The sequence below is a fragment of the Lissotriton helveticus genome, chromosome 1_1, assembly GCF_964261635.1.
Source record: "Lissotriton helveticus chromosome 1_1, aLisHel1.1, whole genome shotgun sequence".
Lineage (NCBI taxonomy): Eukaryota > Metazoa > Chordata > Amphibia > Caudata > Salamandridae > Lissotriton > Lissotriton helveticus.
The window spans coordinates 27,368,195-27,512,373 of NC_136057.1; the positions used below are offsets into that span (position 1 = coordinate 27,368,195).

The 144,179-nt window shown below is 49.4% G+C and overlaps 1 protein-coding gene across 3 annotated transcripts; it reads right to left on the reverse strand.

Moving 5' to 3' along the window:
* Positions 1-17,721: 17,721 nt before the first annotated feature.
* Positions 17,722-110,907, reverse strand: SSRP1 (structure specific recognition protein 1). Of its 3 annotated transcripts, none has more exons than XM_078674408.1 (17): positions 110,767-110,907; positions 106,541-106,713; positions 80,747-80,932; positions 79,470-79,575; positions 79,153-79,343; positions 73,052-73,282; positions 70,144-70,247; positions 69,555-69,683; positions 61,356-61,577; positions 60,240-60,312; positions 52,089-52,221; positions 51,193-51,238; positions 50,613-50,739; positions 49,640-49,810; positions 46,155-46,249; positions 32,827-33,028; positions 17,722-18,497 (listed from the first exon to the last, which is right to left on the reverse strand). In XM_078674408.1, the coding sequence occupies exons 2-17, from the start codon at positions 106,592-106,594 to the stop codon at positions 18,417-18,419; spliced, it is 2,151 nt and encodes a 716-aa protein (XP_078530534.1). In that variant the 5' UTR covers positions 106,595-106,713; positions 110,767-110,907; the 3' UTR covers positions 17,722-18,416. The 3 variants fall into 3 exon arrangements, with proteins under 3 accessions (XP_078530534.1, XP_078530690.1, XP_078530612.1); XM_078674564.1 differs by having other exon boundaries at positions 17,722-18,494; positions 110,767-110,901; XM_078674486.1 differs by having other exon boundaries at positions 106,541-106,708; positions 110,767-110,863.
* Positions 110,908-144,179: the final 33,272 nt, after the last annotated feature.

Sequence of the window (144,179 nt, forward strand, 5' to 3'; positions counted from 1 at the left end):
CCACCTCGCGCCTCTTTCATCCTCCACCAGACACTCCCGCCCCTTTATCTCATGAATCCCAAGGATGTCTACTCTCGATTCCACCTCAAGCCTCTTTCATCCACCACCAGACACTCCTGCCCCTTTATCTCATGAATCCAAAGGATGTCTGCTCTTGATTCCACCTCGTGCCTCTTTCATCCACCACCAGACACTCCTGCCCCTTTATCTCATGAATCCCAAGGATGTCTGCTCTTGATTCCACCTCGTGCCTCTTTCATCCTCCACCAGACACTCCGGCCCCTTTATCTCATGAATCCCAAGGATGTCTACTCTTGATTCCACCTCATGCCTCTTTCATCCTCCACCAGACACTCCTGCCCCTTTATCTCATGAATCCCAAGGATGTCTACTCTTGATTCCACCTCGTGCCTCTTTCATCCACCACCAGACACTCCTCCCCTTTATCTCATGAATCCCACGGATGTCTACTCTTGACTCCACCTCATGCCTCTTTCATCCTCCACCAGACACTCCTGACCCTTCATCTCATGAATCCCGAGGATGTCTACTCTCGAGTCCATCTCGTGCCTCTTTCATCCTCCACCAGACACTCCGGCCCCTTTATCTCATGAATCCCAAGGATGTCTACTCTTGATTCCACCTCGTGCCCCTTTCATCCTCCACCAGACACTCCTGCCCCTTTATCTCATGAATCCCAAGGATGTCTACTCTTGATTCCACCTCGTGCCTCTTTCATCCACCACCAGACACTCCTCCCCTTTATCTCATGAATCCCACGGATGTCTACTCTTGATTCCACCTCGTGCCTCTTTCATCCACCACCAGACACTCCTGACCCTTTATCTCATGAATCCCAAGGATGTCTACTCTCGAGTCCACCTCGTGCCTCTTTCATCCACCACCAGACACTCCTGACCCTTTATCTCATGAATCCCAAGGATGTCTACTCTCGAGTCCACCTCGTGCCTCTTTCATCCACCACCAGACACTCCGGCACCTTTATCTCATGAATCCCAAGGATGTCTACTCTTGATTCCACCTCATGCCTCTTTCATCCTCCACCAGACACTCCTGCCTCTTCATCTCATGAATCCCAAGGATGTCTACTCTTGATTCCACCTCATGCCTCTTTCATCCTCCACCAGACACTCCTGCCCCTTTATCTCATGAATCCCAAGGATGTGTACTCTTCACTCCACCTCATGCCTCTTTCATCCTCCACCAGACACTCCTGCCTCTTCATCTCATGAATCCCAAGGATGTCTACTCTTGATTCCACCTCATGCCTCTTTCATCCACCCCCAGACACTCCCGCCCCTTTATCTCATGAATCCCAAGGATGTCTACTCTTGATTCCACCTCGTGCCTCTTTCATCCACCCCCAGACACTCCCGCCCCTTTATCTCATGAATCCCAAGGATGTCTGCTCTTGATTCCACCTCGTGCCTCTTTCATCCACCCCCAGACACTCCCGCCCCTTTATCTCATGAATCCCAAGGATGTCTACTCTTGAGTCCACCTTGTGCCTCTTTCATCCTCCACCAGACACTCATGGACCTTTATCTCATAAATCCCAAGGATGTCTACTCTTGATTCCACCTCATGCCTCTTTCATCCTCCACCAGACACTCATGGACCTTTATCTCATAAATCCCAAGGATGTCTACTCTTGAGTCCACCTTGTGCCTCTTTCATCCTCCACCAGACACTCCCGTCCGTTTATCTCATGAATCCCACGGATGTCTACTCTCGATTCTACCTCAAGCCTCTTTCATCCTCCACCAGACACTCCTGCCCCTTTATCTCGTGAATCCCAAGGATGTCTACTCTTGATTCCACCTCGTGCCTCTTTCATCCACCACCAGACACTCCCGCCCCTTTATCTCATGAATCCCAAGGATGTCTACTCTCGAGTCCACCTCGTGCCTCTTTTATCCACCACCAGACACTCCTGACTCTTTATCTCTGTAGATGTCTCTGGAGCTCTCCTACAAGTCACAAGATAGACAGTTGAGACTGCTGTCTCTTCCACGCCTCCCCTGACAAGTGGGTTCCCAGGACCTGTCTTAAGCTGAGTGTCATACAGGACAGACGGTAAAAACTGCGGTCTCTTCATCTTCTCCTGTGACAGCAGCTGCACTGTGGGTGTCTCTCTGAAGCTGCCCCTACAGGTCACAGCATAAACACACTACAACTGCTGTCTGTTCCACTCCTCCCTGACAGCTGGGCTGTAGATGTCTCTCTGAAGGCCTGGCTGTCACACAGGAAGCACAGTAAAGACTGCTGTCTCTTCCATTCCTCCCTGACAGCTGGGATGAAGGGATGTGTCTTAAACTGTAACTGCGGCTGTCACCCATAACATACGGTAAAGACTGCTGTCTCTTCCATTCCTCCCTGACAGCTGGGATGAAGGGATGTGTCTCAAACTATAACTCTGGCTGTCACCCATAACATACGGTAAAGACTGCTGTTGGTTGCACTCTGTCTGACAGACAGTAAAGGCGTCTCGTCCCCTCCTCCCTGACAGGGGGGCGCCAGGGGGCTGTCTGCAGCTGTAACTGTGGCTGCCCCTCTCTTCTCCTGACAGACAGCCGAGGCTGTCTCTTGCACTCCTCCCAGCCGCCTCGGTCCGAGGAGCCTGTCTGTCTGTCCGTCTGTCCTCCTCTACATTTCTGCACACATTTTAAGCGGGATGTGTTATTTCTTGCAGCCACACTTAGGAAAGTAAATAAAGGTCTATTCTGGGTTCTCTGCCACTGTGGACGGTGAGGAGGGAAAGCTTCCTAGAAAGGGGCATTAATGGAAGTGCTTAAGGCCCAGAGGCCCTCACCGCCCCCTCGCTTGAAAGCCTCGTTTACGCCTCATCCCAGAGCCGGAAGTGCAGGGCTGACGCGGCGCCTCCTCCTCGGAGGGATGCGGTCGGTGCCTTCCCGCATGAGACAACCCCAGGAAGAGAGATGTCTGCACAGGAGCGCGGGGGGTCGGCGCCATGGGGCGGTGAGCCCCGGGGGTACTTACAGCAAGGCAGACTGAAGCCAGGCCGGGGCGTCACCACGTGGGAGGTCTGTGTCCCCTGAACTGTGCAGGCCTCTGCACCCCGGCCCACGACCCCCAGAATAATGCACTTGGGACACCCTGCTAGTAAAGAGCAACCACGAAGCCTGGCAGTGCTTAATTTTTTTTTTTTAAGTGCCAAGGCACTGCAGGTTACACCACTCGTTGCTGCTACCAGCGCTGCACACGCCAGTACTTACACATATTCACGACTGAAATAGATAACTGTATCGTAATACTATCCTAAGGGCTTGTGAACCCTGAAAAGACCGATTGTTACTATTTTGCCCCGAGGAAGCACTCAGCTTGAGAGCGAAACGCGTTGGCTGATATATCGTGTTTTGAATGTTTTGTTTAAAAAAAGGAATAATTATTTTCTAATAAAGAAGTGACTTTACCATATTACTCTGACTTTTTGGACTTTGTAAACTGTGCACCCCCAACGTTATTCAGTATTTACACATATACTCACCATTACACTTCTACAAGTGTGACAATCCGGAATATTCCACCCCCAGAGCTATAAGAATGGCTAGGGCGACAGGTATTAGTAGTTTTAACGTATTTGGAATTAATGAGCAATTGTTGCTCTGCCCAGCTCTAAATTACACAAACAGCGCCACCATGTGGCAGACTGGCATAAGTGCCGGCGTTAACAATTAAGTGCTGGTGCTGAGCACTGGAAGCCACCAGCACAAATTAAGCACTCACTGGTCTGGGCCTCGCCTTCTTTTAGTCACTCCTTTCACATGTGACCGTGGCGCCGGCCACCTGGTCAATGTGCGGGGGAGAAATCCAAAACAAACCTACCTCCTAAACAGGCTGGGAAAACCCAACTCTGTGGCAAGACCAGAGACTCTGAATGCACTTCTCATTCTTTGCTACTCCCAAAATAGCAGCCAAGGAAAAAACAGTAAAAATATTTCAATACTACATCTCCCATGAGGCTTTGAACCAGGCCTCCTATTAACCCAAAAACAGTCTCTTTGTATCATAGACAAAAAAGAGCGGCGCCATTTCCTGCCTCTTTCTTTGCTGCTCCGCAGTCAAGATAAGTGCCTCTCTATTTTGATTCACTTGTGCATATTCCTATTGTCTTCCTATCTTATTTATGAGTTAATTCAGTATTTATTCTGAGCGCGCTATTGGAGCCGCGGACTCTCTTGCTTGATTTGTTTTCCTTTCCAGCCTTTCTTTCAGCGCTTCGCGCCCGATCAGCTGGGGCAACCAATCCACAGGCCACGCTTCCCCCTTATTATTGTGCTTGTTATACCCGTTTTTCTTTGGCCTTAATACCTTTATTCCCCCTTTTCTGTCCCCTCTTCCCCTACAAGCTCGTTCGCGCAGCCGCATTGCAAGCGGCGAGCCCTCCCGGGAGCGCGGTCATGTGGGTAGCCCAATTGGGCTACAAGTGCGTGACTCTGGGCAAGCTTGCCAGGGCGTCTCTCTCTCGGGATCTACAGCTTCCTTATATTGTTGGAGTCGCTTTTTCCGAGGCCGCAATAATAGGGGATTTGGCAGGCTCTTTCTGTTACCAGGGTCGAAATATTTACAAAAGTCAAGGTGTTACAGTGGTTTTCTCCCTGTTTTAAGTCCTTGGTAATTGCAGACTGTGGTAATTTTTATTTTTAATTTTTTTTTAGACTCCTGCTTCCAGTTTATTGCCCCCATTGACGTCAGGACCCTGAAGCCGGGCAGGGCTGTAATATTGATATTTCCTGGTCTCTCCTGCCCCTTCTCCCCCTTTTAGCTTCTTTTGAAGACCCTTGCTACCCTCTGGTGACTGTGTGAGGTGTATCTTTCCCTCCTGTGACAAGGCAGCGCCTTGAGACCCTCACGGGTGAGTAGCGCGCTTTACAAATGTCTTGATAGATTGATTGAATATCTGATTATGAGGCATATGATCAGGGCCACCGAAGCCTTCGGCCCTAATGAGGATGAGGATTACTACTATGATGAGGGTACGGAAGAAGTGATTGACAAATCTGTCCAAAAATCCCTCGATAAACCCTCAGCTCCGCCCTCAGCCCATTTCCAAACGCTTAGATGAACTTGTAGGATGCTCCTTCTCCCCCCTCCCCTCGGGGGTCCTCCCCGCCCTCTTTCTTCTCCCCCCTGCCCTCAGGGGGTCCTCCCTGCCCTCTTTCTTCTCCCCCCTCCCCTCAGGTGGTCCTCCCCGCCCTCTTTCTTCTCCTCCCTCCCCTCAGGGGGTCCTCCCCGCCCTCTTTCTTCTTCCCCCTCACCTCTGGGGTCCTCCCCGCCCTCTTTCTTCTTCCCCCTCACCTCTGGGGTCCTCCCTGCCTCTTTCTTCTCCCCCTCCCCTCAGGGGGTCCTCCCCGCCCTCATTCTTCTCCCCCTCCCCTCTGGGGGTCCTCCCCGCCCTCTTTCTTCTCCTCCCTCCCCTCAGGGGGTCCTCCCCGCCCTCTTTCTTCTTCCCACTCACCTCTGGGGTCCTCCCCGCCCTCTTTCTTCTTCCCCCTCACCTCTGGGGTCCTCCCTGCCTCTTTCTTCTCCCCCTCCCCTCAGGGGGTCCTCCCCGCCCTCATTCTTCTCCCCCTCCCCTCTGGGGGTCCTCCCCGCCCTCTTTCTTCTCCCCCCTCCCCTCTGGGGGTCCTCCCCGCCCTCTTTCTTCTTCCCCCTCACCTCTGGGGTCCTCCCTGCCTCTTTCTTCTCCCCCTCCCCTCAGGGGGTCCTCCCCGCCCTCATTCTTCTCCCCCTCCCCTCTGGGGGTCCTCCCCGCCCTCTTTCTTCTCCCCCCTCCCCGCCCTCTTTCTTCTCCCCCTCCCCTCAGGGGTCCTCCTCGCCCTCTTTCTTCTCCCCCTCCCCGCCCTCTTTCTTCTCCCCCTTCCCTCTGGGGGTCCTCCCCGCCCTCTTTCTTCTCCCCCCTCCCCGCCCTCTTTCTTCTCCTCCCTCCCCCCTCAGGGGGTCCTCCCCGCCCTCATTCTTCTCCCCCTCCCCTCTGGGGGTCCTCCCCGCCCTCTTTCTTCTCCCCCCTCCCCGCCCTCTTTCTTCTCCCCCTCCCCTCAGGGGTCCTCCTCGCCCTCTTTCTTCTCCCCCTCCCCGCCCTCTTTCTTCTCCCCCTTCCCTCTGGGGGTCCTCCCCGCCCTCTTTCTTCTCCCCCTCCCCTCAGGTGGTCCTCCCCGCCCTCTTTCTTCTCCCCCCTCCCCTCAGGTGGTCCTCCCCGCCCTCTTTCTTCTCCTCCCTCCCCTCTGGGGGTCCTCCCCGCCCTCTTTCTTCTCCTCCCTCCCCTCAGGGGGTCCTCCCCGCCCTCTTTCTTCTTCCCCCTCACCTCTGGGGTCCTCCCTGCCCTCTTTCTTCTCCCCCCTCCCCTCAGGTGGTCCTCCCCGCCCTCTTTCTTCTCCCCCCTCACCTCTGGGGTCCTCCCTGCCTCTTTCTTCTCCCCCTCCCCTCAGGGGGTCCTCCCCGCCCTCATTCTTCTCCCCCTCCCCTCTGGGGGTCCTCCCCGCCCTCTTTCTTCTCCCCCCTCCCCTCTGGGGGTCCTCCCCGCCCTCTTTCTTCTTCCCCCTCACCTCTGGGGTCCTCCCTGCCTCTTTCTTCTCCCCCTCCCCTCAGGGGGTCCTCCCCGCCCTCATTCTTCTCCCCCTCCCCTCTGGGGGTCCTCCCCGCCCTCTTTCTTCTCCCCCCTCCCCGCCCTCTTTCTTCTCCCCCTCCCCTCAGGGGTCCTCCTCGCCCTCTTTCTTCTCCCCCTCCCCGCCCTCTTTCTTCTCCCCCTTCCCTCTGGGGGTCCTCCCCGCCCTCTTTCTTCTCCCCCCTCCCCGCCCTCTTTCTTCTCCTCCCTCCCCCCTCAGGGGGTCCTCCCCGCCCTCATTCTTCTCCCCCTCCCCTCTGGGGGTCCTCCCCGCCCTCTTTCTTCTCCCCCCTCCCCGCCCTCTTTCTTCTCCCCCTCCCCTCAGGGGTCCTCCTCGCCCTCTTTCTTCTCCCCCTCCCCGCCCTCTTTCTTCTCCCCCTTCCCTCTGGGGGTCCTCCCCGCCCTCTTTCTTCTCCCCCCTCCCCGCCCTCTTTCTTCTCCCCCTCCCCTCAGGTGGTCCTCCCCGCCCTCTTTCTTCTCCCCCCTCCCCTCAGGTGGTCCTCCCCGCCCTCTTTCTTCTCCTCCCTCCCCTCTGGGGGTCCTCCCCGCCCTCTTTCTTCTCCTCCCTCCCCTCTGGGGGTCCTCCCCGCCCTCTTTCTTCTCCCCCCTCCCCGCCCTCTTTCTTCTCCCCCTCCCCTCAGGGGTCCTCCTCGCCCTCTTTCTTCTCCCCCTCCCCGCCCTCTTTCTTCTCCCCCTCCCCTCAGGGGTCCTCCTCGCCCTCTTTCTTCTCCCCCCTCCCCGCCCTCTTTCTTCTCCCCCTCCCCTCAGGTGGTCCTCCCCGCCCTCTTTCTTCTCCTCCCTCCCCTCTGGGGGTCCTCCCCGCCCTCTTTCTTCTCCTCCCTCCCCTCAGGGGGTCCTCCCCGCCCTCTTTCTTCTTCCCCCTCCCCTCGGGGGTCCTCCCTGCCCTCTTTCTTCTCCCCCCCTCTCCAGGGGGTCCTCCCCGCCCTCTTTCTTCTCCTCCCTCCCCTCAGGGGGTCCTCCCCGCCCTCTTTCTTCTTCCCCCTCACCTCTGGGGTCCTCCCCGCCCTCTTTCTTCTTCCCCCTCACCTCTGGGGTCCTCCCTGCCTCTTTCTTCTCCCCCTCCCCTCAGGGGGTCCTCCCCGCCCTCATTCTTCTCCCCCTCCCCTCTGGGGGTCCTCCCCGCCCTCTTTCTTCTCCCCCCTCCCCGCCCTCTTTCTTCTCCCCCTCCCCTCAGGGGTCCTCCTCGCCCTCTTTCTTCTCCCCCTCCCCGCCCTCTTTCTTCTCCCCCTTCCCTCTGGGGGTCCTCCCCGCCCTCTTTCTTCTCCCCCTTCCCTCTGGGGTCCTCCCTGCCCTCTTCTCCCCCCTCCCCTCAGGGGGTCCTCCCCGCCCTCTTTCTTCTTCCCCCTCACCTCTGGGGTCCTCCCCGCCCTCTTTCTTCTTCCCCCTCACCTCTGGGGTCCTCCCTGCCTCTTTCTTCTCCCCCCTCCCCTCGGGGGTCCTCCCCGCCCTCTTTCTTCTCCCCCTCCCCTCAGGGGGTCCTCCCCGCCCTCTTTCTTCTCCTCCCTCCCCCCTCAGGGGGTCCTCCTCGCCCTCTTTCTTCTCCCCCCTCCCCGCCCTCTTTCTTCTCCCCCTCCCCTCAGGGGGTCCTCCCCGCCCTCTTTCTTCTCCTCCCTCCCCCCTCAGGGGGTCCTCCCCGCCCTCTTTCTTCTCCCCCCTCCCCTCAGGGGGTCCTCCTCGCCCACTTTCTTCTCCCCCCCTCTCCAGGGGGTCCTCCCCGCCCTCTTTCTTCTCCCCCCCTCTCCAGGGGGTCCTCCCCGCCCTCTTTCTTCTCCCCCCCTCCCCTAAGGGGGTCCTCCCTGCCCTCTTCTCCCCCCTCCCCTCTGGGGGTCCTCCCCTCAGGGGTCCTCCCCACCCTCTTTCTTCTTCCTCCTCCACTCTTTCTTTGCCGCATTCGGATGTAATTTCTAAAGTGGCTCAAGGAGCATTAACTGATCGTTCCTATAGTGCAGAGTCACACCCAGTCGTCCTCCAAGCACCTTCTCCGGCTTCCGATTCTGATACAGGTTCTTTCTCTTCTCAGAAATCCCAAACTCACAAGAGTTCCAAGAAATGCAAATGTTCCATCTCCCCTTCTCTTGCCACCCCCTTCACTTTTGACCTGTCCAGAATTGTACACCCTAGACCCTCTGATTGGACCCCTGCGCCTGCCATGGCTGACTATATGCAGTTGAACCTTCGCAAGGGCTTTGATAAGGAAGTCCGGTCCCATCTAAAATCTATGGGGCAGATTTACAAGCCCCTCGCGCCTCTTTTACGCCTCCGATGCGTCACTTTTGTGACGCAGCAGCGGTGCAAAAGATGCGCCATGGTGCGGAGTATTTACAACGTGACGCATCTGGGAGATGCGTCGCGCAGTAAAGCCCTGCGCTAGAAGTAGGCGTTCCGGCGCAGGGGGTGGAGGGGGCGTTCTGGCACAGGAACACCTCCTAAAAGTGGCTGAGTGAAATCTACAAGATTTTTTTTTCCAGCCCATGCTGCGTCAAAAGTAAGGATTGACGCAGCATTGTACATATAGGGCACCCCGGAGCCTTACTGGAGCTGCGTCGTGCTTGCGACGTAACTCCAGCTATGCACCGCCTTTACGGCACAGATGCGTCACGCATCTGTCCGTTTTTACCCCATGGTGCGCCTCATTGTAAATGCGGCGCAACCATGGTGGCGTAGCCCTGACGCACAATAACTGGCGCATCCCTGCTGATATGCAGGGATGCGCCAGTTATTGTAAATCTGCCACTATATGCCCTGGGCCTGATCTCCCTCACGAAACATCTCTCTCCCGGACTTAGACACATCCATGCTCACTTTTCTCAAAACATACCACTTAAGACCCCAAGAACGGCATTGGCGGAGCCCTCTGGGCCTGCCAAGATAAGCTTATTGATGCTTCCAGCCCCTTGGCTAAGTTCCTGGAACTGGCCATCCATGCACAGGGGACAGGTCCCCCCCGTTCACCCCAAGGTGCTTGCCTGATGGACACAGAGCGATAAGCCTCCTGAGCAACGCTAACTGCGTGAGAGCTTCCAAATGGCGCAAATCAATATTACTGCGGAATAATCCGCAACTGGTGGAACTGGCAACTGCTGAACCGGGCCCCCTGGATGAAGGGCAATTATTTGAGGACCGGTTTCTGAAAAACAAAGCCAAATTTGTCAATATCTTTACCTCCCTTGATAAGTCACAATCCTCTCTGAAGTGAGTATTCAACCCCCTTTTTGGTCAGGCCGGTCATGGCAGAGGACACTCGACCGGCCGATTCAACCAGCAAGGTCCTCCATGAGGTTTCAACCAGAGACGCAGGGGTGATGGTCACGACCCAGCCCACGCGGTCTTCTACCCTACCAGATCCAGAGGATACCAGTGTCGCTTTAACAGAGGAGTCAACAGGGGTTACAGCAACTCCGACAACCATATCTTCCCTGGGAGGAAGTCTAAGGCATTTTTCACACAACTGAGCCAAGATCACTTCTGATTGCTGTGTACTCGATAAAGTTTGAGGCTATCGTATAGAACTGTCCCATACCCCAGTTCAACCCTCCCTTCCCCATCCTCTCCTTTTTCCCCCCAACAAGACAAGTCTTTTATAGACTCCATAACTCTAGATCTTTTGTCAAAACAGGCTATTGCGCCAACATCCCCTCCTTCACAGAGCTCCTGCAGCAATGTGTTTTAGGGTTCAGAAGAAGGCTGGTGGTCGGAGATTAGTTCTCAACACTTGGGCAATCCAACCCTTTTGTGATTTACCGCCATTTCAAGATGGAAGACGTCCATCTGCTGAAGGATCTTCTTCAAGAAAGAGATTAGATGCTTTGTCTCGATCCCAAAGATGCCTATCTGTCACTCCCCATTTGTCCCTCTCACAGACTGTGCCTTTGGTTCCGCTGGATAGGTCAGTGGTAGGAGTACCGAGCTCTCCTGTTCAGTCTCTCGTCAGTTACCTGGGCGTTCACCAAACTCCTGAAACCAGTGGTTGCTCGCCTACGGGAGATGGGGTTCGCATGATAGTCTATCCAGAGGACATGCTCATCTTAGCCCAGCACCAGCCTCAAATTCAGACGCATTTGTCTTGGACAATGTCTCTTCTACAAAATCTGGGGTTTGTGATCAACACCCAAAAATCCTTGATGACTCCCTCTCAACAAGTAGAATTCTTGGGGTTTCACGTGGAGGATGTCAAGGCTCAATTGTTGCTTCCTTCCCTGAAAGTGAATTCCATCAAACAAGAATTGAGGTCTATTTCTTACAGAGATTGACAGGTCCGGTGAATTATGTGTTCCCGCCCTTCACCATGATTCTGAGAGTTGGGGCTCAGGCCAGCCGTCAATCGGCAACCTTTGTTCTGATTACTTCACTGTTGAAAATACAGTCTTGGTTTGCGACGCTTCTGAAACTATTAATAGCCCTTCCCATTCTCCCGCTTGTCTTCTCACAGCTTCTTCTCGACCCAGTGGTATCCCCACATCCTCTGATTCTTTAAAACCAGTCGACTCTCACAGCCTGGAAGATAACAATGAATCAATCAAGTTTCTTGTAAAGCGCGACTACTCACTCGTTAGGGTCTCAAGGTGCTGAGTAAGGGGAGGGTGGGTCTGCGTTTGAGTCGAAGACCCAGGTCTTGAGGTACGTCCTGCATTGACACTTGGGCGGAGCGGAGATTTCCGTCAGGGGTGTAGAAGGATAGGTGGTGGTTGAGATATGCAGGTAAGGTGTTGTGGAGGGCTTTGTAGGCGTGCGTGAGGAGCTAGAAGGTAATTATTTTGTTGGTAGGAAGCCCGTGAAGGTCTCTCAGGAGGCCGGTGATGTGGATGTGGCATGGGATGTCCAGGATGAGTCTGGCGGAGGCGTTCTGGATGTTCTGCAGTTTCTTTAGGGTGGTGCCAGCATAGAGTGCATTGCCGTAGTAGAGTCTGCGACTGACGAGAGCATGGGTGACCATTTTCATAGACTTGGTGGGGATCTACTTGAAGATCTTACAAAGCAGGCAGAGCATGTGGAAATAGGACGACGAGACGGAGTTGATTTGGAGGTTCATTGAGAGCAAGGAGTCCAGAATGATGCCACGGTTTTGTGCGTGGTCCGTGGGTGTTGGGAGGGTTCAGAGCACTGCAGGCCACCAGGAGTCATCCCAGGTGGAGGGACATGGAGCCCAAAATGAGGACTTCGGTTTCTCTGAGTTGAGCTTGAGGAAGCGGTCATTCATCAAAGTGCAACTGCCTTCATTCCATTGTGGAAGTTGCACTTAGCAGCTTTGGGTTTGTAGGTGAGGGAAAGAATCAGTTGAGTGTCATCGGCGTAGTAGACAATGTTTCCGGTAGGTTGTGCTCACAACTGTTTGCTGTATTTGGATTCTCTTCTGTTGGGATGTGATATTCTGGAGTTTAGTAACTCTCAGTTGAGTCTCTTTGGAACGGTTTCATTCATTTGATGGTTACAGTTCTTTGTTGGACTGCGTTTTAGCAAAGAAAAAGGCAGGAAGATGGTGACCATTTTGTACACGATACCAGGAGACCGTTGATGGGTTAATAGGAGGCCTGGTTCAAAGCCTCATGGGATATTTTGTGTTGAAATGTTTTTACTGCTTTTTCATTGGCTGCTATTTTGTGAGTAGTAAAGACTGAGAAGCATAATCCTTGCCTCTGTGTCCTTAATAGAATTTAAAATACTTGTTGCAAATGCTAGAACATTTTCTATCCCAACATCATATTCCTCGTTTACCCCAACAGAACCACCAATACATGCAACACATACAAACATAGAAAACAAACAGACAAAACAGAAAACAGCAGAGTTCTTCCTCATGCCTGCAGGACGACATCAGCTCCTCCGGGACTACGATATAATTAGGGCTCTTGGTTTGATGGTATTTTTTATTTTTTTTACATTTCGGTCTGTATTTATGTATATTTATTTTTTGGTCATTTTATCTGTATTTATCCATATTTATTTTGCGTTTTGCATATAAATGTAGTTGTAAAACTGTACATTTCCATATTTATTTAAATGATAGAATGAGGGGTGCGGTGTGGCCATGGATGAGTAGCATGTGGATGTCATCTGTCGCGGCGAGGAGGGCGATATCGGTGCTGCGGTTCGTGCGGAATCCGCACTGTGAGGAGTCGAGGATGGCATTCTCTTTGATGAAGTTGGTCAGCTGGGCGTTGACTTTCTCAGTGACTTTAGCTACGAAGGCAAGGAGAGAGATGGGCCGGTAGTTTTTCAGGTCCATCGAGCCAGCCGTGGGTTTCTTGAGGAGGGGCTTGACCTCTGCCCACTTTCAGTCGTCGGGGAAGATGCCGGATTCAAATCCGTGGCGTTGATGGTGTGGCGTAGTTCAGGCACGATGGCAGCGGCTCTGTGGAAGATGTGGGGGGCGCACAGGTCCGTGGGGGCTCCTGAGTGGGTGCTTTTCATGGCCGTGTTTGTGTCTTCTGTGGTGATCAGAGTCTAGGTGTTGATGGTGGGCTGGCTGCCATTGCTGGGGAGGTGGGGGATAGTTTCTGCCAAAGTCTTTATGGAATCTCTAAAGGAAGCCCCGTCTCCATCCTGCTCACTTTAGGGTCTGGATCTCCACCCTCCAGCCACAGGAACGCAGACAAGACACTCGCACAGCCAGGTGAAATTATCCCCACCCTCCATATTGTGCAACTGTCTAATAGGGACTTCCTAAAATGTCCACACGGGATTCAGTACTCAGACTGGCACAGAGACCTACTACCATACATCTGTAACACTCACTGTATAAACACTCAACGTGTGTAAATAAAGTTGTTGTTTTTTTTAAACATTCGACGTGCACACAAGTTCTGGCTTTCACACAACAGTAAAACTTTACTTTACAGGGGACGAGCGTGCAGACAGATCAAAGTGTGATCATACTAGAAATCATAGAACAAGGCAAGATGCCATCACCGTTGTATGTGACTCACACAAGACAGGGACAGTATTACACTACTCACTATTAGGGCATGCTTGGCACTTGACCCCTCTGTCATGGACAGGCTTAGGTCTCTGCACTCACGCCAGTTTAGCGTGACGCAAGGGCCAAAATAAAAGTCGGGCTACAAGTTTCACATGCTATAGGGTACTCGGAGCAGAGATACCCTCCAGAGTAACATGCAGGGTACATTCCCATCCAAACATTGTACCTCCTTACACAATTGATATATATGGTGCAGTTTCCCCTTTCTGTCCAAAATTCTAAAAATGCTTGGACAAGCCCTTGGTGCGTCTCATCCCCAGTGAATCAAATGACAATGCCTCTGGAAGAAAGAATGGCAATATCCCATGTGGAGAAGTGTGGCTCAATGGTTAGAGCGGCAGACCCTGATGCAGAGGTCTTGCCCGGGACCAGGGTTCAATTCCCGCCTCGGCGGGTCTTGGGCTCAATTTCCTCGGACCTGATAATTCTTGCCTCGGTACCTATTCCAATCATGGGTCCCACTCCGCAACTCTGGGCAATAGCTTGCTTAATCTCCACTTCGGCCCCACTGCGATGGGATGCCTGGCTTCACCTTGGGGGTGCCCAGGAGTGGGCATTTCACAGGGATAAGCCAGGAAGGGTTCCACAGCGGTATGCGTACAGCGCCAGGAAACCCCGGTTGTGGTATAAGTGCACTTTACAAGTACAAATTCATTTCATTTCATCCCATCTTGAGATATTCAAGGAATATTTTGCTTTGCGCCTTTACTTTTTTTTTTGTTTAGTCACCTGAAGAATCTTTGGATGTCTAGGAGCACATCTTTGCAGATTTCTGGGAGTGACTCGGAGTGCCAAGGCTCCATGGCATCCCATTCATCTAGCCACCAAGCAATAGTCCTCATTCAACCAATCAATCGGGGCAGTGGCTGTGCCCTGACGTGTGATGCCCCCAGCCACTGGTTATGGAGTCATACCTGTTTCAAGGTCAATGAAAACTCAAATCTGCTGGCGGCAGGGAGACCAAATCTTTGATTTATCTAGGTTTGTCTTTTGTCTCTTCTCCAGTAACAGGCCAAGCACAGGCTGTACATGGACATTTCCCATGGCAGGGCTCGAAAACTCCACTCGACCGCTTGCATAGTCGAGCTAAATTTAACTAGGTCGAGCTGTTTTTAGGTCCTACTCGCCCTGTGGAGAAGTGTGGCTCAATGTGGAGAAGTGTGGCTCAATGTGGAGAAGTGTGGCTTAATGGTTAGAGCAGGCAGACCTCGATGCAGAGCTCTGGCCAGGGATTAGGGTTCGATTCCCGCCTCAGCGGGTCTCGGGCTCATTAATTCCCCTGACCGGATATTCTCGCCTCAGTGCCTATTCTGATCACGGAGTCCCACTCTGCAACTCTGGGCAATATCTTGCTTTGTCTCCACAACGGCCCCCACAACGCGAGGGATGCCTGGTCGGCACCCTGGGGGTGCCCAGGAGTGGACACTTCACAGGGAAAGCCAGGAAGGGGTCCCCTGCGGTATTCGTACAAGCGCCGGGAAACCCACTGCGGGTAGCTGTGCGCTATACAAGTACAAAAACATTTACATTTACATTTTCTGGCAAGTAGGAAAACAAACAAACTTCTGTCCTCTGTCTGTGAAAACGGAACAAATGTGTCAAGATAACAAGATTTAAAGGCATTTTTATTGCTCACAAAGTTAATGAGCAATAAGGATGCCTTTAAATCTTGTTATCTTGTCACATTTGCTCCGCTTTCAGAGACGGAGGTCAAGTAGGTTGCAGTTAGGTCGAGGACATTTTTTAAGGTACTAGTCCTGCAGGACTAGTACAATTTTTTGGGATTTTCAAGCCCTGCATGGAGTCGTGCTAGTGGATGCTTTTGTCCAACTAAACAGAGATCCATTAATGTTCTTTTCTGTTCAAGGCCTGAATGATGTCGCTGACAAGGCATGATCAGACAGACTACAACGGTAGCGGTGTCCCACAAGAGGAGAGTGGTATAATCAGGATATCTGGAGACAGGGGTCAACAGAAGCATCTTTTTACCCACAATGGGCTACCTGGTCGGAGAGAACAATCTACAGGGCTGAACTCGGACGCTATAACCAACAAATTAGAGACACCAAGAAGAAAGCACTAATGGACCGCATCAAAGGAAGCTCCAACAGCGCAAGGAGATCTTCTGGATCATCAAGGACTTCACCACGCCCTCAGTCGCCGTCAACAACATTGGTGCCTCTCAACAACTCTGCAACAACCTATCCAACTTCCTCAACTGTAAAATCACAAACATCTACAGCAACTTCGCACACCAACCCAACTCCAAAGAACTCATTGTTCGCCTACCCACCACCCAACCAGAACGGCCACCTGACCAAACGGACAACCCTCACCAGAAACTACACAGCGGTTATTGGGCAGACCATCCACTTAGGACCCAACGGACCCATGCCATCACCACATCGACAACCTGGGAACATCACCACCCTGGCCCACGTCATCACGTCTGCCACTTTCCCGGGTGAATACAAACTTGCAGAAATCCTCAAGAAGCCCACAGCCAACCCTAAATGAACCGAGCAACTTCCGACCCATCTTCTTGCTCCCCCTATCCAGCCAAAGTGATTGAGAAGGTCATTAACAGGCAACTCACAACCCACCTCAAACTTCACCATCTTCTATACAACACAATCAGGATTCAGAAAGAAACGATAGCACCGAAACAGCAATCATCACAGCCACAGCCTACATTCGAACCATCCTGGACCAGGGAGAAACAGCGGCACTACCTGCTCAACCCCTCTGCGGCCTTCAACACGGTCTCCCACACCACCCTCTTCAAAAGACTCCATGAGATTGGCATACAAAGACCCGCTCTCAAATGGATCTGGTCCTTCCTCAAGGGAGGAACTCAAAGGGTCTGGCAGCCATACCCTTCACATCAAAGACCAAGAAACTGATATGCAGTGTCCTACAGGGATCGTTCCTCAGCCCCACTCTTTCAGACACTGCTCGCCAACATCATCAGATCACAAGACTCATCTACGCTGATGACACCCAACTCATCCTCTCCCTGACAGACAAAACAAACCACTAAAACCAACTTCACCAACTGCATGACCATGGTAGCAGATGCAAACCAACTGCCTGAAAGTCAATTCAGACAAGATGAAGTACTGGTCTTCAGCAACATGTCCTTCCCATGGGATTCCACATGATGGCAGTCGGAGCTAGAACCAACACACACTGACCACAGAAGAAATCTACGATCACCCTAGATGACAAGCTCAAGTCAGCGTAGTGTGCACCTCCTGCTTCCACATCCTACACATGCTGTGAATTTTTTCAAATGGTTGCCTCAGAACACCAGACAGACCATCACACAAGCACTCCCCACCAGCAGGCTGGACTATAGCAACTCTCTATGCCAGAATCTCATACACAGACTCCAGACCATCTAGAACACCGCTGCAAGACTCATACACAACCTGAAACCGTGCCCACATCACAACGCACCTCAGGAAGCTTGACTGGCTCCCCATTCACAAGTGCAGACATATCAAACTTCACACAACATGTATTTGTAAAGTGCACATTCACCCAAGGGTAACTTGGAGCTGAGAAACAACTCAATGGTACTCATTTTATCGATCTCAGAAGGATGAAAGCAGCACACAAAGCCCTACACAACACAGGACCAGAATACCAGAACAGCCACATACACTTTCACCTACCCACCAGACACCTATGTTCCGCCTCACACATTCCCAGCATCAGCAAAAGAAACATTGGAGGACTCATTCGACTACATTACAGCCAAGACATGGAACAACCTCCCTCAACACATCAGAGCTTCCCTCTCACTTCTTGAGTTCCAGAAAAAAACAGAAACCTGGCTCTGTATATAAGCACCTTGGAACCATACACCTTGCCCAAGCACCTGGATACCCTCTCGGTGATTAGTGCGATATACAAATCAACGTACCAGATCTCATTTCATTAGATGCGTGGAGGGATGATGTACAGTCTAAGACCGACTGATTGGGTTACCAATGCCACAGCACTTCATAGTCTAGGTTGTCTGATTTCAACATTGGTGGCATCTCTTCTGAAATCAGACAATTTGATAACCTGGTGAGCACGAAAATAAAAAGGAAGGCTAAGACAAAGCAATTCTCCGTAGCCAAGATCATCCTTTATTAAAAGGTTTTTATTAAATCCCAATAGCAAAAAATACATAACATAGCACAAGAAAAATCAATGAAGTGTCGAGATTAAGGGGGACAAGAGGATGCCCTGGTCCCAAGCCAGGTACCCCCGGGGCATGCGGTAAGAGTTCTCGGTCCACGGGACTGGAAACTAAAAACTTCTTCCTAGCTTTGGAAGGCTTCTGGTATCTGTACCACTGTTTTACACCATAGCATACTCATGCTCAAAGTGTCTCTGGCACATGATGGCAGGACAACACGATCGGCTGTAAGATTATAGAACACAGGCTTGATTGCTCACGTCCGTTTTTCTAGATCTTCACACCATTTGACAGGTTAAATGAAAGTTTACCGCCAAGGGAATCCCTCTAGTCTGTACCCTGCAGTCTGTTCACCTCTGCAAATGTTTAAAGCCTCCAGGGGTATGCCACAGAAGCCAACAGTGTGGGATACCCGTTTTCTGTTCCCTTGAGCTGTCCTTAGGAGTAAAGAGTGTGCAGATAATTGCTGGCAGGAATTGACGGGAGAACAGGCAGGAGACTTCCACACTCTTTCCCTCAGGCTGCTTTAGCTGCAGAAAGCCGCTTCAATGCGATACCTCAGCCTGCTCTCCAAAGACTACCTATTCCTCATCGGATCCAGACGCTCCCGAACTAGGCGGTGTGCTAAGGATCTCCTCCTCCTCCTCTTCTTCAGAGCCCTGCTGAGAGATGAAAGAAGACCAGTTAACACAAGGCAAGAAGCTAATTTTTCCATAACAAGTACAAAAACATAGAATAAACTGCAGGAGGGGGGTTCAAGAACAGCGGCAAAGAGCAAGGTCATAAGTTCTCTGATTCATGAGGACATTTAAAAAGGTACTATCTGCACCAGATGTTGGTCTTGCCTAATTTTCCTACTCCACAGATGTCTAGCCTCTTTGATGACTCAAAGCTTACCAAAGTACCCCAACTTCCATACTGGAGTATGATAGATCGATAGGACATATGATGAGCATCACTTTTGGAAAGATGGAGGAAGGCCTTAATGTCCAGTCTAAGCCCAACTACATCCCCCAGAGTCCAAGTGAAGAAAGTCAAAGGATGATTAGAACAGAAGCTTTCGAGTCAAACAGCCCAGTGATGGGATCCTCTGATCATGCACAACCCGTCAGACGAGGGTCTGTGATTTATGCTTGTGTTACCCTAAATGGTAAAAACCCTCCATCTTGATAGGGAGGATTTGCACTGGAGGTAACATACCAGTGTGTGGTGTTGACCAAGTTGCAGTCTTGTAGATATCTGATAAAGAGATGTTACCTAAAAAAGCTAATGTGGTGCCCTTTCGGCATGAAGGGTGGGCTCTACGGTGAGCAGGGGATGTGCAGTTTTCCTTGGAACAATAGTTACTTACCTGTAATCTGTGGTTCTCCAGTATTGGTGTCTTTCATAAATTCACATGCCTGAATCATTCCCCGTCATCGGAGTCGGAGTCCCACGGTACATAAAATAGCAATAATATGCCATAATATTATGTGAGGACATGGCACCCACTTACCGCAGAGGGCATTGCCTGCCACATTCCATTTACTAAGTGGCTGCTTCTACTGCTCCTCTCTTGTTCATTTAAGGTAGAGCCTTTAGGTTTGCCAGGACTCTCACTTTAAGGCCCAGTACACAGGAAATCAAGCCTAGAAACACTACACAAACAGCTTGTAATTAGATAGGTTTTATTTTAAAAGGAACATTACCTTCCAGGTACACAAACGGATCGACCGGTCACCTAAGTGAGGTCCCAGTGGATAGGAAAGGTGCCTTAAATAGCGCGGACTGCATGAAGCAGTCAAGTGTCCGGTGCCAAAATCTTCGTTAGTGCCATGAATACATTTAGATTCTTAGTCCTCCTTGGGAGCCTCCGAAGCGCAAAGGGTCTCAACCTCTCTTAAGAGGTCTGAACAACTAGACTCTTTGAAGGTTCAACTTGATTCTGCACTACGGACAGGCCTCTTGGTTTTACAGCAGAGAATTGCTCCTGCCTGGTCACTGATCGGTCCGTGTGAGCCACACTAAATGGTTCAAGAATCCAGGACTTCTATAAAAGGATTTTTTGTAAATAGCTTTTTCTTATTTTCAATTGTAAGTAGCTTAAGAGACCGATTCTAACTGACGATTCAAATGACAATCGTCAAACTAGGACTGCTCAACTGCAGGAGGAATGAGAAAGTCACCAGAGGGAAGGCTCTTCAGAGGAGGCTTAGAACACAATGGGTATGATGGATACTCGGATTATCAAACGAGCTGGTGGGAAAAGCATCCTTGATTTTCTCGGTGGAGCCCTATAAAACCAGATTAAAGTTCAAATAGTTCTTCTCCGTGAGTAACTGCTCACTGCGGAGTTATAATTTAATAGCAACACTCTTTTTTATCAATCTTGAGGTTCAAGACCACTGGGGACACAGCTGACCAGCTCCCAGTACCACTTAAGTCAAAGATGAAGAATGCAGATCTGAAGCTCGAGCCGCCACTTTACACTTCGAGCCGAGTGGAGGTTACGTAACAAGAGCTTTGGGAATCGCTATTTATTTAGTTTTACAAAGCACTACAGTCTCAACGTGTGGATAAGGAAAGGAAATGACCAACTAATCCATTTATGCTTGTGTTTCCCTAAATGGTAAAAACCCTCCATCTTGATAGGGAGGATTTGCACTGGAGGTAGCATACCAGTGTGTGGTGTTGACCAAGTTGCAGTCTTGCAGATATCTGATAATGAATATGCTACTTACCAGTATGCATCTGTTCTTGGCATGTAGGGCTGCTAACATTCATATCTTAGCATTAGATCGCCGCCTAGTGTTGGGTCCGGATGATCGCACATTGTTGTCCTGGAAGAGTCTTCGAAGTATCACGAGATAGGTGGCTCCTCCCCTGGACTACAGTGCGCATGGGCATCGGCTCCATCCCCAGATTGTTTTTCGCCATTGTGGCAGAAGATGGAGTGAAAAGTGTAAAGGATGTCCATGCTAATGACTGAATACAATAGTATATCTGCAGCTGCGACAGGCACCGGGGAGGAGGGTGGGCGATATGAATGTTAGCAGCCCTACATGCCAAGAACAGATGCATACTGGTAAGTAGCATATTCAGTTCGAGGCATGTGGGCTGCTAAATTCATATCTTAGCATAGAATACATAGCAGTCCCTCCATTAGCGGCGGTTGCCCGTGCCAGCTGCAGAAACCTGAAAGAGTGTCTTGAGAACAGCCTGTCCTACAGCTGCTTGCTGCTTGGAATGTACATCAACACAGTAGTGTTTGGTAAAGGTATGTGGTGTAACCCACGTGGCTGCTCTGCAAATGTCCTCTAAAGGAATGTTCCCTAGGAAAGCCATAGATGCCCCCAATTTGCGCGTGGAGTGCGCCCTTGGGGGTATGGTTAGAGTGCGCTTGGCCTTTTGATAACATATCTGGATGCACTTAACAATCCACCTGGCTATTCCTGCTTTTGAAATGGGGTTGCCTTTGTGTTGTGGTGCGAAGGCAACAAAAAGTTGTTTTGTCTTTCTAAAGGGTTGTGTCCTGTCTATGTAGTACATCAACGCCCTCCGTACATCTAATGTATGGAGCATTCTTTCCGCTACCGTTTGTGGGTTTTGGAAGAATGCCGGCAAGTCAATAGTTTGGTTGAGATGAAACTGTGACACCACCTTCGGAAGGAATTTGGGGTTAGTGCGTAGCACTACCCTATTTGGATGAATCTGAATGAAAGGCTCTTGGATTGTGAGCGCTTGTAGCTCACTAACACGCCTCAGTGACGTAATAGCTATTAGGAAAGCTACTTTCCACGTTAGGAACTGGAGTTCACACGAGTGCAGTGGCTCAAAAGGTGGTCCCATCAGTCTGGTGAGGACCACATTGAGGTTCCACACCGGAGCTGGTGGTGTTCTTGGGGGAATGACTCGTTTCAGACCTTCAAGGAAAGCTTTAATGGCAGGCACTCTGAAGACAGAGAGATGCTGCCTGTTTTGAAGATAAGCCGCTATGGCGGATAGATGTATCCGAATGGAAGTGTACGCTAGATTGCACTTGTAAAGATGCAACAGATAACAAATGATGTTAGGGATAGATGCGTCTAGCGGGTTGATGTCATTAGCAGTACAGTAAATGACAAAACGCTTCCATTTTGCAGCATAGCATGCTCTGGTAGTTGGCTTTCTTGCCTCCTTGATGATGTTCATGCATTCTGGAGGCAGGTTAAGGTATCCGAACTCTAGGACTTCAGGAGCCAGATCGCCAGGTTGAGCTGTTGCGGATCTGGATGCTGAATTTCTCCATGGTTCTGCGTCAAAAGTCTGGGCGTGAGGCGCAGTCTTTGATGCGGCACCACTGAGAGTTCGAGGAACGTGGTGTACCATGCTTGGCGCGCCCACGTTGGAGCAACCAGGATGAGAGTCATCGCGTGCTGCCTTAGCTTTCTTGCCACCAGCGGTATCAGAGGGGCTGGCGGAAAAGCGTACGCAAATTTGCCTGACCAGTTCATCCATATCGCATTCCCCTGCGACTGTGGGTGAGGGAACCTGGTGGCAAAGTATTGGCATTTTGCGTTTTCTTTTGTTGCAAACAGGTCTATCTCCGGATGACCCCACTGCTGGAAGTACGGGTGGAGTACAGATGGGTGTAACTCCCACTCGTGCATTTGATGGCTGTATCTGCTGAGCAGATCCGCCATCTGATTGTCCTTGCCTGGGAGGTGTTCTGCCATGAGGAAAATGTTCCTTTGAATGGCCCACCGCCACATGCTCTGAGCCAGATGAGACAGCTGTGGCGAGTGGGTGCCTCCCTGCTTTTGAATGTAGTACATCGCGGTCATGTTGTCCGTCCGGACTAACACTACCTTGTTGCACAGATGTACAATGAAGGACTTGATTGCCATGAAGATTGCCATCAGTTCCAGATAATTGATGTGCATCCTCTGTTGTTGCGTCGTCCATAGTCCCTGCACTGTGTAAGTGAGCAGATGAGCTCCCCATCCCTGGAGAGAGGCGTCCGTTGTCAGGATAATCTGTGGCACTTGCTCCTGGAACAGTCGGCCCTTGCAAAGGTTGTGTGGAGTCCACCAATGCAGAGAGTCGTATGCCCGACTGGTAACCAACACTAGGTCTGTTAATTGTCCCTGAGCCTGTGTCCACTGATTTGCTAAGCACTCCTGGAGCGGGCGCATATGTAGCCGTGCGTGAGGGACTATGAAGATGCAGGAGGCCATCATGCCTATCAACTGCATGAACACTCTCGCTGGAAGCGAGTGTTGAGGTTTGAACTTCTGGATTAGAGACTGCATGCTGTCTATCCTGACTTGGTTTGGTTGAGCCATGGCCGTCAGGGTATTGATCGTCGCACCTAGAAACTGCCGGACATGTGCCGGCTGAAGATGCGACTTTGGGTAGTTCAACGAGAAACCTAGATTGTGAAGGAGGTGAATGGTAGTCGACATATCCGCGGCGCACTGTAGTTCCGACTTGGCTTGAACGAGCCAGTCGTCCAGGTAGGGGTAGACATGGATGTTCTGCCTCCTGAGGTGCGCTGCTACTGTCGCCAGACACTTGGTAAACACCCTCGGGGCTGTGGTGACTCCGAAGGGTAGGACCTTGAACTGGTAATGCTTGCCTTGGATAGTGAACCGGAGGTATTTCCTGTGGGACGGGTGTAGTGGAATGTGGAAATAAGCATCCTTGAGATCTAAGGTTGCCAAGAAGTCCCCTTGGTTTAACAAGGGGAGAATCTGTTGCAGTGTAAGCATATGGAAATGTTCCGACAGTATGTACAGGTTGAGGGGACGTAGATCTAGAATGGGCCTGAGAGATCCGTCCTTTGGAATAAGGAAGTACAGGGAATACACCCCTGTTCCTTCCTCTCCCACTGGCACGAGCTCGATTGCGCCTTTTTGCAGCATCGCCACTACTTCCTGCTGCAATAAGTGCAAATGCTCTGCGGACATAGGCCGTTGCCTTGGTGGAATGTTGGGTGGAGTGGACTTTAACTCTAGACAATAACCGTACTGGACAAGTTGTAGCACCCACCTGTCCGTGGTGATGTTTCTCCAGACGGGCAGGAACTGCTGCAGTCTCCCCCCGACAGGTGTTAAGTGGTCGGGGGGCAGTGACAGAGAGTCACTGTTTGCTTGGGGTAGAGGAGCGGGAGCTGTTGTTTCCTCTGCCGCGACCTCTGTTGCTGTTATTTCTGTAACCTCCCTTGTTCTGTTTTGTGAACGAGGATTGTGCTCCACCTTTTGGGAATTGAGATTGTTGACCCATTTGTCCTCTGGTGACTCCACGTGCACCTGAGCGACGAAAATTGTTGCCACGAAACTGTTGTGACTGTAGGGCCCCCATGGACTTAGCAGTTTCTGTGTCCTTTTTTATCTTTTCGAGGGTGGTGTCAACATCTGGACCAAACAGTCGATCAGGATTGACTGGCTGATTAAGGATGGTTGTCTGAATATCAGGTTTAAACCCAGATATGCGGAGCCAAGCCTGTCGTCTCAGCATGACGCTAGTGTTGATCGCCCTAGCTGCTGTGTCTGCGGCGTCAAGTGCACACTTGATGGCTGCGTTGGAGATCAACTTTCCTTCCTCTATAAGCAGTTTTGTGCCCTCTTGAAACTTTGGAGGCAGGTGTTGTACAATCTGTTCTAGGGTGTCATAATGCGCCCTATCGTAACTTGCTAAGAGTGCTTGTGTATTAGAAATACGCCAAAAGTTGGCAGCTTGTGCAGCTACTCTTTTGCCCCCTGCCTCTAGCACTTTGGACTCCTTATCCGGGGGAGGAGCTTCACCCGTTGTTTGGGAGTTGGCCCGTTTGCGGGCATTGGCGACCACCAGGGAGTCTAGCGGCAACTGTCCCCGAATGTATGCAGGGTCTGCAGGTGCTGGTCTGTACTTTTTTTCAATACGTGGATTGACCACTCTCGCCCTAGTGGGTTCCTTAAAGATGTCCGCAGCATGTTTGAGGACTCCCTTGAGCATAGGCAGTGTCTTTACAGTCCTCTCAGAGACTGAAAACGTGTCAAAGAGAAAGTCTTCTTCAACCGGGTCAGCATGCATGTCCACATCATGATTAGCAGCTGCCCTCTCAATTAGTGCATGAAAGCCTGCAGAATCCTCTGTTGGGGATGCACGTGCACTGAAAAGCTGTGGGTCTTGCCCCACACCTTGGGTGCCTTGGTCACCAATGTCATTATATGCATCTGTGTGTGCATCTGGTTCATTTACTGGGAAGGTGTATTGGTCCTCCTCATTGTAACCCTCACCATCAGAATGGTCTGGTGAGGGAGTAGGGCTTCTTCTTGGAGGAGGCTGGATAGGCTCTATGAGGGTAGAAGCGTCCAGAGGAACTTTTTTCTTCTTTAGTGGGATAACATAGGAGTCTAGAGGCTCTGATGTGATCCTTCTTTTGTATATTGTCAATTTGCCTGTGTTGGCGTCGATGAAGTGCTCAGAATCGTCCTCGGATCCGAGTTCTCGACTTGAAGGTACCCCTGCCGTAGAAGAATCCGCCTTCTTTGGCGTCGATTTTGTAGAAAAAGCCTTCGGAGCCTCTTTCGGCGGTAGAAGGAAGAGAAGCTTGCTTTTAGGCTTGGCCGGAGCATCCTTCGGCGTCTGAGGCGACGGCAACGGAGCCGACGTAGCAGCGGCCTTTTCCCTGATTCTCTGCAGCGAAGCGGCGATGGGAGACGCTTCATCCACAGTGGCTTTTGGCGCTGACGAGGACGTCTTGACCTTCCCCTCGGATCCGACGTGATGGTGGCCCTTCTGAGGTTTGGGCGCCGATGCCGTTGACGCCGACCCAGAGTCCTTGGACCGATGCGCAGACGTGCAGACGTGCCAGCAGTTGATCCGTGCGCTTGAGTCGGTTCCGTATCCACTACGCTGCTGGCCTTGGCGTGCTTCGACGGTGTCGCAGCGGTTGATCCGTGCCGACCACCCTTTTTAGAGGATCCCTCCTCCTGCGCCGATTTCGTTCCAGCGGAATCGATCGACTTCTTCGGCTTCTGCGGACCGGAGCCCGACGGAGCCGATGCGGCAGCGGGTGCAGTATGTTTTTGTGGGCCGGCCGCCATTTTAGGGACGCTCGAGTCCATAAGTTTCGGTTTCGGGTCGGCCATTTTAGGTGTCGTCGACACCGCAGGTTTCGGTTTCGATCCGGCTTGCCCAGCAAGTACGTCCGTGGCCGGGCCTGATGGCGGGGCCGTGGCTTGCGGCACTGGGTCTTGGGTAAGGCCACTTGGCGATCCCGTGACCCGATCTTGATCTTCGAAACCTTCGGGGCATAGCTCGTCTCCAGAGCTATCTGCCGCGGCCCCATAAATCTCTTCGACGTCCCCTACCTCGTCGACGTATTGAAGGTCTTGACCCGCGACTCCGTCGTCGTCCTCCGGATCCGCCTCGACCTCCGTTTCGGGTGGGGAGATTTGGAGAAGATGACCCTGTTCATCTTCTTCCTGGTCGCCGAAGATGTTTTCTGGATCGGGGGCCGCTTGTCTGGCCTCCAGGCGCACCGCGCGCCGAAGCTTGAGAGTCTTTTTCGACCTGAATTGAGCGCAAGCCTTACACTTGCCGTCGTCATGGTCCGGTGAAAGGCATTTGTTACAGACCGGGTGGAGGTCTATATGTGGGTACTTGGACCCACAGAGCGGACAGTACTTAAACGGACTCCGCTCCATGCTGTAAAGTTGTAGTCGCGTCGCGATGAGAAGGCCTCGATGTTCGAAGAGTGTAGACTCCGTTGAATCCGACTTCAAGAGTTGGAAGAACCCGAGACCGTGCGCGAACAATACCGACGCTAGAAAATACAAGGCCTTTTGGCCTGAAAAAGTTAGTTTTTCTCGGTTCCGACAAAGAGAAGTCGGGACCACATCCGAACCCAATGGCGGAAAAAAACAATCTGGGGATGGAGCCGATGCCCATGCGCACTGTAGTCCAGGGGAGGAGCCACCTATCTCAGGATACTTCGAAGACTCTTCCAGGACAACAATGTGCGATCATCCGGACCCAACACTAGGCGGCGATCTAATGCTAAGATATGAATTTAGCAGCCCACATGCCTCGAACAGGGAGGTTACCTAAAAAGGCTAATGTGGTGCCCTTTCTACGTGATGGGTGGGCTCTACGGGGAGCAGAGGATGTGCAGTTTGCCTTGGAATCAAAAGTCTGGATTACTTAACTATCCACTTCACAATGCCAGCTTTAAAGATGTCAAGGCCCCTGTGGGCTTTAACAAGGGCCAGAAAAAGACGTTTGGACTGCCCACGAGGCATATTTGTATCAATGTAATACATGAGCGCCCGCTTAACATCCAAAACGTGAAGGGGCCTTTCAGCTGCAGACTGTATGAGAATGATGGGCAGCTCAATGGTCTGGTTCATGTGAAAAGGTGAAACAACCCTGGGCAGAAACTTAGGGTTGGTACAAAGAGCTACCCTATTTTGTTACCCTAGATGACTGGTTCCTGTATGGTAAGAGCTTGAACCTCACTCCTGCGTCTCAAGGAAGCGACAAAGACCAGGAAAACCACCTTCCAAGATAACATGCAGGCAACATAAGAGTAGGTGTTCAAAGGGAGGGCCCATGGGTCGAGTGAGGACCACACTGAGGTGCAGCCGGTTGGAGCGAGTCGACCTTTTTGGGGATAAAAAACTAATGTGTTCCAGAGGTGTACTCTCTAATGTACGAGTACTGATTCTATAACGCCCTTTGTTAAGAGCACTTGAACCTTTTCCTTGAGAAGGTTATGGTCGTCTGAACTTAGTACGTGGGGGTGTGGTGGGATTGTGTGGAAACCGAGGAAGTACATTTCCTGCTCAACAGAGAGTACCAATTGGGTTATCCCATTGAGCGAGGAAGTGTTTCTACAACAGGTGTGATGTGGTCGGGGGATGAATGAGGAGCCAGTGTTTTGCAAAAAAAGCACCACTTGCAAAGCCACCTCTGCCCTCCCCAAACCCATTTCCTCTTTAGTCCCCTCTTTGGAAGGTCTTTGGTTGCTGGGGATCATGAAAGGATTGTTGGTAATGTTGGTTTGGGGGTTTCTAACCTGAGCCCGCAAGTTTTGCACTTGCCTTGCCTTCCAAGGAAGGCAGATTTGGGACTGGCTGAATGGTAGGGCCCTCGTGGATTTGGCTATATAAAGTTCTTGTTGATTTTGTGGACCATCGGGTTCACCTGGAAGCCGAACCGATGTTTCCCAAAAAACAGGAATGTCTCAGAAATGCTGTTGAGTGCATTGCGCCTACAACCGAAAACCCAAAGCCAGGCGTGCCTGTGGAGGAGGATGCTGGCACTAACACCTCTTGCAGCCGTATGTCATGTTGAGTTTTTATCCAATACTGCCACTGGCGCAACCAACTCCTGTCTGCATTTACGAAGGATCGCTGGGAGATGCTTTACCAGCTCCTCCATTTCCACCCAGTTGTAACAGTTGTACATGGAGAGGAGACCTGCAGAGTTTGCAATCCACTTAGGAGTGGCTGTCCCAAGCACTGCCTGCTTCCCAGTGGCGTCAATCCACTTGGACTCCATATCAGGTGGACAGGCCTCATCAGTAGCATGGGCTGAAGCCATTATATGGGCCATAGGGGCAACCAGAAGTCAGGGTAATCTGCCCACGGATATAAAACGGATCAGGGGCAGGCTTATCTTTTTTCTCAACCTAAGGAGTGACCCCACTGGCCTTTACCAGCTCTTTGATGCTGTAGTCCACCTAAGCAAGCATCCCTTCAATATGAGCAGATAAGGCACAGCACGCAAACTCTTGGACAGGGTCGCAACCAAGAAGCCAACCTCATTATGCAATGTATAGATTTTGACCTGATGGTGCTGTAAATTAAATCACAGCCATGTGGGGGGAAGCCTGTGGGGGCAGAGGTGGTGGTGGAGTAGGTAGTATAAGTGGCAATGGTGGAAGAGCTATAGAACTAGATACCAAATCGCTGACCCTTTTGGGACTTGGCGGTCTGGAATGGTGGAGTCCAGGTGTTGTCTCAACAGTCAGCCGGTGTTTCTTGGGGAGCTGCACAAGTCTCTGAGGCACAGATTGGCAAGAATTGAGCTCGTATCTGCGTGAAGACAGACCCTATTTTGCTTTGTATCTATGACCTGACAGCTTCTCAAAGATTGACCCCTCTGGACTGAAAGGGGGCTTTGACGCTGGCTGTGATGAGGGAGCTTCCGGCATCTATTTTGGCTCAGAGCGTGGCTTTTTGGAGCTTTACGGCAGACGCAGCGTTGAAACCTAATGCAGTTTTACTCCCCTGGATAGGGTCACTGCAGATATCGCCCAGCCTCCCAAGTACTGGATGTCCCAGGTAAGAGTCCAAAACCCAGGTGGGGGAGGATTTGAAGCAGAAAATGAGGAAGGCAATGAAGGAAGTCTGTCTGGTCTGGCGAGAGGCAGAGGTTGCAACGCTCATGATGGCTTCTCCAACTATACTAGTCAAATATGTTGTCTTGAGAAAGTGGTGTTGAATGTTTGTCAGATCCGGAGTCCGGGGGTCACAGGTTGATTTCATCAGCATGATAGCAGTGTCCTTATAACAAAGTTCAAAAAGAGAGTCGCTTTAATAGGGAAGAAGGTACCATTTCAATCCCAGAGCAGCAGAGCCAGATGGCAGAGGAAAATCTGAGGTGTAGCCAGTGTGATGGTGCATTGTGGACTGAGGGTGGAACCAAAACAAGCCTTGTTTCAAAGAAAAACAAGTTGCAAATGTCCAGGCCCAATATGAGTGGGCAGAAGTATGTTATGTTATGTTAACATTTTGTTAAGCGCACAGCTACCCCAGCAAAGAGGCGTCCCGGCGCTGGTGGGCTCGTTATACAGATTACACATAGAACTGACCATAGAAATCACAAACCCTAGGACAGTGAAAAAAGGAAGTTCTTAATAGCTTTGCGAAAAGTAAGTGTGTCCTCAATGCCGCGGATAGTGGGTGGCAAGGAATTCCACAATTTTGCTGCTAGGAGCCGAAAGGAGCGGCCTCCGGCACGACAGTTTCGTCCTGGGTAAAATCGCCAGATGTTGTCCCAGTGACCGCAGACTGCGTTGGGGAGTGTATGGGGTTAAGAGAGGCCGCAGCAGCACAGGGCTATTGCATTTCAAGATTTTAAACGCCACACAAAGTGCTTTAAACTGGATCCGTGCGCCAATCGGGAGCCAGTGTAGGCCTCTAATAGTAGCTCTGGCAGAGCATCTACGAGGAAGTCCTACCAGTGCTCTGGCTGCCGAGTTTTGGACTCGGAGTCGCAAAACCTCGGCTTTATTAGCACCCAGAAGCAGCACACTCGCATAGTCCAGGCGCGATAATATCGTAGCCTGGACAATGAGCTGCCGAACTGGCGCATTAAAGAACTTCAGGATGGGATGGAGACCTCTCACCAGGCCCACACAAGTCGCCGCCACCTTCTTAGTGTGGGTCTGAAAATTGAGGGCCTCATCCATCCACACTCCCAGGTTCTTAACCACTGGTTTTGGAATTGGCATGGTACCTAACGAATCCGGCCACCAGTGCTCGTTCCAGAGAAGGGTGTTCTTCCCTACCAGCATCACCTCCGTTTTGCTAGCATTCAGCTGCAAACAGTTGTCAGCCATTCACTGAGCAACTGCTGCCATCCCATCTCTGAATCTGGTGGCTATACAGGGCATATGTATCTACAACCAAACATGCCACAAACATAAGACTAACTTACACTGGGCTTTTGCATGTAAAAGTAAAGGGACACAAGTGCAAACCACAGGTTTTTTTTGTGCAAATAGGGCATTTGAATAAAACATACGGAAAACTTAACGTTGTAAAAAAATCCCAGTTGTATCCTTTTTCTTCTTTGAAGCCCTTTGCCTCTGATGCAGAGTGCGGCCAGCAGTACACATTATTACAATGACCTGGTTGTTTCTCCCCAACACAGCCCTTGAAGTTACGGTGTCTACGACAGGAGGTTGATGCATTAGGCTGGCACTGGGTGTCTAAAAGCGGTTGCACCTCTGGACGGTAGATGGACAAGTTCCTTGTCCTGTGACATGGGTGAATATGGATTGGTTTAGGGAGTGGAAGGGAGCTATAATCTTTAATGACCCACCAGGAATTACTTATTTAGTACACCACAAAAGTACGCTGCCTGCTTCCTGCAATGTAGTCCACATTCTCAAAGCTAGCGGTTTAATGTTCAGATAATCAGTGTTTTTATTTTAATAAAAAGCTGATTTTTGAAGCAATTTCAGGTTTTAACATGTGCCTAATTTCCTAACATTTTATCCACTTTCTTCACTTGCAGGAGCAGTTTTCAATGTATGAGATTTCACAAGACTTAAGACAAATATCCCTGGACCTGTATTACATCACATTGGTGAAAACCAGGGAGGGCCAAGTTATTCCTGATCCAAAAGTGTCTGGATTTTCCCTTAAAGGATCTTGACCTCTCCCAGTTGCTCAAGTCTGGATGCCGGAATGGCAGGGAAGGATTACAGGAATCTTCACGTCGGCAGTATCCAGCTGTGTGGGTTTACCAGCTCGAGGGAGGGAAGGCTTGGTTCCTGTGTGACAATCCTACAACAATATTTGCAATGACTGGTCTTGGAGATTTCTTACAGAAAACAGCTTGGAGTGCCTGTAATATCACCAAACAAAAATCAAAGTAAATTACTTCTGCTCAAGCATTTCAGCTTCTGATAAATGTTCTGAAGTTTCCCTGTGAATGTTTTTGGTGCATTGCCACCTTCGAGTGGACACTTGCTGAAGGGTTTTTGATCATGAATATTGTCTCCTAAACATTAAAGCATTGTAGAAACCTACAATTTGGGTTTTGACCCTTTGTGCTTTATATTTGCTGTGCACTTAGCCGGTTAGACACCAAATATCAGATGGAATATTTATACCTCAAAGGCTCTTTTTTGATACTTTACCGTCAACCAGTGTAATTTCTTGGGCAATTTTAATTTTTTGAGATTCCAAATCTAAAGTCTGGATAATATTGGATGTATATATTCCCTCTACTGTAGTCTTTCCAGCTCAGCAATCAAAGGTGCCGCACAGTGAGAAACAGGTGACTGAAACGCTTAGCTCTGTGCACTGGACTGAAGTCGTTATTCCTCAACCAAGTACCGCACACAAGTCGTTGCGAGGAGCGCGGGAAACCGAGGGTTACTTCCATACAGGGTAAGCCGTGCAATGCTACTTTGCGTCAGGTTTTTTCTATACAAGTTTTAACTTCATAGATTATTGAAAACAATCTAAGTTGGAGACAACGTGGCAGTAAGCACAGACTTTGGCTCACGCTGAGTTTTTCTACATAAATGGGAAGCCAGGGGCGGAGTTACAAGCTGTACACCACAGCCTAGGGCGGACAGAGTCCCAAACAAAGAAATTGAAAGGGTCAGTGGAGCACTATCCAATTAGCAATATTGAGACTGACCTATTGGTCTCAGGATTCCTACAACAATACACTTATAATATGCACGTAATACATCAATACATTATTCTTAGGACAAGATGACCAAATCGAAGACTTTGCGCATGTGATTTTCTTTTTTTATTCAGGTATTCTAATTCAAGCGTCAAAAGCAGCCAGACAACACGTGTTTCGTCAGTACAATGTTCGTATCCAGACTTTCTCAAGGCAAAAGTTTCTTAAAATCGATCAGGCCGCTTCAAGTTGTGATGTAACAATCCTGAGACCAATAGGTCATTCTCAATATTGCTATTTGGATAGTGCTGCACCGACCCTTTCAATTTATGTGTCGGCAGGTCATATTGATTTGCTCTAGTCACTCTTGGTAGTGGGCGACAGTGGTCTCCCTAGCACTCCGACTGGACTTACAGTAATTGTGACATTTCTGTGCCCTGACTAATAAGTTCTCGTATACATATATATGTTTAGATGTGCGGTTACTCCCTTTTAGGGAACACCACTACCAGAGTCCCAAACAAGACATTTTTTAATTGTCACAGTAAAGGGATAAGCTGACAATGTGCAACTCAATACACAAGAAGCCAGGGAGCACTCCGCTCGCTTTACCTCACTCTTTTTCTTGCTCCCACTCTCATCAGAGGAGCTCTCATCACTGGATACAAACTCTTTGCTCTTGAAGCTCTCGTTCACCGACTTGTTTGCAGTTTTCGATGGGGTAGACTTCTCCGGTTTTTTGTTCGCCTTCTTGTCTGGCTTCTTGTCTGCTTTCTTGTCTGGCTTGGATTTTGTTTTCCTCTCCTTCTTATCCCTGGAAAAAGAATCTCGAATGAGTGGAAGGCATGCACCTGGTCGAAGGAGGACAAGATACTGGCAAGATCACGTCCAGCCAGGAGTTGTTGATCCAATACAAACAGCAAAGTGTGTGACAATAGCCAACAGCTAGTTATTAACACAACACAGAGGACAACAGAGGACTTAATAGCACATACTTCACAGCTCACTTAGAGGAACACTTCTGGAAACTGATCTGGGTGCAAGCAACATCTGCTCGGCCAACAGTTGCATACAATTGATAAACAGAGGGTTAAGGATACACACCACAATTAAGGACAGTGAAAGATACTAGCAGACTAGATAAACTCCAATAGTCACTGATTTAGGATCTGCAGGTAATCAGTTACTGACAATTTACATACTGCCAATTGAGTAACATACCATCGAGATATTCAAAGTAGAATCACAGATATAGACAATACACATATGCAAGAGCTACTGCGTACAAGTACATTCATTCCAAGAAATAAAAAAAACAGCTACTGGTCCAAAACAGGCACCAGCAAACTTCTATATTTATAAACCTAGATGTCACCAACATGATTCATACACCCTAGCAAGAGATCACAAAATGAATTTAACCCAGCAGCTTGCCAAGGATTTGATATGCTATACAGAGTAAACCGAATACGAGATTCAAAGAAAGCTTAATACCAAACAAAAACCTACTTGCAAGTTAGTCCATGCTGTGACTTTTCATAAATGATAATTAAATAACGCAGTGAAACTTTATGCAAGTGATACCAAAACATGCATTAATGAATTGCAAATGCAAGCCACTTTCAAGCTCACTGTTCGTACTTAAAGAAATCTCTTAACACAAATTATCCGTGTAGCATTTTTGGAGTAAGAGTTTTAGTTGATTTACAAGAGCACAGCCTGCAGTAAGTTTCTCCTTCATAACCCTAAGTCCAAATGTATCTGTGTAGAGTTTTTATAAACCCCGCATCTACCTCTCCTCTGGATGTAGCCGTCCAGCGTGCTTTTCATTCTATTCACCACTAGTGGATGCGGAGTCATCGATAATGTGCGGATATTGGATGAGCCCCCACCCCAAAAAAAGGAACTCCATCACCCTACAGAGAAGTGAAATATATCTTATGGCCTAACCAGCCACAACTGTGAGCGTTCGCTTAGTAAATGTGAGCGCTACCAGAAAGGGAACAGTTTCCTCTGACCTGCTGGGAATACGGATGTATGACAGTACAACGCATGCTTTTACCACGCATGCTTTTACAACGCATGCTTTTACAACGCATAGCGCTTAGGGGTGCTGGATAGTGAATAGTTTAATTTACTATTCCAACTCCAGTCTCCGTGGATAGTAGGGAAGGTGTTGGATAGTAAATTAAATCCATTCCCTATCCTAGAGCGCCCCCCAGCGCAATGCGTTGTAATGAAATGCGTTGTAATAGTTGCGTCGTAAAGGCACTGTGTGGTAAAAGTTGCGTTGTAAAGGATGTTTCCCAGGAATACATCACAACAAAAGATCATCACTGCAGCCCTGCCTCAACACGCAATGCAGCAAAGCGGAATAGCATCAAGTACATTTTTACATTTTGCGGAGGATGGCACATTTAATGTACAGATGTAGGTGACTCAAACTCTCATCCAATCAGATCATACTGACATAATGCACCAGCTATAGCATGGTCTCGTGAGCTGGAGGGGTAATCCAGCCTAAAAAACTAAACCAGGACACAAGCAACCGCGCGAGATGTTGGTCACAACAGGAGAAGGGAGAGAGTTGGCCTAACGGCTAGGGCGGTCGACTTCGAATCTGGGGAACTGGGTTCGAGTCTCGGCGATGAAGCTGAACATCCTGTGATTCCTGGCAAATCACTTCATCTCCCCGTGCCTAACAAAAACAAATGTGTCCTCATGTAATGCAACTGGTGCTCGTGTAAAGCGCTCTGATACCCGATTCGGGTCAAGTTCGCGCTCTATAAAACTACGTAAAAAAAAGAAGGGAAAACCTGATGTTGCACTGGTTTTAAGTGTCAGCACAGAATATTGCAGCAAACACGTGAGCACTACTATTTGTTCAGTATTTTTCAACCTATTGTGAAGGCTCCAGCCCTTTTCATAAAGGACTTCTAGAACCGTCAAAATATAAAAGCACTTTCGCTCCAACTGCTCGAGAGGCCAATGCAGCGCAGGCCTCACAGCAAAAAAATTGAACAATTAAAACTTTCTATACCTGTTCTATTGGTCTTTCATCTTTAACCACAACACCCGAATGAAGGAGGAGAAATCGCACACGTTCAAGAAACTGATGGGATTACATGAATTCTCAAACGCTTGGACACCTCAACCGGTTAACGGAATCACTACAGGGGTTTGTGCGTAACCAGAGAAAAACTGAACCTAGTCCTGGTTCACACGGAGGGGAACAGTGACTTCAGGATTATAGTGCTTTTAAAATGGTGCTCCACACAATGCAAGGTAGGCTGCCACAAATCAGCCAGACATTTATTGTTCATTATAAAGAAAGCATTAACCTTCCCTTTTTGGGGTGGTGCAGCAATTTCAACACAATTGTAGAGCTTTTCATTACTCAAAAGGGTGCAATATCTGAAGAGTGCTCAGGAAATTCCTGGACTTTCTTCCAGGTGATGCGCGGACAACCGCGGAGAGGACACAGATTCTTTGGATTACGACCGTGTACTATAACTGGGAATCCCATATTACACTGTCTCCAAGTGAGGCAGAACACAGCTATCCGCCTTATGTACAAGTTGCATAAATAGTCTTCGATGTCCCAATTTCGGGGGTCAATGCATTGGCTGCATAAGAGTCATGTTCAAGGCCTTAATGATAGTTCAAGCCTTTTACAATACAGGGCCCAGTTATTTGAATGAGAGGGTCTCGAGGGCGTTATGCTCAGGTAATGCCCGGCTGATAACTTCTCCTGCTTTAGAAGAAAACGTCGTGCCTCTTTTGTGGTGCTCAATGCGAAGATCTGGACTCAGATGCCGCTTCAACTTAGATCCATTATGGATGAGGCAGATTAAAAAAAAAATCTTTTAAAGCCTATTTAAACTAAATTCCCACTCCACCCTTCCGATTTTTCTTGCCCAGCGCCGGGACGCTTATTGAGCAGCCGTGCTCTATATAAAAACCAGTCATTTATTCATTATTTTTTTTTTGATTAAAAACTTTTATTTGAGTAGCAGAAATCATATTTACAAACACGGGCCTACAACCACACGGGCCGGCCGCTAACAGCAAGGCATGGTGCAGTGTAAGAAAATCAGTGGTCGAAACCCCAGCGGTCAGGCGAGAACAGGATACAAAATGCCGCACAGAGTGTAAAGCAGGATAGAAAACTTTTCTTATTTTAGAAAGAACTAAAAGGAAACAAACACAAAAACAAAGGCGAATAGCGTAACGGAGAGTCAGCCCATGAGGGGGAAGCTCACTAATGGGAGATACAAAATTGCAATCAATGGAACGAGTCAGGGTGGGGGGACAGAGAGGAGGTCAAGCAAGCCATATGAATAATGAACAAACTTACGGGAATGCCAATTCAGGGGGACAAGGGGACATCAGGGGTATCCACCAGGGGAGGAGTACAAATGTTCCCACGATAGGCGTTCCACTGACACCAGATCTTCGTCCATGCCCTTGGTCTGCCCCTAGCTGTGTATACCGTCTTTTCCCTGAACATAGACCAGTCCATATTTTCTTCCCACACAGACACGGTAGGGGGTCTGTGCGAGCCCCAAAGCTGCGCTATATCTCGTTTTGCTACCATGTACCCCAGGGTCGCCCATCTCGTCTGGGCCACTGTGTAATCGTTGGGTTCCCACACGTTCAGCAAACACCTCCGGGCCTCAGGCAACAGGGTAATCCCAGTAACATCAGCCATCACCGCAAGCACTTTAGTCCAATAATCAGCCACCTCCGAACACTCCCAAAGGATATGGAGAAACGTAGCACTCATCCCGCACCCACGCTTGCACAGCCCATCCGGGGAGAAACCCATTGCAACCAAACGAGGACCAGTAACGTACACCCGGTGTAATATCTTAAGCTGGACGAGACGGAGATGGGCGGGAATGGCGACCTCTTTCGGGGAAGACAGAGCCGATTGCCAATCTTCGTCGTCCAATTCCAGCCCGTCTCCAGTCCACACTTCTCTAAGCCGGCCAAGCAGATCCGCTCGATTGTTGATCAACTTCTTGTAGATCAAAGAGATAGCGCTATCAGGGAGATGACCGTCAAGTATACGATCTTCAAGGGGGGAGGATTCAGGGATGGCGGCACCGGAAACTAGAACCGAAGTCAGAGCATGACTGACCTGCAAGTATCTAAAAAACTCTCTGTCACTCAATTCATATTCATTCCGAAGGGCCTCGAAGGACTTCACTGCTCCGTTCACCCAGAGGTCACCCACTCTACAGATACCAATCATGTCCCAGCGTTCAAACCCCTTCGTAGTCCAGAGACATCCCAAACGTTCAGACGCATAAAGTGGAGTCGCCAGCGTGACTCGATCAACCCAGCCCATGCTCACATTCGCAGCTCGCCACACACTAACCGCAATCCTAGTCGGTCCCGTAAGGTGAAGCCCAGCCGCCCTGGAATAAAGCACTCTATTGAAGTCTCCACCCGGCAATTGAAATTTGTCCATTTCAAAAGCCGGAATCGGGCCGGGTGAGTATACCGAATGGTTGATGGCGGACAACTGGGAGGCCCAATAATATCTTCTGATGTCAGGAAGTGCCATACCCCCATCATACCAAGGGATGGTGAGCTTCGCAAGGGCAATGCGTGGACGCCCGTCCCAAATCAGCTGTCGCTGTAAACCCTCCACCTCCCGGAAATAACTAGTAGGGATGTCATCAAAAGAATTCTGGAGTGCATAAAGAAATCGCGGTAGGGACATCATCTTGAAGAGGGCGGCCCTGCCCAGCGGCGACAAAGGTAATTTACGCCACCGGGCCACGTCCAGCCTCAATCTACGAAGTGGGGGAAGGAGATTGCGTTCGAAGCGGAGCGACGAGTCCAGTGTAATAAAAATCCCCAAATATTTAAAGCCCGATTGAGTAACCTGGATGGGAAATCTACGTGGTAGCGGAGGCAAGCCGCCAGAAATAACACACAGGATTTAGCCCAGTTTATAATCAAGCCAGAGTTCTTGCCGAACGAGGTAAGGACGTCAAAGAGGACATTTAGAGATTTACGCGGGGAGGTGAGATAGAGAAGAATGTCATCGGCGTAAAGCGAAACACGATTCTCAAAGTCGGGGGACCACCGTATACCTTTGATAGACGGCGCCCATCGGAGCCACGCAGCTAGCGGCTCCAATGCGAGAGCGAAAAGCAGCGGAGACAAGGGACATCCCTGCCTGGTCCCCCTACCAAGGGAGAAGGGTACCGACACTCGACCGTTAACAATGACCTGCGCCAGGGGGTTGGTATACAACAGTTTCACCCATCCGATAAACTCCGGGCCGAAACCAAACTTCACGAGGGCAGCCCAAAGGTAGGGCCACTATCGTGTCGAAGGCCATCGAGGCGTCCAATGAAGCCAAAATGGCCGGTTCCGTCAGTGACCCCGCTCTCGCGAGGACTCCATGAAGGCGCCGCAGGTTAAGGGCTGTGTTCCGGTGCGGGATAAATCCGGATTGGTCCGGATGAATCAAGTCACCGATGACCACTAGCAGACGAGTGGCAAGAACCTTGGCTAGCACCTTAGGCTCAGCGTTTAACAGGGAGATGGGCCTATATGACGCACAAAGGTCTCGGGGTTTACCTTCTTTAGGAATAACCACTATCATGGCCAGGCGCTGGATATAGGGGTGTGCGCCTAGATCACGGGATTCCCGAAACATCGCTCGAAGATAGGGCGCAATCTTATCAGGCCGCAGTTTGTATAACTCAATCGGCAGGCCGTTCGGGCCCATAGCCTTGCCCGAACGGAGAGATCGAATTGCCGCCGCTATTTCGTCCGTAGAGAACGGGGCATCCATAGATACCCGCTCCACCTCGGAAAGGCAAGGCAGATCTATGTCACGCAACAAGAAGTGGGAGTCATCTTCGTCCCTAGCCGACACCGGGGAGTAAACAGTACGGAAATAATCCGCAAAACATTCCACTATCTCAACCGGGTCAGTCACTCTCACACCATCCAAAGTCTGAATCACAGGTACAACACGATTCGCTCTTTCCTTCTTGTCCAACCAGGCAAGCAATTTACCCGCCTTATCCCCAACATCGTAAAGTCGGCCCTGTTGTTCCCTGTACATCTTCTTGGCAGCGTCCGTGACCAGGGACTTGTAAGTCAAATCGCTTCAGACCAAGGGCATGGAGTTTGTCACGAGTAACACCCAACTCCAGGTCAGCCTCCAACCCAAGTATTTCCGTCTCCAGAACCACCACCTCCCGATTCCTTGCCTTCTTAGTTGCAGCGATAAGAGATAGGGCCTGCCCACGAATCACCGTCTTAAAGGCCTCCCATAGGGACACTGCAGAGGAGACGGACCCTTCGTTGTCCAGAAAGTAGTGGTCTAAGGACTTGATTAGTTGATCACGTGTCCCAGGAGAGCTCAAGTACCAAGGGTTGATAGGTGCCACCCGCCCCACTGCTTCTATACCCATTTCAAAACAGAGCCAGAGCGGGGAGTGGTCAGAGATGCCCCGGGCCAGGTGTCTAATCTCCCGGACTGAGGAAGCCTGCGCAGCTGGCATGAGGAAGTAATCAAGGCAGGACAAGCTCCCATGAGCCCCGGAGTGGAAAGTATATTGAAGCTGGGTGGGATGCATAAGTCTCCAGCAGTCCACCAAACCAAAGGTATCCAGGAAACCACCCAGCCACGCTTGGGCCGAAGGAGTATCCCTGGGGGGGGGTGACGATCAATCAAACCCGAGAGAACAGAGTTGAAATCACCAGCCATGAAAAGAGCACCATCAGGAAGTCCCAACAGCACTCGGCCAACATCTGAATAGGTGGAGGTCTGCAGGCCAGGGGGTACATAAACGGTAAACAGGGAAAGGGTCCTGCCCTCGTACCTTCCCACGAGGGCGGCATAGCGCCCCCTATCATCCAGGAGTAACTCATCTTGCAAGAACACAATATCAGGAGACAGTCGTCGCAGATATCGTAACACCACCCCCCGTTTTATACGATCCCCCAAACCATTGACATTCCACGAAACGAACCTCAACCCATTACCCCCATCCCAACATGTGACGCAGTAGCCACCCCACAAAGAGCCAGGCACTGAAAACAAAATTGCAAACATTACATCGCCTTGAAAAGAACAGAACACAACCACAAACACCCCACCAACCCACCCCCAACACAACACCCCCCACCCTGCAGTAGACTAAAAAGCCACCCCAACATGCAGTGTGCCTGTCGCCCAAACAACCCCATTCTACAAAAAGACCCCGGAGGAGGAAAGGGCCCTTGTCCCACCCGCCACCCCGAGGGAGGAAGAGGAGGGGAATACACAGAAAACAAACCACACAACTACGGAACCCCAATAAAAGCGTCTTGTTACGGAGGCAGGGGCCAAGATATTGCTTTCAGCTCTCTACGCCACCCTCGGCTCCACCCGGGTGTTCGGTGGAATCAGTCAAATTAGTCCAGTCCGGTAAGGAATCCAGCCAATCACTTACGATCTCAGGTCGATCAAAGGAAAATGTTCGCTCATTGTACTCAACTCGCAGCCTGGTGGGAAAAAGCATGGCGTATTTCAGTCCCAAGTCTCGGAGACGCTTCTTGACCCCACGGAAGCCCATTCGCTGTCTGTGGACAAGCTGAGAAAAGTCTGGGTAGAAATTCACAGTGGCATTCTCAAAGGCCACCGGGCCCTTCACTCTCGAGGCCTGCAGGATAGCGTCTCGGTCTCTGTAGTGAAAAAGCTTGGCAACAATGGGCCTCGGCGGGGCGCCCGGCTTGCCCTTTCCACCCGGAACACGATGGGCACGTTCCACCGCAAAGAATTTGCTCAACCCAGACGGAGCAAGGTAGTTCTGAACCAGGTCTTCAACAAGGAGATCAACGGAGTGAGCCTCAGGATTTTCCGGAACGCCAATTACACGCACGTTACAGCGACGTGCCCTGTTCTCAAAATCCTCCAGACGATGGGACATAGAATCGTTCGCCATTCTAAGATTGCCAATCTCCGTCTGAAGCTCCGAGACATCGGTCGTGAGATTAGTTGTCTTGAGGTCCAATGACTTCACCTTCTCATTGGTCTTAGACAGATCGGCCCGAATCAGATTCACATCAATGGCCACAGTGTCGATTTTGTGAGCCAAGGCTTCGTACTGCTGGCCGATAGTCTCCTTCATGTTAGAGATGGCGCCCATGACGTCCTGTAGGGATAGCTCCGCCGAAGTAGCCATCGGGTCCCCCATTGCACTCGGGGTAGGTATGACGGCACCCGGGGACAATTTAGACTGGGTATACCGGTCCATGACGTTAGACTGGACCGGGCCCCCACGAAGGGGAGTCTTGGTCTTCCGTCTCTCTTGGTCCCCTCTGCCAGAGATGGTGGAGAATGAGCCCCCGAGGGACCCTCGCGACCTGGTGAAAATGGCCGCTGAAAAACAGGGTGCCACTGTCCAAAAATCACCAGCGGGGGCAAGTCAAGGTGGGAGACGGCCCGGACAAATCCAAATCGAGCGAAAGGCTCCCGTACACTTTTTCGTTGTTGGATCAGCCACCGGCCAGACACATCGGTAAAGAGACGTAGTCAGAGTGAGAATCGAAACCGAAAGTTAAGAGGGGACCCAGAAGTCGAATCCCACTGCCGCTGTTGTTCAACTCAGACACGGCATCAGAGCCTCGCCAAGTCCCGGGTGTGTCCCAAGGCGGGCCTCGGGAAGTTCGAGTCGACGTATCTTCGGTGCCCCTGGTCCAATTCAAAATCCGAAACCAGTATTGAGTTCAGCCCAGGTTCCTCTTCAATAATCCCTTTGAGAATCCAGGATATTTTCAGGATATTATGCCGGGAGTGGCGGGGGTCCGGAGAGCGCTGTGCTCACGCGGCCATCACGGATGCCCGCTAAGCTCCTCCCCCATTTATTCATTCTTGTCCATACATTTCGTTGCTTGGCTTTACTGATAAGTCAAACCAATCCTCAAATCACCATCTGCAGATCAGAAAAATCTCAAAAACTACCGGCCCTTCTCACTACTCCCTGTCCCTGCCAAAGTCCTGGAAAAAGCCATTTACCGCCAACTGACAGACTAACTAGAGAACAACGGTCTCCTGGATCCATCCCAATCTGAGTTCAGCTCGAACAAACAGCACTGAAACCACCCTAATCGCAGCCACCGACAACACAAGGACTCCAATAGAACTGGGAGAAACTGCCACAATGATCCCCTTCTCTGCAGCGTTAGACACCGTGTCCCACTACACACACTTAAAAATTCCTCACCCAGAGCATCTGCCTGCCACCCTACACCTCGGACCCCAAAAACATCTGCGGTGTTCCCCAAGGGTCCTCTCTCAGACCTACCATGTTCAACACTTACATGACCCCACTAGCCAACATTGCCAGGACATATGGACTGATATCACCATATATATGCAGTCTCCAGGTTATCCTCTATCCACAGACCTGTCCACCACCAAGGCCAACTTCCACCTGTGCATGACTAGCGTTGCCCACGGGATGCAAAAGAAATGAATCAAACTCAACAAAGACAAAATGGAGGTACTCCTCTTTGGGAGTGACATCCCCATGGAACGACAACTGGTAACCTGCAGAGCTGGGAACCTCACCCACAGAACACGCCAGGAACTTCGGCATAATTCCATACACAAACTCACCACGAAAAACCAGATCAAAGCAGTATCCTCAGCCTGCTTCCTCGCTCACCACAAGCCCCGGAAAGTCTTCATGTGGCTCCCAGCCAGCACCAGACGCACTGTCACTGAGGCCCTCGTCACCAGCTGCCTAGACTACGGCAACACAGTACATAGGAATCGCCTCACTCCTACTAAAGAGACTACAGACCATACAGAACTGGCGACCAGACTCGCCCTCCATCTCCCCGGACGGGCCCACATCACACCACACCATAGGAACCTCCACATGCTCCCCGTCCACAAGGAGGTGGATATTCAAGATGCTCACCCACACCTACAAGGCCCTGCGTAATAAGGGACCGGCCTACATCAATCACCATTTGAACTTCCACCAGCCCTTCAGACATCTGTGCTCCCCTGTCCTCTCCCTCACCCAGACACCCCCGCAGCTGGCAAAACATGAGCAGGGCGCTCTTCCTACTACTTGGCCACCAACACCCGGAACAGCCTCCCCTTCTGGACCTCCCCCTCCCTGCAGGAATTCAGGAAGGATCTGAAGGGCTGGCTGTTCGACTGATTCCACAGAGCAGCAGAAGCCACCAGTGCCCGAGACCCTCGCGGGTGATGAGCAGCACTCTAAAAATCTGATTTGATGGACTGATGATACAGTGTTATTCTTCCGGTCACACATTTAGCGGTTAAAGTCACTCATTAGCACACTGAATCCATGGTAACGTCACACAAGCAATCTGAAGACGTGGGAGCTACAAACAGAGCAGTTGTTGGAGAGGAATAATAAAGCCAGAAGATGCAGAACAGAGTAGGTTGTGTGGTGGGGGGAGGATCCTTGATGACTGTGTGACTACAGGACTACCCCGTTAAATCTGCACTCGTGAGGCGCGTTTGGTCCACCAAATTTGGGTTGGATAGATTTGAGAACATAGATGCCATAATAAGGATGAGTATATCCAGAGGGCGCTTGTGTTTGATACAACATTTTTAATTTAAACGTGTGAATTTTGTGGTAATATCTCCAGGGAGGGATCTATTACTATACTTTGCCCTGAAGAAAGCCGTGGACCCATAGGGCCGGTCATAGGCTGAAACATGTTGGCATATTTCTAGGGTCATAGGACCATTGTATCCTTGGATCACCCTACATCTGCTTATTTTTAATACCCACCATATCTCCATATTAAAGGGATACCTTGAGTGTATGGTGGGTTTTTAATCTTTAACCCCCCTGGCCTTTTCTCCTAAGAGCTCCCCGAATCACGGCAGAGCCCACCTTGGCCTTTAGGAGCCAGGGTGAACCAGATGATTAAGTATGACACTACTAGAGTGTGTGAGGGTTACTAAACAAATAGGTATTGCTCCCTAATAGTGGTAGAAGCATACCATTACTCCAACTGAGAACTGTGCCCAAACTCCACAATTTTTCCTAGTTTTTCTAGCTCGCCTTGGACAGGATGCTTTATTGTTGGCAGAGGAATAATAAAGCCATTGAACTCAAAACCAGGAATCAGACTTCGAGTGCTGCTCCAAGGATTCAAGAAGCAGCTACTGTTCAGGAAAAAGTTTGCAAAAATCTTTTAAAAAGCGGTACAAAAGGGGGTGGTGATGGACGGAGCATCTGAACCAATCAAACACTCACACCCAGTCAACAGATCTGGGTTTAATCCATCACCGTTCTTTAGCCCACTCTGCCACCCCAGTTCAAACATGGCCATATGCAAATCAGTCTGACCCTGTGCCTCATGGGAACAGTCCAGCCCGAACTGCCAAGCCATGTCTTCCCTGGACCGGAAACAAGCTTCCGAGGACCGGTTTCTGGCATTTCAGCCGTCTTCAGCCCGGCTTGCTTGAATCCAGTGGCAAAGTGAGCAGGGGACTCACATCTGAGCATACCCTGGCAACTTAGGGCGAACCCCCTTTTGTATATCTTTTCAAACGCAGCACGCCTGCTTCAAAGCGATGAAATGAAAAAAGCTAAGCAGCAATGTGAACTCGTGTGAACTTAGAATAAAGTATCCCCAGCAGGAAATACAGCATGTCACCCGGAGTTCCAGGGCTATGTAGAGGCATTCAGCCAGTGACCTCATGTATCCAAGTCTTGAACTTCAACGTAACTCCAAATACCCTTAGTACTGTCAAGTTCTAAGGAATACAATTATGTGTAATACATGATTTTAATTTTCTTCCCACCCATGCCAGAGGCGCTATAACCGGCCCTGGGTGTTCCTATGTCATAGCACAGAATTTAATTACCTGTTTAAATATGTTGGTTCAGAAAGAAGGTGTGCACACTACCTCTAAAACTCATTCACCTTTAGAAAAACACTAGGTCCAGGACCCAGAGTCCCCGTCCTGTAAACGCCTAACTACGGGAATAGGTAGAGACAGGTCAACAATATGAAAAAGTGATTGAACACCTTACTTGATTTTAATTTAATGAGAGTGAGTTCTAATAAAATGTTTTTAAGCCGAAAACTATAGAATTTTAGATTTTTTTGGGGAGATATATATATATATATATATATATATATATATATATATATATATATATAAATACAACCATTTAAAACCTAAAATAAATAAAAGGATGTCAAGACCTCAACCCTGAGAGCCTGAAAAGGGCATGCCTTGGACTTGTGTTCAAGAGGAGGTGCAAACCTATGTTAAAGCACATCACCTCGGGAGAGTGAGTTTGCGCCCTTTTAAAATATACAAAACAAACGGTTAGTTAGATGGTGGTTTAGCATCCCTCTTGGACACAGTTATACAGCCCGGGGATAATAACCTAATCTACCCTCTAAATACCATGGGTATATACCAGCACTGCCGTACAGGATAGGTAGCGTCTTGTTTTCCCATTTCGTTTTCTCCCGATTCTCTGTATAGCGTTAGGTTTTGATGCGCCTTGCGAGTGCATTGTATGCCCTTAAAGCGCCTGGAAGCGCCCGCATGCTCCAGTGAGAATATTTACCTCATGCCGTGTTTCTTGAGTATGCTTGTTAAGCGTGGTTTCCGTACTGTGGGTCACAAACGATTTAACCTATTTCATGTCTGCTGCTTATTTCAAAGGGTTGTTGTATAATGTAAGGCACTTATTTATACCCTAGAGGAATCATGGCTATCCCCTTTGTTTTAGACACTTGCGGGTTGCAACTTATGTTCTCACTACAGGTTTCCTCTTCTTTTGTTTACGCTCTTATTGTGTTGGGTTGGTTTCGCTACAAATGTTTAGGAGGTTTACTTGTTCAGTGACTAACCGTACCCCTTCTGTTCACATGTATAAAACTTTTCAAATAAATTAAATACTCACCCGCTGTCTGAATCTGCTCCTCCACCGCTTTCTTTGTACGCCTTCATGGCTTTCTCGTAGTCTTTCTTTGCTGTTTCCGCCTTGCGGTCCCACTCCTACGAGACAGAGAAACACAGAACACAGCAGTCAATAAGTGACTTATGGAAGGGACAACAACTGGGAGGAGAGGGGGCTGTGGTCAGACTGTACCGCCAGCAATCATCACCCGGCTCCATTAAAATCATAATAGAAATAACTACCAATGAAACCCTGGAGCGCCTTGCTCACTGAGGTACCAAATCGGACAGACCACTATTCTGATGAGACTGGGACCTTCATGAGAGAAAAAGGTAGCGTCAAATACGGAAACTGCGGACACCAACATACATTTTAAGAGAGAAAGCTTCTCCCTAATCAGAGAAGTGTTTTGTGGTTCCTTCAGCCTGTTCCAGAGGAGGGGGATGATGTGAACTTAAGTACGTGTGGCCTCATCTGGAAGATGCTCAATGGAGGATGAATAGCGGAACCTGTGTGGCACATTCTGCTAGACACATCTAACCCACGGGATGCTGGGTTTGAAAGTCTTTGACACCTCCCTCCTCAGAAGAGGCTGCACACGACTCAAACAAGCGCAAAAAAACAATTTGAATACAAAAAAAGGCTTTTCTGTTAATGAGGCTGTTCTTGCAATAACCTGAGAAATGCAGATACCGAAACATCAACCGGATACGACAAGTACAGCTCAGGAAAACAACGGCAACACATCCAAACAAGATCAGAGGGAAAGAAGCTGAGAGAAACGGAGAGAGTCCTTTCAAAAAGAACAAAAGGAAAAGGGATAACTGGAGGTCAATTATTGGGGCTAAACTATGAAAAAAACAAATGGGTGCCTAGAAGCTAAACTACTTACAAAGATCTATATGTGGGAGTAATGAGGCAGGCTACAGCAAAAAGTTGTGCGGAAATATTCTGGCAAACTAGAGTCTTCTCCCTGCACTCACCCATGGTCTTCCCTTCTAGATCTCATGCTGAAAACTTGGGTCTTTTCAACCACACACTCACCCATGGTCTTCCCTTCTAGATCTCATGCTGGCAAACTAGGGTCTTCTCCCGGCACTCACCCATGGTCTTCCCTTCTAGATCTCATGCTGAAAACTTGGGTCTTTTCAACCACACACTCACCCATGGTCTTCCCTTCTAGATCTCATGCTGGCAAACTAGGGTCTTCTCCCGGCACTCACCCATGGTCTTCCCTTCTAGATCTCATGCTGAAAACTTGGGTCTTTTCAACCACACACTCACCCATGGTCTTCCCTTCTAGATCTCATGCTGGCAAACTAGGGTCTTCTCCCGGCACTCACCCATGGTCTTCCCTTCTAGATCTCATGCTGAAAACTTGGGTCTTTTCAACCACACACTCACCCATGGTCTTCCCTTCTAGATCTCATGCTGGCAAACTAGGGTCTTCTCCCGGCACTCACCCATGGTCTTCCCTTCTAGATCTCATGCTGAAAACTTGGGTCTTTTCAACCACACACTCACCCATGGTCTTCCCTTCTAGATCTCATGCTGGCAAACTAGGGTCTTCTCCCGGCACTCACCCATGGTCTTCCCTTCTAGATCTCATGCTGAAAACTTGGGTCTTTTCAACCACACACTCACCCATGGTCTTCCCTTCTAGATCTCATGCTGGCAAACTAGGGTCTTCTCCCGGCACTCACCCATGGTCTTCCCTTCTAGATCTCATGCTGAAAACTTGGGTCTTTTCAACCACACACTCACCCATGGTCTTCCCTTCTAGATCTCATGCTGGCAAACTAGGGTCTTCTCCCGGCACTCACCCATGGTCTTCCCTTCTAGATCTCATGCTGAAAACTTGGGTCTTTTCAACCACACACTCACCCATGGTCTTCCCTTCTAGATCTCATGCTGGCAAACTAGGGTCTTCTCCCGGCACTCACCCATGGTCTTCCCTTCTAGATCTCATGCTGAAAACTTGGGTCTTTTCAACCACACACTCACCCATGGTCTTCCCTTCTAGATCTCATGCTGGCAAACTAGGGTCTTCTCCCGGCACTCACCCATGGTCTTCCCTTCTAGATCTCATGCTGAAAACTTGGGTCTTTTCAACCACACACTCACCCATGGTCTTCCCTTCTAGATCTCATGCTGGCAAACTAGGGTCTTCTCCCGGCACTCACCCATGGTCTTCCCTTCTAGATCTCATGCTGAAAACTTGGGTCTTTTCAACCACACACTCACCCATGGTCTTCCCTTCTAGATCTCATGCTGGCAAACTAGGGTCTTCTCCCGGCACTCACCCATGGTCTTCCCTTCTAGATCTCATGCTGAAAACTTGGGTCTTTTCAACCACACACTCACCCATGGTCTTCCCTTCTAGATCTCATGCTGAAAACTTGGGTCTTTTCAACCACACACTCACCCATGGTCTTCCCTTCTAGATCTCATGCTGGCAAACTAGGGTCTTCTCCCGGCACTCACCCATGGTCTTCCCTTCTAGATCTCATGCTGAAAACTTGGGTCTTTTCAACCACACACTCACCCATGGTCTTCCCTTCTAGATCTCATGCTGGCAAACTAGGGTCTTCTCCCGGCACTCACCCATGGTCTTCCCTTCTAGATCTCATGCTGAAAACTTGGGTCTTTTCAACCACACACTCACCCATGGTCTTCCCTTCTAGATCTCATGCTGGCAAACTAGGGTCTTCTCCCGGCACTCACCCATGGTCTTCCCTTCTAGATCTCATGCTGAAAACTTGGGTCTTTTCAACCACACACTCACCCATGGGTCTTCCCTTCTAGATCTCACTCTGTTAAACTAGGGTCTTCTCCCGGTACGCTCACCCCTGGTTTTCCGTTCTAGATCTCATGCTTAAAAACTAGGGTCTTTTCAACCACACACTCTCCCATGGGTCTTCCCTTCTAGATCTCACGCTGTTAAACTAGGGTCTTCCCGCGGCACGCTCATCCCTGGTTTCCATCTAGATCTCATACTGGCAAACTAGGGTCTTTTCTTCTTGATCTCATGCTGAAAACTAGGGTCCTTTCAACCACACACTCATCCACGGTCTTCCCTTCTAGATCTCACGCTATTAAAACTAGGGTCTTCTCGCGGCACGCTCACCACTGGTCTTGCCCTTCGAGAACTCATCCTGGCTTCTCTTGGACTTCCGGACCTCCTCCCGTCATTCTTACACTGCACCCGCCATTACGACCTTTTTAAAGTCTGTGCGGTGCCAAGTCATCGTTCTCTGGAACCCCTGCCCCCACCATCTCTTAATGAAGTCATGGTCTTGTTTTTGGTGATTAATGCTTTAAACCCTTGGCTGCCTGCAGGTTCACAGACCCTTAGAACCCTCAGCTTGTCGCAGACTGTACAGCCCTGCCATTCATCCTTTCACGGTCACCCACACTCCTCTCCCTCAGAGACTAACTCTTTGTTGTGCCTCGTCATGTCCATCACACCTGCTCATCGTACGTCTTACCTCCTTGTCGTCCTTGGTCATACCCTTCCACATCTCCCCGGCCTTCTTGGACAGGTCGATGATGCTGATGCCAGGATTCTCAGACTTGATCTTCTCTCGGCTGGCATTCAGCCAGATCATGTACGCAGACATGGGTCGCTTGGGGGCATTGGGGTCCTTGGTCTTCTTACCCTGGATGAGGATGAAAGGAGAACAGTCAACAGCATGTTAAGAATAAAACACATTTATTCTTCACAAGATCATTTATGAGCAAAGGAAACCACAGATAAGCGCTAAACCGAACGTTACCATCTCTTTTCACTTCACCTCTCAAAACTCATTTTTAAGCCACCTACTGAACGAAACGTGGAGGTCCAGGGGAGCACAACGTAAGTGGGTCAGCATGCTTGTGCATCTATCAAGGTTAAGAACGCAAATTTGCTTTAATAAATCCAACCCAACATGTTCCCAGATGTTCTCTGGTCAGAGGAACAACCAGAGGTATTTATCATTTGACACCGTGCAAGTCAGAAGTGGAAGTTATAACCTAAGGACTTAAAAAAAAAAAGTTGACAGTTTTTTTATTGAAGTTTAAACATAAGATGCTGCAAAAGACTACATTGCAGTCAAAACGAGAAAAGTGTTCCAGAATCACAATTAAAGTACTCTGGATTAATCTCCCCTCCAATCCCACCCCCCTGATAGGTCACCACAATTTGGCATTTAAGCATCACTTTGTCCATCCTTTCCATCAAAGAACTTCACCACCACCGTCTCCATCTACGAGGGCCTACCGCAGGCTGAATGCCCCAAGATAGGCAGGTAGAGGATTCTACAACTCCTCAAACTCCAAGTGCTTTACTAATCAAACATTTCAGTCCAACTGAAATGCCGTCCAACCTGCATGAGCGCAATCAAGCACACGCCAGATGGTTACAACAAATGCTTTCTACAGCTGAAAGTCTGATAAACCCATGTGGTTCTATGCTCTCACCTCTGATGCTTTCTTCCGTGGCTTCCTTTCCCTCACCACCTTTGGTTTCTTGGGAGGTTTTGGCTTCGCCTCTCCGTCAGTGTTCTCGCCCTCGCTAGAGGAACTTGCAGAGACGTTGCTGTCAAACCTAGACAAAGTCAGAGTAATTTCACATTACATCCAAGATATAATTGTAAGGGCACCTGCTGAGGGTACAGAAACATTATATTAATATAGTAATATTTTAATTGTAGACACTGGCAGTAGAATGGGCCGTCAGTGGTAATTTACAAAAGGAGATGTATACAGGAACAGTTCTGAGATGTGGTACTGAGTTTGAAGAAACCGATGAATACGGATCTACGCCTCAGGCCACAGAGGGCAACCAGGATAGAGCAAGAGGAGAATGCACAGTGTGAAATAAGGCAAAGGAACCAAGCACGCGCTTAGTCAAGTACCTGTAACAGACCTTGGAAATAGCATATTCACTCAAATTGCAGTTCAATGTCAAAACATTCCCATTCAGTGGAGCTCTGGAACTACCGAGCTCAACTGAAATAGGAATCTAGATAGAACTGCTGCGGATCCAGAAAACACTTACTCCTCAGCCACCTCCTCCTGCTCCTCTCCGGGGTTGAAAGATTCATCTGAAAGCAAAACAGAAGGGTAGGTACAAATTAAATTTGAAGCAGGAATGGCGCTTGTTAACTATCATAGCTCCATCGGGGGCGGTGGCTACTTTTACCGGTTTGGAAATTAAACCAAATCTCATTGATCACGTGAAGTTTGTATCCGCCCTTTGTATTTAGTGTCAGTGCAATACAAGACATTTCTCTAAACCTGCAAAAAAATGACCACAGGGATGCAATGCCCCCCCGAATCTCTAAAACTTAAAAAGGCTGCCATCATCACTTCTAGTGTTTGCCCTCGCAGTGTGGTTGAGGAGCCCAGATACAGTCTTTCCACATCCCAAAAGCAGTGACCGTAGGAGATGCCCGAGTGTCATGTCCCAACGATGCAGCAACACTGTGTAAGGCTTATAATGGACTTGGTTTACTCTGCAGCCGAGCATTAATAACTAGCTCAGTAGTAAGAACAGCGTAGCTGGTGGGGAGGCGTGCTCAAGTATGTTTTGGCATCAGATGCTTAAATGAGTAATACAGGCGTGTGGGGGGAGGGGGGGTTCTATGTGGCAAGTCAAACACATTAAGGGGTCCTCCTCTTCATTATGGGGTTACTGAGGTATTGTTACTGAGGTATTGTTACTGAGGTATGTCCTCACCAGGAGGGTGAGCCGGCTGTGGACAGGGTGCTCTCCCCACGAGGGAAGGCTGACACTACCCCAGGGTGGCGGCTGAGAGAGGTTATCACCATGTTAGAGAGGAGACCCTGGAAATGCTGTTAACTGCCTGGAGGCAACATTTGGGAGAGTGCAAGTGGAGGATGGTAGGCACAGATAGTAGTGGGTGCTGCAGTGGGAACAGAACAGCACCGTACCAGTCTCGTCACCGGAGTCCTCGCTGCTGCCATGCTCCTCCCGGATCTTGCCCTCCGCCTTCATGCGCTCCAGGTAGGCGTCGTGCTGATCTTCATCGGAACCTGCATATTCATCGTAGCCTTGCTTCATGCCCTGCAACATGGAGACCGGTCAGAGAACTGGCAACAAATCACCACCCACCAGGCACAAGCAGCCGACACATCCACTTCCCCAGGTGATAAACGCAGGCATCTCGCAGGCAAAAGCCTATACCTCAAGCAATACAAGTGAGCACAGGAGATATCATGGCTTCCAAACCAACCACCTGGTGAGAGCATGCAGAGGGGCATTTCTACAACATCAAGGCTGGTGAAAAGCACACTTTCCATCTCGCCTCTCAATATGCCGCATATCTAGCATTACAGCACACTGCTTCATAAAACAGCTCCATGAATCTCAATGGATAAAGCATCAATGAAGGCAAAACTTTCAGACCAGGAACCTAAACAGATATCAAAAGCCTGTTACCAACAGGAAACATGCCTCCCCATGGCCTGTCTGCTCCCAACAGCACACAACAGAACATTAAAACGAGCACAAGAATCAGACAGTCACCTGATGAGCACAAATCCTCACCCGTCTTATCGGAGTACGAAGCAAAAACCAAGCACCATACTCTTACTTTCCCGCCTTTGACTAACTGATCAAGTTTTCTAACAGACAATTGGGCCTTCAGTTATTTCCACAGAGGTGAAGCTCTTCGACTGAGGCAAGAGTGCACTTCCCTGCAGAGTATAGATGCTACGAAATATGTTGCAGGACAGCAATAAGGGAACACAGTAAATTTGCTTGTGCATTAGTTTGAGAGACTGCTTGGGGGACATCCTACAACACCTAAAAGGAACGCAGGTGTCTTATCTATCCAAGATACATACTGTATGATAGTGGATGTCTGTCTCCAAGGCAAACCCGTCCACCCTCAGCAGCCCCAGCAGATGCCTAATTCTGCTACTTTTACACTATGGCGGTAGGGGGACTGAGTTTTCCCTGGCGAGTTCTGCAATCCTAAAGATACCTTTTACCAAGACAAAGAATCGTTTGTGCTTGAATCTGCATGCCATGGACTTGTAGACTATTGAAAATAAATGAAGAGAATTGTGGCAAGCGTCTACGCCTCAGTCTTTCCCCAGGGTTCAAGAAGCTCATAAACCATCAGCAGTACAGTCCTGTGATTAAGAGTCGCATCCTGTACATTTCAGTCACATTTGAGCTTGTGTGTTGCAGGAACGAGTACCAACCAGGAGTATCCAAGTTTTGAGTAAGGGACTGATCCCAGAGACTTCTTTGGTCATTATTCGCAAGGGGTCCAGTGGCCGGCCCTTTTGGGAGTCAGACTTCTCCATAGCAACGGCTACAGCCTCCACAGAGAAATCGAAACGAGGCAGGCCCAGATTGGAGCCAGACAAACCTTTGACTTGCTGCTGAAAGTGTCTGGTCCACACTTAATTCCTTAGTTACCAAGAGTCTTTAGACAACGAGGGTAGGGTTGATTAGAAGTCTATTTCTGGATCATGCCTGCATGGGCAGAACCTCTTGCCTAATGACTAACAGGGCTGAACTTATACAGCTAGAGTTTCGGAGGCGAACTCTCTCAAAGATTGCCCTCTCGAAGCCACCAAGGGCTCTGGTTCAGGAAGAGACTGCCCGGCTAGCGTATGCCACAACAAATTAAGCTCCTCAATGTAAGCCGGTGACTGCACAATAGTAGTTTTCTTCACTGAGGTGCTGGCAGCAGGGTATGAAACCAATTTGTTGTAGACACAGCAATAGAACCCACTGCACTGGAACAGCCAAGCGAAGCAACTCACTCACTCAGAGCACTTGCGTATACTATGTATGATTGCTGGAGCGCTATTACCAACAAGGGACTGGAGCATGGAGGAGTGCTCTTAGGGCTAATGCGGGCCTGGAGCATAGACGAGACCTCCTTTAAGGCACACTACTTACTCTGTGCTCGTAACAGGCTGATGTAGATTCTTGGCAACCATTCTCCCAAACTGGACGGCAACATCACAAATGCGCCCAGCAATTTAGACTCTGCTAGTGGTGAGGCCATTTGAATAGTGCAGCCTAAATAAAGGGGTTTCTTTGCTTCAGACGTGGCTGAAGAGCACCATGTCAAACAATTTAGTTCAGTCACAGTGCTTCCACTCGATGAAATCTTATCATGAAACCTCCTTAGAGGACAACAGCGAAAGCATAACGTGCACCAGTGGCCCAATTAAACTCGGCCCAGAGGTGCCGGCTGCAGTGGTGGCTGCAGGTGTCGGGTTTTGACAGTTACGGATGCCTCAGTCTTTCTTTAGAGTTTCATCAGAACAGGTCAGCTGTTTATGGGAGGTCTTGAGTCTTTTCCAAAGGAAGACAGTCCTCCCAAGTTTCTGGAGTAACAGCTGCAGGACGAGTCAATGTTGGCGCCGCTTTTGATGAGGGGTGCAGAGGCCGGAAGGGTTGGTACCAGGTCAGCTGCTTCTGGTCTATTTTTGCAGCTCTTCTGGGTTCTCTTCTTAGGTAGTCCAGATCTGCTTCTCCGGTGCCAGGGGCTCACCTAAATACCAATTTATGGGATGTTGGGGGATTGTAGGGTAGTAGCCAATGGGCAATTGACCTTTGGGGTCACTACACACCCTATATGACCACTTTCTGTGGTAAGTGGGCAAAACCCTGTCCCAGAATTCTTAAGTATGCCATCACAAAGATGGCTTCTCCTGAAAAATCATGTCCACCTCACAGTCGCCCACCTTAGGAGTGGTATATATATAGATTTTTTTTAAACAATTTTATATAGCGCAAACTTGTTCCGAATCAGGTATCACATCGCTTTACATAGCAGCAGTTGCATTACATGAGGACGCATGCATTTTTGTTAGGCACGGGGAGATTGTGATTTTCCCAGAATCACAGGATGTTCTCAGTCATAGCAGAGACTCTAACCCAGTTCCCCAGATTCGAGGTCGACCGCCCTGGTCGTTAGGGCAACTCTTCTCCCCATTAGCCGGAGGACGGCACGCACAAATAGGTAACTTTCCAGTCTGTCCAGGTGCCTAGGGAGCTCTTGACAGGGGCGGGGGGCTTCCTCTCCTGTGAGCGAAGTCAGATTTGCATTCCAAAGGCGGAAGCTTCTTTGAAGCACGCATGACCAAGGAGGCCAATGAGCAGGTCATCCTGTGGGAGGGGTGTTACACCATCTTCCCGGACAGGCTGGGTCTCCTGAAAACTGAGCCTCTCACCCTAGGTGGTAAGAACAGTCTCAGGTGGCAGGCTGGCAAAAACCAGCCAGCAAGCACCCCAGAGGCTGGTAGGTTTCAAAGGGCACCTCTAAGGTGCCCTCCGAGTGCATGTATTGGTAGATTTCACACTGGAATCAATGTCGGTTCACCAATACAAGGTGTTTGATACAAACATCCCTATTTTCAGTGAAGCCATCATGTAGCCGGGAACTCGTTTCCACCAGTGTCCAGCACATGTTTCAAATCTGCTTCCCTGGTCACTCGTACTGGCAGTAATAAGACTGACCAGCACAAGGTCATTTCTGCTCATGCAGGTATGCCCTCACATGTAATATTCGGAACCCTGCCTTAGCGCTGTTAGGCCTGCTGTAGGGTGACTTAAAAATATATGCGGTGGTAGGGGACATGGCACACAGTGTGTGACATGCGTTTCTACTTTGGTCTGCATTAAGACATGCAGCATGCAATGCCTGTCATGCATGTGCTTGGTGAGGGGTCCCTTAGAGCGGCAGAATATTCGTGCTGCAGCACCTAGGGGCCCTCTTTAGTACCTCAGGCTCTAGGTATCAGTGGAACCATTTACTAGTAACTTAGAAGGTGCGCGAGGATTTGCCAATTGGGGGAACAGTTGTATAGTTTTCAGGAAATGAAAACTGGTACTGGGGCCCTGGTTAGCAGGAACCTGGTGCACTTCAGTCAAAGTTGCATCAAATACTAGGCAAAGCGTGTGTGGGGGGGTTACTGGAACAAAAACCCAGTTTCCTACACAAACCCTTTAACAAGAACCTAAAAAAGGCATTTCTGCCATCAAGAAGACTTCCGCAAGTTGATCAGGTGTTCACTGGTGCCAAAGGAATGCTCCAAGACTGGTTTCACCATTCGCTACTTCGGAATTGTATTCCATACTTGTTCAGGATTAAGTCCCGTACGAAATAAAAAAATCAGAAAAAGTGCTACATTTAATGTTTTGACTAAATTATGTCTAGGACCACCTTGTGCGTATGCAGGCTAGATACAAGATTCAAATATATTAACAATGGTGGCCAATACTGGTGCACAGGCCTGTATAACACATGCCCTCTGGTGCCATGGAGGGCGGTCATTCTACTGCTATTACATGCGCTCACAAAACTAGCAAGTGGCAGATCCATATGCTTCCTACTTTATTATCTCCTCTTCAGACGCAGTAGGCCCTCTACTAAATATTCAGAGATTTGACATTTCCTTTGGATTGTGAGGGTTGAGGAATTCTTTAGACCGAGCAGCCTGTAAGCAGGGGAAGAGACAAACCCCTCTTCCATCAGCTGACAACGTGCATTCTACAGAGATAATCTTGTCACAAACTCATGACCCAAAAGAAATTCTGCTCATATTTTGGTGGCATTTCTGCCCGCAGGGCTCTTTAAAGTCACCACCCAAAGGGGCAAGGTGATGGAATGTCCATGATTCTGCTTGGAGATAACGCGTCAACATTACCCCCTCGAAAATGTCAGGCGCTTTATTGTTTATTTCTTTAGGGTTATGTACAGTATCTTGTGCAAACTCCAGAAGCGTAGACAAAATGCCACGTCAATTGTATTGCATGCACAGGTGTGTGGTATTCGTATAGCCCAACACCCACAACATTGTTTGGGGAGAAGGCGAAGAAGTTTTTCTGTTTATCTTTTCCTTGGATAAGTAGTGCTAACCCCCTTTGACTGCCAGTCTGAAGAACCACTTTACGGATCTGGGAAGGGCGTAAACTGCAGTTAGGGTTTTGTGTGTCCAAATGTTAATGCGCTTTGAACTTGCATTTATGCTTCATTCATCCAAAGCTGTTATTAAAGTGAGCACTCTAAGGAAATGTGAGCTCAGAATGCAGTACTGACTGATTCCAGTATAAAAATGTGTACGCGTTTGCAAAGTTTAACAATGAGGCTGCGCATGGTTTTCCAGAACGCTCTCGTATTCGATGCAAATTTCTTATTAGATGCAAATATTTGCAAAAGCTTGAAAGGAAGATTATTGCTTTCTAAATAAAACGTGTTAAAAAAATGTCACTAGGAAAAAAAACTTTTCCTAAACTACTGTTAAAATGTAGATACCATTTCTTGAAAGCATTGCTTATTAAAAGGTTTTAATGCATGTTAGTATTTCCAAAAATATTCATTATGGAAAACCAGCAACCAATTTTAACAAGATAACAAGCAATGGTAGAGCCAATAGATCTAGCATTGATGGTCAGCCTTCTTGCGTAAATGCGGGTCTTGTTTTGACATGGTTTTTGTAAAACATTATTGTTGTGGGACCTGCCAGGCTTCCACCATTATAACAAACATTGGCAAAAAGCAAAAATATTTTTGGGTTCAAAAAGCACGCATTACCACTGCAGTGCCTGGCACTGAACAAAACTACTTTACATGCAGATATACCCCTTGTGAAAGAGCAGAATGCGGTCACACACAGTGAAGCCAGCCGACAGATAGAAATATTCAAAAGACAAAAAGGTCTTGGTTAATGCCAGACAGAATTTGGGGGCAATTCTTAGAGTGTCACAAAGAAGCACCCATGGTATATGACCTTGCATTAGTGCACATTTACAGCTTTCATGAATTCTTCAGAGGTAGGCCAGGAAATGGTCTGAAAATATTTGTGAACTGCATTTTAACATGAGAAAATAGGCATGTGTAGATTTGCTCATGCAACAATCTGCTGAGCGTTTACGAGATACATTTTCCTCCAATCCCTATTTTTCCCCAACCCTGGAAGAAACGTTACTTCTGCCCTTGTCAGGAGTAAATTTGCAACCTCTCTCAGCTGGTTGAAGCCCCTAAAACATGCAAGTTAGCAGGTTTCCACAGACTCAAAAGGGCATTGCAAAGCTGGAACTACTGCCAGCCCCAGGACGTAGATGTTCGGAGAGGTGGCAAAATCAGTAAATTGCTAATATTTGAACCCTCTTACATAGTATGTGCCCTGGCATAAGCAGAGAGGTTATACTCGAGCTCTCGTGTAATGAGACAGCCGCCATGCGTTGACGCACTACGTGGCACCAAAGGGACAAGTGGGTTTTTTCACAGGACAAGTAGATTAACGAAGCAACCTGTCCCTTGGACAAGCAGATATTTTATTAAATTCCACACCCCGGCATAGGATACCAGATGCTGAATACTGCATGCCTTAACTTATTTATTAGAGTGGCACTTACACCACACAGACGCGCCGGAATACTTAACATGGCCACAAATCAAAGTATTAACCCCTTCGGTGCTGATGACGGCCCCCGTCCGTCATGCACCGCGGTGGGCGTGTGCTGATGGCGGCCGTCATGAACCCGCCCACTTCAAAAAATGCCGCATAGGTGCAGAATCGCGGCTGCGCCCAAGGGGTTAAAGCAGGCGCCATAACAAGTAAGTGTCAAGCAGTAGAAATAGAACGTCTAGAGAGAAGGAAAGGTGAGAGCACCTAGGGTCAGGTAGGAGTAGATGCTATACTTAAGCCATGTACAAGACTCAAGGCAATATATCCAGCCTCACAACCGTGTATGATGCATGAACGTAAATAAAAGACCTCTGGTGCACAATTAGTTTGTACACAGGAGCTCACAGTTTCTCAAGCACAAAACAATGCAGGAAGAGTAAATACACAATCAATATCCTTGAGTCCAGTTTTTCTAAAGCTATATTAGCATTGCAAGCACGTACACAATCCAATACTAACAAGGCCCATGCAGTTCCAGAAGTTAGAGAAGGTTGTTTAAGCAGCAAACATTCCCATCCACATGCACACAGACCTGCAAGTCGAAGGATTAGATGGTGAGTTAGCGACTGAAGTGAAGACGCATCTGTAACTGGATCTACTGACCAGTCACACAAGAGGCACTGTTACTGTAACTAGTGTGTCCTGGAAATAGCAGATACATGGCTGTGCACTTGTATAAACATGTGGCCTGAATGAATAAAGGCTTGGGAGTAGGGCTGGACTAGCCTGCTCTTTCTACACATCAGCAAAGAGTTGGTTGCAGGAAGGGTTAAAGGCCCACTGGGTTCAAGCAGGTCATGCACCCAACTTGAAAAAGGGCCAGGGAAGGCTACAGGAAGTCTATGTCCTCCTATACATCTGTGTGGGAATAGGAAGGTGCAGAGTTTGCATTTTCCAGTCCAGTGTTGGCCATGGAATTAAACAGAGCTAAGGGCTGCTGTACACCACACACCTTGGTCCTGATGGCGGGTAAGGGTTCTTCAATATAGAATCTGCCCATGTATGGAAGGGTCCTATCGTTCGTCTCACAGTGCCTGGCTTGGAATACAGGATTACTTACAGATATATCCAGTGCTCTACTGGAAACTACTGGACTGTATTTCTACAGATGAACACCCTGTGGCATTTCTATCTTATATGAACAGCAGCTATCCTGGTTAATTCCTGTCCTGAGGTGGGAGGTTGCTGTAGGGTTGGGGATAACCTCCTGCAGATTACTGGGTCCTTCAGTAGGGGGGGCAGCAGTTGAAGTCTTACAGGAACACAGACTAGGACAATCTAGTGAGGCCAAACTTTGAAAGTCCTCCAGTGTAACATGGGTCAGTGTTTCCTCATGCAGACAATGATGTATCAAACACATGCATGCATGTTAACCGGGCACAGGCGAGCGTAGCTACTAACCTCTTTCTTCTAAAAGGACAGAAACAAAATGGAAGAATGAGATGATGAATGGCCCAATGGAAGGAAAGTAAGCAGAATAATGGAATGCAAGAGGAGTGGGATAGAAAACCTACAGGTTATGAATTGGGAAATAATAAATGCAAATGTCTAGTGGACAGCGATGCAGCATGAACAGACTAAACATGTCCAACACCCGCGCCCTCCTTCGAGACCCGCACCCCTGTGCTCTACACTAGGTACCTCTTTCAGTCCTCGGTTCTTGATGTTCAGTTTCTTCGCATTCACGAAGTCAAAGAGCTTGCCGTACTCCTCCCTGAAAGGAAAGAATGGATGAGACCAGGAGACAGCAGGGAGAGCCCAACTGAGGGAGCATAGTAAGGGGTGAGCGGAACAGAAAGGTGGGATGGATGAGGGGGGGGGAGAGCCAGAAGCGAGACTAAGTGGAAGCCGTAAGTAGAGGCGGATACAGAGGATGAAGGTGTGAGGGATCCTAGTACTGACAGAAAGGGGAGCAGTAGCGCAATACGGAGGGAAAGGGGTAAAGGAGCAGACAACCATAGACTAATCCATTAGTAAGGAAGCAGAGCAGAGAGACCAGTAATGCGGGAAAGGGAACCCAGAAGACAAAGGTAAATACTGAAGGAACAAGAGCAGAGAAAAGCAGAGTTATATCGACAGAAAGGGAGGGGAAGGAGCACAGACCAGGAGAGCAGCACTGTGGTAAAGTGGAGGTGTGAGAAAAAATCTGCAGGACGGCAAGGGTGAGAAGGTATTCAACAGGAGACATTTACTTGGAGAAATGGTAAAGGAAGAGCAGTAAGGGATATGGTCAGAGGAGCCCTGTACAGACAGTAAACGACCCTGAAAAACAATACATTCTGCGTCCCTCTGGTTTGTTTGGTGTACAGTACGTTGAGGGTGGGCAACACTTGATGCTGCTAAAGGGATTCTGTACCTCAGTGTGGCTGGCGTGAAGCAGAACCTGGGTGCCAGGTGGAGCCTGAAACGCTCTTTCTTTCATTACAAAAAGGTGCTGTGTCAACACGGCTTCACTCCCTTAGCACTGCTAAAAGCGGTGTTACGCTAAGCGAGTGAAAGAGGGGTTCTCTGTTCAATGCTACTGCAGGAAAGTGGCACCCTGCTTAGCTTGAATGAGGAAAACAATGTGCCATGGGATTCTCATCTTTAAAGTCCCTACTTCATTGGGTTGTAGGATTCTGCTGTTTACTCAGTGCTTACCTCCTGATGCAGCTAAAGGGTCAGGGAGGACTTTGGAATGACATGGGGGGGGGGGCTCACCTCCTGATGCTGCTAAAGGTTCACTGAGGACTTTGGGAATGACAAGGGGGGGCTCACCTCTCAATGCTGCTGAAGGTATACGGTGATCCTTGCTTAGTCTCGATTTCAAAGTCAAAGGAGCGGGTGGTGGTCGTCCCACGGGCAAAGTTGACGTTGGAGATTTCATCAAAGCGGATGTGCACGGGTGGTTTGTGCACGTAGATGAAGCCCCGCTCCAGTGGGTACAGGAGCCCGGAACTCGCCTTGTATGAACAGGTGATGCACTGGCCCCCTGAATGTCTGCAGAGGGAGAGAGAAGTAAGGGGCAAAGATGGAACATTACTAATCAAATATCATAGCAGCAAACTCTAAAGACACGCACACTGATGCAAAACTACATAAGCGCTCCCATGTATAAAAAGAAACTCCAGCACCCAAACCAGATTATACCTCAAGGACGCATGGCCTTCTTAAGTGCATCCAGACTGAGGAGACTTATTCAGACTCTCCTGAATAGGTCCATCCATTCTCCCATACCTGGGGTCTGTGCAAGTATGTGCTTTACTTTATCACTTGCACTCGAACTAGAAACATTAAGGCAGATAGTAAGTGCTCATTTGCGACAGTGTGTGCGAAGCCTCAAGCAATTACTAGAGACTCAGATTAACTCAAGCTTTTCACCAATCACCTTTTTGCATTTCTAAGTGAGACACCCTAAATGTGACCGCTATGATGTTGAGAAAGAATGTCCCCTGCATACTGCACAGATGTGTTCCCCTGTCCACAGTGCCAGACTGCATGCATTGTGGTTTTGATTTTGCCCGTAGCCTCACACTATGCACGAAGAGACCTAGACCCTTATCTTGACACGAGTGAGGTCCTGGACCTGCCACATGAAAAGGCAAGTTCAAGTTCGGGCATTTGTATAGCGCACTACTCACCCAGAGGGTCTCAAGGCGCTAGGGGAAGGGGTTCATTATTTGTCGAAAAGCCAGGTTTTCAGTTCTTTTCTGAAGGAGATGTGGTTCTGAGTAAGGCGGAGGTGAGTGGGGAGTGAGTTCCAGGTCTTGGCAGCCAGGAAGGAGAAGGATCTGCCACCCATGGTGGGTTTTCGGATGCGCGGGACTGCGGCGAGGGCTTGATTGGACGATCTCAGTTGGCGGGTGGGTTTGTAGAAGGACAGGCGGGTGTTGAGGCATTCGGGTCCTAGATTGTAGACGGCCTTGTGTGCGTGGGTGAGAAGGCGGAAAGTAATTCTTTTGTTGACGAGAAGCCAGTGGAGGTCTTTTAGGTGTCCGGTGATGTGATCTTGGCGAGGGATGTCTAATATGAGTCTCGCTGACGCGTTTTGGATGCGCTGGAGTTTTTTCTGTAATTTTGCTGTGATTCCGGCGTATAGTGTGTTACCATAATCCAGTCGACTCGTGACCAGTGCGTGGGTGACAGTCTTTCTTGTCTCGAGGGGGATCCAGCGGAAGATCTTTTTGAGAATGTGAAGTACGTTGAAGCAGGAGGACGAGACTGCGTTGACTTGTCTGGACATCGAGAGAGAGGAGTCTAGGATGAAGCCAAGGTTACGTGCATGGTCTGTGGGTGTGGGTGCTGTGCCCAGAGTGGAAGGCCACCAGGAGTCGTCCCAAGCTGAGGGGGAAGATCCTAGGATGAGCACCTCCGTTTTGTCTGAGTTGAGTTTTAGGCAGCTATGTTTCATCCAATCGGCTACTTCTTTCATGCCTTCGTGAAGATTGGTTTTGGCGGTGTTGGGGTCTTTGGTGAGGGAAAGGATTAACTGGGTGTCGTCGGCGTAAGAGATGATGTTGAGGTTGTGTTGACGCGCGATGGAGGCGAGAGGACTCATGTAGACGTTGAAGAGGGTGGGACTGAGTGAGGCACAACAAGCATGCCCTTCATCATACAGATAGTGTGTTTAACATGAGAAGTGGTGGTGGCCGTGTACCGGTTTTTATGAATCCATCCTTTATATGAATCACTGGAGTGGAGGTCTACTGGCCCACTCAAGAAAATTCCTGCTTCTAAGTGCAAACTAGCAGGAGCAGGTTCGAGGGGAGACAGGCCGGTAGGGCTACGGCCAAGTCATCCTTTTGTTAGCTGGCTGCACGGCTGTTCGGTCCTTTTCTTGTTGTCTGGCTGGCTCTGAGGAAGCAAGGTTCAGGGTGCCCCCTAAATACTAAATTTAGGGGTGTTACAGGTAAGGGCAGGGACCAATGGGTCCCTTCCCTGGGTTGTGTACACCCCTATCGTGCCACCCTCCAGTCAGAGGGGGTAGGAGCCTGTCCCTGGTTGGCTAGGTCCCCCCATCCTCAAGATGGCAGAGACTTGTGCTTCACCTCGCCTACCCCACCTGAGGGGTGGGGTTGGCAGAGGTGTGCACACCTCTTTCCCTCACTTGTTTTTCCTGCCGGTTCTCCCACCTTAAGTGGGGGGTAGAAGCAGTGGGAACAGTTGCTGAAAGCAGCAAATGGTCTGGGGAGGCTCACAAAGGCGGCATGCCTTTGAAGCTTCCCCTTCGTGAACCCTGCCCATCCTGGGGGAGGAGGCTTGGCACCTCGTCCCAGGATGTGCATTGTTTCAGGCCCCCAAGAGCAGCAGGCTCTCGACACAGGGGTCCAGAAACATGTCTGTTGGTGGCAGCCTAAGCAGCCACTCAGTCAGGTCACTAGAAGTTGGTCGTGTTTCAGGGGGCATCTCTAAGATGCCCTCCTGATGGGTATTTTACATTAAATCCCACACCGGCATCAGTGTGGGTTTAATGTGCTGAGAAGTTGGTTATCAAACTTCTCAGTCTTCAGTGTAGCCATAAGGTTGCTGTGGAGTTGGTAATGACAACCTCCCAGCACCATATACTCTTTATGGCATGGAATGGAATGGACTTGGGCACTGTAGGGCTACAGGGCTCATGCACCTGTACCCTCATCACTGGCATAGGGCACCCAGCTAGAGGGGTGACTGATGTATGCCAGGGCAGTGGTTTGTGGGCACTGTGTGCCATCTCGACTCTTCACTTTGTTCTGCACCAAGACACGCAGCCTGCAAAGGCAGTGTGTGTGTGTCAGGGTACAGGGCCTCTAAGGGTGGCACTTATAGAGGCCTTCTATGGTCACACCTGTGGTACCATTTACCAAGGGCTGACATGTGGCCAGAGATGGCAATTAGATTTAGGCTTCAATGCAGTTTTAGGGAAGGAACATAGGCTTTGGGAACCCGATTAGCAGGAGCCCAGGGCACACTCAGTCAAAGAACATCAGCAATTCAGCAAAAAGTGGGGGCATACCATGCAAGAAAGAGGGCACTTTCGTAAAGGCTCCTTTAGAGATTCTAGGCCTTTAGCTCAGAGGAGCTGCTGATTAGTCTTTCTGAAGTACTGCCATTGGTAGATGGTGTTGGTGAAGGATGAGATTGTGGTGTCTGTTGTTCAATGGGAAAGGGACCACTTGGACTTGTCCAGCTTTTTGTCTTTTCCCTGAACGTTCTTCAGTGTTGCGGATGGCAACCTGGTACAGAAAGTACAGAAAGTTCATACCTCCCTTCCGACTCTGGGGAGCAACAGGCGTTTGTACCCACTTGGCACTTCCTCAGGGCACTCTGGTATTACAGAAGGGGGCGCAGAGACCGGTGCGTCCGCTTCTGTAATACCGATAGCAATGGCACACGGAACGCCAGCGCTATTATCAGAGGGCATTCCCCCATTTGCATGGGGGCCTCCCTTTGCCTCTGTGCCGCATTACAGACATGGGCGCAGAGGCAAAGAAGCAGTCAGGAGCCGCACGGTTAGTGGGCCCCCTAAAAGGTGGCACACTGTCAGTGCGCCCCCTGATGGCAGCCTTCTGGAGGAGAGACAGTGGGCCTTATGGACATCCCAGACATCACCTTGCAGGTGGGTGCAGTTATTCACTGTTCCCACCTGCAAGGGGGTTTCTAATCCCCCTTCAAAGTGCGAAACACGGATCGCTTCAAAGCAGCCGCTCAGTTTTTTTCCCCTGAATGCGCTGCCCCCAGGGCAGCACGAGTTTGCGGCTTTCCTGGAAGCAGCGCATTCACTATAATGCGGTACATTTTCCTGTTCGCACAGGCTCACCTTTTGAAACGTGAGCACAGCGCGAACCCGAAAAATTAGCCAAATACACAATACGGCCCTAGTTGTGGGTATTCAAGGCGGAAGAATATTCTGCTGTGAAGAGCCTCACTCTGCTCAAAGGCTATGACTGAATACCAGCCTCGATAGGACACTTAAAAGAAGAATCACCCCAAACCGCTTCGGAAATCAACCCAAACCGCTTCGGAAATCAACCCAAACCGCTTCAGAAATCAACCCAAACCGCTTCAGAAATCAACCCAAACCGCTTCGGAAAGTGCAGAGTGGATCCACATACAGTACTGGCTAACATTGCACTGTATAAATGTATTTTAAACCGGACTTTCAAAATCTCTACCCTACGCATATTATGGTGCATAGGAACACCTTACGGTATATGTTGAGCTATGCAAGGGTTCATAACAAATTATGGCTTTTCTCTAAGGCAGCACTAATATGTATTTACGTAGTATGCATGTGTAGACCACTGTAACATAATGACGGTTTCACAGAAAGCACAGAAAGAGGAAAGGGAGATTCTGAACTCTTGTATGGGCACCCCTAAGTTTTCCCAATTGATTCTGCTAGTTTTTCGACTGAGTGCACTGAGGAATGCTAACCAGACCACTGCCAGTGCCCATACCATAAAACGAGTAGGTTACAGTGGCTATAACCAACTGGCATAGGGTAACAGCCATAAATCCCTAATAAATGATGTAGGAAGGAAAATGCTACATACCTAGTATGCATCTGTTCTTGGCATATAGAGCTGTAGAATCATATTCTTTAGCATAGATCGCCATCTAGTGTTGGGTCTGGATGTTTGCACGTTGGTTTTCTGCGAAAAAGTCTTTCCAGTCACGAGGTAGGTGACTCCTTTCGGTGACGGTGTTCATGGACATTGACTCCATCCTTAGATTGTTTTGCCGTAAAGGGTGATGATGGAGTAGTAAAAGAGAGGTCCATGTATATAATGTATCCAAGTAAGATGGTACTGCAACAGTAAAGGTACCCGGGGATATAGGTGGCTGCATAGAATTCTACAGCTCTATATTCCAAGAACAGGTGCATACTGGGTAAGTAGCATTTTCCGTTCGAGGCATAGCAGCTGTAGATCATATGATTTAGCATAGACTATACAGCAGTTCTCCCCCAAGCGGTGGCTAACCTGTAGCTGTTGCACTGGTTTGATATAGTGTTCGTAAAACTGCTTGGCCCACTCTAGCTTGTGGTCTTGCTAACGCATCTACACAATAGTGTTTCGCTAATGCGTGTGGTGTAGACCCTGTTGCAGCCCAGCAGATGTCGTCTAAGGGTATATTCCCCAAGAATGCCATAGAAGCCCCTAGTTTGCTAGTAGTGTGTGCTCTAGGGGGAATTGTTAATGTGCTCTTAACTTTAATGTAACATATTTGAATACACTCAACTATCCACCATGCAACACCCGCTTTGATATGGGATTGCCTTCATGTGGTGGCGCAAAAGCAACAAAAAGTGGTTTCATTTTTCTAAAGGGATTTGTCCTTTTTATGTGGTACAGTAATGCTCTTTTGACATCTAGTGTGCGAAGAGAACGCTGTGTCACTGATTCTTGTTGAGGGAAGAATACAGGCAACTCAACAGACAGGTTGATGTGAAAGGCAGGAACAACTTTGGGAAAAAATGTGGGATTAGGCCTAAGAACCACTTTGTTTTGGTGTATTTGCAAAAATGGTTCTTGTATAGTTAGTCTCTGAAGCTCACATACTCATCTTAGAGATGTGATGGAGATAAGGAAGGCTACTTTCCATGTGACAAATTGTAGTTCACATTTGTGCAACGGCTCAAAGGGTGGACCCCCCCGAGTCTGGTAAGAACTATGTTAAGGTTCCACACCGGAGAAGGTGGCAGTCTAGGAGGAATGATTCTTTTAAGTCCGTCCATAAAAGCTTTAAGAGCGGGCACTCTAAACAGAGACAAGTTAGGCAGGTATGCAGCTATTGCAGCAAGATTTAAGCTTATAGATATATAAACAAGAACAGAACAGAACAGGTGATTGGGGAAATCCGCATGGGGGAGTGATAATAGTAGCTCCAAAGGTATCCTAATAGATGCTGATGCTCAAGGGTCACCATACAATGACCACCTCACGTCGTAAGCTGTAGGCAAAGGCCCACAAAAGTACAAATTAAACACTTGATAACCCGAGCAAAGAGCATGCAAGTAGAAGCAACAAATAAAGTCCAAATGTCAGTCCTGGATGTATTCTTCTCGTTTTATTCCAAGCTTGCAAGGTATCTTTCAATTATATGCATCTTCTTAAAGTGCCTTCAAGCCACAGACCTTCCCAACACGTGTTTCGTACATGTGACTATTCGCCATGGACTTCATCAGGGCGAAAAACAAATATTCACGAGTACCGAAAATAGGCGCTAGCGTCAAGAAGATTCCTCTGAATACCTAACATTTTATATTCAATGCTTATCCATTCGTCTGGTAAACCCCATATCTTCCAAACTTCAATATTTCAAGTTAAAATTATCGCTGTCAGCCACATAGCCTGAAACTGACTTCAAAGTCATCCACAATCAGAACCTCTTATTTCTTGACGTATTACAACTAGCACAAATCCTTTGAATCTGCCAGGGCTTATTCGAGGTTGAGTGAAATTCTATGTCTGGAGAAATCTCCGGTGGATATTTTTTCTTTTGGTGTCTAAAAATAGACTATTTTAATAAATTGGTGTCAGATTTCTTGTGTCTTGTCAATTTCTTCTTCAGTTGTTTTGGTGAGGTTTAAATGCTTTTATTTATTTATTTATTTTTTATTTAGGAATTTTATAAAGCGCTTAGTTACGCTCACCGGCGTGTCCCTGCGCTAAATTGCTTAATAAGTGAAGGAGATTGAGGTAAGAGGAGCTAGGGCAGTGCTAGGCGAAACAGGTGTGTTTTGAGGGCTCTTCGGAATTTGGACTCGGAGGGTTCCAGACGTAGTTCGGCCGGCAGTGAGTTCCAATTCTTGGCTGCAAGAAAACGGAACGATCTTCCGCCCATGCGGGCTCTGCAGATTTTGGGAACATTGACCAGGCCAGTGTCGGAGGATCTAAGCGTCCGCTCTGGTCTGTAGGGGGTAATAAGACCGTTCAAAGGGACGGGTGCCCTGCCTCCTAAGATCCGATGGCAAACACAGAGGGCTTTATATTTGATCCTTTCACAGACCGGTAGCCAATGGAGAGATTTTAAGGCTGCTTTGGAAGAGGTGCGTCTCGGGAGCCTTAGCACCAGCCTGGCCGCTGCATTCTGCAGCACCTGGAGACGATTGATGCTGCTGACCGTACTACCCAGGTACAGTAGATTTGCATAATCTAGTCTCGAAGTTACTAAGGCATGTACAAGGGTCTGTCTGTCTCCAACAGGGAGCATATCAAGGACCCTGCGCAGGGTTTTAAGTACTCCAAAACACATACCCACAACCCGGTTGATCTGTGGCGTAAATGATAGCTCGGAATCAAATAGAACCCCTAAATTTTTGGCCTGTTGTGCTGGCATAGGTGTAGGGCCCAAGCAATTTGGCCACCATGCCGAGGACCACACAGACGGGCCGCTCCCCACCACGAGCACCTCAGTCTTGGAGCCGTTCAACTTCAGGCAGTTGTTAGACATCCAGGAAGCTAGCTCCTGCATGCAGGCACTGAAGTTGGCGGCTGCGGTGCCGGGCGCCCGTGATAGGGAGATGGCCAGCTGCGTGTCGTCAGCATAGGATACGAGTTGGATATCGTATTTCTCCACAATCGTGGCTACAGGAGAAGCATACAAGTTGACACTAGTTTCTTTGTTTAAGCCTTTCTGAGCACTGTCAGCCACCCAGAGTGTAGCTCAAGGTTTGACAAACAAAATCTACTGGCCCTAAAGGGGTTGGTAAATGTATTACACAGGGAGGTCGCACTACCACACCATATCATACACCCAGTTTCCTCACAGAAAACATCAACAGTATGACTTTACAGTGGACAAGAGAAGGATGACAAGTGAAGTATACACTTGAGGAAACGAGGAGAGAAGTAGAACTGCGTTTGAGAGTGGGTGGGTGTGAGAGGTTGCTCACCACCTGGATCCATATTCTGAAAGACTCGGGTATTGGTAACACTAGTAAAGCTGATCTATGCCAGACCTTTGCAGAAATAAAAAAAATGACACTCCACTCACCCAACAAAATTGCCAGGAACTGTGATCTTCCGATTCACCAAAGCCTTCATGACACGACTGACCACTTCATAGAGCGACCCAGACATGTTTTTCGTCAGTTTGCCCTCAAAACGTTTTTCAACCTCATCCCTAGACGGAAAAATTCAATCAGATATATTAGATGGTAGCATATGGTGGGAGAATTGATGAGAAACATATGTATATAGTGTGTTTAAGACTGAGTGTTCATGAGTGATAAGGAGAAACAGTGAACCTTCGAATATAGATAACTAACAGGCTGGCAAGTAGAGTATGCTGGGAACAAAGCAGTAATGTGCCCCTTATGGATAAAGGAATGAAAAGGAAAATATAAGTAAAACAAATACTTTAATTGTAGGGGAAGACAAACATGGTAATGGTGACGGACGTACAGTGGCAAGAAGAGGAGAGAGATGGAGCAGCATGCTAAAAACACAAACCAGGGTAGGCCATTACAGAGAAGCATTTTACCAACTCCCAACAAGAGGCAGAATGGCTCCTCCCTCAAACAGGGAAGGGCGCTACAAATGAAAAAAGACACACTTAAAACAAAATTCATGACTGGCCTTACTCGTTCATGTTGAGCGTTAGGGAGATGTCTTCCTCTTTGGAGAAGAGCAGGATCAGAAAGTGGTATCTGGTTTGTCCCTGTTTAATCGGAGGATCCAAGCTGATCTGGAAGGAAGCAAAGACATTTGCAAATGTCAAAGACCAACAGAAAAAGACAGGATTCTTCTCGACATAAAGCAAAAACCACCACCTGTGACCCTAGCCTGTAGGAACTCAATGCCCTGTCAATCTAACGTTACCAAGCTTACTCTGGTGTGATGGCTGGTGTGCTGGTGCATTACCACTCTGCCATCCACAAACTGGAGCTGGCATGGGTGGAAATCTGCAAGGTTGGTCTCTTACCACAATGTAACATCTAGACAGCAGCACCCTGCAAGTTCGTTTGAAACTTCTCTCAGTGATGTAGTGGAAAAGATCAGACTGAAATTTGCCTACATAAATCTTGAATCATTCCTCTTCTACAGCTGCGGCTCATGCTAAAGGGATGGGCAAGTGTACTTATTCCCAGCTCTCATTCGATAGCGTTTTATTGGTTAACATCCAATTTCTTGGTAACATTTAAAGATTTTTGGACGAAACGTTAGCCATCAGTACTGGGTGTTTTTACCCTGACAAGTAATATCTACTCAAAGTGCCTAGTGGACATTCAAGGGTAGCCGAGATGAAGCATACAAGCATTAAATAAAGCCAACACTGTGGTCATGCAGATTAATTTGCTGATTACCCCTTCTTCTCGGTGAAGAATTATAAATGCATAAATTGCATAGAATGACAATGACCGAACAAGGATGAGAAGTGTGGCTCAATGGTTAGAGCGGCAGACCCTGATGCAGAGGTCTGGCCCGGGACCAGGGTTCAATTCCCGCCTCGGCGGGTCTTGGGCTCAATTTCCTCGGACCTGATAATTCTCGCCTCGGTGCCTAGTCTAATCATGGGTCCCACTCTGCAACTCTGGGCAATAGCTTGCTTAATCTCCACAACGGCCCCCACAACGCTAAGGACGCCTGGCCTCCACCTTGGAGGTGCCCAGGAGTGGACACCTCACAGGGAAAGCCAGGATGGGTTCCACAGTTGTATGCGTACAAGCGCCTGAGATACCCCTTCGGGGGTCGATTCGGTGCGCTATACAAATACTACTACATTTACAAGGATCAAAGAGGTCTAAAGTGGCCACGTATTCCAATACTCCACAGTAGGTGGACAGATATCTCAGGAGGTTCCTTCGGTACCCGAAGCATGCTAGTGAGGAAGAAGGATTAAAGATTGTAACGCACGGCACATTATTTGTTTGATTATGCCACAACATGTTCGCAAAGTGTGAAATTGGGTAGAGTCTTCACATTACCATTGACCGACCCAGAACCAGGCCCGAGGGCTTTGGCTGCCTCTTGCAGAAAGGATCAGGTGTAATATTCCAATAAAAGCCTACATGCAGGTTCATCAAGTGGGCTGGTGTTCCCTTCGGCTTCATTTGGCAGTGCATAGTTCCAGACCACGCTACCTCGGCATCCCAGGCCTTCCACACTCCCAGCTTTCACAATGTTCAGGAGTAGCACAGGCTACATTATGGCCTGTGGGATAAGAGTGATGAATGTTCTGCAGCAGGATCTTCCCAATATCAAACAACCTTTAAAATTCAGATATGCCCTCAAAACTCATTTCAGATTACATTTCCACTTGGCAATGCAAGATCCAGGGGATCCCATCAGTCCAGGATTCAATGCAAGATCCAGGGGATCCCATCAGTCCAGGATTCAATGTAAGATCCAGGGGATCCCATCAGTCCGGGATTCAATGTGAGATCCAGGGGATCCCATCAGTCCAGGATTCAATGTGAGATCCAGGGGATCCCATCAGTCCAGGATTCAATGTAAGATCCAGGGGATCCCATCAGTCCAAGGGGATCCCATCAGTCCAGGATTGAATAATCAGGCCACACACCCAGAAAGAACACAGGATGCTAGCGTGTAGACATTACAAAAGGCTTTCGGACTAAAACTGCTGCTGTTAAATGCACAATAACGTGTGCCCAGGATTTTTGCAATCCACTGCACTTAGAACGGTTTGCGCACAGCTCATTACAAGAAGTACAGAGATACTACATTGGATAACTACTGGGTGCAATAAAGTACACCCCCTAAATTCTTTCAAAGGCCAGTCAAACCTAATGAAAAATGAACAGAGAAAAAAGCCCCAGTGACCACACTAAGGGGATTTTGGTGCAGAAAGCACCATTGTGGACATGTTATCCTCCATTTCAACCGCCAAACTTGTATTAATAGAGGATTGTTGTACCTGAAGAATTCCAAATCCGGGAGTTTCGAATTTTAAGGTGTGGGGTAATTCACATACAACTGTCCAGGGCTGGTGAAGCAGTCGTAAACTGGATAATTAAATGCAGACCATGAAATTGTTGAAATGAATCAATCATCAAACAGACATCCTGTTGCAATTTAAGATCGAATGGAAAAGCCCTACTGTCGACTCCACGTACTTGGCGGACACGCTTGGGTGGTAAAGCCTTCTCTTATGTTGGCCCAAATATTGGAATTCCCTACCGGAAGCCTTGCGCAAGTCCTCATCCTACCTTGCCTTTAGGAAACACTTGAAAGCTTTCTTATACTAATGTCTTACTCTTGTCGTGACATCTGACTCCTCCCTCCTACAGGTTTTGGTCTAGTTAGCGCGGAGATGCCCCCGGGTGAGTCATGCGCTTTATAAATAACCAATAACATAACATATCATCTACAGCGTAAAATACGACCAATGAATCGCAACAGATAAACGTATGGAGGTCATCAACACTGCCATTTGCCATCCCCTTGAACACTCAACCCATGCTGTGGAGAGGACAAGCAACCATTCCCAAAGTTGCCAAGGTGTTGTCGTTCCTTGCCCGGTGTACGTACCACAAAGAACATCTGCCTCTGGTCCTTGTGTGGCAGGAGGAAGAGCCTCAGCACAGTGGTGTAGGGGATCTTGTAGTCAAAGGTCTTGCCGTGAAGGTGTAGGAAAGATGGATAGATTCGGATATCGTATCTGCCTCGAGGAGTGAGACACTGCAGCTCGCGGAAGATGCAAACAGCATCCCCGGTGGCCTGAATGACATCTGCCTTGGAGAGGACGTTCTGCGAGAAGGCCTAAAGAGATCAGAGAAAGTATCAGCACAGGCAAGAAATAATACATACCACACAAATGGAGACACTCAAAGAAGCCGCAACACACAGCATGAAAGAAAGAACACCCCATACACTCTGGAGCACATCACACCTGAAGAAATAACTTTACACATCACTTTTTGACGGACATAAAAACATCTCCCAACAAAAGCCAGAAAGAAGAATGAGAAACCCAAAAAGTAGGACAGAGCCACAATAAATATGCACAGAAGGGACCCATTTTCAATGCATGCAAATGAACAAATACAGAACAGAGCACAGATGAACACCAGCAGACTGCAAGGAGCAGATGAACCTTAAATTGATACACACTGGAATAACATTTAACAAAGCAAAAGGCAAAAGCAGAGATGGAGCATCCGAGGGTCAGAGGTTAAGAAAACAGCATTTTCATCAGATATCCTTCAATGTATGCCCTTTCTCTCCACACTACTTTCTTAATTACCCAATCAAACGTACAACTCTACGACATCATGTAGTGATATCCTTAATTTATCCCAATAACATCTGAGCTGGCCTTCACAGGAGCAGAGAGCGAGGGTTATCCTGCAGTAAGGCTTACTAAACCAAACGTACAGAGCATCTCCCTCCAGGCGTGTTCTTTCTCAAATGGATGAATCCTTAGCCAGACCAAGAAGAATTACGCGCCCTTCCCAATGGGCATTTCTGCTGTTTGGTCTTTAACTTTACACCCAGTGTAACATGCGAGGCAAGTTAGAGGCATGCAACTGGTCTGGGACATCTGGTGGTCTACTGAAACAGTCGCAGAAACCTGCAAGAGTTCTCAGCTGGGCAGCAACTCGCCTGCGTGTGAACAGCCTAGCTGCACAGTACACAGGCTACGAGTTGTCTCTGTAGGACAGTGCTGGCAGTCAGAATGCAAGCCCTGGGCCGCCTGCGCTGTACTATCAGTCGGCTGCAGAATGGGGCTGTGCAGTGCTTTCTCAGCACATCGAATCCGGGCAGAGCTGCTTTACTCTCCCTTTCAATCCAAACGGAGTTACCTCAACTGTGCTGCTGTACTTATCGCATCATACGTTAGGGAAAGGTATTGTAATTGTAATTGCATTTATATAGCGCTTACTACCCCTGACGAGGTGTCTAAGCGCTTTTTTGGCGGGTAGCACGCTACTCCGGGACCCATAGAGGATTAGTGTTGTATTAGTATAGTGAAACATGCAAGTACATTCTAAGTGGTGGATAGGGTAGTCAGTTATTTGGATTTGGAATGATAGCAGAAGGATAGTGGAGGACAAAGGTTTGTATTTATTTAACGCTCGCTTGTTGACGGATGCTATTCAGGGAGACTATAGAGGATTAGTGGTGAATTAATATGGTGAAATAGGAGGTCATTTCAGTGGTGGATATTAGTCTGTTACTTGGAGTGAGAAGGATAGCGGATGGATAAAAGGGGAAGACAGATTTGCATTCCTATAGCACTTGTTACCCCTGATGGGTGTTGAAGCGCTTTTCTGGCGAGTAGCACGCCACTCCGGAACCCATAAAGGATTAGTGTTGAAAATTAGTATAGTATAAATATGAAGTAAGTTGAGTAGTAGATATGTTATTCAGTTATTTGGGCAGTATATTAGTATAGTTGAATATGGAATATGGAATATGGAATTTGAGAGGTGACACGCTGTGGTCGGTCCCGAACAAAAAGGAAGCGAGGTAGCTTCCTACCAAGAGGTCTTGGAGCTAGAGTAACTGAGGGCTGCCCGTCTCCACTACTTCAGAAGGCCCTTTGCCTGGACGGCTGGCGAAGGACACCTCGCTCCAGGAAGAACGGTCCCCCTACAGATCAATATCACGACTGGTTTCCATCCTGCTGCTACAGCAACACTGTGCAGCGACTAAGGTTCTGCTAGATGAAGAGAAAGCTTTTGACCTCATGAGCTGAGATTTTTTCTTCATTTAGGATCTTGGAGAAATTCAAGTTTCCACTAAAGCTCATGAGGTCAGTCTTTCGTCTCCAAAATAACACCTCGGCCCGAACAGATTATAAATAACGCGTGTGCAGATACACTGTATCCAAACGGAGGTACTCGTCAAGGCTGCCCCCTCTCCCGGATTTTGTTTGCTTTATTTACTGACCCATTAGCTCAATTTGTGTGGTGTCAATGTGGTGTGGTGTGGCTCACTGGTTAGAGGCGGCAGACCCGGAAGCAGGAGTCGGCCCGGGACCAGGGTTCAATTCCCGACGCGGTAGGGTCGTGGACCAGGGTCAACGGACTCGATAATTCTCGCCTCGGTGCCTACTCTAACCAGGGATCACACTCGGCAACTCTGGGCATTAGCTTGCCTCATCTCCACAACGGCCCCCTCGCTGCTGGGGATGCCTGGCTTCACCTTGGGGACTCCCAGCAGGGACCATCCCACAGGGAAAGCCAGGACGGGTTCCCCAGCGGTATACCGCGCCAGGATACTCCGGTAGTAATTGAGCGCGTTACAAAACCACTTATAACATAACATAACAATTTATCAGTTTCCAAAGGAGTATACGCGAGAGTATAGGGGGTATAAAATGAACAAATCTAAAACGGAGACTCTCGTTTAACACTACTTCAGGTGTTTTACCACGCAAGCGTAGGGCTAATTAGGATTTGAATACAAAGAGGTATTTAGGTGTGTATTATAAGGATTTAATGTTGGATCTTTACTACTTAAACTACTCTCTTTTAAGCAAAATTCAGCTCTGTTTGCAAATTTTGAATTCTCTCCCCCTTTCTATTATAGGTCGCATCTTCCTTATTAAAATGTCAATTTTGCCTCTGGTGCCATTTTTATTTTTAAATGTCCCTTGCAAAGTGGAGAAAGATTATTTCTTACCAGAAGATTATTTCTTACCAGAAGTATGAGAACTTCATTAGTCCGAGGAAATAAGACCCCATGTGTTAATAACATTTTACAACTGCTTAAGACTGCAGGCAGCCTGGCTCTTTCCAACGTCAAGCAGCATTATAGGGCATCCTTTGCATTACAGATTACAAGGTTCTCTGCACAATCATCTAGATTTGACAATTTGATATGTTATAATTGCTGAAGACTTATGGGTTTAGCAATCTTCCAGAGGCCCTTAAATCACCCAAAGTGTTTCTAGGGTGAATATATTAAGCACTTTAGGTGATATCTGCACTTTAGCGGAGTTCCCTAGGGATACTGCTGGTTGGACGTCCACATGGTACAGAGGCCTGGCAGCATTCCAGTTTAAGCACTGGCAAGCACTATTGGCACTATCATACCAGCCTGCAGGTTGTTCAATTAGGCTGCGGGGGTTATGGAGTTGTTCAATTATTCACTTCAGGTGACATTTGCACGTTATTGAAGCCTTTTTTATGGGGTATTGGAAGATGTACTGTTGAAGGGCGGCTTATATTGATTCATATGACATTTTGATAGTTATATGCATTACATTGCTATGTATAAAGCTGCATGATAAAAAATAGTAATACAATTTTAAAAACTGCGCAGTGACTCCCACCAGAGCAGATGCAGGTTTAGACTGGTGTCCGCCTCTGTAGGAAATCTATGACATGCACAATTATACATGTTAATTAATGCCAGGAGTGATGGCTCCCTTCAGCACACCAAGGTTTCAGTTGGCACTCACTCCTGAACAGAGGAGTGAGCACCAGCAGATGCAGGTTTAGACTTGCCCCTCACCCCTGAACAGAGGAGTGAGCACCAGCAGATGCAGGTTTAGACTTGCCCCCACCGCTGAACAGAGGAGTGAGCACCAGCAGATGCAGGTTTAGACTTGCCCCCACCGCTGAACAGAGGAGTGAGCACCAGCAGATGCAGGTTTAGACTTGCCCCTCTCCCCTGAACAGAGGAGTGAGCACCAGCAGATGCAGGTTTAGACTTGCCCCCACCGCTGAACAGAGGAGTGAGCACCAGCAGATGCAGGTTTAGACTTGCCCCTCACCCCTGAACAGAGGAGTGAGCACCAGCAGATGCAGGTTTAGACTTGCCCCCACCGCTGAACAGAGGAGTGAGCACCAGCAGATGCAGGTTTAGACTTGCCCCTCACCCCTGAACAGAGGAGTGAGCACCAGCAGATGCAGGTTTAGACTTGCCCCTCACCCCTGAACTGAGGAGTGACCATCAGCAGATGCAGGTTTAGACTTGTCCCACCCCTAAACAGAGGAGTGACCATCAGCAGATGCCAGTTTAGACCGGTCTCACCCCTGAACAGAGGAGTGAGCACAGGCAGATGCAGGTTTAGACTTGCCCCCACCGCTGAACAGAGGAGTGAGCAGCAGCAGATGCAGGTTTAGACTTGCCCCTCACCCCTGAACAGAGGAGTGAGCACCAGCAGATGCAGGTTTAGACTTGCCCCCACCGCTGAACAAAGGAGTGAGCACCAGCAGATGCAGGTGCAGACTTGCCCCTCACCCCTGAACAGAGGAGTGAGCACCAGCAGATGCAGGTTTAGACTTGCCCCCACCGCTGAACAGAGGAGTGAGCACCAGACGATGCAGGTTTAGACTTGCATTCACCCCTGAACAGAGGAGTGAGCACCAGACGATGCAGGTTTAGTCTTGCAACCACCCCTGAACAGAGGAGTGAGCACCAGCAGATGCAGGTTTAGACCTGTCTCACCCGCGAACAGAGGAGTGAGCACCAGCAGATGCAGGTTTAGACCGGTCTCACCCCTGAACAGAGGAGTGAGCACCAGCAGATGCAGGTTTAGACCTGTCTCACCCCTGAACAGAGGAGTGAGCACCAGACGAGGCAGGTTTAGACTTGCAACTACCCCTGAACAGTGGAGTGAGCACCAGCAGATGCAGGTTTAGACCCGTCTCACCCCTGAACAGAGGAGTGAGCACCAGACGATGCAGGTTTAGACTTGCCCCTCACCCCTGAACAGAGGAGTGAGCACCAGCAGATGCAGGTTTAGACTTGCATTCGCCCCTGAACAGAGGAGTGAGCACCAGCAGATGCAGGTTTAGACTTGCCCCTCACCCCTGAACAGAGGAGTGAGCACCAGCAGATGCAGGTTTAGACCTGTCTCACCCCTGAACAGAGGAGTGAGCACCAGCAGATGCAGGTTTAGACTTGCCCCTCACCCCTGAACTGAGAAGTGAGCACCAGCAGATGCAGGTTTAGACTTGCAACCACCCCTGAACAGAGGAGTGAGCACCAGCAGATGCAGGTTTAGACCTGTCTCACCCCTGAACAGAGGAGTGAGCACCAGCAGATGTAGGTTTAGACTTGCCCCCCACCCCTGAAAGACACCACATGATGCAGCGATATCCATAGTCAGACCCGTGCTCAGACTGATGCTCACCTACGTAGGGAATCGATGCCGTGCTGCGATGCCCAACTCCAGTATACCCTTTTCTCAGGCAGTCACATCCTATACACTGATAGCTACACCCACCTTGAGCAGTTTAAATGCCAGCTTCATCGGAAACAGTCACGTTTAGACTGCACCCACCTGTGTGGCACTGTTGTGCAGAGACAGCCACCTCCAGAAAATGCAGGGTTAGACTTGCATTCACACCTGCAGGACATCTATGAAGTGAAGTGATAATACCCTTCGCAACCATGTTAGCCAACCATCCCAGAAGCACACTGATGCTTCTGTGAAGGGATAACCACCACCTAAAGATGAGGTTTACGGTGCTGCTCAGCTCTGTAGGGCCTTGATGCTGTACAGATATATCTACTATCAAGTTGGCGCAGAATTGACTGGCACCTTCATCAGACAAGTTTACATAGGCTTCCACCCTGCAAGGGATTAATATTGGGCAACATTCACCTTCATCAGAAAGAGTTTTAAAGTTTCACCCACCCCGGCATGGAATCTACGCACTGCATGTCCCTACCTCCACAGGATCTGTGTTGTCCTCCTGGTTGGGTGGGACGTAGAAGCGCACCTCCATCAAAGAGACATCAGCATCGTCGTTCTGGTGGAACTCGAGCGTCACCTCATTCTTACCCGTGGTGCACTGCGAGACATTACCAAGAGGCAGCTCGAAGGCTGGTTGGTCCCCGATGTCAAAGGTCAACAGCTGACCTGAAGCAAGAAAGGCAGGGAAAGAGGATAAATGACTAGATCCAGGACCTTGACGACAGACACCCGATCCATGAACACTGACAACCCCCAAGGGCTTCACTGGGAAACCTCCCCCGTTTAACTCACCTCCAAAGCGCACTGTTCCCCAGTTCCAGCCCTTGACACACATATCCTTCTCCACCAGATCTACCCGGAAGTTAGACTTGAAGAAATCCGATAGCTTGTCAAATTCCTGCAACAACAAAAAGTGTGCAATGATCTGATGCCAGCCAGTGTATGCTACAGAAGGTGATTGTGGACACAGTTATGAGTACCCCACCCAGCTCCTGCAGGAACTGCAATAGGTCTATTGATGGTCTATCACAAGGCGACATAGGTCACTGCATCTAACAGCAGGCCATTCAACCAATAGAACGATCTGAGGCACTAAACATACACCCATTACAAGGTCTGACACGAGGCTACAGAGCGAAGCAAATCTACAGGGTTAGGTCTGGGGCATCAGGCCACACAACATTCAGCTCGGGCACGGCATAGCAGAGTTTCTTTACATGTCCACATTAGCTAATTTGCTGGAATGAGAGTGTGAGGAAAAATATCTATATGTTTGCATCAGCCAAATAAGTGAATCAATCCCAAATTCTCCCCACACTCTCTCAGACCCACTGAGCTGCGTCTCTGACCAAACTGCTTGCTCTGTGCTCCTAAAATCACCCCTCCTTTACAAATCTATTCCAGCCTGACCCACGGACCGTTATTGCCCTCTGACATATTCGGGGTTAACAGCTGTCCAAAGCCTCTGAATCTTGCAGGTTTCGCTTAAACTTGCTTTCTGTTCCCTTGTGTGCTTATTTGACTCTATTTCTTGTGCTTGCATGACAATTCTATTTCTATATATAGATATATATAGCCGTATTTGGCCTTGTACACATCTAAGGATTTTACTGATGACAGCACTTTCTGCCCTATATATGCTCCCCTGAATATCTATGTGGGGTAGAAGAAGCTTGTTACAAGACGGGACACTGGGATGTGTGTCTGCCTTCTGCATTGGCATGCCAATAAACGAAGAAAGGTGCAAATATATTTCCTGTGTTTTGCTGCTGCTGGTGTCTGTTTGCTTTGCGTAGCTCTGAGGAGGGTTGGAAGATTTACTACCTAACAGAGAGACTAACAACCCTTCAAGCTACACACTAAGTTTTATGCTTTCAAGAATAGAGTAATCGATCTTACTGTACAGATCTTTAAACTCAACAGTGAAAGCACACCGTAAATCTTACAGATTTAAATGTGTGGCATTACCAGGAGAGATGTCACCACTGCTACCCTTACTTCTGCCCTACAAGAGGTCACCATGGACTTAACCATCTGTCAAATAGACAAACCGTTAATGAGGATCTTACCGAATCGCGAAAGCCATCATATTTGAAGACCTGGCCAGCTTTCGTGGTGAGCTTGATTCCATGGCCTAACGCCACCCTGCGCCAAAGACCCTCGGAAAGGTCGGTGCCCTGGATGTTGTCCATTTTGCCAGTCTTGTTGTTTTTGAAGACGATGCCTTGTCGGTTGAGACGCAAACGCCCATCATTCTAAAGAAAACGCAAGAGAAATGTCAATATACAGGTAACTGTGCAAAGAGATCAGACATTACAGGAACCTAGCACCCCCTATAACTCCAGCTCGGACCTAGGCTAGATCAGGCATTACAATCCACGCGCTGACCCAGTGCCAAAAACCCACAGAATCGGATTTTACAATAACCTCTTCCAAAATAGGCGAGGTGCAGTGATGTTCCCTGGGGCTATATGCGGTTTTGTAGATACGATGATCAGAAACTTGCCATATTTGCCACTTAAATTGCCATTTATCACAATCTATTAGCAAATAAATATTTTATACCTGAAGTTAACCCATTGTCAAAGTGTGCCTGGAAAAGGCATGCTATTCAGAACACTCAGCAGAGTTTACCTGCCAACACACTGTGCGGATTGCTGCATTAGAACTTTGTGTCTCCTACCCTGAGAAGGGATATCTTATGGACAAGAGTTTATGGGGTTTCCCCCAGAGTAGTCCTGCAACATCAGGTTAAAGGTCAAGAGGTGGTGGAGGAAAATACAGAAAGGAAAACCGAGGTCAGTGGTGAGAGGCAGTCTGCAATTAAGAGATCCACCCCAGCATGCTCTTACTCATTGTAGTAAAAAGAAACAAGCACTGGCAAAGCCAATAGGCCGTACCTCTGCAAGAGCCATTAGTGTAGTTTACCTTTGCTGTGTTGTACAGCACAGTGGTTGTACAGTACGTTTAACGTTTTATTCTAAATTGCTATGAAACAGCCATTATTCTCTTGTTATTTATTGTGTGAGGGATGGTATGAGCTTTGAATTAAAATGTGAAATGAAAGGTAAGTAGGGACACTGACAAGGGTTGTCTAAATAAAAAAAGTATTATGATCTAGTGAACAATGCACATTTTAACGGTGGGTTAGTGGTGCTTAATATAGAGAGTGGGATGGGTAGTGGTGGGAAATAAGTAATGTGGATAATGGGTAGTGTGATATTAAGTTTGCATTATGTTTAGTGGAAAAGGCTGTATATTTTTCTAATTTAGGAAATAATTTAAATTGATGTAAATTGTGCAAATTAACCAACATACACATATAGGAAAGATAAATGAAATTTCCACAGTAACATTGCAAGGGACGAGGTGGGAAGCACATTTTCTAATCTAAAAGGAAACAGAATGCGACAGAGCGTGTGTATAACAGACAAGCAGTTACCCAAATGTGATAATGTGTGCTTGAGCTAAAAATGCCTGCTATATAGTACCAACTGTGGCATTACAATCGCACCACTGAATACGTAAGTATATGTGGGTATAATATAAAATTGAAAACTTGCAAATAGTGTTCTAATGGTATCAAACGCCCTATTACCAGGGGTGCACAAACCTCACTGGACCGAGAGGTCCACTATGTACAATGAGCAACAAAAGATACCACAGCACTCCGAAGTCCAGAAAAATGATAAAGTCCATGAAAGTGAGGATTTGTTGTGCAGATTCAATTAGATGGTTCATTGAAGAAAGAAGAGTTCTGCAATCTCCTGTACATTCATAATTGGAACAGCCAATCTTCAGTATATTCAACAATGGATTACAGCCGACACGTACTTCGACACATAGGGACTTTTTCAAGGCTAACAGAGTAGATAAAGGTTGTGGTAACGAAGGCTCCAAAAAAAAGCAGACCTGTGGTAGGATTTTGAGAATCCACTGTTCAGGATGTACAGCGGCATCGATTTATGAGAAATCCTGAGAGGAGTTATCCTACATGTTCAAAAGTGAGCAAAATCTGTGTCCTATGGCTAGGCCTTGTGATTTATAGGTGCCGTATCTGTATCTCGATAGTAAATTGTGGCCCAGCCTGGCAATGTAGGTAGGACAGATAGTACACCACGGAATGACTAGCTCTATTCTCTATGTTAAATAAACAATAGACGCAGCATGTCTGGTATGGAGCTCTTGTTTTCACCAACAATGTATGTTGGCAGCAAGAGACCTTAAGAATGAATGGTTTTTAAAAGCGCAGCAAAAGTGTGTCCTCGAAGCTCGTTTTTTTTGCCACAGTAAAGTTTAGAATAAAATGTAGGTTGTGGGTGAGGTGCAGTCACTACTATTGTTTAAAGCGGTCTAACAAATGAAAGGCAGCACTAGCACTGTCCGAGGCGGAATAAAAGTAAATCAACAACCCCTCGCATGCAAGGCCCCATTTGTTTGAGATAAGAAAATGTGCTGCCCATACTCTTTTCTCTTGCAATGTTAAAGGGGGGGTGGGGGCCATGATTATCTGTTTCCTTACATGTTCACATTAGCTCATTTGCTCCACAATCTCAAAAAGTTTTGGCGCTGTTGGACTTGAATGGGGTTGCGCAGGTTCAAAGGGCACAGTTATGCACCAACACATAGCGATGCGGGTCTCATTATCCGCATTTCAGTGGCCTTTGAAGCTGGGGAACCCGTAAGAGTCCTGAAAACAGATAAATGAGAATTTTCCCCATAACATTGCAAGAGAAGAGAGCATTTGAAGCACATTTTCTTATCTCAAAGGAAATGGAAGACAACAAAGTGTGTGCAAGAAGTCCCCATAAAGCGATAACATGCGCTTGAGCCAAGTATAAACAATCTTGTGTAAGATACCCTCACAGTCACGCCTGAAGCACAAACTCCGGCAAATTAAACAAGCATTTGCAATGCAATAGGTCTCGCAGTTGTGAGAGTTTGAGCTATTGGCATTTTAAATGACAGTGCCTTTTATTTATGTATTGGTTTTTAAAACATAAATAAAAGGCATTGTCATTTACAATGCCAATATCTTAAACTCTCACAAATGCGAGACCTATTGCATTGCAATTGCTTGTTAAAGTGAAGTGACTGCAGTAAGAAACAAGGCCAAAACAGAACTGCATTTATGTGAGACCTTGCCGACTGCAACAATTCCTTAGGCATGGATGGGCACTGGCACGCAATACATGAAAGTTTCTGCTTACATTATTCTACGCATTCATCCTTTTGAATCCTATTATTAGTTGAATCAAAATGCAGCATTCGTGCAATATGTATATAAAATATTAAATCAGTATTTTATCAGAGACTGCATGTGCCTGAACAACTGAGGCACTACAAGGTGCACGCACTGTCTGATATCTGCTTATAAAATCACAAATTCAATAGAATTAGTTTTTTCGAAGTTATTAATTAGCTAATGTCACAGGCTGCTTAAAAAGTACAACCCTTTAAACTGGTGGAGCTTGGAGATGCCAAGGTCGCTTACGAGCTGCGCACACCTCAATTGCCGCACCCTCACACTCAAGTTGCAGCTGCAATCCCACTAACCACTTCAAAGAAATATTGGAAGTTTACTTCTGGAATATGCCGCTATGGTTGCCTCCACGTTTTATTTAATTGATCCTGCCCGTGCCCCTATTATTCTCCATGTTCCTATAAGACTGGCAGTCCCAGAGAGGAAACAAGTTCCCGCTTCCCGCCGGGCCGCCGCGCTGCCTGCGACGACCCGGAAGCGGTTGGGCAGCCGGCCAATCGCAGCTCCCGCCCCCATCGCGGCGCGAGAGAGAAGCCACTGTCCGAGGAGCCCCGAGGGCTCCTGATCGAGTCCCGGTCCCGAGATGGGGGACCGGGTGAAGAGCGGCCGGGCGCATGAAGATGGCGGGGCTCTCATGTGGTGAGAGAGCCCCGCAAAGCGCAACCGCCGCCCGAGAGGCACGCCGAGCACCGCCAGAACAGGTGAGTGTGTTGCGGAGGAGGAGGGGTGAGTGGGGGTGGGGTGTGCGCGGTGTCTGTTGTAGTGTGTCTGTGCGTGCGTGTGTCTGTCTGCGCGTGTGTCTGTTAAAGGGGGGGTGCGTGTGTGTGTGTGTGTATGCAGTGTGTGTATGTGCGCATGCGTGCAGGAGCCTTTCTGTGCATGGGAATAGCAGGGACCGCGACGTGCGCGCTCACGAGATACAATCGCCAGGAGGACAAGCTCGTCACAGTCTGCTGTCTACATTCCCCGGAATCCCTGGAAAGTGGCGACATAAGTAGTCTCCCTAGACAGCAAAAGCTTTGCTTTTGCTTTCGTCTAGGCGAGACCTAAAAAGGTTTTAAATAAACACAGTAAGGCTATCGCCAAGATGCAGTTGCAAACAGTGGCGAAAGCTACATAAACAAGGGAGGAGGAACAAGCAAACCTAGGCAGACAACAGCTAGGAAAGATGCACTCTGTACAGTGGCTCAACAAAAAGTGCGAGCAGTGCAAGGACACAAGTACTTGGTCTATGCTCCAGGGGAGGATCCCATGCAAGAAAAGGGATGTGCCGACTGCAGAACTGACCAGCAGGAAGCAAGCAATTGAGAGAGTCTTTGAAGCCCATCAATGGCAAGTAACGGGAAGGCTCCAAGCCCACTTATGGTAAACAAAATGTCTCAAAGAGATGGCGCATGCACAGTCTACGGGAACCATAAGGGAACCATAAAAATAGGATGGTTTCAGGCATGGCAGGTTTTTATCCTGACAAGTCGACATGATAGTTTCAAAACTACATGGCCAGCTTAAGGAGTGCAGGCCTGAGACATAAGTTTAGAGCTACAGTAGTGGGTAGCAATGCGCATAGTTCTAAAGCCAACAAAAACGAACACAGCAACAAGAGGACCAAAAGGCAAAAAGTCTGGGGAGTGGCCATTCAAATGGTTTAGGGTCCACCAAAAAGGAATATATGAAACCTGGTAATCAAATTATACACTTCTCAACTTGTTGGGAACCTACAAGTCATTTTGGGACTTGCAGGTTCCATGGAAGACATGAAGTCACTTGACAACTGAAGAGTAAACTAAATTTAATGTTAAACCAAACAAGAGAGATGGTGTTATAAATCGCGCAATTACCCCACAGAACGTAAGCAGGTATGTCCTCTTCAGAATGAACACCAGACATGTTGGACTCCACTGAATGAGGAGATGCCCAGGCCCATAGAGGGCCAAACTGCACGCACTCAGCTGCACGGTACATCAGGGGGAGGGGCCTTGAAGTATGGAGCGCACAAATCATATAAGTGGTCACATAAATATCTTACAGTAAACAAACATTTTATATTAAAGTCCAATCATTTACACGTTGACTTATTACATATAGGGGGGAATAGTGTGTTTGTAAACTAAAAAGGCTGTTGACTGAGCGGGTTTTGGTCAGAAAGCCCAAAAACACAACATTCCTAAAAAACAAGCCAACCGAAGAAAATGGAGCGCCAAAACTAACATAAATGGGCGGAAAGGAAAGACTACATGTAATAGGGCCAGCCTCCATGGGAGAGAACAAAACACCAAAAGGAGGGAAAAATATAACCGATTCACCACAGAAAAACAAGGATTTTGAAGGGCACACAAAGGAATGACTGAAAAGCGATGAGCCTGCAATAAGCCCACAGAGTTAATACAGTATGTCTCGAAGATACAGCATGCATCGAAGAAACCGTGCAGGCGCTGCCTAGAAGATACCATTTACTGCCCAGCCGTGATCAACTGGAATAGCCTTCGAATTCAAGCTGAAACAGATGTAGGACAGACACAGCCTATGTATGTCTGTCCCCTTCCAAAGCTAGACTTGAATCTAGCTGGAAATTCAAACCTGGTCTCGTAGGCCTTGGCACAATACTTTCTGACTTTAGAACAGTTTTTCTAAAACTTAAGAGTCCCAAACAACAATCTGGATGATCAGAGGGAACCGAGCATAGCTTATATTCTAGAATAACTGAACAACTTCTGTAAACATATGTGAATTTACTGCCAAAAATGTCAGCATGGGATAAACGTTAAGCAAACAAAAATGAATTGTGTATTTCAGCATCGGAACTTCAATTAGATCAGACGTGTAGGAAAAGTACATTTTGGCACCAAATTATGGAACGTACCTGTTCTGTGACAGCACATTTTGCATCATACATATTGGGGAGAGAACTGGCAGCATATTTAAGATGTTCCTATGTATCCTGTGTTCCTATGTATGTAAGGGGAGAGGGGTTGGCCTAACGGCTAAGGCGCTCGACCTCGGACCTGGGGAACTCGGTTCGAGTCTCGGTAACGACGCCAAAAAACCCCTGTGATTCTGGGCAAATCACTTAATCTCCCCGTGCCTAAAATGAAAGTGTCCTCATGTAACGTAACTGGTGCTATGTAAAGCGCTCTGATAACTGATTCGGTTCTAGTTCGCGCTATATAAAACTCTGCAAAAAAAAAAAAAATCCCTTATGGCCTTACTTCGGAGACAGATTATGTTGCTTATTAAATAAATAGTAGCAGAGAATGCCCCAAAGGGCACCAGAGCACGTCACACAAATATTACCAATACTACTTTACAAAGAATGAACTCAGATACAACTGGGCAACCAGGTGGAAGGCTCAGATGAACAAATGGCTATTTTGCATTGGAGTAAAAGGGATGGACCGCTTGATAAAGTGGGCAGACGTTGTTTTACATAACGTTGTGTTTTTAGGTCTCGGCTAGCGTAGGCTGCGCACATGTACAGTCTCGCTGGCGCGATTTTATGTTTCAGAGTTACCTTTCACTAGCGGGGTTAAGCCCCGCACCTCTTTTCCATTGGTTGGCGTCACCGTTCATGCTAAACGTGGCCAGCCATTGGAAAAAAGTTACTGTGACGTACTCTTTTCTCTTTTAGAGCTGTCCCATCAGACGGACTTCCCCGACTTACTGCTGGCGTAAAAGGTTTCTTATCTTCTTTATGGGGCGAAACAGAGAGCCCCATAAAGAAGATAAGAAACCTTTTACGCCACTAGTTATGAGTGCGGTTCTTCACCATATACTATGTCCTTTAATAAAAGCCAAATGTGCCAATCAGATTTTATGCCAATGGCAACATGTTTTAGGGGTCTGAGCGCATACACTGGGTAAAAATGCACAACCAACACAACGAGCTGCCCTTCAGCAAGACGTTTTTCAGACTTCCCTGGTGACAGTATCAGGTTGCTGGTACCCAGATGAGAGTTCAATTAATGGCCCACCTGAATTCCAGCTATTGCTTTTATAGCGCTAAAAGAGTGCTTGATGATTTATCCCTGCATTCAGTAGCCTTATGAGGCATGGTCCTGCGTCTCAGTAAATGCTGGATGCTGTGAAGATTTTCAGTGGCGAGGCTCCAACAGCCAGTCATGCTGGCACAGAGAGCCTTTGGTAAGATTAAGGAAATATGTGACTGCAGCTTCAAAAGTCGCTTGTTCTGGAACCGCAAAGGCTAGAACGATAGCTCAAATAGTTCAGGATTCCAGACTATATCTTCAAACCAAGGGAAGCCAGCTCCAAAACTGGGAGTTGAAGACAGCCCGTCCTGCTGTTTCCTTTGAAGCAACTGAGAAAACTTGGTACAGACAGCCTACGGGAATGGTCGTTGATGGAGCAGATTCACAATTTTTTACTTTAAGGTAGCAGAGGAGTTTCTCGATCTGCCTGTACTTCCTATTACAAGGAAGAGGTTAGGTTTCTCAAGAGGCCCACACAACACTCCTTCCAGTGAGCTTATTATGCTCTTGACTGGGATTTTCTCACCTCCTCCTGAAAAGTACAGTTTAGCTTTTTGGGCAGGCAGCAAAACCTTTCTTCAACTTCATGGAGCAGGTAATGAGGCATGTTTCTGGGACCAGAGGGCATGTGGCAATCACAGAGGTTACACCATGGCCAATGGTCTTCCTTTCTTGTACAAGCATTTTAAGTGACATTTTAACAAAGATGAATCAATTACAAAGCATCAAAATACCTTTAGGCCAGCACAAGATATGCAGAGTGAGACTGCTTAGTCCTCTTAACTGGCTAGAGTAATAACTAAATTAACTGGACAGTGTCCCTTTGAATTTCAAGAATTTCAGCAGGCCTGCTACCCTGCAGAGGCATCTATCAGTGGCCTATTTCTGACGTTAAGTGTGTGTTTACTTTCCATGCAGTCGGAAGGAACCAAATCCCTGCATAGATAAAAGAATGGAGATGGAATGTTCAAAGCTGTCAAGCTAATAAGATATGAATTTTATTCCATGTATGGTTGTCTCTCCCTAACTTGCCTTCAAAAGGTTGGAAGGGTGCATCTGGCAACAACACAATTCATAAGTATCTGCAGCAGCTGCAACACACTTTGAGGGCCCATATCTCCCTAGGCACGGAACCAGAGCATAGCCTCTTAGAAGCTCCCTCAACAGAAGATTTTCAGAGGAAAACAGTCCATGCAATAGCATGGAGAACAAGCATTTGCAATGCAATAGGTCTCGCATTAGGAAAATTTGAGCTATTGGTATTGTAAATGACAATTTTTTTATTTATGTTTTGTTTTTGAAAATAGCTATATTAATAGTTTTGTGACACTTATAGCATTTGTAATGCAATATGTGTTGTATTTACGCGGCTTAAATGTATTGATATTACAAATAACAAATCAGCAGATCTTGAGAAACCCCAAGGCAACAGGGCCTTAATTTTTTTTTTCAAAGACAATATATACATTTGGCCATTTTACATGTGGAGCTGGGCATGGTGAAGGATAAGTCGCCAACTCAAGGATCCATTAATGATCACTCGAACGTCTACCTTTAGACTAAGGAAGTAGCTTGCCCTCCCCCTCCTCGGGCAGCCTAAGGGCGCAGATTTAACATGCATTGATACAAATGATTTTTCCGAAGCATTGTGCTCGCCACCCCACACAGATAATCTATAAGTAAATGCGGACTTAACAAATATGTTGTTACCAGTATCTACAAAACACCACATGGTAGGACCACAATTTTTGGACACAAATGTGACGTAAAAACTGCTAAAATAAATGTGATCTGACCCAGAAGATGCAGTGGAGATCATGAGCAACTGTCACCCAACAAGACACTTTAAAACAGAGCCTACAAGTTACAGAGGGAAGAAAAAAAGCAGAGCCCAGCTAAGAAAGTTGATGAATTTGCTTTTACTGGTGAAACAATGACGATTCATTACTTAGCAAGCAAACCCCATGTTTACAGGCAGCACAGCTCTATCTGGAGATTGCTCAATGCAAGCTACCAATCTACCACACAGTTCACTGCACAGTATAACATTGTCAAATCGATCAACTATGAGGTACCACAAGTAGCAGGTTAGGTGCAGGGGCACATGCACTCACTGGCAAGGGGGGCCTGGCCCCACCCCTCACCGTTAGCTAGGGTAAAAGGCTTGCAGTAGGAACAACAGGAATGACTGACTCCCGGCAAGTCTAATACTAAGTCGGATTGTACTTTCAAGTAGCTGTGGCAATGGTCTGAGTGACCACACATGGGGTTGCTGCTATCAAGAGAGCAAAAGACACAAATGGACGGAATGCAGAACATATCAAAACATTCACCCCTGATCAAGAGATCTGGTTAAATCCATCATTCTTTTGATCACCATGACACCCCAGTTTAGATCCAGCCATAAGCAAATCAGTTTTAACCCTGCTCCTCATTGGAACACTCTAGCCCAAACTGCCAAGCCAGAAACAAGCATCCTAGGACCGGTTTCGGGGTTTCACCCAGCATCAGCCTGGCTCGCTTGAATCTAGTGGCACGGTAAGCCCAGGACTAGCAAGAGGCTATTTCAACAGGAATGGAGAGAGGTGTAGCTCTCCGTGCTGTTCTCCAAAAAGTGATACACTGTGTCTTAAATCAAGGACTTGTTATCAAAGATACATGGTTTAAGTGTAAGTTTTACCTGCACTCTACAGCACCACACTACATCAGGGTCGGAATGGCCTTATGGGAAAGCACGCCCTGCCTGATGGGCTGCTCTTACTGATCAGGACGTGGGGCGATTTTTTTTAGCTGGTTGTGTGCCTGTTTAATGGCCAAGTAGGCTGGGTTTGTAATGCAGATTTCCCTGATGTTACTACAAAAATGCGTGTAGCAAACAAACGCACAGAGTCTCCCACACCTTACAACATACCCATACAGCGTGTCTTAACACGTTCAAAAGTGGACTGATATGCAAACAGTGGTCACTTTTTTAGCAAATGCGAGCCACTTTAATTTAGGTTCCCGGACACTTCTTTGTTCCAGTCCGACACTGGACTACGTCTTCCACCTCACGGTACCGTACAGTCTACATTAAGAAATATTCGTTTGATGTATGATATACTGGCTGTGAACAACGCACTAGCCCCCAAGGAGCTGCCCTACTGCTGCGCATCTTAACACCGAGCAATCAACATCTCTACTAACACAGAGGTATCCATCTAAGGAACAGTTCTCTGTTGAAGCAGCAGGTGCCGCTGTAACCTACGGTGTACATTATACATCATGCGGTTAGACCTGCTGCTACGAGCAGCCAAGTAGATCAAGATCCGCAGCTTGAACGCTGAGTCCCAGTTGGAACAGACAAGCTCACACAAGACGTGTCAGAAGGCGAAGCTTGGCGCAGGACTGCAGTGTCCGCTCCCAGACTCCAGTGTCCACCGCAGAGCTGTGGCGCGTGCTGTAGTGTCATAAAGCCCTGTAATCAGGGCCGAGCTCCACTCCATGCCTGGATCATGTCATGGTAGATGGGAGCTTGTGGATTTTTTAAAGTCATCAATTGTGTGCTGACGCCCTGAGTAACAAATCCTTCATCGGACTGACATTTTACGGAAAGCGTGACATTACAAAAATAACTAGGAAAGTTTTTTTTTTTTTTTTAAAACACCAAATACACACGACTTTTCGAACTCAATCTTGCAAAATGTTCATGCTGAAAACAATTCACAATGCATTGTTCGCCGGTAAGTATTTCCCACGGGTTTTTTGTGCAGCGAAACGCCAGAATCAATGAAATGTTGGGCAGTGGCTATACGTGCTACTGAAGAAAACGCAAGCGTGCACCTTTGCAAAATACCGCTAGATGGCGATGACTCGCAGCAAACATGTCTCTCGCACGAGGTCTGTGGTTTTGGGCAGAATTTGCACACCGGTTAGAATTGAACTCCAAGCGCGATCAGTGGTGCACTGACCAGGGACATTCTGAGAAGTTAGAAACAAACGGTAAGCTAATACAGAACTTCAACAAAGCCAAACTAAAGCGGAGTAACAGGTTTCCAATACAACTATGGCACGGCAAAACAGTGTTAGGCTGTCTTTCAAAGACAGTCTGTACGGAATGGACACAGCAAAAAAAAAAGAATCGCCGCCGCCGCCCGGCCGTAAGTCAGGCAGGCCGGGGGCGGGACGACAAGACACACCGGAAGCCCAGGCGGGAGCCTACCCAGCACTGGGACGTGTGGGCAGGAGGAGAAGGGCGGCCGGCGCTAGCGGGGCTCCCGTGAGGTGAGAGGCCCGCACCGAAGGAAGAGACCGCCGCCGCCTGCAAAGAGCCCCGCCTGGAGAGCCGGAGAAGACTACCAGTGAGTAGAGGGGGGGGAGTTCTCTATGTATGTATGTGTGTGTGCATGCGTGTGTGCTTACAAGGAGCCAAAGGAGACAGGAGATTGTGAACGCGCGCGCGACCTGATCCGATTCCGCAAGGTTGCGCGTGCACATCACTTGTCTCCTGTCTCCCTTGACTCCTTGTAAGCAGAAATGATTACAATAGAGTCTCGCAGCGACGATCGCTTCGCGATCGGTTCGCAGTGCGAGACCTAAAAATGAGGTTGTCGGTTTGCAGGTAAGTAAACTGTCTTGGGGTTGAGTTTCTGGGGTTAGAACAAGGGTTGCCCCAGGGTCAAGTATGCACTCAAAAAAGCATCCTCAGAAGCAATAGGGCGGCGGGGTGCAGAGTGCTGAGGCCCAATGGTAGCCTATGAGGCTAGGGTGGGGTGCAGGGAGGGAGGGGTCTGTTTGCGGCGGATCCCAGGTCAGGATCATCAGGGAGACCTCCTTGTGGTGTTGAACCACTCGGGCTGTGGGGTATGGTGCAGAGTGGTGTAGACACACTGATTTGGCCAAAGCCAGAGTCTGGTTTCTTGCACAAGTCCGGTGCTCACAGGAGACAAAGTCTTTGTAGGAATGCCAGGGCATGTCCTCTGGGTTCTGGGGGGCTGCAGGTCGAGGTCCAGACTGGCAGGTAGGGCTGGGGCAAAGGCAGTGGTGATCCTCTTCCTTCAGCTCGGCTCTTCGGTCCTTCTACTTCTTGCTTGTCTGATGAGGCAAGGTTCGGGGTTGCCCCTAAATACTAAATTAAAGGGTGTTTCAGGTAGGTACAGGTGGGGACCAATGGGTTCCTTCCTTGGGGTGGGTACACCCCCTATTATGCCAGCCTCCAGTGTCTCACTCTGGTTGCCCCCCCCCCCATTTTCAAGAGGGTGGGGACTGAGTTGTGCTTCGCTTTGCCTCCCCCACCTGAGGGGTGGGTTTGGCAAAAGTGGGCCCGCCTCTCCTCCTAGCTTTGTTTTCCCACCAATACTCCCTCTAAAATGGGGGTCAGAACCGGTAGGGGACAGGTTGCGAGGAGCAGCAAATGGCTGGGTCAGCTCACAAAAGCGGCAAGCCTTGAAGCTTCCCCTTCGTGGACACTGCCCATCAGCGGGGAGGAGGCTTTGCACCTCAACCCAGGATGTGCTTTGTTTCAGGACCCCAAGAGCGGGAGACTCTCAACCCAGTTGTCCATAAACCTATCTGGTGGTGGTAGCTGGCGAGCAGCTACTCAACCAGGACACTATAGTCAGGTCGTTTTTCAGAGGGCATTTCCAACATGCCCTCTGAGTGCATTTGGCATTAAACCATACACTGGCATCTGTGTGAGTTTAATGGGCAGAGAAGTTTAATAACAAACTCCCCTGGTTTCAGCAAGGCCATTATGGTGCGGAGGACTCATAACGACAAACTCCCAGACCATTTACTCTTTATTGCTTTACTACACTTACAATGTCTAAGAATGGTCTTAAACATTGTAGGGGTACAGGGCTCATACACCTGAACCCTCACCAGTGGCATAGTGCACCCTGCTAGAGGGGTAGCTTACCAATGCCACAAGGCACACTAAACGTTCGAACATCAGTGATCCCTTGTAGCTCCCATGAAGTGTCTTTTTTTTTGGAGTACCATGTTGGCAACTTACATTACAGTACAGCAGCAGCAATCATGTAAGCGTACTATAGCTGAATGGTCGACATGCAGATGCCAATAATCCCTCATGAGAAAGAGTAAGGGAGGGATGTACAAATGTAGTGTGGACACGTATAGTCATACGCCTATGAGATCTATGCATACAGTGCTTGCGGATGGAGGAGCCCCCAATTAGTACATTTCTAAGTTCCTTTTTAATTAAAAGGGTCTGTCCAATACACATACCTCTCTTGTCACTTCCAATCCTACTTCACAACTCCATGACTTCCTAAAGTCCGCTTCCAAGGCTTCCATTCTTTACAGATCCCTCCACAACACTGACTCCATACGGTCAAAATCCAAAGTGGAAGAGTGATTTTGCCACTTCTTGGCCAGTATCATTATGGAATATATGGGTCAAAATTCACAAATCATCCAGGAGCAGCCAGTATAACGCAGACATTGTTTTTCCTCTACAACTGACTCCTCGTTACACCGCATGATTTGAATAAAAAATTTGCTACGACCCCAGATGTCTGTTGGACATGCTCCTCCCCGAATGCTAATTTGTTTCACGTTATTTTCCTGTCAAACTGTACATAATTTCTGGAAACAAGTTTGGTGTCAAATTAATTTAATTTTCCAGACTCACATCCCTTTCCCCTTTGCTCACGCTTTCCTAGGAAGCCTCTTTTCCTGCTGGGAAAATGCTACACTCAATGTTAAAATCATTGCTTTATTGTTAGCAGTTGCATTCCAGCAAATTAGAGTTAATTGGAAAGACTTTTCAAAGATCTCTTTCAAAGCATGGTGGTACAACGTCTGTCATAATCATAGGCTAGATACTTTTTTGTTTTTCCTATACACATGGCAGCAAAACGTCTAGACTTATGGTCCCCTGTTACTTTGTATCTGGATGTTTGGGCCAGTCGCTCTTTTCGGATGCCACCTAGTCAACAAGAAGTTTCCAAACCCCCATGATTACCCTAAACGTTCTTGAATTTTTTGCTATTTTATTGTCTATTTATGATTGTGTTTTATCATTTCATTCATTTTGCCTTTAGGTCCGTCCTATATAATATTATTGAAAAATGTCTTCATTGATTTTTAGGTCTCGCCTGTCGATGCGCATGCGCATCGAGCTTGCGAGACTATGGGGGCTTATCCACTCTTTATCCAACTTGCAAGGAATCGTGGCGATTCCTTGCAGTGCACGAGAAATTGAAGCTCAATGCGCATGCGCAATGAGCTTCAAAGCGCGTGCACAAGCCCCCAGCCGCCTGCATTGCCTGCTCTCTCTGTCACAGCCTCCCCCAGCTCCGCCTCCTCACTTTTTGATTGCACGGCCGTTAGGCCGTGCCTCCCCTACTCTACTCCCCCCTCCTTCTCCACTCCCCCTCACGAGTGTCACGACGCACCTCCGGATCCGCCCCCTCCCCATTTTCTCTGCCTGCCATGTCGCGTCGCATTTCTCCTCCCCCCTCCCCCCAGCCGCCTGCCTTGCCTACTCTCCCGCCCCCTCACTTCTTGATTGCACGGCCGCTAGGCCGTGCCTCCCCTACTCTCTTCCCCCCTCCCCTTATCTGGCCTTCCCTCCGTCTGTTCCCTCTCGCCGCTCCGGACACCTAAGTTAAACTGTACAAAACAAGAGTCTACAGTAAACAGAAACAAGAACACAATTTGTATGCCTTTCACCCACACACGTTCCAGTAAAATCAATATTATGTTCCATAAAGCCGGACAAGAAGGAAATTCGGACATGAAGGGCAAGGGGGCAGGGTTTAAATTCGTGAACTGCTTCTTTTGCAAAAAATGGAATTCCCAATCAAACCAAGTTGTGAAAGCACTTCCAAAAGAGTTTGCATGTCGCCGTGTTTCACCAAAGCCCTGCACTGTTTGTAGCGATAGTAAACGGCAATGCCTACGTCCTAGCACAAGTCCCTTTGTAACCAGCGGCTAGAATGGAACAAACACCATTAAGAGTTTTTACATATATGGAAAGACAGTTTATTCTATTTTTTAGCAAGCACGAGGCACATCTATGACTGCATGCACTACCAATCCTTCTGTTATGCCACATCTCGCAGCTTAGATTCCTTCGCTCTTTCTTCTAACTCTCCACGTTTCTGCCTGTTTCACTCTCTCTTTTAACTCTCACCCCCCTCTCCATTTACTTACACAAATCTCGCAGATACCCCAAGCAGCGGTGCACGCACTACCAATCCTTCTGTTATGCCACATCTCGCAGCTTAGATTCCTTCGCTCTTTCTTCTAACTCTCCACGTTTCTGCCTGTTTCACTCTCTCTTCCAACTCACACCCCCCTCTCCATTTACTTACACAAATCTCGCAGATACCCCAAGCAGCGGTGCACGCACTACCAATCCTTCTGTTATGCCACATCTCGCAGCTTAGATTCATTCCCTCTTTCTTTTAACTCTCCACGTTTCTGCCTGTTTCACTCTCTCTTCCAACTCTCACCCCCCTCTCCATTTACTTACACAAATCTCGCAGATACCCCAAGCAGCGGTGCACGCACTACCAATCCTTCTGTTATGCCACATCTCGCAGCTTAGATTCATTCCCTCTTTCTTTTAACTCTCCACGTTTCTCCCTTTTTCACTCTCTCTTCCAACTCTCACCCCCCTCTCCATTTACTTACACAAATCTCGCAGATACCCCAAGCAGCGGTGCACGCACTACCAATCCTTCTGTTATGCCACATCTCGCAGCTTAGATTCCTTCGCTCTTTCTTCTAACTCTCCACGTTTCTGCCTGTTTCACTCTCTCTTCCAACTCTCACCCCCCTCTCCATTTACTTACACAAATCTCGCAGATACCCCAAGCAGCGGTGCACGCACTACCAATCCTTCCGTTATGCCAGATCTCACAATCTTCCATCACACACGGAGCTGGTACAGCACAGGCAACGGCAATGCAAGCTTCACTCAAACACGGAGCAGGTACACCACAGGCAACAGCAGTGCAAGCTTCCCTTACACATGGAACAGGTACAGCACCGACAGCAGCAGTGCAATCTTCCCTCACACATAGATCAGGTACAGCACAGGCGGCAGCAGTGCAAGCTTCCCTCACACACAGAGCAGGTACAGCACAGGCAGCAGCAGTGCAAGCTTCCCTCACACATAGATCAGGTACAGCACAGGCGGCAGCAGTGCAAGCTTCCCTTACACATGCAACAGGTACAGCACCGACAGCAGCAGTGCAAGCTTCCATCACACACGGAGCAGGTATAGCAAAGGCAACGGCAATGCAAGCTTCACTCAAACACGGAGCAGGTACAGCACAGGCAACAGCAGTGCAAGCTTCCCTTACACATGGAACAGGTACAGCACCGACAGCAGCAGTGCAAGCTTCCCTTACACATGCAACAGGTACAGCACCGACAGCAGCAGTGCAAGCTTCCATCACACACGGAGCAGGTATAGCACAGGCAACGGCAATGCAAGCTTCACTCAAACACGGAGCAGGTACAGCACAGGCAACAGCAGTGCAAGCTTCCCTTACACATGGAACAGGTACAGCACAGGCGGCAGCAGTGCAAGCTTCCCTCACACATAGATCAGGTACAGCACAGGCGGCAGCAGTGCAAGCTTCCCTCACACACGGAGCAGGTACAGCACAGCCAACAGCAGTGCAATCTTCCCTTACACATGGAACAGGTACAGCACCGACAGCAGCAGTGCAAGCTTCCCTCACACACAGATCAGGTACACCACAGGCAGCAGCAGTGCAAGCTTCCCTCACACATAGATCAGGTACAGCACAGGCGGCAGCAGTGCAAGCTTCCCTTACACATGCAACAGGTACAGCACCGACAGCAGCAGTGCAAGCTTCCATCACACACGGAGCAGGTATAGCACAGGCAACGGCAATGCAAGCTTCACTCAAACACGGAGCAGGTACAGCACAGGCAACAGCAGTGCAAGCTTCCCTTACACATGGAACAGGTACAGCACAGGCGGCAGCAGTGCAAGCTTCCCTCACACATAGATCAGGTACAGCACAGGCGGCAGCAGTGCAAGCTTCCCTCACACACGGAGCAGGTACAGCACAGCCAACGGCAATGCAAGCTTCACTCAAACACGGAGCAGGTACAGCACAGCCAACAGCAGTGCAAGCTTCCCTTACACATGGAACAGGTACAGCACCGACAGCAGCAGTGCAAGCTTCCCTCACACATAGATCAGGTACAGCACAGGCGGCAGCAGTGCAAGCTTCCCTCACACACGAAGCAGGTACAGCACAGCCACCAGCAGTGCAATCTTCCCTTACACATGGAACAGGTACAGCACCGACAGCAGCAGTGCAAGCTTCCCTCACACACAGATCAGGTACACCACAGGCAGCAGCAGTGCAAGCTTCCCTCACACATAGATCAGGTACAGCACAGGCGGCAGCAGTGCAAGCTTCCCTTACACATGGAACAGGTACAGCACCGACAGCAGCAGTGCAAGCTCCCCTCACACACCGTCACACACCCTCAGCTTCACACACCCTCACTCACCCTCTCACACACACACACACACACACACACACACACACACACACACACACATACAACAACAAAAAGAAGAATAGAAATAAACTATCCTAATCCACACTCTAACTCCTAGATTGAAATCCTGAGTCCTAATTCACCCTACAAATACACCCTCAAGATACGCAACCGAAAGACATCCTAGAAAATAACAACCAAAGTAAAAATACGCGCAATTATGTTTTTCAAGCTTCAGGTCACCAAACTAACAATTATTAGGACAACAGAACACCAACAAAAGAACGAAGAAATCTCGGTCAGGATGCGAGGACGAGGATGTACAAACACAAAAGTAAAACAGCCTATTTTTAACTTGGGTAATAAACAAGCACTATTCATCCGGTAAATGAGACGGATTAAACACAATTGTCACGGGTTACACACAAAGCCGTAGGCATATAACAATAGCAGTTCATCGCACGGATTTACATCAAATATAGAAAACATATTACGCAAGTTGGATTCAGCGCTAACATCCCTTAGCCGCACTCTTCCCACACCCCCGCTACGCCCCCTCCCCTGCCTGCCGTGTCGAGTGGCTTCAGGTATCTTAGCCCCACGCAACGCCACTCAGCCACGCAACGCCACTCACCCACGCAACGCCACTCACACACGCAACGCCACTCACCCACGCAACGCCACTCAGCCACGCAACGCCACTCAGCCACGCAACGCCACTCAGCCACGCAACGCCACTCAGCCACGCAACGCCACTCAGCCACGCAACGCCACTCACACACGCCACTCACACACGCAACGCCACGCACACACGCAACGCCACGCACACACGCAACGCCACGCACACACGCAACGCCACGCACACACGCAACGCCACTCAGCCACGCAACGCCACTCAGCCACGCAACGCCACTCAGCCACGCAACGCCACTCAGCCACGCAACGCCACTCAGCCACGCAACGCCACTCAGCCACGCAACGCCACTCAGCCACGCAACGCCACTCAGCCACGCAACGCCACTCAGCCACGCAACGCCACGCAACGTCACTCAGCCACGCAACGCCACGCAACGTCACTCAGCCGCGCACCGCCACTCAGCCGCGCAACGCCACTCAGCCGCGCAACGCCACTCAGCCGCGCAACGCCACTCAGCCGCGCAACGCCACTCAGCCGCGCAACGCCACTCAGCCGCGCAACGCCACTCAGCCGCGCAACGCCACTCAGCCGCGCAACGCCACTCAGCCGCGCAACGCCACTCAGCCGCGCAACGCCACTCAGCCGCGCAACGCCACTCACACGCGCAACGCCACTCACACGCGCAACGCCACTCAGCCACGCAACGCCACTCAGCCACGCAACGCCACTCAGCCACGCAACGCCACTCAGCCACGCAACGCCACTCAGCCACGCAACGCCACTCAGCCACGCAACGCCACTCACACACGCCACTCACACACGCAACGCCACTCACACACGCAACGCCACGCACACACAGACCGAAAACAATAATTACATTAACATCAATAAAAGGAAATGCATAAACAAAAGTATAAGAACTCACAAAGGCACTTTTTCATAATATGCAAATAAAATTGTCATTACCTGTCGATCGTAGCAGCTCATTCCCTGAAATGTAGAAAATATACAAAAAAACACAAAAAAGAGAACATACACAGTGCATACATAATACTTTTAACTACAACAAGCAACAAACAAAATAAATGAATAGCGGCGAAACAAGTCACATACGGGTACAAATGGCAAAAGCTAAGTCAGAGGAAAAATAAACATCACAGTGCCACCTCAGGCGAAACGAAACTACTGAAACTACATACCAGGAAGACACTAGCAAAGATTACTCAATGCATCCCGAAGAATCAACTTAAACACGAGCCAACATTCGCATAAAGATCAAGAAAAATTCAAAACCCATTTTTCAAACATATATCTTTTAGAACAGTACTAAAGGATATTGTAACTCAAAACTCGATAATACACAAGGCGCAATACAAATAAAACACTCATACATCCTAATAAAACATTATTAATACGTATATACACACACGTATTAATACATTCAAATTGATGTACTATTCATCCGGAGAATGGGACGGATTAAAAACAGTAGTCAACAGTTACACAAAAAAACGGACGCAAACAACAATAGCACTTCTTCACACGGAATTCCATCTAATATAAAGAAAATATGACGGAAAAAAAAAAATCGGAAACAGTCAAATTTTTCTGAGGGAAATAAACAAGAACGATTCATCCGGAAAATGGGACGCATTGAATACAATAGTCGACAGTTACACAAAAAGAGATACGCATAACACAATAGCATTTATCCAGACGGAATTAGTTCGAATATAAGAAACATATTACGAACATAGAAATATTCAGTCACAAAAAGCTAACGAAAAATACATTACTTCACTGTACATGTCGTTCATACATTGCTAATAATACTACAGTCAGCATAGACACAAAAAGTTTCATTTCATACTTCAAGTACGTCAATAACAAATTATCCGACTACTTCAGCATCACACAAAAAGATAATGCAAACACAACTTACATCAATATATTAAAACACATTTAGCACTTCAGAATGAAACAAACACCTTTTGTACGTCAAATTACAAAAAAAATAAAATTAATACATTACATTACAGTTTAACAAAACATATGCATTACATATCGCCAATAAAAAACAACACTTTATGTTACATTACAAACATTTACAAATATTACGAGCGAAATAAATACATTTCGCAAGTATTTAACTTTAACATAGTATATATACTACATTACATTACATTAAAAGAAACTTAGGATTACATTCTTACCTGTCAAACGACGCAGCAACACCACAGGAACAAGAACACGCCTTCCGCGCACCAACATTCTCGATCTATGGGGAATTCCACCGTTGACGTATGCAAATCGGAACGCTACGTCAAAAACGTCGCGCTCCGATTGGCTAGAAAAAAACGTAAACAAAAAACACACACAACTCAAAAATAAACTAGACCGCTAAACATAGAAGACGTCGACGTGACGCTATACGTCGGCCATTTTTAAAAAAAAATAAAAAACAGACTCCACAAACACGTTACAAAATATTAACACAGTTAGTACAAAACATACACACGAAAATTACATACTAATATACACATAAGACAGAAGTAATACAAAGGGGACATGTGACACCTTTGGTTAATAACAACACATTACTTAATTAATATTAACATATACACACACTCTTAACATCACCCTCACACAACAAAACTATCACACTCTTTCACACCCGCTCAGAAACGCTAACACAACATCTCCCTCATACACCATCACACACCTTCAGCCTCACACACACTTACTCACCCTCACACTCTCACACTCAGACGCAAACAACTTCACTCATCCACTCAGCCACGCAACGCCACTCAGCCACGCAACGCCACTCAGCCACGCAACGCCACTCAGCCACGCAACGCCACTCAGCCACGCAACGCCACGCCCCGCCACTCAGCCACGCAACTCAGCCACGCAACGTCACTCAGCCACGCCCCGCCACTCAGCCACGCCCCGCCACTCAGCCACGCAACGCCACTCAGCCACGCAACGCCACTCACACGCGCAACGCCACTCAGCCACGCAACGCCACTCAGCCACGCAACGCCACTCAGCCACGCAACGCCACTCAGCCACGCCACTCAGCCACGCAACTCAGCCACGCAACTCAGCCACGCAACGTCACTCAGACACGCAACGCCACTCAGCCACGCAACGCCACTCAGCCACGCAACGCCACTCAGCCACGCAACGCCACTCACACGCGCAACGCCACTCAGCCACGCAACGCCACTCAGCCACGCAACGCCACTCAACCACGCAACGCCACTCACACACGCCACTCACACGCGCAACGCCACGCACACACGCAACGCCACACGCGCAACGCCACTCAGCCGCGCAACGCCACTCAGCCGCGCAACGCCACTCAGCCGCGCAACGCCACTCAGCCGCGCAACGCCACTCAGCCGCGCAACGCCACTCAGCCGCGCAACGCCACTCAGCCGCGCAACGCCACTCAGCCGCGCAACGCCACTCAGCCGCGCAACGCCACTCAGCCGCGCAACGCCACTCAGCCGCGCAACGCCACTCAGCCGCGCAACGCCACTCAGCCGCGCAACGCCACTCACACGCGCAACGCCACTCAGCCGCGCAACGCAACTCACACGCGCAACGCAACTCACACGCGCAACGCCACTCAGCCACGCAACGCCACTCAGCCACGCAACGCCACTCAGCCACGCAACGCCACTCAGCCACGCAACTCAGCCACGCAACGCCACTCAGCCACGCAACGCCACTCAGCCACGCAACGCCACTCAACCACGCAACGCCACTCAACCACGCAACGCCACTCACACACGCAACGCCACTCACACACGCCACTCACACACGCAACGCCACTCACACACGCAACGCCACGCACACACGCAACGCCACTCAGCCACGCAACGCCACTCAGCCACGCAACGCCACTCAGCCACGCAACGCCACTCAGCCACGCAACGCCACTCAGCCACGCAACGCCACTCAGCCACGCAACGCCACTCAGCCACGCAACGCCACTCAGCCACGCAACGCCACTCAGCCACGCAACGCCACGCAACGCCACGCAACGCCACTCAGCCACGCAACGCCACTCAGCCACGCAACGTTACTCAGACACGCAACGCCACTCAGCCACGCAACGCCACTCAGCCGCGCAACGCCACTCACCCGCGCAACGCCACTCAGCCGCGCAACGCCACTCAGCCGCGCAACGCCACTCAGCCGCGCAACGCCACTCAGCCGCGCAACGCCACTCAGCCACGCAACGCCACTCAGCCACGCAACGCCACTCAGCCACGCAACGCCACTCAGCCACGCAACGCCACTCAGCCACGCAACGCCACTCAGCCACGCAACGCCACTCACACACGCCACTCACACATGCAACGCCACTCACACACGCAACGCCACGCACACACAGACCGAAAACAATAATTACATTAACATCAATAAAAGGAAATGCATAAACAAAAGTATAAGAACTCACAAAGGCACTTTTTCATAATATGCAAATAAAATTGTCATTACCTGTCGATCGTAGCAGCTCATTCCCTGAAATGTAGAAAATATAAAAAAAAACACAAAAAAGAGAACATACACAGTGCATACATAATACTTTTAACTACAACAAGCAACAAACAAAATAAATGAATAGCGGCGAAACAAGTCACATACGGGTACAAATGACAAGCAAAAGCTAAGTCAGAGGAAAAATAAACATCACAGTGCCACCTCAGGCGAAACGAAACTACTGAAACTACATACCAGGAAGACACTAGCAAAGATTACTCAATGCATCCCGAAGAATCAACTTAAACACGAGCCAACATTCGCATAAAGATCAAGAAAAATTCAAAACCCATTTTTCAAACATATATCTTTTAGAACAGTACTAAAGGATATTGTAACTCAAAACTCGATAATACACAAGGCGCAATACAAATAAAACACTCATACATCCTAATAAAACATTATTAATACGTATATACACACACGTATTAATACATTCAAATTGATGTACTATTCATCCGGAGAATGGGACGGATTAAAAACAGTAGTCAACAGTTACACAAAAAAACGGACGCAAACAACAATAGCACTTCTTCACACGGAATTCCATCTAATATAAAGAAAATATGACGGAAAAAAAAAAAAATCGGAAACAGTCAAATTTTTCTGAGGGAAATAAACAAGAACGATTCATCCGGAAAATGGGACGCATTGAATACAATAGTCGACAGTTACACAAAAAGAGATACGCATAACACAATAGCATTTATCCAGACGGAATTAGTTCGAATATAAGAAACATATTACGAACATAGAAATATTCAGTCACAAAAAGCTAACGCTAACCTCACCCTCAACACCTCACCCACCCTCACCCTCAGTCAGCCTGAACATCACTCAACCTCAACTCCTCACTCACCCTCAACACCTCACTCACCCTCAACACCTCACTCACCATCACTCACACTCATCCTCACTCACACTCAACACCTCACCCTCACTGACACTCACTCACACTCAATCACTCTCACCCTCACTCACCCGCAACGCCTCGCCCTCAACGCCTCACCCTCAAATCCTCACTCACCCTCACTCTCACTCATCCTCAATCACCCTCAACACCACACACTCACTCACCCTCACTCACCCTCAACACCTCACCCTCACTCACTCACCCTCAACTCCTCACTCACCCTCACTCTCACTCATCCTCACTCAACCACCCTCAACTTCACTCACCCTCAACGCCTCACCCAACACCTCACCTTCACTCACCATCAACATCTCACCCTCACTCACCCACAAACATCAGCCTCAACACCTCACCCTCAAAACCTCAACCTCAACACCTCACCCTCAACACCTCACCCTCACTCACTCTCACTCACCCTCACCCTCACTCACCCTCACTCACACTCACTCACACTCACACTCACTCACACTCAGTCACCCTCACTCACACTCAGTCACCCTCACTCACCCTCACTCACCCTCAAACCCTCACTCACCCTCACTCATCCTCACTCACCCTCAACACCTCACCCTCACCCTCACCCACCCTCAACCCCTCACCCTAACTCACAATAACACTCCCTCAACCTCACCCTCACTCACTCTCACTCTCACTCACCCTCAACACCTCACTCACCATCAACACCTCACTCACACTAAACTCCTCACTCACCCCCACCCTCACTCACCCTCAACACCTCACCTTCACACAGTGCAATAGGTCTCACAGGATTTTTAGTTACAGCTTTTACAATTGTTTATTGCTTTTTTGATTTGTAATTGTTTAGCATTGGCAAAAAAAAAAAAAATGCAAAAGATTTACAACAAAAAACACAAACAATTCTAAATGCACTAACTCTAATGCTGCGAGACCTATTGAATTTCAAATGCTTGTTTCTGTATGCTGTTCATTAATGTTTTGTATTTTACATTGACACCCCTGTTCCTATCAATAAAATGTCTTTGAACTTAAAAAAGGGTCTGAGACTTCCAAAGTCTCTCCAAGTTAAGAGCAAAATCAACAGTCAGGTCAGAAGAACATTATGTGCACAGACACAAAGGAAAACAGCAACTACAAGTTCCAGGAGGCAGCATTTTGCTGGCTATAAAAACCCAAACTGGCTTAAGCGGTCACAAATCACATGGGGCAACTTGTCCACATTGCAGTCACCGGTCAGGATCATTCCTAAACGCGAGCAGACTTGGATGTGAGTTTATCCAATGTCAGCATTACAATTAGTAGGCTAGCAGGACTTGGGAAGAGCCACTTGTCAGGATCATTTGATCAAACTCATTAGGGGTGGTTAAGTGTCAGTGATATAACAGATCTACTTCTGAAAGACTGGTAGAACTAGTTCAGATTCAGTCACGTGACTGACAGATTAGTAGAGCTGGGCAGTTATGCGTCAGCATTACCTATGAAAGGTCGGCAATGCTGGGGCAGAATCAGTTCTACGTGAGTTTGCATTTGAAAAAGCAACAGAGCTGGGGAACTGCTTTTCACATCCCAAGCAAGCTCGTCTCTGATTGGCTCAGGAGTACTGTATCACATGATAAGATGTAAGTTAAACAAATTACCGGCATATTTATAGAGCACACTATTGACAAAAAAAAATAAGTGTTACCCACATAATGGTACTGAATTTAAAAGAGCAGACGAGTGGTAGAATTGGTGCACAAAGGGCTGTGAATAACATACCAGGTCAGAGTGGACAGGGGTTTTCGTAATATGGGGTGTAACAATCAGCCCCTTTTTCTCCAGAGTCATGAAGGGATGTCTAGAAGGAGCCAAGTCTTTGTCAAATAGGATAATATTAAACAATTTGATTTAAAAATAATGTTTTCTGAGGACCCTCAAACTTCTTTTTATGTCTGGAGGAGAGTATGGGTAAACCGTATAACAAATAAGTTAAACCACAACCCGTAGTATCCACACCACTGTATTCCACCTTCTTGATATAAACTATTTCCTTACCATGCAACCTTTGACCTCCTGATAGACTTCGTTGAATTCCAGTGTGTCCGCCATGGTTTCAGTAGATTGTTCTGTGAAGCCACACCCCGGTTAAGAGGCAACCAAATGCGTTTAACACTCAAAGGTGGGCGGCCACAAGCGCCACCCTGGGAAGAGCTGGAGGGTTTTCTGCTCTGCAAATACAAAGAAATTGTTGAGTGGGACAATGCTCATCCTACTCAAGTAATACTTTTAACCCATCTTGCCTGGAGACACCCCCAACACCGATCCTCCCTCACTCAACACTCCCCCGCTGCGTGCACCTGGAAAATACTTTAATGGGCCCATACAGTTTTACTTAACAGTAGTTGTTCTTCAGCTAGGGTGTAATGCCCAGGTGAACAGGAATATTTCACAAGTTAAATTTCAGAACTAAATTGTACTATTAAATGTAGGATTCGCAACCATTTTGAGGAAAACAATTTGTGAGGAAGAACCACACGATTCACCCATGGGAAGGGTGAAACACTAAATAACCCACTGAACAGAGTTGTTTAGTGTCACGTGAAGAGCACCAATGAAGAAGTGCAAATGAAAGATATGATCACATTTCTCTGCTCCAACCCTTGACTTCGCAGCACAATTTACCACAAGGCAAAAGGAAACATGGAAACAGGTCTCTGAGGAATCCTCAGGAAGTGCTGTTCATCAGACACCATCAATTGATCCCTCAGGCCTATTTAATGGTTCTATCCTTTCAGCAATGATCTTCAACCAATAGAAAGATCTACTGGTTCTCAAAGCAACTGACTGCCACACATCAAAGAAACACCTGCACATCAAGGTGAGGAGTTACCAGTCAACGATGTACAACTGATTAAAACAATTTTTTAGCTAGTTTTAGAAGGCTGTCCTCAGCACAACAACAGCTAGCAAACTTCCTGGTGCTGAATGAAGTCTAGACTAAAATTAAACCCTACTTTTCAGCAACAACCTTCCAAATTACCGACAAGGCCAACGTACTTTACAACAAAGTGATTGTACTGGACTAAGTTTTCTCTGAAGGGTCACCACAGATTTTTGCCTTCCTTTGCTGAACACGTTTTTGTTGGCTTTTAGGACTGTGCGCCGTTTACTCCTGCTGACCACCGGTAATGTTTTTCTGCTCTCACTTTTAAACATGAATTTTTTTTTATAAATTTGTTTGGTACATTTAATTTACTTAGAATTACTTTTTATGTGGTACTACATGTCCCAGGGGACTGTAAATTAAATGTTCCAGCGGGCTGCAGCACGCCTTGTGCCACCTACTGAAAATAAAAGCAAAACCTGTCTCGGGCCGCCCACGGAAGGAAGCCTAACGTGCAGTTTTAAACTGCCATTTCGACCTGGCCCAATAAACCAACTGACAGGCCTAAGCCTTCCTTTTTAATACTTATAAGTCACCAATAAGGTTGACCCTAACAGCTCATAGGGCAGGGTGCATAGTTTTAAAAAAGTAGGATATGTGCGTTTAAATTTACCATGAACTGACAGCAAAAAACTCAGTTGTTTTTTCACTGTAGCATGGCTATCTCGCATATAGACTAACACAGGGTCCGTAACCGTTAAAATCAGTTTGCAACCAGATAAGGGCAAAGCTTTCAAAGTACTGGGTCTTTGTGACGACATGGCTTGAGAGTTGTGCCTTGTCCTCATTACACTACATGCAACGTACACAAAGAAAGCGGACACCAGGCATGCCCTAGTATTTGCCACCAAAACCTGGGAAAGAAATGACCAGAACCAGTTTGGGAGTAGAGCAGGGATTTCCCCCCACACTAAGTATAAATAAGGAAGCTTCACAGATTCTCATCAGAACGACCCTGGACCTGTGGAAGATTCAGAGGGAGGACTGCCCTGCTGTCTGAAGAAAGAAGACTGGACCTACTTGCCTTGAACCCAGGATCCCCAGAAGTGATTAAGGATCACATCCTGTTTGAGCTACAGGGACACAACAGAGGTCTTCCCTGCAACTGCTCAGCACCAACTGGACCTGCTTAAGCCAAGCTGCTAGCCTCTGTAGGAGTGAGTCGGACATGCAGTGACTTTTCATTCTATATACAGGACTAGGTTACTACCTTGGGGTGGGTCTGTACCATAAAAACAGCTTAAATTACTTTTGCAAGTGTGACAAAAAGGAAAAATAACTTTAGCTTCGAAATGAGCAGTAGTTTGCTGGGCCCACTTAGTGATGCCCACCGTTGATCCAGGAGGGAACCTTATCCACGCAACATTTTCAGAACAACCAACCACTGTGCAAACGATTGCCAATTATATTCACTACATGTCAATGTGTTAAATGTGGACACCCTGAAATCTGCCGTGGATCCGGCACTCTTGGAGCTGCTGTCGACTTGTCAGATCCATTTTCAGCCACTCCTGTTGGCAGTAAGTAGCTTTTGCCGCAAAAGTTCTATATTTTTAAATCCAGCGACTTAGTAAACTCCTAAGTGGGAAGCTAAATCTTCTGCTGTCAATGAAGTGATGCACGACTGAACAGGCTGTTAGACAAAAATTTCAGTTTTTGGATTCAGTGCCAAACCCACTGTAGACAGCAGTTCCGCAAGGGATGATGTCCTACGATGTTCCATACAAACATCGAACACTACAGCTATGCTCTGCTACTTGCAACTCCCCAATGCACATCTGCCAACACTTTTGGACAAGGAGAGGACACAGACGACAATCTCAGTGAACTGGTTACGCAGAACTGGTAGAGAATGCAGCCTTTAGTAGCTTGGAGGGGAGATACCAGAGGCAAGAGGGAGCTCCTGCAACCTGGACACAAGGGGCTCACCCATGTGAAGGCTGCTGTATCCCACTCCCATTGCTATCTTACCCCTCCATCAACTCTAATCTGCACCAAGATGGCATATACAAAACAGTCTAAGTCATCACACTGTAACAATGTATTACAATTTATCTTCTGCCCAGATCTTCGTTTTAAAAAATGAAACTGGCCCACCTCTCAATTATGCGCACGACTAAGACTGTTAAATTATATATAAAACTAGCTTGCGCGTTGCTGCGATCTCAGAAGAAAGGAAACTTGTTATGGCAACATTCAATTTACATTGTCATTTTTATTGAAACTGATTCAATTTTATATGACAAACATTTCAAAGTGTTGTTTTAATTATGTTTTTTTATTCGAGTGCTTGTGGATACATGTTTTTTTTTTGTTTTTCCATCTGGTGCGTAGACGAATAAATCGGAAGGTTTTCCAACGCGTGAGCTGGCCACATACAGTTGTCCATGTGAGAAGCACGGATTCTCCAAATCTAGTCCACACACTTGCAGCGATTGTCCTTGTGCTTTGTTGATGGTTATTGCAAAAGCGAGTCGCACCGGAAAGTGTAAACGTTCAGTATTGGAAAGATTATGAGGGCCCTGGGGGGCCGATATTTAACAATTTTTTTTGCCAGAAACCTTCGCGGGAGTGTATGCAACAACTTTTAACAACTTTTTTTTTGTTGTTGCCAGAAACCTTCGCAGGAGTGTACTGAACAACTTCCCAAATTTTCATGCCGATCAGATGAATGGTGTAGTAATGCATAAAGGACACCGGACATACTTTGGTTTTTATAAATATAGAAGATAGATAAACAGTGGCAGACTAACCGAGTTTTCTTTCTTATGTGACAGCAGTTTGCTGCCTCAGCCTCACCTTCAGAGATGGGAAGTTCTACTAGATGAGAAAGGAAAAGTGACAAGCCGCAGCAGGAGGGCCAAACCTGCACAGACGTACCCATCCCTCCAATTCCACAGCTACACCAGATCTGAAGGTGAAGCCCATGAGTGGTGTGGTATGGAACTTGGATGGCCCTATGACCCATGCAGCAGGGGGAAGGATGGATGACATAAGAACACGTCACAGGTGGATGCGCTGCGAGGGTCCCTGGTGAGGTCACTCTTTCCTCCTGTAATGCACCGTTTGCTCCTCTGGTATTTTGTTTGCTCACAATTGTCACTTTTGCCTCATGTAATGTAACGTTTGCTTTTGTAATTTGTTCACTTGTAATGTTCTCTTGTATCAGTTCTGTTCCTATTGTGAAGCGCTCCGACACCTTCGGGTATATAAAAACGCATAAATAAAATAAATAAATAAAATAAAATTAAATAAATAAATTAAATCTCTTTCAACAGGTCCTCCTTGGCCCTCCCCGGCTTCCACGGCCCTCCGCTCCCCCCGCGGGCCCACTCACCGGTCCACACGGCTCTCGCGCCGCTCCCGCTCTCCCGCGCCTTGTCCCGGACACCGGTCAATCTTTCCCGCGCACGCTCCACGCACAGACACGCGTGACGCAAGACGCGCCCGGAAGCCGTCCGGGGAAGTCGCAGGCGGCGCAGGCGGCAGTCTGCGCATGTGTATAACTATCCGAGGCGGCCATAGCTAAATCAGGCACAACAGAGCGTACCGCTACGTTGGAATACATTTGAAACCCCGTGCCTGACTGCGTCATGAGGGTCGCGACAGGCCGAGGCCTGCAGATGCTTCACCGTTCCATCATGGCCACCAGGTACGGGGCAGCGACGACTCTGGTAGAGAAGAAAGCTCTATGGTTCACAATACCACAGGCGCTCGGAGGACTGATCTTCACGGCCAAAGCCAATAGGTCTGGCTTTGTTGTGATGCTGCATGCACAGGGCAAGAGCAGGGATTTAAATCTGCGATTTCCCTCTGACATGGGTGCCCACATAAGCCAGACTTATCGGCCTCCACAGCGCTGTATAGTATATTTCCACATTTTTCTTTTCTGTAATGAATTACTATTTTGTAATTATCAACCTCCTTTAACTATTTTTTGATAACATTAGTCATTCAAAAACCTCTTTAATTTCTATTAAATGACGTGTACTGTAAAGCGCTGTGATACCTTTGAGTAATGTCAGCACTGTGTAAATATGCATAAATACATAAATATAAGGAAACTAAGGGGATTAGGCTTCTTTCTTCAGTGTAAAAACAGCAGCCAATCAAAACATTCCTGGGACAGAACTGCATTTCACATCAAAACATTAGCTGGTCATGATGTAGTCCTCTAAGTACTACAACCTGCATCTTGCTTCCTCTTTATTTTCAAATTTGTCTTCTAGTTATATGACTTTACAATTTGTACATTTCCAATATTTTCCCTCCTTTCATTCCAACTGTATATATAACTCTAACCACTAGTATATGTAGTAGACCTTTGTACTTACTACCATTCCTATGTGATTTTAGAGTTTATCTGTTTGTATCTCTTCACTGAGTGACTTTACAACTTGTACATTTGCAATTTTTCGCTCCTTTCACTCCACTTGTACATTTGCAATTTTTTTTTCTGTGTATATCTCTTATGTAACTCATGTAATCCAAAGTCCTTATGTAACGCAACTGGCTCTTTTGTAAAGCGCTCTGACACCTTCGGGTAATGTTTGCGCTATATAAAATCCTATTAAATAAAATAAAAATAAAATTAGAGGATAAAGTTTCAAATTCTATGTAACAAAAGTCAGTTCCATGTTGAATTTCTGTTGACATCCGCTGGTGTCTGATGGAACAACGGTCACCCTTGCCAGCGACTGACAGACTGACAGCCACTGAGCTCACTCTGAATCTTGAGGATTTTCATCCGCCATGGGTCATCATCGTACCACCGCCATCATAACTCCTGCTTCTGTTCGTTCCCTTAAATAGAAACTTGAATGTAACTCCTGCCTCCAAGCAATTGTATCAATTACCAATACTCATATGAATAACAAGCATACCTGACATTGGTCTCCAGCCTTTCAGCAATTTTTGTTTTGTCACGGTTTTTACAAACTTTATTGCTCGAGAGGATGCTGGGACCTCTTCCTTGTAACATAAAACATATACTGAAAGGCAAAAATGTTTTAGTCTCAAAAAGTACATTACCATAGTTCTCCAGTAGGAAAGTGCCTCTTTTTCCATGGTTATCCGCCATCTTTTACCTGATGTGATTTTGAACTGTAAGTGCACAGGGTCCCTGCTAACCAGGTTCCCAGTGCCAGATCTCTTTGAGCTGTCTAACCCAGGGTGGTGTGGAGTGAAAAAAACGATGGATTTACGCCCAGATCCTTGTACTGGGGTGAATGTATGACATTGTTCTACATTCTGTCCATCAACTGTGTTTTTTGCAATTTTCACCCCGAGTGGGCTGGGTATGCTCAGACGTGAGTCCCAGGCTCTCCACACCACTGGAGTCAAGCTATCCAGGATGAATGAAGGCTGATAGACAGAAACCGGTCCTTGGATGCTTGATTCCGGTCTGGAAAAGACAGGGCTTGGTAGTTCGGACTGGACTTTTCCCATGAGGCAAAGGGTCAGAGCTGATTTGCATATAGCCAGTGTCTAACCCAGGGTGGTGTGGAGTGAAAAAAACGATGGATTTAGGCCCAGATCCTTGTACTGGGGTGAATGTATGACATTGTTCTACATTCTGTCCATCAACTGTGTTTTTTGTAATTTTCACCCCGAGTGGGCTGGGTATGCTCAGACGTGAGTCCCAGGCTCTCCACACCACTGGAGTCAAGCTATCCAGGCTGAATGAAGGCTGATAGACAGAAACCGGTCTTTGGATGCTTGATTCCGGTCTGGGAAAGACAGGGCTTGGCAGTTTGGACTGGACTTTTCCCATGAGGCAAAGGGTCAGAGCTGATTTGCATATAGCCAGTGTCTAACCCAGGGTGGTGTGGAGTGAAAAAAACGATGGATTTAGGCCCAGATCCTTGTACTGGGGTGAATGTATGACATTGTTCTACATTCTGTCCATCAACTGTGTTTTTTGTAATTTTCACCCCGAGTGGGCTGGGTATGCTCAGACGTGAGTCCCAGGCTCTCCACACCACTGGAGTCAAGCTATCCAGGCTGAACGAAGGCTGATAGCCAGAAACCGGTCCTTGGATGCTTGATTCCGGTCTGGGAAAGACAGGGCTTGGCAGTTCGGACTGGACTTTTCCCATGAGGCAAAGGGTCAGAGCTGATTTGCATATAGCCAGTGTCTAACCCAGGGTGGTGTGGAGTGAAAAAAACGATGGATTTAGGCCCAGATCCTTGTACTGGGGTGAATGTATGACATTGTTCTACATTCTGTCCATCAACTGTGTTTTTTGTAGATCTCTTTCCCAAGCATTGTACCATGATTGGCTCCCCTCCAGCCAGCCATGTAAGTCCCTAGTAAATGGCACGCCTGGTACCTAGGGCATGGGTACTTAACAGGGTCCTATGGGGCTGCAGCGCTGGTAGTGCCACCCCAGGTACCCCTCACCAAGGCTATGCACTCTGCCATAGCATGCTGCATATCTTGGTGCAGAGAAATATGAAGAGTCATTGTTGGACCCGGCCGCGTGGCGTGGTGCGCGTCTGTTCCTCCACCCCCTGCGAGCGTAGGCCTGCACCCTGAGCCCCTGCGCAGCATCCCCGTAAGAGTAGCCTGCACCCCGAAGCCTGGTCGTCTCACCCCCGATAAGCCCGAACCCCCATAATCCACGACCGGGCCCGCGTGTCCCCATCCCGCTCCCGGCTCCGAGCGCCTAGCCCTGAATGCCCCACAAGGCCCGACAGCCATTTTCCCTTCCCGAGATCCCTGTCTCCCTGGGCCCAGCGTGACCCCGGCCCCAGCAAAACCCAGACTCCGAAGGCGCGCCAATCCCGGCTGGGGGGGTAAAGGGCTCCCTGAGGGTGATAGCCCGGCAGTTTCGATGGCCCCTTTGGCCTCCCCTGAGAGTCTGGTATCTGTCACACCCTGGCCCTCCCCTGTGGGCCAGTTTCGATCGCACCTTTTGACCTCCCTGAGGGCTGGCTCCAGACCTGCTGGGTGTCTGGGAATTCCCGGACCCATTTCTCAAAGGATCAAAGACCCCACCGCCGGACCTCGCCAACGACCAGCCCCCAGGGCTTGAGACCTCCGCCTGCGAGGGTCCGGACATCAAAGGGCCGCTGAACTATATCTGGGCCCGCCCGACAACTAGCGGGCAGTTTTATCTTGGACCTGAAGCCTGCTGATCTGATCGCGGCTGACCCTGAGAAAGAACTCATCTTGAATCGCTGAGCCCTGCTGACGCTGTCGCGGCTCCCTCTTCACAACAAGGAACTGAACCACCGGAGCCCTGCTGACCCTGTCGTGGCTCAAGCTGAACTATCACCATCGGAGCCCTGCTGACGCTGTCGCGGCTCGAGCTGAACTCGTACCCATAGGAGCCCTGCTGACGCTGTCGCGGCTCAAGCTGAACTATAACCATCGGAGCCCTGCTGACGCTGTCGCGGCTCCTCAGGAACTCTGCAGATCGAGCCCTGCTGATCTCGTCGCCACTCGAGGAGTACTCTGGTCCGGCGGGACCATCGAGATCACCATCACGACCGAGCCGACTCGACGTGAGTAAAGCCGCCAGTACGCCCATCATCTTCCGTACCCCCCGGCTCGAGGATTGAGAGCTGTGCGCAGGGTACGCCCCGTACTGGCCCCAAGGCTAAAGACTGTCCCGCTTCCCTCTCCCCGACTCCTCTAAGACTTTTGTGATCCCTCGATCATTTGTACATAAGAGTGCTACTTTCATTTCTGCTGCGTATAAAGAACTTGTTACTGAAATCCAACGTTGTGGTGTCCGTTCGTAAGTGTGGTGTGAGCTCAGTGTGTACGATCCTAGACCCGAAGTCCTCCCCGGCGAGGACCTCACGATAAGACTCGGCAAGATCTGTGGGAGAGGTGGGTCCTGGGGTGGTCGGGTGAGCACACCCTGGCCCTCTGAGATCGCCCCTTCTAACATTGGTGGCAGCAGTGGGATAAGAACCTACGTCTAGGGATCGTACAGTACTGACACACTACCCGAACAAAGAGCAACCATGAGCATCACAAACGACGAGACCACCTTCCAGATGGAACTTCTGGGAGATTATACACACCGGCAGCTGAAGCAGTTTTGCATAAATCGCCAAATCCCGACAACGGGACTCAACACCAAAGAAGACTTTCAACAAGCCCTAACAGCCTGGGTGGAGGCCGGAGCCCAACCTCCAGCACCGACAGAAGTCGATGGAGAGGGAGCCCCCCTGACCGAAACCCACGCTCCAGAGCGAGAAAGGACAGAGTCCCCGATGCGGACTCTCAGTACAGAGAGAGGTCTGTCTCGAGAAGAGATGACCGACCGAGAACGCAACCGAAACCACGAGCTGGAACTAGCCCGTCTGAAAATGGAAGGAGAACTCAAACTGGCCGAGAAAAAGCTAGCAATCAAGCAGCTGCGGCTGCAGGGAGAACTGGAGGAGAAGAAACTCCAGAGAGAACTGGAGGAGAAGAAACTCCAGAGAGAACACGAAGGGAAGAGACTCCAGCTGGAGCACGAGCTCAGCATGAAGGAGATCGAACTAAAGGCCCGGACCGAAGACAACAGAACAGCGGTGACCCGAGAGTACGTTTCCCCGGTGGAACCCAAGGTCCACATTCCCAAAGATGTGGTCAAAGAATATTATAAGAACGATGATATCCAGCAATGGTTCAAGGCCTACGAGGTCGCCATAACCTCCCACCGAGTTCCACAGAAAGATTGGGGAGCCGGGCTGTGGGGACGATTCCTGAGCGAAGGGAGAGACACCCTACTCGACCTACCGTCTGCCGAGCAGACCTCCTACAGCCACATGAAAGAAGCCCTCCTCACAAGGTACGGTCTCTCCCCTGAAATGTACCGCCAACGCTTCAGAGAATGCAAGAAGATCCCCGGCACCACATGGGTAGAATATGTCAACTTCTACAGCCGGGCCCTGGAGGGGTGGATCAAGGGCAGCAAGGTGTCCACCTTCGAGGGGCTCATCGACCTGATTGCCTACGAACATTTGTCTCTGAACTGCTTTGTGGAACTCCGGCAGCACCTCCTGGACAGCAAGTTGGCTGACCCCCGGAAGCTGGCCGTAGAGGCTGACCGCTGGGTGAGCACCAGAGTACCCCGGGGGCCCGGGGGAGACTCTAGCCGAAACGAACAAGGACCATCCCGCCCGAGGGGAGGAGGGGGTCAGAATAGACAGAGGGGACCCCAGGTAGGGTCCCCGCGCAGTCCCCCCAGAAACCAGTCCGGCACCTCACCTCCCACAACGCGCGCAGGGTTCCCCCCAGCCAAGCCAGGGCCCCGAGTCAGCCAAGCCTGCTACCATTGCCAGCAACCTGGGCACTATGCCAATGACCCCCGCTGCCCTTTATTCCAGAAGCCTGCCGCTACAGGGCCCTCAGTGCGCCACATCACCTCAGTAGCCCTAGAAGAGGAGAGAGAAGAGGAGTTCGAGGGAGGGGACCCTGCAGCCATGATGTTAGTCTCCCTGGGTAATAGGGAGATGGTCCCAGGAGCCCCCCTACCCGACAATACCGAGAAGTACCGACAGCAGGTGACTGTCAATGGCCACCACATAGGGGCCCTCCGGGACACCGGGCCAGTATCACCGCAGTCAAGCGCAACCTAGTCACCGAAGCCCAGATTGTTCCCCACATCTCCTGCAGGGTGATCGCAGCCGATAACTCCGCCCGCACCTGCCGGATAGCTCAAGTCCCGTTCGAATGGGGGGGCGTCTCCGGAGAGTTACGAGTAGCGGTCCGCTCAGACATGCCCGTGGACTGCCTGCTCGGCAACGACCTAGAGAGCTCCCCATGGCAGCGGGTTGAGAAAAGAACCCACTTGGAGATGGTGGGCCTGCCCGAATGGGCCTGTGTGAACACCCGGTCGATGACCGCCCGGGGGGCAACTCCCGAAGCAGCACCGGCTAACCCCGAGGTCCCTGAATCCTCTGAGACCCCTGAGCTGTTCCCCGGGGAGAGCTTCCCCCCCGACGCCGGTCCCCTCGGTCCTGGCGTCGAACCGACCCCATGCTTGGACGACCTTCCTGAGCTAGCCCAATGGCTCCAGGAAGGAGGACCGTCCCGAGAAGAATTCTGCCTAGAACAGACCTCCTGTCCATCCTTGGTTGGGCCGCGGCAGCAGGCCGCCGCCCAGGCCGCGGGTGACCAGTCCGGCTCCCACTTTGTCTATTGGGAGAACGGCCTCTTGTACAGCGAGCAAAAGTCTGCCGAGCTAGGGTCAGCCCGAGTGCTGGTGGTACCCCTACGCTTCTGCAGCTTTCTCCTGAACCTGGCCCACGATGTGCCCCTGGCGGGACACTTGGGACAAGACAAAACGTATCACCGCCTAGTCACACACTTCTACTGGCCGGGCATGCGCTCCGATGTGGAGGCCCACTGCAAGTCCTGCCCCACGTGTCAGTCCAGCGGAAAGAGCGGGGGGAAGCGCAAGGCCCCCCTCCAACCCTTCCCCGTGGTCAGTACCCCCTTTGAACGGGTGGGAATCGACATCGTGGGCCCCCTCGACCCCCGGACCTCCTTGGGCCACCGCTTTATCCTTGTCCTGGTGGACCATGCCACCCGCTATCCCGAAGCCATTCCCCTCCGAACGGTGACAGCCCCCGTAGTGGGGCGGGCGCTCATGGGGATCTTCTCTAGGGTAGGATTCCCCCGAGAAGTCGTCAGCGACCGAGGGACCAACTTCATCTCGAAATACATGAAGTCCCTCTGGCAACAAAGTGGGGTGACGTACAAATTCACCACCCCATATCACCCCCAGGGTAACGGCCTGGTGGAGCGATTCAACCGGACCCTCAAGGGAATGATCATGGGTCTCGAAGAGTCCCTGAGGCGTAAGTGGGACGTCCTCCTTCCCTGTCTCCTCTTCGCGTATCGCCAAGTCCCCCAAAAGTCCCTGGGGTTCAGCCCCATCGAGCTCCTCTACGGGCACCCCGTCAGGGGACCCCTCAGCCTGGTCAAAGAAGGGTGGGAGACGGCGGTCCTAGAGCCCCCTCCCGACGTGTTTCGATACATTCTGGCCCTCCGGAACCAGACAAGGAAGTTCCGCGAACTGGCGGAGGCCAACCTAGAGGCCAGTCAGGAAGAGATGAAACGGTGGTACGACCAGAATGCCACTCTGGTCGAATTTCAACCCGGACAGCAGGTCTGGGTGATGGCCCCCGTAGAGCCCTGTGCCCTGCAAGACAAGTGGACAGGGCCCTTCAAGGTGGTAGAGCGCAAGAGTCAGGTGACCTACCTCATTGATGTAGAGTCCCCCAGGAACCCCTTGCGGGTCCTTCACGTGAACCGCCTCAAGCCCCACTTCGCCCGGTCCGAGTTGAGCTTGCTCCTCGCCACGGACGACGGGGAAGAAGAAGAAACGGAGCCCCTCCCCGATCTCCTGTGCACCAAGGAAAAAGATGGCTCCGTAGAGGGAGTGAGCCTCTCCTCCTCCCTCTCTCCCGAGCAGCGCGAGGACTGTCGCCAGTTACTGGGACAGTTCTCGGACCTTTTCTTCCTCACCCCCGGCGTCACCAGCTGGTGCGTCCACGACGTGGACACCGGGGACAGTCCACCGGTACGGCACCGAGCCTACCGCGTCCCTGACCGAGTCCGGGCCTGCATCAAGGCCGAGGTATCAAAGATGCTAGCTCTCGGGGTGGTCGAAGCCTCTGACAGCCCATGGGCTAGTCCCGTGGTCCTGGTTCCGAGCTGAGGTTCTGCGTTGACTACCGAGGGCTCAACGCAGTCACCAGAACCGATGCTCATCCCATCCCCCGGGCAGACGAGCTTATTGATCGCCTAGGGGCTGCTCGCTTCCTCAGTACCTTCGACCTGACCAGCGGATACTGGCAGATCGCCCTCACCGAAGGGGCCCGAGAGAGGTCCACCTTTTCCACCCCGGATGGTCACTACTATTTCCGAGTGATGCCCTTCGGAATGAAAAACGCCCCCGCCACCTTCCAGAGGCTAGTTAACCAGGTACTGGCGGGGTTAGAAGAGTTCAGTGCTGCATATCTGGACGATATCGCAGTCTACAGTTCCCACTGGCCCGAGCACCTCCAGCACCTCTGGGCGGTGCTGACCGCCCTGAGAAGGGCTGGTCTCACCATTAAGGCGAGCAAGTGCCAGATCGGACAAGGGTCCGTAATCTACCTCGGGCACCAGGTCGGAAGCGGCCTCGTAGCCCCCCTCCAGCCCAAGATCGATGCCATCGTGGCCTGGGAGGCCCCCACGACCCAGGCGGAAGTGCGGGCGTTTCTGGGACTCACGGGGTACTACCGGAGATTTATCAAGGGGTACGGCAGCATTGTGACCCCCCTCACGGAGTTAACCTCCGAAAACCAGCCGTAAAAGGTCAGCTGGACCCCCGCCTGCCAAGAGGCGTTCGAAACCTTGAAAGACGCCATGTGTATGGCCCCAGTCCTCCAGGCCCCCGACTACGCCCGAGAGTTTGTAGTCCAGACGGACGCGTCCGAACATGGCATCGGAGCAGTTCTGTCCTAGGTGAACGAGAACGGCCTGGATCAGCCAGTGGCGTTCATTAGCCGGAGGCTACTCCCTCGAGAGCAAAGGTGGAGCACCATCGAGCGGGAAGCCTTCGCGGTGGTTTGGGCCCTGAAGAAGCTGAGGCCCTACCTGTTCGGTACTCACTTCCGGGTTCAAACCGACCACCGACCTCTCCGATGGCTGATGCAGATGAGAGGGGAGAATCCCAAATTGCTGCGCTGGTCCATCTCCCTCCAGGGGATGGACTTCACTGTTGAGCACCGGCCTGGTGTTGACCACGCCAACGCAGATGGCCTGTCCCGATTCTTCCGCCTCAGCGAAGAGAACCCCCAAGAAGATGGGTAGCTCTCCCCGCCTTCAGCTGGGGGGGACGTGTGTTGGACCCAGCCGCGTGGCGTGGTGCGCATCTGTCCCTCCACCCCCTGCGAGCGTAGGCCTGCACCCTGAGCCCCTGCGCAGCATCCCCGTAAGAGTAGCCTGCACCCCGAAGCCTGGTCGTCTCACCCCCGATAAGCCCGAACCCCCGTAATCCACGACCGGGCCCGCGTGTCCCCATCCCGCTCCCGGCTCCGAGCGCCTAGCCCTGAATGCCCCACAAGGCCCGACAGCCATTTTCCCTTCCCGAGATCCCTGTCTCCCTGGGCCCAGCCTGACCCCGGCCCCAGCGAAACCCAGACTCCGAAGGCGCGCCAATCCCGGCTGGGGGGGTAAAGGGCTCCCTGAGGGTGATAGCCCGGCAGTTTCGATGGCCCCTTTGGTCTCCCCTGAGAGTCTGGTATCTGGTATCTGTCACACCCTGGCCCTCCCCTGTGGGCCAGTTTCGATCGCACCTTTTGGCCTCCCTGAGGGCTGGCTCCAGACCTGCTGGGTGTCTGGGAATTCCCGGACCCATTTCTCAAAGGATCAAAGACCCCACCGCCGGACCTCGCCAACGACCAGCCCCCCGGGCTTGAGACCTCCGCCTGCGAGGGTCCGGAAATCAAAGGGCCGCTGAACTATATCTGGGCCCGCCCGACAACTAGCGGGCAGTTGTATCTTGGACCTGAAGCCTGCTGATCTGATCGCGGCTGACCCTGAGAAAGAACTCATCTTGAATCGCTGAGACCTGCTGACGCTGTCGCGGCTCCCTCTTCACAACAAGGAACTGAACCACCGGAGCCCTGCTGACGCTGTCGCGGCTCAAGCTGAACTATCACCATCGGAGCCCTGCTGACGCTGTCGCGGCTCGAGCTGAACTCGTACCCATAGGAGCCCTGCTGACGCTGTCGCGGCTCAAGCTGAACTATAACCATCGGAGCCCTGCTGACGCTGTCGCGGCTCCTCAGGAACTCTGCAGATCGAGCCCTGCTGATCTCGTCGCCACTCGAGGAGTACTCTGGTCCGGCGGGACCATCGAGATCACCATCACGACCGAGCCGACTCGACGTGAGTAAAGCCGCCAGTACGCCCATCATCTTCCGTACCCCCCGGCTCGAGGATTGAGAGCTGTGCGCAGGGTACGCCCCGTACTGGCCCCAAGGCTAAAGACTGTCCCACTTCCCTCTCCCCAACTCCTCTAAGACTTTTGTGATCCCTCGATCATTTGTACATAAGAGTGCTACTTTCATTTCTGCTGCGTATAAAGAACTTGTTACTGAAATCCAACGTTGTGGTGTCCGTTCGTAAGTGTGGTGTGAGCTCAGTGTGTACGATCCTAGACCCGAAGTCCTCCCCGGCGAGGACCTCACGATAAGACTCGGCAAGATGTGTGGGAGAGGTGGGTCCTGGGGTGGTCGGGTGAGCACACCCTGGCCCTCTGAGATCGCCCCTTCTAACATTCATACATGGCACATAGCCATGTGTGCTATGCCACCCATGCACTACATATGATATAGGTAAGTTACCACTACTGCAGGCCTTCACATAGGATACAGTGCCCCCTGCCTTAGGCTAGGCAGGGTGCACTATATCCTATGTGAGGGCCTATCACCAAAGGCAGAAATGCCCCTGCAATGTCCAGTCTATTCTGAGATGTTTTAAGTGAACATGGAAGCCATAGAGAGTACATGGGCTGGACACTTGTCAACACAGGTTTCTTAGCTCCATGATGGCTTCACTGATTTCTTAGATGTTTGATACCAAACATCTTCTCTTAATAAATCCTCACTGATGCCAGTGTTGAATTTATTAATAAATTCACACAGGAGACCCTTTTAGAGGGTCCCCTGAAACCTTTCAAGCACTGGTGTGGTCCCTGACTTGTTTTCGGCAGTCTGCCACCACCAAACTTGTTTCTGATCTCATGGGGTGAGAGACAGCGCTCTGAGAGGACAGAGACGATGCCTGCTGTGGGTGGAGGTGCTTCACACTTCCTCCAGGACAGGGTGGCCTTCCTGGGCGGGAAGCTGCAATGCCTTTGAAATCCAACCCAGGAACCTCCAGATAGTGAGGGAAGCCAAGCTTCCTTTCCTGCTCCACTTTAGGTAGCATGTATTAGAAGGGGCGATCTCAGAGGGCCTGGTTATGCTCACCCGGTCACCCCAAGACCCACCTCTCCCACAGATCTTGCCGAGTCTTATCGTGAGGTCCTCACCGGGGAGGACTTCGAGTCTAGGATCGTACACACTGAGCTCACACCACACTACGAACAGACACCACACTGTTGGGTTCTTAGTAACAAGTTCTTTATATAAGGAATAAAAGGAGGAGCACTCTTATGTACACAGTGATCGAAGGATCACAAAGTCGTGCGGGCTCAGGAAGGGGGAAGCGGGATAGTCTTTTAGTCTCTGCGGCAGTACGGGGCGTACCCTACGCACAGCTCTCAATCCTCGAGCCGGGGGGTACGGACGATGATGGTCGTACATGCTGCTTCACCTCCGTCGAGTCGGCTCGGTCGTGATGGTGATCTCGATGGTCCAGCCGGACCAGAGTACGCCTCGAGCCGCGACGAGGTCAGCAGGGCTCCGATGGTTACAGTTCAGCTTGAGCCGCGACAGCGTCAGCAGGGCTCCGATGGGTACGAGTTCAGCTCGAGCCGCGACAGCGTCAGCAGGGCTCTGATGGTGATAGTTCAGCTTGAGCCGCAACAGCGTCAGCAGGGCTCCGATGGTTACAGTTCAGCTTGAGCCGCGACAGCGTCAGCAGGGCTCCGATGGGTACGAGTTCAGCTCGAGCCGCGACAGCGTCAGCAGGGCTCTGATGGTGATAGTTCAGCTTGAGCCGCGACAGCGTCAGCAGGGCTCCGATGGTTTAGTTCCTTATTGCAAAGAGGGAGCCGCGACAGCGTCAGCAGGGCTCAGATGGTTCCCGATGAGTTCTTCTTAGCGTCAGCCGCGATCAGATCAGCAGGCTTCAGGTCCAAGATACAACTGCCCGCTAGTCGTCGGGCGGGGCCAGATATAGTCCCGTGGCTCTTTGAGGTCCGGACCCTCACAGGCGGAGGTCTCCGGCCCTGGGGGCTGGTCGTTGGTGAGGTCCGGCGGTTGGCTCTTTGATCCTTTGAGAAATGGGTCCGGGAATTCCCAGACACCCAGCAGGTCTGGAGCCAGCCCTCAGGGAGGCCAAAAGGTGCAATCGAAACTGGCCCACAGGGGAGGGCCAAAGGTGTGACAGATACCAGACTCTCAGGGGAGGCCAAAGGGGCCATCGAAACTGCCGGGCTTATCACACTCGGGGAGCTCTTTACCCCCCAGCCGGGATTGGCGCGCCTTCGGAGTCTGGGTTTCACTGGGGCCGGGTCACGCTGGGCCCAGGGAGACAGGGATCTCGGGAAGGGAAAATGGCTGTCGGGCCTTGTGGGGCATTCAGGGTTAGGCGCTCGGAGCCGGGAGCGGGATGGGGACACGCGGGCCCGGTCGTGAATTGCGGGGGTTCGGGCTTATCGGGGGTGAGACGACCAGGCTTCGGGGTGCAGGCTACTCTTACGGGGATGCTGCGCAGGGGCTCAGGGTGCAGGCCTACGCTCGCAGGGGGTGGAGGGACAGACGCGCACCACGCCACGAGGCCGGGTCCAACAGCAGGAAAGACGGGAAAACTCATTAGATTAGGAAGAGAGTTCCCACTTAGCTTGCACCACACATAGGGCAGGCAATGTGAACCCCTCTCCTGAAATTCCACCATCTTGGAATGGTGGAAACCAACCTATCAGGGCTAGGATAGTACCCCTTTCCACAGGAAGGGGTCACTAGAGGGGGTAGACACCCTAAAGGTAAGTAGCCCATTGGCTAACACCTATCTCCCTTTGTAATGCCCCTAAATTCAGTATTTAGGTGACACCCTGAGACCGGAACATCAGATTTTATGGACAAGAGAAGACCCGGACAAAGAAGACCTGCCTCATGAGAACTGAAGCTCTGCTGCAGAAGAAAAATTCGCCAAACCCTGCCTTATGCCTTCAGGACTCGACAATCATTGCCTGCTGTGTCATCCTGAGCCTGAAAGGGCTCCAAGAACCATGGAGCAACTCCAGCCTTCAAATAATCGCTAAGAAGCTCCTTCGTAGTGAAGGTATCTTCCACCTGCCCCCCATATGCACTTGTCCCATGGAGTCTGGTTTGTCGACTTGATGCTCTCTGACAACCTTGATGCAGACCTGAAGGAAGTAAAAGTACAATAGCTCCGGAGGGTCAGATCTGACTCCACACCAAGTTTGGAGTCACCAGGACCTCCCTGATACACGGCTCACCAAAACCTGGGGTACCGGACCCCCAAGGGCAGACACAAAGAAAAAGAGTCTGCACAAGACTCTCAAAGCACTAGAAGCAAGCACCCATTGAGGCATGTCGAGACACCCGAGACCCACTTCCTGAGTGACCCAAGTATCCAGAGATCGCCACTCAAAGTTGCCTGCTCCTGACCGCGAGGACCTCAAGATGCGCAACGCCCGGCTGACCTGTGCGCCCTGCACCCGGTCATGGCACCGACTAACCAGCTGTGCTCCCATGGTTCACAAGCCCTTGCAACCTCCTCTCTCCAAGGAGACCCACCGGACTTACCTTTAAGTCCTCCTTTGCAGTGTGTTTTTTCAAGTGGCCCACTTTGTCTTTGCGCACCAGGTTTGGCCAGAATTTTACAAGTCTGGCCAGTATTTTACAAGTCTGGCTAGTATTATCATGCCCCAGCAAGTAAGAAAGTCAACAATACCATTGCTGTTTGGAGTATCAACTGAAAGCCACAAATGCAGGGCTGAAACACATGAAAATAATTCTCATGCTGCCTAGACTGTTCCTAAAGGTGTAAAAAAACCAGAGGCGAAATAGTTATGATGAAAAGTAATGCAGAGGCTATCGCTCACTGTCATTCGAGTTTCATCCTATGGCCCTTCCGAACCCAAAACAGGCGGAAATAGGTAGTATTTTTCTCCAAAAAGGTGGCAACTCTTCAGGAAATAAATTGGATAAAAATCATAGCTTTGACAGAAGAGATGAAATAACTTTTTTAGATATAAAGAAGGGGTATGGAAGGGGATAAGAGGTAGAAGGCCAACCAAATTAAGAAGTTAAAAGGGGATAAGTTGAGGGGTCCGTGGGTCTATTTTGTTTACTATGTCATTGGGATGTTCATCAATCATTTTCTCCACTCAGTAGGATCAACATAAGTTGGAGGTTTCCCATTTTCCAGCTTGAAAATGGTAATCTAAAAAAACAAATTCTATATAGGGGAAATGCAAGACCTAGGATCCATCAGTTGTTAAACGGGATAAAGAGAGTGTTCCTTGGTAAAAGACAAGGTGCTATAATGGCTTGATATTGTAGTTGATTTAGTATTGCTTTTATGTTTCGCTTTGCTTCTGACCTCATGGGATATTAAGCCTGTACTTGAGGCTCACATCATAGAGGAAGGATGTATGACGGTACGACGTGGGCTATTACCACGCGTACCGTTACAACGCGTGTTTTACAACGCAAGTTGTTACCACGACTTGCGCTGTAGGGTGCGGACTTAGGAATAGTTTAATTTACTATTCCAACACCAGTCCCCGTGGATAGTAGGGAAGTTGGTGGAATAGTAAATTAACTATTCCTTGTCCTTGAGCGCCCTCCACGCAAGTCGTGGTTACGACTTGCGTTGTTAGAGACGCGTCGTAATGGTAGCGCGGGGTAACATCCGTGTCGTAAAGGATTTTCCCCTAGAGGAATGCTGTGGAAAAGAGAGGTTGTCCCACCCGCTTAGTTTCTGTATAAAGATGAAGCTTGTTTGACAGCCCACTCTCTTGAGTAGATTTCCCCGATATCCTCAGGTACCATGAAGGAAATGCCTACTACTATTTCCTCCTCCTCTCTGGGTGCTATCCTAATAAACACCATGGGCCAGTCATGTTCTGCTAAAATTATGTCATCATTTTCAAATAAATAGGGCTAGAAGACTGCTTTAATTGTGTGCAGTGTATCCCCCTCAATTTGTATATCTGAATTATAAACCCTAACAGGAGGATTTACATGTTTATCTGGAGTTTTAATCTGTATGAACTCATCAGTTGGACTCACCGCCAGAAACCTCTAGGGACTCACCGCCAGAAACCTCTAGGGCGTCTGATGCACCATTGTTTCTTCTGCTGCGCTGTCTAGAAGCCCAAGTCCCATTTCAGAGAAGTATCTGTAGCTGCTATTAGAAAGTCCTTCCACTTTCTGCTTTTTAAATTGAGTTGTAGGGTCCAAATCTTTCTGTTCCCTCTTTACACTGACTTCAGTCTGTTGCACCTTTCTGCTTGCTGTAGTCTTCTTTTCTTCACTGCTCTATCCGACCTCCTCTTTGTTTGTTTACTTTGCGAGTCCTGAAAAGAACAGGTAGAGAGCTATCAGAATACTGATACAGTTCTGGATTTTTAAATTTTATTGCGGTCCCCCAAGTTATAATTATTCCGGCTGGGCTCCTGAGTTACAGGAGGAGATCCATTCTGTCTTTTCTCTCTCCCTCTCTGTTTCTTTTTGGCTTCAGTTACAGGTTTATCCTTGCTGGAACTCTCAACATCTCTTTTAGGTTTTAAATGTGGTTTATCAATCAATCAATCAGTCATTTGTTAAGCGCACTACATACCCGCGAGGGTCTCAAGGCGCTTATTTGTCTGCGTACCTAAAGTATCACAGCCCACATAGGCATAAACGTCAGATATTATCTATATATATAAAAACGAATGTATGTCTGTCTGTCTGTCTGTTTGTCCTTTATGCATTACTACACCATTCATCCGATCGCCATGAAACTTTAGGAAGTTGTTGAGTACACTCCCGCGAAGGTTTCTGGCATACATTTTTTTTAAATATCGGCCCCCCTGGGCCCTCATAATCTTTAAAATACTGATGTACGCACAAGACAGAAAAACAAAAAATCGTGTAACCACAACCACTCGAATAAATAAATAGAATTAAAACAGCATTCATCCGATCGCCAGGAAACTTTGGGAAGTCGTTGAGTACACTCCCGCGAATGTTTCTGGCATAATTTTTTTTTAAAATATCGGCCCCCCAGGGCCCTCAGAATCTTTCGAATACTGATGTTCGCACCAGACGGAAAAACAAAAAATCGTGTATCCACAAGCACTCGAATAAATAAATAGAATTAAAACGACACTTTGAAATGTTTTCCATATTAAAATGAATACGTTTCAATAAAAATGACACAATGTAAATTGAATGTTATCATAACGAGTTTCCTTGAATTTCCTTTCTTCAGAGATCGCAGCAACGCGCGACGGGTAAGCTAGTTCTGAATATTTCCCGTTCACACTCCTGAACTGGAACTGCTGCAGGCCTCTGACACTTCTCCCTTAATGTAGCCTAGGATGATTGAGGGAAGTGTACAAATATTTCACTTCCATATCACACCTACATCCAGGGCCAGTGCAGCCCAGTGCTCATATTGTACTTGTTTTAATGCTTTGGAGAGAACGGCTAGTGAGGGTATGCAATGCGTGTTGTGTAAATACATGCAAATATACTTCCCCAGGTGTCACGCTCTTCTTCAGGTGGCACCCTTCCAAAGGGGAAGACACAGGGTCCGTGTTCACTGCTTGCCTTGGGTTGTTGTGTGAGGGTAAACGCTTTCAACAGGTGGGTCTTGCAAGCAACTCAGAAGGCAATTTCATCATGCTTCGTGGGCATCTTTCCAATGACAGTGTGATGTGTTCCTTATGGAGCTCGTTGTCATTTTCCCTATGGTAGCCTCATTTTGGACACTCTAGGCTGCTTTTGCTTTGCTCACGTTACAAAATATTACGTCACATTGTAATTTTACAAATAGGCTGCACATGTTTTCGGAATTTGTTCTTCTACTGGGATTTAGTGGGAACGTCTCATGCGCGGTCAAACAAACAACACTGCTCCTTATTATTCTCCGTGGTCTGACACTAACATCCAGACATAATAGAGGAATCCAGCTGCTGCTTTTGACCACGTAAGTTTTATCATATAACTTGGGGCTTCTCGTTTTGAAAACACACAGAGCGAAGACATTCTCGTAGAGCAAATGTCCCGAGAGGAGAGAGCTGCGCCAGCCGAGATGTAGAACAACTATCCATGTATGGCAAGATGGGGTTTGCCACTAATCCCAGAGATCTATAATATATCACTGTTTTCCAATGTGAGGGAAGTCTTAGGCAAGTCTGCCAGCTAATACGACAGGGCTTGTTATTGTATATGTTCTCCTAATTATACTAATCACATTGTTGACCTGCATATGCGTTCTGATAACAGCACAATTGCTTCATAATAGAGCACAATAGTTTCAATAAATATTTTAAGCTTCTTTCGTGTCTCTTTTTCATTTATTGTGGACATGCATGAGTGACAGATCGAGAGGTGATGGCCTGCTACCATGATCCCTGAGAGGATCAAGAGTGTTGTGTTCTGGGATCCCTAATCACTTGTCTCTCTGGAAAGATTAGGAGGGAGAGTGAGTCACTATTAACTAGTCGGATTTGGGCCCATAGGCACTGATGTGGTATGGTGACTCAGTCCCTACATACTGATGTTCTGTGATCCCAGGCATAGTTCTGTTTCTGAGCAGAATCCCTGCGACAATACTGTTTACTGTCTGTGGATTGATTGCTTGTACAGCAGTCTGCTCCTGCACTACCGGTCCTGTAAGAGCTGGTATAGCGTTCATGGTTCATACCACACATTGTGCGAGTGTCCCGTACAATGAAAGTGTTTAATTTAAGATTCCTACAATGTCAGCAAGTGGTAGGATCGCAGTGGAAAGATTTTATACTTAGCTAATATTGGCCATGTAGCCCCTTTGTTAATCAGAAGACCCGATCTATCATTCCTGCATGTGTTTGGTAACTCACCAGCAAATTAATTCTGGTGTTCTTGATAAGTTAAAGAGATTTACAGATTGTGTTATGCTCTATAATGTGCAGGCGGTGCTGCTGGTTCATAAACCTGAAACTTCCCTGAGGCAGCGTCTATAGCCTCAAACTCCACCCATGAGTAAAATGTTTGAAAGGCTTACACTGCATGTGCATCTACTACAAAGATAACTCCCCCCTGCATTGGAAACACCTCTATTCTTGAGACGGTATGTGACTGCCTCTCAGTAATTTACTCCTAACACAATTGGCTGCCATTTTAATCAAATGGATTTAGCAAAACAAGAGAGTCAAAAACATAGAAAATCACAGATGTGGAATACGATTTTTAAGAGTCAAGTTTGACTAACAGACAGTAGACGGTTACCATGTTTACTACAGACCTCTCTGTATACTTGTAATGATAATTCTCTTGTGTGGGCAAACTCAAAGGTCCAAACAATCTGAATGCCCGACGTTGGGCACTATATTGCATAAATTAGGACTCTGGCCTAGGTCTACAAGACTTGTCTTTGGGTGCCTGGACTGAGGTCAGTGCACTAGCGCTTGAGCGGGAAAGTCCAGGTTATTGTAGCCCCACACAACTCCTGCTGGTGTGATGTCCATGCTTTCTGGTGACAAACAGTCCTGGTAATATTTCAGGAATGCAGTGGCAATTCAAACCCACGTTCGTTCTTTAGAATAGCACACACACGTATTGTACTACGAAAAGAGACTAAATATTGATGAAGCAAGATTTCACATATTACGTGACTTGCTTGAATTCATGAACCTCGAATAACATGTAACACAATAATTCAACATGTGTGTCTTACTAGTTTTCTATTATTTTGGATGTGCGTGTATGTTAGTGATGCTTGCCTATGTGTTTTACTAATACGAATAACCCTTGTCTATAAAATGGCCGCCGCTTGGGGATTTTCTACTGCGCATGCGTTAGTCACACTCACGTGACGTGACGTAGTTGCAGTTCTGGTGGGAAAATGTGTGCATGCGTACTTGCCTTTAAAATGGCTGTATGTGTATTAACGTGGTGAAGCTTGCGCAGATGCTCTCGTGTTATTGTGTTACGCTAACCCGTAATTGCATAGTATATTTTCATAAGTAAGAAATATAAAGTAGTTACTTATGGTATATGGTACCTTCATTTATTTCTATGTTTTAATTTGTTCTCGCTTACTTTTCATGTATCCACGGAATGGAGGGTTGATGGGATGCTTGGGAGTCCATTTTGAAGTACAGTACTGCGCAGGACCAGAAGTGGCAAAGTGGCATTGACAAAGTGCCAAGTGAAAGACTCTGCCAAGATGCGCCTGGGAAGATGCACCTTCACCCAGCCAGAGAAACTAAAATGTCCTACAGTGGATACATTTGTATATTTTCGATTGTAGTCTGTCAAATCTCTCATGGGAACCCCAAACCTGCTAGGCGGTTCCATAAAATGTTAATTTAGGCTTGCAGAAGTTTGTTCTGATTGGTGTGCTAACCTATCCTACTTGGGGACCAATCGAAATTGGGGATTCTGACACTTTGCAACATTGGGGGGTGGTACATTGACCCGAAAACAGTATAACTAGCCTAGGTTCAGCTAGAGAAATTGTCCGACTTGTCTGAATAGCTGACCTGTCACTGACCCAACGCACTCAATAGGTGACTGAATACAGAGCGCTGCGGAGCACTCTGTCCGAATTTGATCCTAGACTAAAAGGTTTTACTAAACCTTAAGTGCTGGCGGAGCACTTTGCTGGGGAGTTCGCTAACCCAATCGGGGTTCTGACTGATAGCTGCAGAGAGGGGGGAGCGCAGGCGTTGCTTCCAAACTGCGGGTGCTGGTCGTTCCTTGGTGGTCCTGTCCTGATCCTAATCTGGTTTTCCTGTCCTGTCCTGGGGTGTCCATTCTGCACCTGCTGTCCCACTGATGACTGTCCTTCCTGGGGGTATTTCCTGTCCTTAACTGATCCGTGGCCAGGGTTGGTTTTCACACCATTCTAGGTAAATATATTGCTGAGAATCTCTATACTGCACCTTTCTATTTTTCTTGTCTTTGCTTTAATAAAGACATACTTTTGCATACGTTAATTTTCCATGCTTTCCGCAATCTACTAAATGAAAAGCCATTGCATTTTATTTTCATAGCATGTTCCTATGTTACCCTACCTTTTAGAGCACATCCATTCTATACTGGTTACGAATTATAAATGTGGTTTGCAATTTCTCCTTGTTGGACAGGCCACATGAAGGGCTCGCTCCCTCCCCGCAGGACAGGGCCCGGGCCACCGTCAGCACCATTGCCCGGCCCAGCCGCCATCTTGGACACGGCACCACGCGGCCGCGCGGCCTCAGCCCGACCCCAACCCTGGGCCTGGCCAGGCCCCGACATCCCGGCACCACCCTCCACCCAGGAGGTGAACGGACCACTTGGCAGGTCAATGGGAGTAAGAAGTGTCGATGGCTCTCCCCCGCCAGGTGCCGAGCACCCCCAGCCTCCTCGGGCGCTGGCTCCACCCCCCTGCTGGGTGTCTGGACTCCCTCATCCCAGGCCTCCCGACCTCCAAGAGCGAGGGTCCGGACATCAAAGGGCGCCAGACCTATAACTGAGGCCGCCCCAGGACAGGAAGGCAGTTGTATCCTGGAGTCGAGAGACACCGAGAAGAACTCATCCTTGACGGACTGCTGGCGCTGCCACAGCCCTGCCTTGTGAACTATTGTCCTGCCTGCTGGCGCTGCCGCGGCCCTCTGCAACCTTCATCCTCGTGGGACCTGCTGGCGCTGCCGCGGCCCTCTGCAACCTTCGTCCTCGTTGGGACCTGCTGGCGCTGCCGCGGCCCGTAGTAACCTCCATCCTCGTGGGACCTGCTGGCGCTGCCGCGGCCCGTTGCAACCTGCATTCTCGTGGGACCTGCTGGCGCTGCCGCGGCCCGTTGTAACCTTCATCCTCGTTGGGACCTGCTGGCGCTGCCGCGGCCCGTTGCCACCTACGACCTCTTCGGGACCTGCCGGCGCTGCCGCGGTCTGACCCATCCGAACACCGAGCTCGAGGATTGTGAGCTATCACCGTTACACCTCCGTACCCGTGGGTACCAAGACTGTCCCGCTACCCCCTTCCCTTACTAGAGACTAGAATTGAGAGGATCATCGTGTCCTGATCGCCTTGTATCGTACCACTCTACTACCAGAAGTGCCTATAAAAGGTGTTACCCTGATCTTTGTGTGGTGTCCATCTGTGGGGGGGAAGTTACCTGTCTGTGCGATCACTGTGCTCGGCCGACCCTCCAGGTCCCCGTCTAACATTGGTGGCTAGCGGCGCGATCCGAACCAACGCGTACCGTACAGACAGTAACTCACCCTACGACTAAAACCACAATGACGACCAAAGAGAGCGGATCGGCGGAGAAGTTCCAGATGGAAAAGCTGGAGGAATACAACCACCGAGAGCTCAAACAATTTTGCATGGACTTAGGCATTGCTACCACCGGGCTAAGCACAAAAGAAGACTTCAAAAACGCCCTAGAGGCCTGGACAGAGACAAATACCGCAACCCCCCGGGACCCCGCGGCCCCGGAAGTCAACACCACCCGGACGGAGGAACGGAGAACAGGCCCGTCCCGTGAAGAGATCCAAGAGCGGGAAAAAAATAGATTACACGAGTTAGACTTGGCACGACTCAGATTAGACGGAGAATTAAAACTGGCGGAACAAAAAATAAACTTAGAACACTTACGGCTCAGAGAAGAGCGAGAGGAAAAACAGAGACAGAGAGACCTCGAAGAAAAAAGACTGGCATACGAGCACGAGTGCAAACTAGCGGAGATAGAAATACGCAAACTGAACAAAAACCTAGGGGTGCCCGAGCAACCGCACTCCCCGGGTTCTACCGAGCAGAAGGTCCACATCCCCAAGGATGTGGTCCGAGAATATCACCGGAACGACGACATACAGCAGTGGTTCAAGGCCTATGAGATTGCCATGACCGCCCACCGGGTCGCTCGAAGTGACTGGGGAGCCGGCCTATGGGGGAGATTCGTCAACGAGGGTCGTGATGCCCTGCTGCAGCTTCCGGACCATCAAATGACGTCCTATGACCACATGAAGGCCGCCCTCCTCAGTCGATATGGACTTACACCCGAAATGTACCGCCAGAGGTTCCGCAACTGCACCCGGATCCCAGGTACGACGTGGTTGGAATACGTGAACTATTTCAGCCGAGCCTTCGAGGGGTGGATCAAGGGTAACAACGTAAACACTTACGAACAACTCTTCAATCTCATTGTGTGGGAGCACCTCTCCAACAACTGCTTCGTCGAGCTCCGGCAGCACCTCCTCGACAGTAAATTGACTGAACCCCGGCAGCTCGCCACCGAGGCTGACCGGTGGGAGAGCACCCGAGTGGCCCGGAGTGGGCCGAATGAGCAGAACAGAACCAACCAAGGTCATCATCGTCCCCGAGGAGGAGGAGGAGGCCCGGGCCGGGGCAGAGACGCCGTCCCGGCCGCACCCACTAACGCCACCCCGGCCCCAGCAGGCCGGGGAAACCCCCCGATGCGCCCGGGGTTCCGAGCTAACGTGACGTGTCATCGATGCCAGCGAGTCGGCCACTATGCCAGTGACCCGACCTGCCCGAAGAACCAGGTCCCCGGGCCCCGCCAGATGGCGGCCGCCGCCCTGGGAGAAGAACAAGTCTCCGAAGACACGGAGACCTATGAGTCGGAGCAGTTCGAGTGGGAACCCGCCGCCATGACCCTGGCATGCCTAGGAGGAAGAGACATGGTCCCGCGGACTCCCCTGCCCGCCAACACTCGGAAGTACAGCCAATGGGTGAGCATCAATGGGCGCAAGGCCGAGGCCCTGCGTGACACCGGGGCCAGTGTGACGGGCGTCCGCTGTCACCTGGTGACCCCAGAACAAATCCTACCAAACGTACTTTGCCCCGTCCGATCGGCAGATAACTCGGAGAGCCTGTGTCGGATGGCCTGCGTCCCCTTCGAATGGGGAGGAGTGTCCGGCATGCTGAAAGTAACTGTCCGTGACGATGCCCCCGTAGACTGCCTCCTGGGGAACGATCTCGAGAGCTCCCCGTGGGCCGCTGTGGAAAGAAGAGAGCATCTGGGGATGTTGGGTCTCCCGGACTGGGCGTGCGTAACCACCCGGTCCATGGCCACCCGCACCATCCCTAGACCAGAAGAACCAGAATGGGCAGCATCTCCGCCCTCGATCACTCCAGAAGACGACTTCCTCCAGACCGACCACCCGGACCCCGCCCCAGAGGGGTCCCCACAGCCCCCCGAGCTTCCCGACCTGGCTCAGTGGCGTCAAGAAGGGGGGCCCACCCAGGAACAATTCCGGCAGGCGCAAAAGACCTGCCCCTCCCTCGAGGGATTGCGACAGCAAGCGCTCACCCAGAGCCAAGGAGACACCACCGGGGCCCACTGGGTTTATTGGGACAATGATCTCTTGTACAGCGAACAGAAAATCGCAGAACTGGGGGCCGGGCGAGTGCTGGTGGTGCCCCTCCACTTCAGAGACTTCCTGTTGAACCTAGCCCATGATGTCCCCCTGGCCGGGCACCTGGGCCAAGACAAGACCTACCACCGCCTGGTGACTCACTTTTTTTTCGCCCAAAATGAGAAATGACGTCTCCAACCATTGCCGGTCCTGCCCGACCTGCCAGGCCAGCGGGAAGAGCGGCCGCAAACTCAAGGCACCCCTACAACCATTCCCCGTGGTGACCACCCCGTTCGAAAGGGTGGGAATAGACATTGTGGGGCCCCTGGACCCCTGAACAGCACAGGGGCATCGCTTCATCCTGGTCCTGGTGGACCACACTACCCGATATCCTGAGGCGGTCCCCCTTCGTACGATAACCGCCCCAGTAGTGGGTCGAGCCTTGATGGGGATCTTCTCTCGAGTGGGCTTCCCCCGGGAAGTCGTCAGCGACAGGGGTACGAACTTTATTTCAAAGTATATGAAATCCCTCTGGCAGCAGTGCGGAGTCACTTACCGCTTCACCACCCCCTATCACCCCCAGGGGAACGGACTAGTCGAGCGGTTCAACCGCACCCTCAAGGGGATGATCATGGGGCTGGAAGAACCCCTACGCCGCCAGTGGGACGTGCTACTACCGTGCCTCCTCTTCGCCTACCGAGAAGTCCCCCAGAAGTCCCTCGGCTTCAGCCCCTTCGAACTCCTGTACGGACACCCCGTTCGCGGGCCTCTCAGCCTAGTGAAGGAGGAATGGGAAATGGCCCCCCTAAAGACCCCTCCGGACGTCTACAAATACCTCCTGACCCTCCGCAATCAGACCCGGAAATTCAGGGAGATCGCTAAAGCCAATCTGGAGGCCAGTCAAGAGGACATGAAGAAGTGGTACGACCAACATGCCTCCTCCATCGAGTTTGAACCGGGTCAGCAGGTGTGGGTGATGTCCCCCATCGAACCGTGTGCCTTGCAAGACAAATGGACGGGGCCCTTCAAGGTGATCGAGCGCAGGAGTCCCGTCACCTATCTCATCGACCTGGAGTCCCCCCGGAACCCCCTCCGGGTCCTCCACGCCAACAGGCTCAAACCCCACTTCATGCGCTCAGAACTCAGCCTGCTGATGGCGACCGACAGTGGCACAGAAGGAGACTCCGAGCCCCTCCCTGACCTACTGAGGACTCGGGAAAGAGATGGCTCGGTGGACGGGGTCCGACTCTCCGAGGCCCTGACCCCAGAGCAGCGTCAAGATTGCCGGGCCCTCCTGCTGCCGTTCGCAAACCTGTTCTCCCTCGCACCCGGAGTCATTTCCTGGTGCCTGCACGACGTGGACACGGGGGACAGTCCTCCTGTCCGACACCGGGCGTACCGGGTACCGGATCGGGTACGTACATGCATCCAAGAAGAAGTCTCCAAGATGCTCGCCCTCGGGGTCATCGAGCCTTCGGACAGTCCCTGGGCCAGCCCGGTCGTCCTGGTCCCCAAGGCCGCGGCACCGGGCACCACGCCGGAGCTCCGATTCTGCATCGACTATCGGGGGCTGAACGCGGTCACCCGAACCGACGCTCACCCTATCCCCCGAGCAGATGAACTAGTCGACCGCATGGGGGCAGCCCGCTACCTAAGCATCTTTGACCTGACAGCGGGCTACTGGCAGATCGGCCTCACCCCCAGGGCCCAAGAACGTTCCGCTTTCTCCACCCCGGACGGACACTACCATTTCAGAGTGATGCCCTTCGGCATGAAGAACGCTCCAGCCACCTTTCAAAGACTGGTGAACCAGGTATTGGCGGGCCTCGAAGAATTCAGCGCCGCCTACCTGGACGACATCGCGGTATACAGCCGCCACTGGGCCGACCACCTCCACCACCTCAGAGCGGTCCTGCAGGCCCTCCAACAGGCCGGCCTCACCATAAAGGCCAGCAAGTGCCAAATCGGCCAGGGGTCCGTGACCTACCTCGGACACCAAGTGGGGAGCGGTCTGGTGGCCCCCCTCCAACTCAAGGTAGCTGCCATCCAGTCCTGGCAACCCCCCGAAACACAAACAGAGGTCCGAGCCTTCCTGGGGCTCACCGGATACTACCGGCGGTTTGTGAGGGACTATGGCAGCATTGTGGGGCCCCTCACGGAACTCACGTCTAAGAACAACCCAAAACGAGTCAACTGGACTCCCGACTGTCACGCGGCCTTCGAGACGCTGAAGGCCGCCATGTGCACCGCTCCGGTGCTCCAGGCCCCCGACTACAGCCGCGAGTTCATTGTGCAGACCGATGCCTCCGACCATGGTATTGGGGCCGTCCTCTCCCAACTGAACCCCGAAGGAGTGGACCAACCCGTGGCCTTCATCAGCAGACGCCTACTGCCCCGAGAACAGCGCTGGAGCACCATTGAGCGAGAGGCCTTCGCAGTGGTATGGGCCCTCAAGAAGCTCCGGCCGTACCTCTTCGGAACCCATTTCCGGGTACAGACAGATCATCGGCCCCTGCAATGGCTCATGCAGATGCGGGGGGAGAACCCCAAACTATTGCGATGGTCCATCTCCCTGCAGGGGATGGACTTCACTGTGGAGCATCGTCCTGGCCAAGACCACGCCAACGCGGATGGCCTGTCCCGCTTTTTCCGCCTCGACGAGGAAAGTCCCCAAGAAGATGGGTGACTCTCCCCGCCTTCAGCTGGGGGGGACGCATGTTGGACAGGCCCCACGAAGGGCTCGCTCCCTCCCCGCAGGACAGGGCCCGGGCCACCGTCAGCACCATTGCCCGGCCCAGCCGCCATCTTGGACACGGCACCACGCGGCCGCGCGGCCTCAGCCCGACCCCAACCCTGGGCCTGGCCAGGCCCCGACATCCCGGCACCACCCTCCACCCAGGAGGTGAACGGACCACTTGGCAGGTCAATGGGAGTAAGAAGTGTCGATGGCTCTCCCCCGCCAGGTGCCGAGCACCCCCAGCCTCCTCGGGCGCTGGCTCCACCCCCCTGCTGGGTGTCTGGACTCCCTCATCCCAGGCCTCCCGACCTCCAAGAGCGAGGGTCCGGACATCAAAGGGCGCCAGACCTATAACTGAGGCCGCCCCAGGACAGGAAGGCAGTTGTATCCTGGAGTCGAGAGACACCGAGAAGAACTCATCCTTGACGGACTGCTGGCGCTGCCACAGCCCTGCCTTGTGAACTATTGTCCTGCCTGCTGGCGCTGCCGCGGCCCTCTGCAACCTTCATCCTCGTGGGACCTGCTGGCGCTGCCGCGGCCCTCTGCAACCTTCGTCCTCGTTGGGACCTGCTGGCGCTGCCGCGGCCCGTAGTAACCTCCATCCTCGTGGGACCTGCTGGCGCTGCCGCGGCCCGTTGCAACCTGCATTCTCGTGGGACCTGCTGGCGCTGCCGCGGCCCGTTGTAACCTTCATCCTCGTTGGGACCTGCTGGCGCTGCCGCGGCCCGTTGCCACCTACGACCTCTTCGGGACCTGCCGGCGCTGCCGCGGTCTGACCCATCCGAACACCGAGCTCGAGGATTGTGAGCTATCACCGTTACACCTCCGTACCCGTGGGTACCAAGACTGTCCCGCTACCCCCTTCCCTTACTAGAGACTAGAATTGAGAGGATCATCGTGTCCTGATCGCCTTGTATCGTACCACTCTACTACCAGAAGTGCCTATAAAAGGTGTTACCCTGATCTTTGTGTGGTGTCCATCTGTGGGGGGGAAGTTACCTGTCTGTGCGATCACTGTGCTCGGCCGACCCTCCAGGTCCCCGTCTAACACTCCTGCAATCTAATTTTGAAGTAATGATGTTAGAATTATAGCGTGTTCCACTTTTCACCCGTCCTATAGATGTATAGGATTCCTAATTTTCAAATCATTCTTATGAAGTACGTCCCCATAGTATAAGTCTAGTACGTGCATAAGCTTGCCCATTTATAGATGTCTATTCTTGAGTTTCATTTTAAATACTACTTAGCGTGTTTTCCCTGTCTCACTATATTTTTACAACTTTAAATGATTGCCCTTATATTTTTTCTCTATAGTTATGTGATTTTCGTTATCTTGATTATCGATTGCCTTTTGACTGTAAACCTAATGATTTCCGAAACTGATTTCTAGATAAAACCTTTAAAACTTCCAGTTGTCTGTGATCATTTAATGCCGAAGTACTATATCGTTGGGTTTGTATTTTGCCTGCCTTCTTTCACAGCTAGCTCCCTGATCCATTGTGGTCATAGGTACCCGTAACGGTAGATGGTAAGTTGGGTACACTAGAACTGAATAGGAAGGAATCAGGGTTGCTGATAGTAGGTTTGTGAGGTCACCTGATTAATGTATATGGTGAATTAAATTTATGGGCCCGAAAACATGTATGGTGAAATTGTTGGTCGGGTGACCCACGATCTCTATCAATATGTTTAAAAGTGTTTATTTAAACAGTCTTATCCTGTTGCTTAGTACATGAGTAATAAACACACATATAATCAAAACAGCACTCATGCATTTTACAAGTAATGAAAATAATATGAACAGTTCTAACATAATTACAATATTCCTAGCTGTCTAACACCCTAAAGACTACTTCTGTGAGCTACACTATGAGAGCATGGACTAGTTAATTTGCCTCTAGAGTTTCTTGGATGTCAGCGCCCGGGATACCAGTTCACAACAGATCAGCTAAGGTTATCAGACGTTCGCCAGGCAGAGTGTTTTCTCAGAGGGAAAACACACCAGCTGGGCTCAGCTTCTCTCCACTCTCTAAATCGTATCTCAGCATACGTTAGATGCTATGAAAATCTAGCAGGACCACTTGTGGAAACTAGCTACAATGGCTTCTAGCATCAGCTGAAGCCATTTTGTTTTTGGCAGCCATTTTAGTTAGCCATGTGCTCGCCATGTGCTTTCTCCCTCTTCACTATTGCCTTCCCTTGTATTCTGCTTGTGTCATCTGTTTCAGTTAAGTCCTTCAGCACTGAGCCAGAGCCTTGCACATGCTCAGAAAGACCTGTAGCTGCCAGAATACACCTGCTCTTTGTGTATAACTGTCAGGCTGTTTTTACTGATGTAAGGAGAAATGTCTCCCCTCCCACTTTGTTGAGCAAGCAATTTTTGTATACCCATATTAGTCAATAACTATTCTTGTTTGTGTCAGTACCTCCCCCTTGGTGTCATGCTGACTATGCAACAAATGTATATATAAGGCCCATGATCTCTGTACTCCTTGACCTGCCTCCTACAGTGGCCTGAGGGTACCGTTTTGACGCAGTCTCCCTCATGTGAGGTTAATAAACTTATTATATTGATATTCCAGCTTCAGTGCCAATCTCTTCTTTGTTGGTTTAAGGACCAGGTGCATCAGTGATCCCCTAAAAAGGGTTTTATTCTACACACTTGTGATAACCTGGGGTAAAGACCTCTCTAATTCAGTGGTCAAATCATATGGTTTATATAGCGTTGACCACTGAGTTTTACCCTCCATTGGGGGACTTTCCATTAATCCGAGTTATAACTGGTATGAATCAGCATGATGGAAACAAGTCAATTCAGACTGCAGGTTAATTTTACACATCCACTTGAATGGCAGATCTCATGAAGCGTGTAGCAGACTTGTGTCATCTTTTGTGTTAGCAAAGCCACAGTTTAGATCATTTGACACTTTCACGAAGTAGGCAAAAGATAATGACATGTGAATGCGGTCAAAGGCAGACTTAACACGATCAAAATGGAGTCTGGATTTGGGAGTTCATGACACTAGGAGGAGAACAACAACTTTCTCCTCCTGGCTGGTGGTGCCCACATACACTGCCCCCCAGGCTCTGTCCGGGGTCACTTGGAGGCAGATCGAGTAAATCTCCGGGAGAGCGCACTACCCCTGCTGATGGTGGCTTTCGTCACCTCATTGGCGGTATGTAGAGGTCATGCCCGCTCTTGAGCTGAGGCTGTCACTTCATGCCCCTCGTCCTGCTCTGACCTTGGTTGTCCAGCACGGTCTTCTGTAAAAGAATGTAACAAACCACTTTGTTAAATCATTGGATCAATAATGCATATGAACAATTTTCAGCTTACAATGTGGAGGCTTTACCAAACTCCTCTCCGTCCTGTGCTATGCTACTAAAATGTTGTGTATCTGCAGGCTTTAAAATTGCTGTGGTTCCAGCCATAGTAAGAGAAAGAATAGGGCGTAGTTGGGTTATGTGATATCTCTTTTTTCCTCTATCAAATGTAAGTTCACAACAGGTTCCACACATCATCCCCATCGATTGGTCTGACCACCATCTCATTCTGTTCACAATATCTCCCCCAGCCCCTCCTGCCCCAATAAAAATCAATAAAGCCACAATTGTAACCAGAAATTTTAAACAAATCCCACCTGGCGCACTGGAACATAAACTCCAATTCCAACTTACTCTCCCCCCCTCTTCAAATGCTAATGAACTCATGGAGTATTTCAACAAAACTGTATCGGAGGTGTTAGACCAACTTGCCCCTCTGAAAACTAAAACATTAAAAAAAGCCCCCTCTAGATCATGATTAGGGCTCCCGGTGTTATGGTATTTATTTTTTTGCTATTTCCGTCTGTATTCATCCATATTTATTTTTGGGCCATTTTATCTGTATTTATCCACAGTTATTTTTACGGCAAGCAAAAGACGACGCTACAGCTAGTATTTTTCCACATTTATTTAAATTGACAATGCACGCATGCGCCTGGTTGTTATTGGTCAACACAATACATTCATCTGAAAATTTTACTGTTGGACCTGGCCTCGTGGCGTGGTTCCCCCCCGTTCCTCAGCGGCCCGTTAGCCCAGCCCTGCACCCCGAAAACCCCTGGTTGTCCCGTTCCATGTCTGCCCGCTCCCTACACGACCCTACCAACGGACGACCATCCCCGCATGCTCCTCCCGGTACCGGGCGCCCCGAACCTGCATCACACCACAGGGCCACCGGCCGCCATTACCCTTCCGAGGTCCCTGACTCCATAGCCCTTGCCTGACCCCAGTCCCAGCGAAACTTAGACTACAGACGCGCCATGCCCGGCTGGGGGGTAGAGGGCTCCCTGAGTGAGATAGACCAAAGAGTTTGGATTTCAACTCCGCCTCACCTGGGAGACTGGTTTCTCTCACACCTCTGGCCTCCCCCCGTGGGCTGGTTTCGATCGCACCTCTGGCCTCCCCGAGAGCTATCTCCAGACCCTGCTGGGCGTCTGGGAATCCCCGGACGCATCTTCAAAAGAATCAAAGGGCCAGCCGACAGAACACTCCAACGACCAGCCCAGAGGCAGGAGATCTACGCCTGGGAGGGTCCTGATATCAAAGGACCACTGCGCTATATCAAGGCCCGCCCAAGAACTAGCGGGCAGTTGTATCCTGGACAAGAGAGCCCTGCTGATCTGATCGCGGCTCAACCCTTGGGGAGAAGACTGAAACTTGGAACTTACCGAGCCCTGCTGACGCTGTCGCGGCTCATCCTCGTGAAGAAGGAACTGGAACCTCGGAGCCCTGCTTGACCTCGTCGCGGCTCCTCCTTGAACTCTAAGGATATTCGTGGAACACCCTGAGCCCTGCTGACGTTGTCGCGGCTCCTCAAGAACTGACAGACACTCTGTTCACTCCGGATCGAGCCCTGCTGACCTCGTCGCGGCTCGAGGAGTACTCTGGTCCGGCTGGACCATCGACGCTACCAACACGACCTGGCTCGAGAAGAAGTGAGTGGAGCAGCCAGTACGACCTCCACCCTCCGTATCCCCCGGCTCGAGGATTGAGAACCGAGGGTACGCTTTGTACTGGCCTAATACCGAGACTGTCCCGCTTTCCTACTCCTTACAACCGAGACTTTACGATCCCTCGATCGCTTGTAAATACGTGTTCATTTTGCCTAAAACTCTACTGTGTGATAAAGAACTGGCTTACTGAAACCCACGGTGTGGTGTCCGTTCATAAGTGTGGTGTGAGCTCAGTGTGTACGATCTTAGACCCGGAGTCCTCCCCGGCGAGGACCTCCCGTTAGGACTCGGCTGTATTCCAGGGAGAGGTGGGTCATGGAGTGGTCTGGAGAACATATCCTGGCCCTCTGGGATCGCCCCTTCTAACATTTACCATTGTAGTACAAGCAGGAGATGGCAATTATCTTATCACCAATTGAGCTGCCAAGAGTGCTGATAAGGCATGGGCTGACTCGGCTACCAATAATGATTTATATCTTCTTTTGCCAGCGCTAGAACCCGGGCCCAAGTGAAATAAACTACATAATGCACGAGCCCCCAACCCATGAAGGAGGCTGTAGGACATAAATCCCGGTTGTGACAGAGGGAGCCCCATGCTAAACGTTAGCTCTAACTCGGCTTTAAGTCAGGCCAATTGTTTTTACTGGAAGCGGAGTGGACTAACCCATAGCTGCCGAGGTTTCAGATTGACATGTGTGACATTTTCATAATTTCATTGAAATTATGAGACATATTTTTATGACTGAGTGGCTTTGTTATGAGCAAAATCAAGCAGGCACACTTACTAATGCAACTCAACAATGGTGCGAAGTTAAACCCTCCTTTCATCCAGAAGGATGAAAGGAACAGCCAGCCCTGCTGAAACCTCAACCTAAACCTGATCCAGAGGCGCAACTAGAGTCAAATTTCGGTGGGGGGAGGGGGGGGCTTGTTGGACACGGCCTCGTGGCGTGGCCCGACCCCTCCCGCCTGGCGGGCCCAGGACGACCTCGGCCCTCCATCGACCTGCTGTCACCCCTCCGGACATGACCATTCACGAATCCTCCACGAGGGCAGCCCCTGGCAACCTACGGCTCTCCCCCTTCCTAGTACTCCGGCGGACCATGCTCGCCAACGCTGCCGGTCTGGCGGCCCTGCCAGGCCACCCTCACCGGGCCGACGCCATCTTGGGCCCATCACGTCCCGAGCACGTGGCCGCAGCTGCCCTGGCCCGGCCCCAGCGAAGCCCCGACATCGAGGCACCAAGATCCTCCCAGGTGGTAGAGTGGCCACTTGGCGGATCCCGGAGGAGGGGGGTTTCGATGGCCCTCCAGCCGTCCACGGACGCCTGGTATCAATCGCCCTCCAACCTCCCTGGGCGCTGGCTCCACCCCCCTGCTGGGTGTCTGGACACCTTCATCCCGGCCCCTCTGACCCCCAGGCGCGAGGGTCCGGACATCAAAGGACTCCAGTCCTATATCTGGGCCAGCCTGGATTAGGATGGCAGTTGTATCTTGGAGTCGAAGCCCTGCTGACCTCGTCGCGGCTGATCCTTATCTGAACTCTTGTACCTGGAACCTTCGAGGCCCTGCTGACGCTGTCGCGGCCTGACCAAGCTGAACCACCTTCGAGGCCCTGCTGACGCTGTCACGGCCTGACCAAGCTGAACCACCTTCGAGGCCCTGCTGACGCTGTCGCGGCCTGACCAAGCTGAACCACCTTCGAGGCCCTGCGGACGCTGTCACGGCCTGACCAAGCTGAACCACCTTCGAGGCCCTGCTGACGCTGTCGCGGCCTGACCAAGCTGAACCACCTTCGAGGCCCTGCTGACGCTGTCGCGGCC

Excerpts from the sequence above, each read along its gene's own strand:
- SSRP1 (XM_078674408.1), bottom strand. The coding sequence starts at position 106,594 with ATGGCGGACACACTGGAATTCAACGAAGTCTATCAGGAGGTCAAAGGT. Across the intron at positions 69,684-70,143 it reads CTAACGCTCAACATGAACGA|GGATGAGGTTGAAAAACGTT; the intron begins GTAAGGCCAGTC and ends TTTTCCGTCTAG. Across the intron at positions 60,313-61,355 it reads ACCTTCAGCAGCATTGAGAG|GGAGGAGTACGGCAAGCTCT; the intron begins GTGAGCCCCCCC and ends CTTTCCTTTCAG.